Genomic DNA, 121,896 nt, shown 5'->3' with positions numbered 1-121,896 from the left:
CGGAAGACATCCTGATGCATGCTGAACGGATTGCTTTCCATTCAGAATGCATTAGGACAAAACGGAAGCATTTTTTCCCGGTATTGAGACCCTTTACCGGATTTCAATACCGGAAATGAATAACGCTAGTGTAAAAAAAAGTACCCTTAGGGCTGATGCACACGACCGTGTGCTGGCCGGGTCCGTGCTGCGGACCACAAATTGCGGTCTGCAATGCATGGGCACCGACCGTGGGGCAGCCGCATGCGGATCGTGGGACCCATTCACTTGAATTCACTCCTTTTTTGCGGTGCGGAGGCACGGCCAGAAACACAGGTTCTGATCCGTGCTTTCGCACCGCATCTTCGGATTTGCGGACCCATTCAAGTGAATGGGTCTGCGTCCGTGATGTGGGGTACACGCGGCCGGTGCCCCGTGTATTGCGGACCCGGCGTATGCAGCCACGGCGGGGGGAACGGTCGTCTGCATGAGCCCTTAGGCCCCTTGCAGACGAGCGTGTCCGGATGCGTTGCGGATGCGTTCAGTGAAAACTGCGCGATTTTGCAAACAAAGCCATTCAGTTTTGTTTGTAATCGCGTTCAGTTTTTATCACGCAGGTGCAATGTGATTTACTGCGTGTAGCACGCGCGTGATAAAAAACGGAATGTTTACCAACATCTCTTAGCAACCATTCATGAAAATCGCATCGCATCCGCACTTGCTTGCGGATGCGATTTTCACGCAGCCCCGTTCACTTCTATGGGGCCAGCGTTGTGTGAAAATCGCAGAATATAGAACACGCTGCGATTTTCACGCAATGCAAAAGTGAGGCGTGAAAACCAACGCACAAGTACAGAGCCCCATTTAAATGAATGAGTCCGGATTTCGTGCGGGCGCCATTCACCTCACGCATCGCACCCACGCGGAATTCTCGCTTGTGTGAAAGGGGCCTAACAGTTCAAAATAGTCGAACGAGGCTCCAAAACAGGTGCAATTCCAGTAGTGAATGTGACTAGAAAATGACTGTCCAAAACTGCATTTTTACACCTAAAACAGACGTAGACGCTATAATAAAGGGGAGTTTTTCTCTGAACTGTTCTGTCCCAACCATATAGGAAAATGCTTACATTATTAACTCTTTATTTTTGGATTGAACAGTGAACACAGTAAACTCCTGACTGATCACTCCAGCAGATGCCACATTCCTGACAGAAGTCGTTCACACCCGGCCGCGGCTGTCTGTCCCCCCGGCGGTGGCGGGGAGGGGTCTGGGCAATATGGAGCTCTCTGGGAGGAAGTGAGGCGATGGGTTAGGAATTCATGTGGAGTTCAGCTCGGACGGCTCCGCTCAAAGCTGGAAAGTTTATGTGAGCCGCGGCGGACAATGCCGCACTTCACCGTGGTGCCGGTCACCGAGCGGCCGCAGGACGACTACTGCTCCGTGGAGGGGTTCAACTACGTGGACTATACCGAGTCCCGGCGCCCGGCTCCCGACCTGTACGACACCGTTAGCTCCGATGGTGAGTACATGGCGGAGCGGATGTATGTGGCGGTGAGCGGCGTGTATGGCGGTGTGACAGCGGCTCCTTCTTCTATACTGGATGGCAGCTACAGACTCTGGCTGATATACATATATACTCACACACAGTACACACACATATATATATATATATATATATATATATATATATATATATATATATATACTCACACGCATACATACACACAGTCTATATTGTATATATACACACAGTCTATATTGTATATATACACACATATATATACACACACTGTGCATGTATGCGTGTGTATATATACTGTGTGTGTATGTATGCAATATAGACTGTGTGTATGTATTCGTGTGAGTATACTGTGTGTGTGTATGTATATGTATATGTGTGTGTATATATATATATATATATAACGGAAGTTCAGGGCAGCACACCTAGTAATAAATGATTGGGTGCCAGCGATGAAAACACCTTACCAAGGTGTATAATACAAGAAGAATAAAGACACCGCAGCACATCCGTTGGTGAAAAAGAAAATGTGAACCTCACTAGGGTTGTCACGATAACAAAATTTTGATTCAATTTCGATACCATAATAAAGTATTGCGATACTCGATACCACGCGAAAAAAATAAAGCACCAAAAAAGCAGTGTGCATTCCGCATTTTATGGAATGTCCGGCCCATAATCAAACAGTCCTATCCTATTTTTTTTTTTTTGGGGGGGGGGGGGGGGGGACAAGGTGACAAAAAAAATGGCGAATTGCACAGTTTTTATTTTTTCTGTTATGGCGTTTACCGCATAGGAGATATTTTTTAAATATTTTAATAGTTTGGACTTATCAGACGTGGCGATATGTAATGTTTATTTATTTATTGTTTATATATTTTATATGTAAAATTGGGAAAGGGGGTGATTTATACTTAACCTCCCTGACGGTATTCCCGAGCGTGACTTGGGGTAAATTTTCGCTGCCAGGAGCAGTAACCCCGAGTCACGCTCGGGGTAACATTGCAGAGTCCCTTCACCTTCTGCCGGCGATGTCCTCCGCTTGTGTTCTGCCAGATCTCCATACCTTGCGAAAAGTCTATACCAGAAGTGATACGGCCGCACCGGAAGTGACGCGGCCGCACAGGAATCGGCTGGAGGAGGGTGTGCGTGGCGGTGCGCAAGCGCACATCCACTGGCTTAGGAAAGAATCGTTGCAGCGCATAGATAGAAGTACTTTGTGCACCGCGCGTGCGCACTTAGGGGTATAGAGATTTAGCAGCGCAAAATGTTGCATCAGATCTCCCTACCCCTGAGTGCACACGCGCGCACAAATCATCAGTTGCAGTTCATCCTGATTTGATCTGATGATTTGTGCGCGTGCGCACTCAGAGGTAGGGAGATCTGATGCAACATTTTGCGCTGCTAATTAATCTCTATACCCCTAAGTGCGCACGGGCGGTGCACAAAGTACTTCTATCACGGCGCTGCAACAATTGTTTCCTAAGCCAGAGGATGCGCAGCGCTGGGCACACCCTCCTCCCGCTGATTCCTGTGCGGCCGCGTCACTTCCGGTATAGACTTTTCACAAGGTATAGAGATCTGGCAGAACACCGTCCGGCATTTGACTTCCTGGTTCCGTTCCCTGCGAGCAGCAGCTGCGCATGGGAGCGGAACTGGGCGGGAAATTTAAATAAATATAAACATAAAAAGTGACAAACACACATAAAAGGTTATACATTGTAATCTGAGAGGATTACACTGTATCACCTCAGATCTGACATTTGATGACTGTACAGTGCCCCTTTCCTGCCATTTTACTGTCTTTTGTGACCATAAAATATTTATGCAAAAATTTTTACCACTTTTGGTACAAAATTCCTGACCTAATCATACCGCCAGGGAGGTTAAAATTTTGATGTTGTGTTTTTTTTTTTTTTTTTTTTTTTTTTTTTTTTTTATTTAATAACTATTTCCCCCCTTGGGGGGCTAGAACCTGGGATCTTTTAATCCCTTGTCCTAATCTTCCTAAGGGCCCTTGATCATATGAGTGCGGGACAATAGTCCGGAGGGCGGCCCGACGTCCACAGCATCAGTGTAATCTATGATGCTGTGTGCTCCCGTGCGCACGATCAATGCTGCTCCGGGACATATGGCCCGCTCACGGACCATATATCGTACACCGTCCTGGCTGCCATGGTAACCGAAAGGAGCCCCGCAATTACACTGCTGGGGCTCCTATCGCAACTGCAACTGCCACCAATGAAGGGGGGGGGGGGCGCTGCAACTGCCACCAATGATTTTAATACTGGGGGAAGGGGGGGCACTGCACCGCACCACCAATGATAATTAACGTTTAATACAGATACAGGAGGCCGGTGCCGGCGGCAGAATCACACAGCCGGCACCCGGCTGATATGACCGGGAGCTGCGATCAGCCCCTCAGGTGAGGAGTTAACTGCCGCTGATCGCAGCTCCCTGTCATAGAGGCCGGGTGCCGGCTGTGTGATTCTGCCGCCGGCACCGGCCTCCTGTATCTGTATTAAACATTAATTATCATTGGTGTTGCAATGGCCACAGCCCCTCCCCTCCTCCGCCTCTCTCTCCTCATTGGCGGTGGTGGCAGCAGTGGCACAGGGGGAGGTAGGTACTGCTTCCTTCTTCCCTGTGCTGCTGAGGGAACATGGAGCGTGCTGAGAGCAGCGCGCACCATGTTCTCTGATACTAGGGTCCGCCCCCTTAACAGTGACCTATACAGCACCCAGCCCCTTAACACTGACCTCCATAGGGGACCGTCCATCTATCTGTGACTGCCACAGCACCCCGCCCCCTTTAACGGTGACTGCCACAGCACCCCGCCCCCTTTAACGGTGACTGCCACAGCACCCCGCCCCCTTAAGGCTAGGGCTACACAACGACGTGTCGCACCAATGTCGCGAAACTATTTTTATAATGATAGGCTATGGTGTCTTACTGCGACAAGCTACATGCTGCGACATAAATCCAAGATGGATTTATCTGTGACTGTTGCGTCGCAGTCGCAGCATGTCAATGTCGCAGTGCAACACCATAGACTGCCATTATATAAATTGTCGTGCGACATCAATGTCGCAGTGTAGTTGTGCCCTGTGTGTCGTGCGACATGTAGTCGTGTAGCCCTAGCCTAACGCTGACCTACAGCAGTGAAGAGAAATGGCTGGGTTGTTATGGAAACCTGGAGTAAAACTGTGTGTATGTGGAGACTAAGGACCCTTTCACACGGGCTAGAATTCCGTGCGGGTGCGAAGCGTGAAGTGAACATTACTGTTCAGATGAGTGTTGATTTTCACGCATCACTTGTGCGTTGCGTGAAAATCGCAGCATGTTCTATGTTCTGCGTTTTTCACGCAACACAGGCCCCATAGAAGTGAATGGGGATGCGTGAAAATCACAAGCATCCGCAAACAAGTGTGGTGTGATTTTCACACATTTTTACTGTAATATTTTCCCTTATAACGTGGTTATAAGGGAAAATAATAGCATTATTAATAGACTGCTTAGTAAAATGTGGCAGGAGTTAATTTTTATTTATTTTTATTTTTTTAACTCTCCTAATCCGCTTGTTCGTCTTCTTTCTTCTTCTTTCAGGACCTGCCAAAGGACCTTTGATGACTTAACGGTGATGTCAGCGCAGGTCCTTCTGAATGAAGATACATGGTGAGCGCTATTACGTCATCAAAGGTCCTTTTGCAGGTCCTGAAAGAAGAAGACTATGCCGGATGCGCGAACAACAGGATGAGGTGAGTTAATATATTTTTTAACCCCTCATGCCACATTTTAGTAAGCATTCTGTATTAAGAATGCTATTATTTTCCCTTATAACCATGTTATAAGGGAAATTAATAAAATCTACAGAACACCGATCCCAAACCCTAACTTCAGTGAAGAAATCCGGGTTCGGGTCTAGGTACCACAATCAGTTTTCTTCTCACGCGGGTGCAAAACGCATTGCACTCGCGCGGAAAAAACTGAGCAACGCAATCACAGTCAAAACTGACTGAAGTTGCGTACGCACTCGCACGATTTTCCCTGATCGCAGACGCAACGCATCCGGACACGCTCGTCTGCAAGGGCCTGCAAGCGTCTATTGTCTGATAAGGGACATGTGACCGTGTGTATGGCAGTTGGGATATAAAGAGAAACTTTCAGGCTAATGCAGGTCATTTGTTTGGGAATATCTCAGAAAGGGTAGGTCCTAGAGACCTGAGACCCCCACAAGATTTATTTCCAGGTAGCAAGGGATGTGTATACCAAGTTTAGTTGAAATCGATGGTTGCGTTTTTGAGTGATCGCGGAACATACACATATATATATATATATATATACACTGCTCAAAAAAATAAAGGGAACACAAAAATAACATCCTAGATCTGAATTAATTAAATATTCTTCTGAAATACTTTGTTCTTTACATAGTTGAATGTGCTGACAACAAAATCACACAAAAAAAAAAATGGAAATCAAATTTTTCAACCCATGGAGGTCTGGATTTGGAGCCCCCCTCAAAATTAAAGTGGAAAAACTACAGGCTGATCCAACTTTGATGTAATGTCCTTAAAACAAGTCAAAATGAGGCTCAGTAGTGTGTGTGGCCTCCACGTGCCTGTATGACCTCCCTACAACGCCTGTGCATGCTCCTGATGAGGTGGCGGACGGTCTCCTGAGGGATCTCCTCCCAGACCTGGACTAAAGCATCTGCCAACTCCTGGACAGTCTGTGGTGCAACGTGACGTTGGTGGATAGAGCAAGACATGATGTCCCAGATGTGCTCAATTGGATTCAGGTCTGGGGAACGGGCGGGCCAGTCCAGAGCATCAATGCCTTTATCTTGCAGGAACTGCTGACACACTTCAGCCACATGAGGTCTAGCATTGTCTTGCATTAGGAGGAACCCAGGGCCAACCGCACCAGCATATGGTCTCACAAGGGGTCTGAGGATCTCATCTCGGTACCTAATGGCAGTCAGGCTACCTCTGGCGAGCACATGGAGGGCTGTGCGGCCCTCCAAAGAAATGCCACCCCACACCATTACTGACCCAATGCCAAACTGGTCATGCTGGAGGATGTTGCAGGCAGCAGAAGGTTCTCCACGGCGTCTCAAGACTCTGTCACATGTGCTCAGTGTGAACCTGCTTTCATCTGTGAAGAGCACAGGGCGACAGTGGCGAATTTGCCAATCTTGGTGTTCTCTGGCAAATGCCAAACGTCCTGCACAGTGTTGGGCTGTAAGCACAACCCCCACCTGTGGACGTCGGGCCCTCATATCACCCTCATGGAGTCTGTTTCTGACCGTTTGAGCAGACACATGCACATTTGTGGCCTGCTGGAGGTCATTTTGCAGGGCTCTGGCAGTGCTCCTCCTGTTCCTCCTTGCACAAAGGCGGAGGTAGCGGTCCTGCTGCTGGGTTGTTGCTCTCCTACGGCCTCCTCCACGTCTCCTGATGTACTGGCCTGTCTCCTGGTAGCGCCTCCATGCTCTGGACACTACGCTGACAGACACAGCAAACCTTCTTGCCACAGCTCGCATTGATGTGCCATCCTGGATAAGCTGCACTACCTGAGCCACTTGTGTGGGTTGTAGACTCCGTCTCATGCTACCACTAGAGTGAAAGCACCGCCAGCATTCAAAAGTGACCAAAACATCAGCCAGGAAGCATAGGAACTGAGAATTGGTCTGTGGTCACCACCTGCAGAACCACTCCTTTATTGGGGGTGTCTTGCTAATTGCCTATAATTTCCACCTGTTGTCTATCCCATTTGCACAACAGCATGTGAAATTGATTGTCACTCAGTGTTGCTTCCTAAGTGGACAGTTTGATTTCACAGAAGTGTGATTGACTTGGAGTTAGGGTCCATTCACACGTCCGTTGTTTCTTTCCTGATCTGTTCCGTTTTTTGCTGAACAGATCTGGACCAGATCTGGACCCATTCATTTTCAATGGGTCCTGAAAAAAAATCAGACATTGAGCTGTCCGTTTTTTTTCAGGACCCATTGAAAATGAATGGGTCCAGATCTGGTCCAGATCTGTTCAGCAAAAAACGGAACAGATCAGGAAAGAAACAACGGACGTGTGAATAAGGCCTTACATTGTGTTGTTTAAGGCCTATTGCACACGACCGTATGGCTTTTTCAGTGTTTTGCGATCCGTTTTTCACTGATCCGTTGTTCCGTTTTTTGTTTCCGTTGTGTTTCCGTTTCTGTTCCGTTTTTCCGTTCCGTTTTTCCGTATGGCATATACAGTATACAGTAATTACATAGATAAAATTGGGCTGGGCATAACATTTTCAATAGATGGTTCAGCAAAAAACGGAACGGAAACGGAAGACATACGGATGCATTTCCGTATGTGTTCCGTTTTTTTGCGGATCCATTGACTTGAATGGAGCCACGGACTGTGATTTGCGGGCAATAATAGGACATGTTCTATGTTAAAACGGAACGGAAAAACGGAAATACGGAAACGGAATGCATACGGAGTACATTCCGTTTTTTTTGCGGAACCATTGAAATGAATGGTTCCGTATACGGACCGTATACGGAACGCAAAAAACGGCCAGTAAACGGGGGAAAAAAAACGGCCGTGTGCAGGAGGCCTAAGTGTTCCCTTTATTTTTTTGAGCAGTGTGTGTGTGTATGTATGTGTGTGTGTGTATGTGTATATATATATATATATATATATATATTTAGTCTAGGGGTTCACATACTTTTTCCACCTGCACTGTGAATGTTTACATGGTGTGTTCAATAAAAACATGGTAACATTTAATTCTTTGTGTGTTATTAGATTAAGCAGACTGTGATTGTCTATTGTTGTGAAGATCAGATCACATTTTATGACCAATTTGTGCAGAAATCCTTATTATTCCAAAGGGTTCACATACGTTTTCTTGCAGCTGTACATATACAATACTCTGTACAATAAGGTATATATGACATCACTCATAAAATCGTATGACATAATGTATGCTACAAAACGGGACTTCTATTTATCACACCTGCAAAAATTGTTGGGTTTAGCTGACCCAAATTTTTTTATTTTTTCTGAAACCCTGCTTGTCTGAGCTCCAACTACATAAACAGTTATCTGTATGGCCACAAACAGAAGTATTGTTTTACCCAATCTATTACTCATTGTTGTTTTATGTAGACGCGACAGCAGAGATTTGCCCCAGGCGCATTCATTTCCACTCAGCTCTTACACAGGGTGCGTTCTTGTGTATCTCGCCAGAGATCCTCTTCACGCTGCTTTACACCCTTCTTTAAGGGATAGCACACGTGATGCATAATTTCACCTAATAGTAAGGCCTCATTCACTTTTTAGTGCCTGTTTTGACATCTGTTTTCATCCGTGAAAATGTCCGTAGAGGATCCATGTTTGGTCCCTGTTAGTGTTGAGGGAAGCGAGCTTCGGATGCTTCAACCGAAATCGCTTTGTTCGAAACTTCAGAATAATACTGTACGGAGATTCGTCTCTGTACAGTATTAGAATGTATGGGCTCTGACGAGCCGAAGTTAGGTATTTATGAAGTCGCTTGTGTCTTCATTGAATAACTTTGGTAATTGATTTTTAAAGTGGAAAACTACTTTAAAACTTGAAACCGAACTCTGCTTCAGTTCCAACTGGTACCTCTGAACCAAAGCAGAGTTCGGTTTAAAGTTTTAATGCATTTTTCCACTTTAAAAATCAATTACCAAAGTTATTCAACAAAGTCACGACCGACTTCGTAAATACCTAACTTCGGCTCGTCAGAGCCCATACATTCTTAGGCTACTTTCACACTTGCGTTCGGGGCTCCGCTTGTGAGTTCCGTTTGAAGGCTCTCACAAGCGGCCCCGAACGCATCCGTACTGCCCCAATGCTTTCTGAGTGGATGCGGATCCGCTCAGAATGCCTCAGTCTGGCTCCGTTTGTCCTCCGTTCCGCTCAGCAGGCGGACACCCGAACACAGCTTGCAGCGTTCGGGTGTCCGCCTGGCCGTGCGGAGCCAAACGGATCCGTCCAGACTTACAATGTAAGTCAATGGGGACTGATCCGTTTGAAGTTGACACAATATGGTGCAATTTCAAACGGATCTGTCCCCCATTGACTTTCAATGCAAAGTCTGGACGGATCCGTCTGACTAACTTTCACACTTTTTTTCTGAAATATAATGCAGACTGATCTGTTCTGAACGGATCCCATCGTTTGCATTATAGGAGCGGATCCGTCTCTGCAGACACCAGACGGACCCGCTCCGAACGCAAGTGTGAAAGTAGCCTAATACTGTAAGGAGACGAATCTCTGTACAGTATTATTCCAAACTTTTGAACAAAGCGACTTCGGATTAAAGGGGTTCCGCAGTTCTTTTAAACTGATGACCTATCCTCTGGATACATCATTGGCATCTAATCGGCGGGGGTCCAACAGCCGGGACACCCGCCGATCAGCTGTTTGAGAAGACAGTAGCTCTGCTGCCTTCTCGCTGTTTACCGCAGGCCCAGTGACGTCACGAATTGTATCACTGTCCTTGGCGGAGCTAAGCTCTATTCAAATGAATGGGACTTAGCCCAGGCCAGTAATACTAGTCGTGACGTCACTGGGCCTGCGGTAAACGGCGAGAAGGCCACTGCGCTACTGCCAGCGCCGCTGCCTTCTCAAACAGCTGATCGGCAGGGGTCTCGGGTGTCGGACCCCTGCCGATCAGATGCTGATGATCTATATAGAGGAATAAGAACTGCGGAACCCCTTTAAGCATCCGAAGCTCGCTTTGCTCAACTCTAGTCCCTGTGTCCATTTTTTGTCATCCGTATTCCACGGACACTGCTAGGCTGCAGATGAATTTCCAGAGCTTCTCCTACCAGTGCTCAGTGAAAAACAGACCAAACATGAACACTACCTGTGTCGTTAATAGGTCATCAATAGAAAAAAGCGGACAACCACTGCTGGCAGACTGAAAGATCACGATTTGCCAGCGGCAAACCACTTTACAGCATGGGGTCCAGCGATGGTATAACGACCGCTCCTCTCCATGCTGTGGAGGAGATCACTGTATGTAATAGCGGCAGTCTCCTCCGCTGACGAGCAGGCGATTGCTGGGAAGGAACACTTCCCTCCGCCTGCAGAATCGGCTGATGTAATGCAGCCTTTAATCCACATCCAGATTTTCCATTGAAAATGGGCAGGAAGAAAACCTTCCCAAAAACACATGGGGGGAAAAAACCTAATGTGGATTTCGCATCAGGTCTTTTTCGGCTCACAAATGGGCCTCATGCACACGACCGTTTTTGTGTTCCGTGTCCGTTGTTCCGTTTTCCGTGATTTTCTGCGGACCCATTGACTTTCAATGGGTCCGTTGAAAACTCGGCTAAAGCACCGTTTGTCATCCGCGTCCGTGATCCGTGGTTTCAGTCCATCCAAAAAATAGGACCCGTCCTATTTTTTTCGCGGATAACGGTTGGCGGACCCATTCAAGTCAGTGGGTCCGCGAAAAAACGCGGAGGCACACAAGATTGTCATCCGCGTCCGTTTTTTTCCTATCATTTGCAAAGCAAACTTGACTTAGATTTTTTTTTACTTTCCTTCATGTTTTGTGATCCTCCAAAAATAAAGGAACACACACGGAAACGGATCACGGAACAACAGAACCCCATTTTGCGGAACGGAACACAACAACGGTCGTGTGCATGAGGCCATACTCTGTGTGAACCTACCCTAAAGCTTACTTTAGCTACTCCTTTAATTTAAAATTACTTTTTAGGTTTTGTATATTCCTCAATATGTTGATGAAATAACCATTTATTGTCCAGCGTGTGCATTTATAATTTGGATTATTTGCTACTTGAACCTGACGACTATTATTACCTGTGCCTGAATTAGATTGATGTTGCCCACAAGATAAAGTGTGACAGTCCTTTGACCCCCCCCTCCCCTCCACCAGCCCTACTTAAAGACAACCTTGGCTTTAGTACAGAAAGCCTTTTGCTAATTCCAGATTAATTCACTTGGCTGTTGCTCCAACGTAAGAGCATCCAGAGAGGCGTCGCACTGAAGAGGTCAAACGTTATTCCTCGCTATTGCCGGGGAAGAATTACGCTGCCCTACCCTGAGGATGGGAGACGCCTGCCTTGGTGGGCAGAAGGGTAAGGTCCGTGGAGTTATCCGTATGGGGGGGGGACTGATCATTTTTTACTTTATTTTTCTTTAGCCTAGCATAACTCTATTGCTCCACTGTTTTCTAGTTGGTCTGCTTAACCCATGTGTTTCCACAATTGTCATTTGCAATGTGGAACTTACGACCAACGTAAAAGTTCTGGGTTACAAGCTTATTACTGAGTAGGGATAAATTGTTAGCTTTCTGTTGTGTATAGTTGAATAAGATTTTACCCAACTAGTTATCCATACATTTTTAACTATATTTTATACTATATTAAATCCTCAGATTACTTGTGGCACTGCTTGAATAAGTAAAATACATTAACAAATATATACATAGATGCAGACTAAGTGGAATGAGACTTCCACCTGGTTGGGTTGTCTGTGATCTGGAGAGCTTCAAGTGGAGATGGAAGGCAAGAAAGAAGTGGAGCCAGCCACAGGGAAGGAGTGCTATAAGTTATTGGCAGGGTATTGTGGTAGGCTTCCTTTAAGAGGTGGTTTTGTAGATAACTTTAGATGGCCTTTTGAAGCTTTATATGATGGTTGGTAGTCTTATATAATACAATCCAAAGAAGGGGAGAAGTACAGGCGAAGCCTTGGCCATGGGAGTGAGAAGTGGTCCCCATGGTGGCTGTAGAGAGTAGTCAATCGGTGGCAGAGCACACTGCTCAGGTGCAGTGTTACTGAGGACTTTGAGTGTGTGGACGGGTTTACAGTTGTGTAAATCTGGCCTTAGAATATGAATTTTAATGTGAAACTTTGGGTATTGTTATCTTTGATAGCATTGGTCTACCAGGGCTATGCCTCAGGATCGTTCATTTATTTTGCTCTCTCAAGTGCATGTTTCCAAGCTATTTTATGATGTGAAGGAACATAATTTTATAAGTTTCTCCCTTTCTGCACAGTAACATGTGGACATTTTTCCTAGTTGTATTAAAGGTGCCTGTCACCAGATACATCATAAGGAATCCAACTTGCATGCGAGTTTTTCGCTCGTCAGTACTTTGTAATGATCTTAGTCCTGTTTTCAATATGTAGCCTCATTGTGTAGAAATCGGCAGTTTTATTTTATGCCAGTTAGCCCCTGGGTGCAGGGAGGGCGGTGCCGTTGCACCCGAGGCTCCACTCCTTTTCATACTTGACTGCTCCCCCACCACTTAGTCTGACAGGGCCAGGCATAAGCGCTGTACAGTGGTGGAAACTGCTGAACGCTCCATCCCTGTGCAGCATGTGTGCTGCACTCGCTGCCCGAAACTCAAGGACCAGTTAGTTCATCTTCAATGCCTGGCCCTGTCAGTCAAACTGGTGGGGCACCGGTATGGGAAGGGGCAGAGCCTCAAGTGCAATGGCACCGCCCTTGTACCCAGGGGTTATTTTAATAAAAAATAAAAAAAATGCTAATTTCTACAAAATGGAGCCACATGCTGAAAATAGGACCAAGAGCATTACAAAGTACTGACGAGCGCACTTCTCGCATGTAGTTGGATTCATAATGATGTATCCGGTGACAGGTTGCCTTTAACCCCTTAAGGACACAGCCTAGTTTGGTACTTAACGGGGCTTTCCAGGAAATGATAATGATGTCCTATGCTCAGGATAGGTTATCATTATCACATTGGCGGGGGTCGAGTCCCGCACCCCCTCCAATCAGCTGCTTTAGGGAGCCGCTGCACTTACCGGAGCCTTGGTGAGCTCTGCGGACTCCCAGCAGCAAGCGCAGCACATTACATTGTATAGCGGCTGTGCTTGGTATCGCAGCTCAGCTCCATTCACTTCTATGGGGCTGAGCTGCAAAAAGACCATGTAACTGATATACGGTGACGTCTCTGATTGTGGGAGTGCTGGGAGTCAGACCCCCCAATGATCTGATACTGATACCCCCCCTTTAAAGAGGTTTTTCAGGAATATATAATTTCTAACAGGTGCTGACAGCCTGCCTCCCACACTGAAAGGATCATATTTACTCCCCTCCGCTCCAGTCCTCCGCCCTGGCTCCCACTTTTTTGGTCTGAGGTTTGATTTCTTCTTCCCCGGCATGGTGGTGGCCACCTGATTCGCTTCAGTGATGATGTGTCCAAAAGAGACGCGTAACTGCTGAAGCCAGTGGTTGATGTGTTCCTTGTGACCATGTCCATGGCGGGGAGGAAGAAAACAAACCCCTGGACTGGATGAAGGAAAAGCGGGAGCCAGCACAGAGGACCAGAACGGGTAAGGGCTCATTCAAATGACCGTATGAATGGGTCCGCATCAGTTCCACAATTTTTTCGGAATGGGTGCAGACCCATTCATTTCAATGGGGCCGCAAAAGATGCAGACAGACACAGTGTGCTGTCCGCATCCGTAGTTCCGCAAGAAAAAGAGAGCATGTCTTATTCTTATCCGCAATCTCGGACAAGAATAGCATTCACTGTGTAGGATAATTTAACAGGTTGGATTGTTGTGGATACGGCTATACCAAAAATCTTTGAGGTTGTATGTAGTGGCTGGTACCTGGCAGCCCTGGGGGTTGCCATGTTAACTACTTGATGCCCTGCAATTGCATTGACTTGAGAGGACAGAGCAATCTCTCTGTTTAACCTCTTAGATGCCATTGTTGCTATTGACCATGGCATCTGAGTGGTTAAACTATCGGGATTTGAGTTCTCTCCAGTCCCGGCAGTGAGAGCCAAGTGCCAGCTGTATAATATAAGAGGAATGGAATAGTGTTGTAGGCTATCCCCTTTATAAAATGTTTGCTGTGCGTTAATTGCTTTCATTTTCTACAAATGGAGCTAATAAGTGAGGTATTTTATTGTGTGGCATCCTTTACAGGCCCTCGTGTATATTGGGACCCTTTCCCATCAGTGTTAGTAGAGTTCTAAAAAAATATATATTTCATCATCAAGCTGCTGGGCCAATGGTAAGAGGGAGACGGGCATGAAGAGCAGTGGCGACGGCCGCACTACTGAGCTCTGGGTTGCACCCTGCATAGAAATTATGGCAGCAGTCACCCTCTCTTCTTCCCCTGGTACCTAGCTCACTGAAGATGCGGAGGTGATGTGGGATGCAGAACTCCAGGTTCTTCTTGTCATAGGACTTATCAAGTGGTCATGGGGGCTCTTAACATTTTGATAAAGTAGGAGCCGTGAGGGGTTGTGTAGTTGATGCATCTTACTGTATTCCTATATAGTGGATTATGTTGTAGACTCCTATCAGAGGTGTACGATAGGAGTCCTCCTGACCTACATCTCCGACAAAAGGCCTGACTGCCGTATGAACAAGAACTAACTGTGAGAAACAAGACACTGTAAGACCTCATTCACACAAGCGAGTTTTCCGTTCTGATGCAATGCTTCGGGACTGAATCCTGACCCATTCATTTCAACGGGTCTGTGCACGTGAATGTCATTTTTTACACCACATCTCTGCATTTAGGAAAAATGTTCTATGTTGTATGTTTTTCACGCACCCCTGGCTCCATAGAAGTGAATGGGACTTGTATGAAAAACAATCCTGACACAATCCGTATAACTCATGTTAAAGATCCCTGAAGGTGCCAGTACACCTTCAATAGCTTGTTCAACCAATACCCAGTTCCACAATGTACATGCATACCTGGCCAAGCATGCATGTCTTCTTAATATGGAGGGGGAGGTAAGCCACTGCCAAACACCTCTTGCAGTAGGTTATCTCTCTTGAGAACAAAAGGAACAGGCATATATTATGTTAGAAGATATATATTACATTAGAACATTTTGTCTTTTTGTTTTTTTAGGTCATGGAAGCGTCAAAGAGAGTAGTCCGTTTCTCAAAAGCTCTGAGTCGCAGAAAGGAATCGAATTCTACGACAGGAACTTGGCTTTATTTGAGGTAAGACTACATGGGCACACAGGTTTATGTTTTGCAGCTCTGTTTTAAGGGGTTGACCCATCTGGGACATTGGTGGCATATGGCTAGGATGATATGCTATCAATGTCAGATAGGTGCTGGTCCTACAGAATGTGGCCCCTGAAGTGATGGAGAGCACATTACGCATGTACATTGTGCTCTCCATACACTTCTGTGGGACTGACGGAAATAGCTGTGCCAGTGCATCGTCTGTTTTTGGAACTTCCATAGCGGTGAATGTAGGGAGATCGTGCTTGAGCAGTGCACTCTTTTTCACTTCGGTGGTCCAGTTCTGGAGATAGGAGCAGGTCACAGGGGGAAGACCCGCACCTGTCTGACATTGATCGTCAATCTCTAAGATGGGAATAGCTCTTTACAGGCAATGGACACCTTTGGGGCCATTTTTTATTATTTACATTTTACTCATACTCATTACTCATTTTTTTACTCATTTTACCAATTTTTTTTATTGATCTTTATTAAAACTTTTCTGCAGTTTGAGATATAGGGGTTTAAAATCAGTCTGTTTACAGAGTATCACTCCTCAGTCCTGTCAGTTGACAGCTCATGTAAAGCCTTATCTCTGATCTCCGTCATATTCTTATCAGTTTGATGAGAGTTTAGCTATGAGTGTTTATGAGGTCAGGAGATCAGAGATAAGGCTTCACATAAGTAGTCCACTTACAGGACTGAGAACTAAAACTCTCCAGTATCTCAAAAACAGCTGAAATTTTTTAACAAAGACCAATTGGAAAAAAGATTTTTAGCCCAAAATAAGTAAAATGCTATCCCAAAAGCATGCCCCAAAGGTGTCCATAGCCTTTAAGTGTAGGAGCAAAAGCAGGCCAAGTCCAGGAGCATGCATTTTCTAGTAACTGATTGCTGTGATCAGCATTGAGATTGGATATAGATCGCATGATCAGACCTGCCCCTGGATGGTTATGCACTATTGGCTGTTAGGGATGATGGGAAAGCCTGTTCTTAGAGGCTGGTCTGAAATCATGGTTTGACTGACCAATAAGACAGGGTTGATAAAGACCATGTAAGAGCTGCATTCCCATGCTATAACCCTGAGACCCTTGTTCTTTTTGCTGCAGCAGAGGTGAGTGTTGGGCCCATTGTAATTGAGTTTTTAATTACCAAGTGGCCATGTCTCTCAAAACCTTAGTGTGAATGTGAGCCAAAACTGTATGTCTACCTACCTGATTAGCAAACAAAAGACATTGAAGTACAGGAACGTTCTGCTCACATTCTTGCCATTAGAGGATATAGCCACTGTCTGTTTTGTTGCTCTTTTCTACTCAATTTAGTGTTCATGGAGGAAATGGTCTCCGCCATTGGGGTATTTGAACCTTATTAAGGACCATGTGACAAGTCTATTTGTGTAGTGATATAATAAAAGTACACGGTCGAGTCACATTATTCTGACCGCTTCCTGCTTTCTACGTGGGCAGCGCGTAGCTCATGAAGGAAGTCCCGTGTGGTGAGCTGGCTTGGTGGGTATATAAGGGGTGAGAGAGGCTGTCTGCTCACATATCCCTTGGTGGTGCCATGGGGAAAAACGGGCGATTTATCAGAGTTGCAAAAAGGGATGATTATTGGCTTTCGAGGCAAAGGGTGGCGGGATTTCTAAACCTGCGCTGTTTGTGAACTGTTCACGTGCTGCTGTGGTGAAAGTGTATGGTGAGTGGACAAATAGCACCATTGTGAATAAGTGACGTGGAAACTGCGGAGCACCACGTGCTATTGATGTGAAAGGTGAACGTTGGCAATGAAGGTGCTCAAGGGTGGACCAATGCCCTACAGTGGAGCAACTTACCGCCAAAATGTACCACGGGGCTACCAGACTTGTGTCTAAAACTACAGTTCAGTGAACCTTACTGTGTATGGGGCTCTGAAGCAGATGGAGGGTCGCTGCACCTCTGCTAATAAAGTTGCATCAGCACAAAAGGCTTCAATTTTCACTGCAGTATCGGAATTGGACCTCCTCTGATTGGCAGAGGGTTGTCTTCTCCTATGAGTCATGTTTTCCACTTTATCGAATGGATGGACGTTAGCCTGTCAGGCGAGAAACATCAGAGAATAAACGCTCTGCAACCACTGCTAGAAGAACACTGCTGGTGGTGGCAGCGTTATGGTCTGGGAAAGGTTCGTGGCATTCTCTGGGCCACTCATCCATGTGGAAAGCGCTGTCAACCGATCTGGGTATGAATCCATCCTTGCAGATCAGACACCCATACATGCTGATTGTCTTCCCTGGGGCGGATGGGATCTTCCAATAAGACAATGCGTCATGTCACACGACTAGAAATGTCTGATGTTGGTTGGAAGAGCATGACCAAGGCTTCAAAGTACTACCATGGCCCCCTTATTCCCCATAATTGGACCCAGCTGAGCATTGGTGGAACCATCTCGATTGTTGCATTAACTCTATGGATCCTCCCCACGCACCCTCCAGCAGCTGTGGGATGCACTGCAGTCAGCATGGCTCCACATACCTGCGACAACCTACCAAGACCTTACTGAGTCAGTCCCAGCCCATCTAGCCGCAGTCCGTGCTGCACATGGTGGTTACTCTGGATATTAGCTGCTGGTCAGAATATTGGGACTCGACTGTGTATATTGTCTGTTACATGGAGGTAGTCATTTTTTGCATACATGCTGTCTCCACTGCTACAAAGCTTTAAAGGGGTTGTCCGGGTTCAGAGCTGAACCCAGACATACCCATATTTTCACCCAGGCAGCCCCCCTGATGTTAGCATCGGAGCATTTTATGCTCCGATGCTCTCCATTGCCTTGCGCTGGATTGCGCAGGGCAAGGGCTCTTTAATTTACAATAACACACTGCCGGGCGGAGGCCCAGCAGTGTGTTCTGTGACTTCACCAGCTCTGATGGTCTGGCTTTAGCACTGCCCTAGCCATTTTACTGGCTAGGGCAGCGCTAAAGCCCGCCCATCAGTGCCGGTGACGTCACCGGGCTCACTGCTGGGCGGAAGCCTCCGCCTGGCAGCCCTCTGGAGAGCCCGGTACATCACCGAAACTCCAGAAAATGCCTTTGGCCTGCGCGATTTAGTGCAGGGCAAAGGAGAGCATCTGAGCCTGAACTGCTCCGATGCTCAAGTCAGGGGGGCTGCCTGGGTGAAAAATGAGGATATGTCCTGGTTCAGCCTTCCAGGTATTATAAATGGTGCTTGTCGCGCGCCACAACTATTGAAGTTAAAGACTTTTGTTTGTGCACCTTCTTTTTTATAAGTTAAAATGTGTTCTTTAATATTTGTAAGATGCCCAACATTAAAATTTAACTAATTTAGACATACAAAATTTAAATAAAAATTTTTTTTTTTTTTGTAGGAAGAACTGGACATTCGACCTAAAGTTTCTTCCCTTCTTAGCCGCCTTGTTAACTACACAAACCTCCCGCAGGGAGCAAAGGAGCATGAAGAGGCTGAAATTGGAGAAGGGGTTCGTAAGAAAGTCTTCAAGGTAAAGGCTTTGATGCCCGATTGATTCATAACCTGAAGCCTAACAAATTAATTTGTGCTGTATGTAAAGATACGAAAAAGTCCTATAAGGCAGGTAGGAGGGTGCAGAATATTAAAGGGGTTGTCTCACTTCAGTAAATGGCATTTATCATGTAGATAAAGTTAAAGGGGTTTTCGGAGATAATTTACGGATGACCTATCCTCTGCATATGGGTGTGCTGGGGTAGCCTGCGGCTCATGAATTTGCCAGTCTTGCAGTGTGCTGCTACTAAATATAAGTTCAGCCAAACTACACAATGGGCGAGATTTATCACAACTACTGCAAAGGGAAACTGGCTTAGTTGCCCATATCAACCAATTCGGATTCCAACCGCTCCAGTCAAAAATGAAAGGATCAATCTGATTGGTTTCACCAGTTTTGATAGATCTCCCCCAATGTTTTCACATAAATGACACGCACCATACTTCCCTGTTCCCTTCTTGGTGCTCCAGTCCCTGCTTGTCAACATCTGGCGTGGAGAGATGTCACGTGTGGCACTGCAACCAATGACTGGTCGCAGTGTCCCCCAAGTGGTATGTGACATGGACATGTCATCGCTGCAGCAGCACACGTGACCTCCATCCATTCCATGAGTTGACAAGCAGGAACGGGAGCACCGTGAATGGAAGGAGCCAAGCAGCGGGGAAGCAGATAGGTTTCCTTTCACAGGTCCGGCAGGGAGGGGTGGATCCTAATATATTAAGGGATTATCCCATGACTAATGTAAAAAATTAAAATCGGACAGCATATAGTACATGACAATCTCTTTCTAACAAAGCCAGAACCAGCCCTGTACCTCACATGGTTCCAGAGATCTCCCCATTCCTTCATAGATTTATATCAAGCTGGCAGCTCAAGGGGAGTGTTTTTTCTGCTGCAGCTTAGGGGGTGTGTCCATGCTCTCCCTATCGCAGCTTAGCGGGTGTGTCCATGCTCTCCCTATCGCAGCTTAGCGGGTGTGTCCATGCTCTCCCTATCGCAGCTTAGCGGGTGTGTCCATGCTCTCCCTATCGCAGCTTAGCGGGTGTGTCCATGCTCTCCCTATCGCAGCTTAGCGGGTGTGTCCATGCTCTCCCTATCGCAGCTTAGCGGGTGTGTCCATGCTCTCCCTATCGCAGCTCAGCGGGTGTGTCCATGCTCTCCCTATCGCAGCTCAGCGGGTGTGTCCATGCTCTCCCTATCGCAGCTTAGCGGGTGTGTCCATGCTCTCCCTATCGCAGCTTAGCGGGTGTGTCCATGCTCTCCCTATCGCAGCTTAGCGGGTGTGTCCATGCTCTCCCTATCGCAGCTTAGCGGGTGTGTCCATGCTCTCCCTATCGCAGCTTAGCGGGTGTGTCCATGCTCTCCCTATCGCAGCTTAGCGGGTGTGTCCATGCTCTCCCTATCGCAGCTTAGCGGGTGTGTCCATGCTCTCCCTATCGCAGCTTAGCGGGTGTGTCCATGCTCTCCCTATCGCAGCTTAGCGGGTGTGTCCATGCTCTCCCTATCGCAGCTTAGCGGGTGTGTCCATGCTCTCCCTATCGCAGCTTAGCGGGTGTGTCCATGCTCTCCCTATCGCAGCTTAGCGGGTGTGTCCATGCTCTCCCTATCGCAGCTTAGCGGGTGTGTCCATGCTCTCCCTATCGCAGCTTAGCGGGTGTGTCCATGCTCTCCCTATCGCAGCTTAGCGGGTGTGTCCATGCTCTCCCTATCGCAGCTTAGCGGGTGTGTCCATGCTCTCCCTATCGCAGCTTAGCGGGTGTGTCCATGCTCTCCCTATCGCAGCTTAGCGGGTGTGTCCATGCTCTCCCTATCGCAGCTTAGCGGGTGTGTCCATGCTCTCCCTATCGCAGCTTAGCGGGTGTGTCCATGCTCTCCCTATCGCAGCTTAGCGGGTGTGTCCATGCTCTCCCTATCGCAGCTTAGCGGGTGTGTCCATGCTCTCCCTATCGCAGCTTAGCGGGTGTGTCCATGCTCTCCCTATCGCAGCTTAGCGGGTGTGTCCATGCGCTCCCTATCGCAGCTTAGCGGGTGTGTCCATGCGCTCCCTATCGCAGCTTAGCGGGTGTGTCCATGCGCTCCCTATCGCAGCTTAGCGGGTGTGTCCATGCTCTCCCTATCGCAGCTTAGCGGGTGTGTCCATGCTCTCCCTATCGCAGCTTAGCGGGTGTGTCCATGCTCTCCCTATCGCAGCTTAGCGGGTGTGTCCATGCTCTCCCTATCGCAGCTTAGCGGGTGTGTCCATGCTCTCCCTATCGCAGCTTAGCGGGTGTGTCCATGCTCTCCCTATCGCAGCTTAGCGGGTGTGTCCATGCTCTCCCTATCGCAGCTTAGCGGGTGTGTCCATGCTCTCCCTATCGCAGCTTAGCGGGTGTGTCCATGCTCTCCCTATCGCAGCTTAGCGGGTGTGTCCATGCTCTCCCTATCGCAGCTTAGCGGGTGTGTCCATGCTCTCCCTATCGCAGCTTAGCGGGTGTGTCCATGCGCTCCCTATCGCAGCTTAGCGGGTGTGTCCATGCGCTCCCTATCGCAGCTTAGCGGGTGTGTCCATGCGCTCCCTATCGCAGCTTAGCGGGTGTGTCCATGCTCTCCCTATCGCAGCTTAGCGGGTGTGTCCATGCTCTCCCTATCGCAGCTCAGCGGGTGTGTCTCAGCTCTCCCTATCGCAGCTCATGAGGCAGATGAAGGATGAAACGGAGTATGTGCAGCCATCTCAGTGAGCAGGACAAAGAAATAAATAACAAACAGCAGGTGGCGCTATAAATAGACATTTTATTGAATATCTCAGTGGCTATGCAAATTTTTTTATTACATGCAATTACAAAAGTATTCAGATCCAGGTGCTGGTTTGAAAACTGTAGAATATTTTTTGTATTCTGTAGTGTGCAGCAGCAGTATGTAGTAGTAGTATTCCGCTATGTTTTTGTCTGTTTAGCTAAAAGGGGATGAGTTAAAGCATATCATAATCACAACTAAACTAGTCAGCGTGGGGATGCACCCCACTCCCCAGTGTGTATCTGGCCACAGTATAGCATTCAGGAGCTGCTGCCAGAGAACCACAGTTTAAATATAACCCTGTTTTAACTCTATTTGTGCATCTTTAAATCCTGGACAGCTGGCATTTCCTGAGGATTAGTCAGAGAGCGTCTAATCTTGTATATTTTATAATTGGCCATCTCAAAGCAGCACAAGATCATGTACGGCAGCCATGATTCCATTATTTTAATTTTAATCTTAATCTTTGAACGGGAAAAAAAAGTGCTTTTGAAAAATAGTTTGGGTCCTTGTATCTGGTATGTATGCCTATAATGTGTATAGAAGAATTCATGGTACCCCTTAGTGACCACTCACATTTTTTCAAAATTGCATTTCAAAAGCTATAACTTTTTTTGTTCATAAATGTACCTTTTTATAAAGCTTTATTTTTTGCAGGACAAGTTACAGTTTTTAATGCACCATTTTGGGTACATATAATCATTGATCAACACCAGCTGTCTGTCTTAAACCCCCTTAGTTTACTTCAGTAAAAATGCGTATTGGTGGTCACTAAGGGTTTTTTAAAGGGATTCTGTCTCCTCGAACACTGGTGGCTTATTGTAGGGACCCCCAAAGTGAATGGAGGCCAGCCGCGCATGCATAGGTCACTGTCAACAGTTGGAGCAGTGGGGTTAGGCGGCTGCAGTTGGAGCAGTGGGGTTAGGCGGCTGCAGTTGGAGCAGTGGGGTTAGGCGGCTGCAGTTGGAGCAGTGGGGTTAGGCGGCTGCAGTTGGAGCAGTGGGGTTAGGCGGCTGCAGTTGGAGCAGTGGGGTTAGGCGGCTGCAGTTGGAGCAGTGGGGATAGGCGGCCGCAGTGGGGTTAGGCGGCTGCAGTTGGAGCAGTGGGGTTAGGCGGCTGCAATTAGTTCTATAGGAAAGCTCACTGCGCAGAATTGTTGGCAGCTACGTTCAGCTCTAACCTCCCGTATTGCTTATCGTACAGTTATGTCTCTGGGTAGGAAAAGGGGGCTATAAGTTAGCGGCCTTGTTTATAACTTCCAGCTTACATGACGAGAGAATGAAGAGAATGTAAGGTACTGTATACACACTGTCCTATTGCATAGGAGCATTGATTGGTTAATGCGTGGCACTATATGGTTACCGTGTGGCTGCATTACTTGCAGTGATGGCTAACACCATATGCTGAAACCCTTTTTAAACAGAGAAATGGGGTTCGCCCTTCTCGTCTGAGCAAATTTCCCTATGTAGGTCCGTTATATTATCTTTCTTTCTCTATCTCCATTTATCCTGTGTTTTTATACCTCTCTGTTTTTTCTTGCAGTCTCCCAGTATGGGCACGCTGATGGGGGTCTACCTTCCATGCATGCAAAATATCTTAGGCGTGATCCTGTTTCTTCGACTGACATGGATAGTGGGCACTGCTGGAGTTTTCCAAACCCTTCTCATTGTACTGATCTGCTGTTGCTGTGTGAGTGGATTCTAGCTATATACATATCTTTTCTGTTAAAAGAATAAGAAAATGAAACCTTTAGTGTTATAATGAGCAAATCTCATGTTTGGCTGAAAATGAGCATTGAAGTGTTGCACTCATGAGGCAGCGACACTTCACAGGCACCTTGTAGGTGAATGCATCTAAAGCTGTAGCTCTTAGACAATCCAACATTCCTTCCGAAGAGAACATCTGGATGGTCCTTCAGGAGTAGCACTAGCTTGGCCTGACGCTCTTCAGGTGAGTTTTTACCAAGCACTGTTGCAGTACATCATATTCAGGACTGTAGGGATAGCTAAGAGCACCCTTCTTAAGCTGTGCACATGGTACCCTGTACTCTTCATTTTAAAGGGAACCTGTCACCTGGATTTGGGGTATAGAGCTGAGGACATGGGCTGCTAGATGGCCGCTAGCACATCCGCAGTATCCAGTCCCCATAGCTCTGTGTGCTTTTATTGTGTATAAAAACCGATTTGATACATATGCAAATTAACCTGAGATGAGTCAGAGCTTGAAAATATGACTCTTCTCTGGTTACACAAGTAAGATATGACTCTTTTATGTTAATTTGCATATGTATCAAATCAGTTTTTTTTAACACAATAAAAGCACACAGAGCTATGGGGACTGGGTATTGCAGATGTGCTAGTGGCCATCCAGCAACCCATGTCCTCAGCTCTATACCCCAAATCCAGGTGACAGGTTCCCTTTTAAAAGGGGTTGTCCAAGTAATTTTTATTGATGACTTATCCTCAGGATAGGTCATCAATATCAGTTCGGCGGCGGTCCGACATCCTGGGCACCCCCACCGATTTGCTGTATGAAGAGAAGATGCGAACGCTGTGCTATCGCTGGCTTCCCTGCATTGTTTACCTGCTCGCTGTCGCATCCGCATCGGTCAGCAGGTGTAATTACACCTAAGCCTTCCCATTCATTTCAATGGGACAGCTCATTTCTATTCACTTATATTCCTATACACTTGTGATTTAAATAAATAGCATTTCCAAATTTTAATGTAAAATCAAGGACACTTAAAGGGTATCAGCAGATTTGTACCTATGACACTGACCCAGTTACATGTGCACTTGGCAGCTGAAGGCATCTGTATTGGTCCCATGTTCATATGTGTCCGCATTGCTGAAAAAAATTATGTTTTATTATATGCAAATGAGCCTCTAGGAGCAACGGGGGCGTTACTCCTAGAGGCTCAGCTCTCTCTGCAACTGACATACCCCCTGCACCTTGATTGACAGGACCAGGAGTGAAAACATCATCACACTTGGTCCTGTCAATCAAAAGTGGAGAGGGTGCGGCAGTGAAAGGAGCAGCCCTAGGTGCGGGCACATATGAACATGGAACCAACACAGATGTCTTCAGCTGCCAAGTGCACATGTAACAGGTCAGCCGGTGTCATAGGGACAAATCTGCCGACAGAGGCCCTTTCAAATTTTGTCTTTTCCCTGCAAACTTTGCTGATGGAGAGTTTTGTGACCAGACTTGTCCATCAAACTCCTTACACTGTACATCTGCTGCTCTTCCATGCGCAGCGTTTTACAATGATGGGTGCTGATGGATCTGGTCCCATGAGCTCCATTTCTAGACGAGAGCTCTGTGCAGTCCATGGGATGTCTTGCAACAAAGTAAGAGATTGGCGTAGAACTTTTAATATGCATATAATTAGTACAAAAATAGATTACACAAGAAATGGCGTGAAGCCGCAGTGAAGTCCCCTCACAAGAGCTTAACTCAGAAACTAATAGAGAACCTACAAAAGAACACTGAGAGCTAATAAGCTATAAAAATATTGTTTTATTAAATACGTAGTTAAAAGCATACAGAGAGATGACAGACAAATGCACAAAGTGCAGCACAATCCTGGGAGAGTTGATAGGCTACAAAAAATGTATAAGAACAGAAATGACCCAAATGTAAATACATCCAAATGAAGCAAAGCTACCGTATGAAATATATATTGAAAGAATACCCACTATTGGTAGGAATACAAATAATATCATCAGATATAAAGTGCAAGCTTATGTATATAAGCAAAGGAGAGGAGAGGTAACCCTCCAATGTGGGTCCTTGAATATATCTATACCTATTCAATTAGTCTAAGCGGATAATAAAGTGCATGTGCAAATTACGCAATAGTTACAAGAAGAAACACATAGTAAGTGTTTTTGTAACCTGCATAGCATCTTATATGTTTATACGTTTGTTAAAATAAGTTAAAGGGAACCTGTCATGTTAAACATGGTGTCTGAGCTGAAGGTAACATGGTATAGAGCAGGAGGAGCTGAGCAGATTGATTTATGGATTAGTGGTGAAAGAGTCTGTATAATTTGCATTTCATTCATTTAAAGGGGATGTCCGGCCATATATACTGATGACCTATCCTCAGGAGCTCATCATGGGATAATTTACTTTATTTTATGCACTTATATAGCGCTACTATATTCCGCAGCGCTTTACAGACATTAGCATCAAGCTGTCCCCAATGGGGCTCACAATCTAATTTATGGTAGTATAATGTGACAGATGCCAAAATGGTGTACATCCAAGTAACGTTGGAGTGATATCAGTGCAGAGGCCCATAGTGTGATAGCAGGGCAATGGACAGCAAAGGTGCATGCAGCAGACATAATAATAATTTCTATAGCGCTAACATATTCCGCAGCGCTTTACAATTGGGGTTTATGTACAAACAGAGTCATAAATAACATGGCAACAAACAAGTGAACAATTAAAATAAGAGGAATGAGGGCCCTGCTCACAAGAGCTTACAGTCTATGAGAATCTGGGGGTAGAAGAGAAAGTAGAAGAAGTTCTTATTTTGTACAGTGGTCCGGCCATCTTAACACAATAGGGGAGTAGATAAAAGGCTGCCTGAGCCGTCACCAGCTGGTATCTTTAGTGCTTCTGAGTACATGGGGTGTGGTGGATACTGATGGATCAGGTTCAGAATGATGATGGGGGGGTTGAGGGTGAGTGGAGAAGTTAGATCAACGGATGTGATAGGCCAACCTAAGATGTGTGTTTAGGGAGCGCGTAAAACTGAATATGGTTAATTAATCTAATTGTTTGGGGTAGGGCGTTCCAGAGAACTGGTGCAGCTCGGGAGAAGTCTTGGAGATGGGGGTGATGGGTTCAGATTATGGTGGATGTCATTGCTGAACGGAGAGCATGGGTAGGATGGTAGACAGAGATGAGGGAAGAGATGTGTAGAGATTTTTAATAAGTATAATAGCATAGTGACATCCTGTTGCCATATCAGGAAACAAATAGTCACACCATAAATGGCTATCTATGAGACACGTGAAGACTGTGATACAGGATCTTTGATACACGTGCCTATGTCATGCTGAGATATACAGTATGCACTCCCAAATATATAAGATGAATTGACACCCACATAACATACAGTATGAACTGTCCCCTGTACAAGTGAGACAGGTCTTTTACCCAAACTATCTTTGTCTCTGGTACATGAAACGCTGCATCGCCGGCACTGTCCACACTCAGCTAAGTGCACCATGGAGGCTTTCCTCATACCTCTCCGGTGGATTTAATGCTGAGGAATGACGCTGTTTGGGCAGAGTTACAGGTTCTCAGCATAAATTTCTAATAGATGAAGTCTTCTGGACCTGTGTCACACCTAGAGCACTGAAGACTGCGAGTTTTGATACACTTGACAGGGTTTCTGCCACCTGTGCCAGGAGGTTTTAAGCTTTGTACTATTTGTGAGGCGAGTTGGCAGAGTCAAAAACCAAGCACACCCGGAAGAAGACCAGGTCAAGTGTATGTCTTTATGTGTAGCAGACAGTGATGGCCAGTTCTCAGTGTTCGCCAACGAACACATGCGGGCTGCCATCTTGACTCACAAGCCCGGCGATGCACAGGTAAGCCCTTACTTGTACCTGTGCCGCCAGCCGGTCTGAAACAAATGTGGTCACCGGGAGCAGGCAGTTCCAAGAACAGCCCGATGAAGGCCCCCGGCGGCTTTTCTCGGAACTGCCTGCTCCCGGTGACCGCATTTGATTTCAGACCGGCTCCCGACACAGGTAAGGACTTACCTGTGCATCGCCGGACTTGTGAGTCAAGATGGCAGCCCGCATGTGTTTGTTGGCGAACACTGTGAACTGGCCATCACTGGTAGCAGAATCAGAAAGTCCTGTAGAGGAAGAGATTGGGAGATAGGGTTTGCTTTGGGGATGTTAGCCCCTTAAAGATAAGAACTGAGCTATAATGAGTGTTTATAATGTCAGAGATAAGGAGCCTGTCAGCTCCTGGTCTGATGTAAAATCCAAAGGGTCCTACTAGAACATGTCAGCTCTGTAAAGAATAAAGGACGCCATATTTTTACTAAAGAGCAATAAAAAATATATTTTTAGCTCTAAATGAGTACAATGCAATAATTTTAAAAAATGTCCCCAAAGGTGTACATAGCCTTTAAGTAGCAGATTTTCATTTATTTATATTTTTTTTGCTTTCATTTTTTCTTGCTGCCTTTATTTTAAGCCACAGGCTTAACTATAGTTAATGGAAGGATTCTCTCTGACTAAAAATCTGAATAGTATTCTTCACATACATATTGTACTGTATCTATAGATACATCTCTTTATATATACCAGTACATTGTATGTTACTTTTTTCCTTTAAACAAATTAACAGTATGTATTTGGGGTATGGGAGGAAAGTGGTGTACCCGGTGGAAACCCACCGGTACTCTATATTTAGGAATATCTGGGCGGGGGGAGGTTTCCCATAATTTATGTTTAAAGTGGACCTTTCACCGCTCCTGACATGTCTGTTTTTAAAGGCTTCATGCATTCCCCATCTGATAACAATTCTGAAACATCTATTCTTATGGCTCTATGATGTACCGTTCCTTTATTAATTCTAGTAGAAGTTATGAATGAATTGCTATTGGCCTTCAGTAAGGGTACAGAGGGGAGGTAACAAGTTGGGGGGTGTACTTGTTACCTCCCCTCTGTACCCTTACTGCAGACTGCTAGCAATTCATTCATAACTTCTAGTAGAAATAATAAAGGAACGGTACATCATAGAGCCATAAGAATAGATAGTATGCCATCAGGTATTCAATAGAAAGCAATGTTTCACATGCATAGGCTTTTAAAAAAAACAACATTGTCCAACATTTACTAATGTGAGTACACCTAGATTTTGCTGTAAATTGCACCCAAAATGGAGCATTTTGGCTCTTAAAGGTATAGACAGTGGCATGACTTACCAGACATAGGGGTGTGGCTTTGCTGGCAAGGGGCATGGTCCAAGATGCCCAGTTTAGCTTGAAAATTGCTCCAAAATTCTGTCGCAGAGTAAGGTGAGGGGAAGATTTATCAAAACTGGTGCAACGTAGAACTGGCTTAGTTGCCCATAGCAACCAATCAGATTCCACCTTTCATTTTTGACAGCTCCTTTGGAAAATGAAAGGTGGAATCTGATTGGTTGCTATGGGCAACTAAGCCAGTTTTCCTTCACACTAGTTTTGATAAATCTCCTCCAGTGTATTTATTGGCAAAAATTGTGTTCTTTTTAATGTTTATTTGCATCCCTGTTAAATGTCCCACTTTAATTTAAATTTTTATTTTTCATGCAGACTTTACTCACAGCCATATCAATGAGTGCTATCGCTACCAATGGGGTTGTACCAGGTAAATACAGGTTTATGTATCAATAAAAATGTTCACCTTTTGCAGGTCTAGACTCCATTTTAGGGCTCATGCACATAACTGCATTTTCCATTTTTACACTGACACATTAATTTCTATGGGTGTGCAAAAAAAACCTAAAATGTCGAGCACATGGATGTCATCCGTGTGCTCTCCGCATCTGTGTGTCTGTTCTGCAAATTATAGAACGTGTCCTATTCTTGTCCGCATTGTCGCCAAGTAGAGTAGTTTCCATTGATAGGGGAAAAAACTGCCTATTTTGGACCTTCAGGAATGAACTTCTATAACTTTTTGCTCTGTGCAAAACGCGTTGGCCGTGGGGGCACCTGTTTCTTCATATTGCTTCCAAGGTGTGAGCCTGTATCTTTTCACTTGTGGGTCGGTAGTTTGTTCTTGACTGCCTTTTATATATTCTATGTATGTATTGTATTTGCTTGTTTTTTTCTGCCTCAATTTCTAAATGGTATTGGCTGTCCTGACAATTTTTTGCCACCAGGTGTCCTATTTTTGGGTTGTGTGTATTTGTTTTAGGCTACTTTCACACTTGCGTTCGGGGTTCCGCTTGTGAGCTCCGTTTGCGGATCCGCTCAGAATGCCTCAGTCTGGCTCCGCTTGGCCTCCATTCCGCTCAGCAGGCGGACACCCGAACGCAGTTTGCAGCGTTCGGGTGTCCGCCTGGCCGTGCGGAGCCAAACGGATCCGCCCAGACTTACAATGCAAGTCAATGGGGACGGATCCATTTGAAGTTGACACAATATGGTGCAATTTTCAAACTGATCCGTCCCCCATTGCCCTTTAATGCAAAGTCTGGACGGATCCGTCTGACTAACTTTCACACTTAGATTTTTTTGTGAAATATAATGCAGACGGATCCGTTCTGAACGGATACCATCGTTTGCATTATAGGAGCGGATCCGTCTGTGCAGACGGCAGACGGAACCGCTCTGAACGCAAGTGTGAAAGTAGCCTTAGACATTATTCTGCCAACCGGGAATTGTAACGGTGCATTCACAGTTGCATTTGCGTCACTACTCGGCACAAGATTGTCAGGGCCCTGGGGATGTTCTCCGGCCCTACTAATCAAGTAGGGGGAGTGACAGCTCCTCATAGGTGAAGAACTCTCGTTGATGAGATCAATCATCGCTGTTAATGACGCAGGGTAAGCTTTTGCAACCACTTTAGTTAGCAATATACCATCACTTGCTATGTCTGGACTGCCCTTTGTGAACATGTTTGTATGCTGTAAATGTTTTTTTTTTTAATGTATCTTTTTTTATTTGCAGCTGGTGGTTCATATTTTATGATATCGAGATCCCTTGGCCCAGAGTTTGGTGGAGCGGTTGGCCTCTGTTTTTATTTAGGCACCACTTTTGCGGGGGCAATGTACATTCTTGGCGCTATTGAGATTCTTCTGGTAAGAAAAAATAATTATTTTATTTTATATAGAGATTCTTATGGAGTAGCATGACATTCCATATTATGGGGATTTTTGAGAAAAATAAGGTACAGTAAACGTTGGCACTTAGCGCCGCTGATGTTAACCTGGAAACAGTTGTTCAGTTAGAGGTGCAGATTTTGACCCAGAACCATAGGTGGATCCAGCATAAGTATAAGGCGTCATGCACACGACCGTTACCCGGCTGAGCTCGTATTGCGGCCTGCAAACAGTGAATGGGTCCTCAATCTGGAGTGCTTCCGTGGGGTTTCTCTCCGTGCCTCCGCACTGCAAAAAAAATAGAGCGTGTTCAATTTTTTTGCGGTGCGGACGGATCCATTGCGGCCGCCACACGGGTATTGCCCGTGCATTGGGGACCGCAAATTGTGGTCCACAATGCACGGAACAGCCGTGTGCATGAGGCCTAGGGTAATGTCACGTATAGTGTCAGCAGCACACTTCTGGTTTTGGGTCAGAAACCTGCTTCAAAATATGCCACAAAAAACTGCACCAAAACTCTCACAAAAACTACATGAGAGTTTCCAGCTTAAAGGGGTTGTCCGCCTTTTTCTTACTGATGCTTAGTAGGTGTGTGAGTTTGAGTTTTGTCTGCAAGGATGATAAGACTTTTCAGGTAATATTTCTCTCTTTTTAGGTGTACATTGTTCCTTCAGCTGCCATATTTCATTCCAGTAACTCCCATGAAGATTCAAGTTCCAACTTGAACAATATGCGGGTCTACGGGACGATCTTCCTTACACTGATGGCAGTTGTTGTATTTGTCGGAGTGAAATATGTCAACAAATTTGCCTCTCTGTTTCTGGCCTGTGTGCTCCTCTCCATTTTGTCAATCTACGTAGGAAGCATCAAGTCTATTTTTGAACCACCTTTGTTTCCGTAAGTAAATAAGTATTCACTTCTACAGTTTACATGGCTGGCATGGCATACTCGCTTAGATTTGTCTTAGAGGTGTGAGGACCCATTCACACGACCGTATATTTCATTAAAAATACATTCCACAATTTTGCGGAATCGATGCGAACCCATTCATTTCAATTGAGCCGCAAAAGATGCGGACAGCACACCATGTGCTGTCCGCATCTGTAATTGCGTTCCACAAAAAAGATAAATGCCTATTCTTGTGGACAAGAATAGGCATTTCTATCATAGGGCTAACCGTTCTGTTCTGCAAAATGGGGAACGCACACGGCCGGTATCTGTGTTTTTCGGACTGCAATAACGGATACGGTCATCTGAATGAGCCCTAAGGCTTTGGGGAGACAAGAGTAAAGGGACTCCTAGCGAATTTTTTATGGGTGAGTTCACATCACCTTTTAGCTCCCCAAAAAGCGGATCCGTTATTTTAAACATCACATCCTGCGTGCAGGAATTTTTCTCTCATCAACAAAAACGATCTCTGAAAAGTGACACAAAGTGATCATAACTGATGCTCCTAATAAAGGATCTTTTTGTTTGTTTTATTTTAATCTGTTTTTCTTACTGATCAGAAGAATGAAAAGCTAAACGGTGATGTGAACTCGCCCTAATCCGTATTTACAGAGGATGTAAAGCAAATTTATCGAGTGGATATATTCACAGGTAGCGGTGAATGCAGTAAAAACTACATAGGAAAAAATGCATGCGTTTTTGCCACGGGTTTTTACAGTTGAAGCACATTTATTAACTATATTTCTGCAGTGAAGATGCAACCGTGGCAAAAATGCATGCTTTTTATGATGCCGTTTTAATTACACCTTATTGACTGTGGTGGGAGACCTTGTGCAGGATCCTAACCACCTCCGGACCGCCTAACGCAGGATCGCGTTCCGGAGGTGGCAGCGCTGCGCACAGTCACGCATATACGCGTCATCTCGCGAGACGCGAGACTTCCTGTGAACGCGCGCACACAGGCGCGCGCGCTCACAGGAACGGAAGGTAAGAGAGTTGATCTCCAGCCTGCCAGCGGCGATCGTTCGCTGGCAGGCTGGAGATGTGTTTTTTTTAACCCCTAACAGGTATATTAGACGCTGTTTTGATAACAGCGTCTAATATACCTGCTACCTGGTCCTCTGGTGGTCCCATTTGTTTGGATCGACCACCAGAGGACACAGGTAGCTCAGTAAAGTAGCACCAAGCACCACTACACTACACTACACCCCCCCCCCCGTCACTTATTAACCCCTTATTAGCCCCTGATCACCCCTAATCACCCCTGATCACCCCATATAGACTCCCTGATCACCCCCCTGTCATTGATTACCCCCCTGTCATTGATCAACCCCCTGTAAAGCTCCATTCAGACGTCCGCATGATTTTTACGGATCCACTGATAGATGGATCGGATCCGCAAAACGCATCCGGACGTCTGAATGAAGCCTTACAGGGGCGTGATCAATGACTGTGGTGATCACCCCATATAGACTCCCTGATCACCCCCCTGTCATTGATTACCCCCCTGTCATTGATTTCCCCCCTGTAAAGCTCCATTCAGACGTCCGCATGATTTTTACGGATCCACTGATAGATGGATCGGATCCGCAAAACGCATCCGGACGTCTGAATGAAGCCTTACAGGGGCATGATCAATGACTGTGGTGATCACCCAATATAGACTCCCTGATCACCCCCCTGTAAAGCTCCATTCAGATGTCCGCATGATTTTTACGGATGCACTGATACATGGATCGGATCCGCAAAACGCATCCGGTCGTCTGAATGAAGCCTTACAGGGGCATGATCAATGACTGTGGTGATCACCCCCCTGTCATTGATTACCCCCCTGTAAAGCTCCATTCAGATGTCCGCATGATTTTTACGGATGCACTGATAGATGGATCGGATCCGCAAAACGCATCCGGACGTCTGAATGAAGCCTTACAGGGGCATGATCAATGACTGTGGTGATCACCCCATATAGACTCCCTGATTACCCCCCTGTCATTGATTACCCCCCTGTAAAGCTCCATTCAGACGTCCGCATGATTTTTACGGATGCACTGATAGATGGATCGGATCCGCAAAACGCATCCGGACGTCTGAATGAAGCCTTACAGGGGCATGATCAATGACTGTGGTGATCACCCCATATAGACTCCCTGATCACCCCCCTGTCATTGATTACCCCCCTGTCATTGATTACCCCCCTGTAAAGCTCCATTCAGATGTCCGCATGATTTTTACGGATGCACTGATAGATGGATCGGATCCGCAAAACGCATCCGGACGTCTGAATGAAGCCTTACACGGGCGTGATCAATGACTGTGGTTATCACCCCATATAGACTCCCTGATCACCCCCCTGTCGATGATCAACCCCCCTGTCATTGATCAACCCCCCTGTCATTGATCACCCCCCCTGTCATTGATCACCCCTCTGTAAGGCTCCATTCAGATATTTTTTTGGCCCAAGTTAGCGGAATTTTTTTTTTTTTTTCTTACAAAGTCTCATATTCCACTAACTTGTGTCAAAAAATAAAATCTCACATGAACTCCCCATACCCCTCACGGAATCCAAATGCGTAAAATTTTTTAGACATTTATATTCCAGACTTCTTCTCACGCTTTAGGGCCCCTAGAATGCCAGGGCAGTATAAATACCCCACATGTGACCCCATTTCGGAAAGAAGACACCCCCAGGTATTCCGTGAGGGGCATATTGAGTCCATGAAAGATTGAAATTTTTGTCCCAAGTTAGCGGAACGGGAGACTTTGTGAGAAAAAAATAAAAAATATCAATTTCCGCTAACTTGTGCCAAAAAAAAAAAATTTCTATGAACTCGCCATGCCCCTCATTGAATACCTTGGGGTGTCTTCTTTCCAAAATGGGGTCACATGTGGGGTATTTATACTGCCCTGGCATTCTAGGGGCCCCAAAGCGTGAGAAGAAGTCTGGTATCCAAATGTCTAAAAATGCCCTCCTAAAAGGAATTTGGGCACCTTTGCGCATCTAGGCTGCAAAAAAGTGTCACACATCTGGTATCGCCGTACTCAGGAGAAGTTGGGGAATGTGTTTTGGGGTGTCATTTTACATATACCCATGCTGGGTGAGAGAAATATCTTGGTCAAATGCCAACTTTGTATAAAAAAATGGGAAAAGTTGTCTTTTGCCAAGATATTTCTCTCACCCAGCATGGGTATATGTAAAATGACACCCCAAAACACATTCCCCAACTTCTCCTGAATACGGCGATACCACATGTGTGACACTTTTTTGCAGCCTAGGTGGGCAAAGGGGCCCATATTCCAAAGAGCACCTTTAGGATTTCACAGGTCATTTACCTACTTACCACACATTAGGGCCCCTGGAAAATGCCAGGGCAGTATAACTACCCCACAAGTGACCCCATTTTGGAAAGAAGACACCCCAAGGTATTCCGTGAGGGGCATGGCGAGTTCCTAGAATTTTTTATTTTTTGTCACAAGTTAGTGGAAAATGATGATTTTTTTTTTTTTTTTTTTTTTCATACAAAGTCTCATATTCCACTAACTTGTGACAAAAAATAAAAAGTTCCATGAACTCACTATGCCCATCAGCGAATACCTTGGGGTCTCTTCTTTCCAAAATGGGGTCACTTGTGGGGTAGTTATACTGCCCTGGCATTCTAGGGGCCCAAATGTGTGGTAAGGAGTTTGAAATCAAATTCTGTAAAAAATGACCTGTGAAATCCGAAAGGTGCTCTTTTGTATATGGGCCCCTTTGCCCACCTAGGCTGCAAAAAAGTGTCACACATCTGGTATCTCCGTAATCGGGAGAAGTTGGGAAATGTGTTTTGGGGTGTCATTTTACATATACCCATGCTGGGTGAGAGAAATATCTTGGCAAAAGACAACTTTTCCCATTTTTTTTATACAAAGTTGGCATTTGACCAAGATATTTATCTCACCCAGCATGGGTATATGTAAAAAGACACCCCAAAACACATTCCTCAACTTCTCCTGAGTACGGAGATACCAGATGTGTGACACTTTTTTGCAGCCTAGGTGGGCAAAGGGGCCCACATTCCAAAGAGCACCTTTCGGATTTCACAGGTCATTTACCTACTTACCACACATTTGGGCCCCTAGAATGCCAGGGCAGTATAACTACCCCACAAGTGACCCCATTTTGGAAAGAAGAGACCCCAAGGTATTCGCTGATGGGCATAGTGAGTTCATGGAAGTTTTTATTTTTTGTCAGAAGTTTGTGGAATATGAGACTTTGTATGAAAAAAAAAATTAAAAAAAATAAATCATCATTTTCCACTAACTTGTGACAAAAAATAAAAAATTCTAGGAACTCGCCATGCCCCTCACGGAATACCTTGGGGTGTCTTCTTTCCAAAATGGGGTCACTTGTGGGGTAGTTATACTGCCCTGGTATTCTAGGGGCCCAAATGTGTGGTAAGGAGTTTGAAATCAAATTCAGGAAAAAATGAGGAGTGAAATCCGAAAGGTGCTCTTTGGAATATGGGCCCCTTTGCCCACCTAGGCTGCAAAAAAGCGTCACACATCTGGTATCCCCGTACTCAGGAGAAGTTGAGGAATGTGTTTTGGGGTGTCTTTTTACATATACCCATGCTGGGTGAGAGAAATATCTTGGTCAAATGACAACTTTGTATAAAAAAATGGGAAAAGTTGTCTTTTGCCAAGATATTTCTCTCACCCAGCATGGGTATATATAAAATGACACCCCAAAACACATTCCCCACCTTCTCCTGAGTACGGAGATACCAGATGTGTGACACTTTTTTGCAGCCTAGGTGGGCAAAGGGGCCCATATTCCAAAGAGCACCTTTCGGATTTCACAGGTCATTTTTTACAGAATTTGATTTCAAACTCCTTACCACACATTTGGGCCCCTAGAATGCCAGGGCAGTATAACTACCCCACAAGTGACCCCATTTTGGAAAGAAGAGACCCCAAGGTATTCGCTGATGGGCATAGTGAGTTCATAGAACTTTTTATTTTTTGTCACAAGTTAGTGGAATATGAGACTTTGTAAGAAAAAAAAAAATATAAAAAAAAATCATCATTTTCCGCTAACTTGTGACAAAAAATAAAAAGTTCTATGAACTCACTATGCCCATCAGCGAATACCTTAGGGTGTGTACTTTTAGAAATGGGGTCATTTGTGGGGTGTTTGTACTGTCTGGGCATTGTCAAAAAGCGGAAATTCACATTTTTGTACCATAGTTTGTAAACGCTATAACTTTTACCCAAAACATTTTTTTTTTTACCCAAACATTTTTTTTTTTATCAAAGACATGTAGAACTATAAATTTAGAGCAAAATTTCTATATGGATCTCGTTTTTTTTGCAAAATTTTACAACTGAAAGTGAAAAATGTCATTTTTTTGCAAAAAAATCTTTAAATTTCGATTAATAACAAAAAAAAGTAAAAATGTCAGCAGCAATGAAATACCACCAAATGAAAGCTCTATTAGTGAGAAGAAAAGGAGGTAAAATTCATTTGGGTGGTAAGTTGCATGACCGAGCAATAAACGGTGAAAGTAGTGTAGGTCAGAAGTGTAAAAAGTGGCCTGGTCTTTCAGGGTGTTTAAGCACTGGGGGCTGAGGTGGCTAAAAAAGGCTTTTTTTTTTTTTTTTTTTTTTTTTTTTGTGTAAACCTCAGAGCTGCTACACAGCATATTAGTGTACCTGTCAACTTTCCCTCCATGCTTCCACTGTGCGCCATTGTTTGCAACCCAAAATTCCAGGTTGTGGGCGCAGAGGAGCTGCAGCCATAACACTTCCCATAAAAATGTATACGCCTACTACGCCCTTCCCTGGGCCTAAAACTCCGCCACTGCACCCTCCATCATCCCCTTGCTGTCTCCTCCTGATGTTTCTTCCTACACAGTGGACTTCGCCTACCCTGCTTGTGGATTGAGAGCGCCGAACAGCCCATTCCACGTAGGTCTGACGTCACAACCATTCTGGCAGGGATTCTGACAGAGGGGATGATGAGAGGAAATGGTCTCCACAGAGGGTGCAGTCACATGACCACTCCCCCAATTTCGGGAGCCAGACAGAAAAAGTAGCACAAGTGCATTAGCAAGTTGCAGGGGAAGCATAGAGAGAGGGGAAAAATGTACAGTGAGGAACAGAAGTATTTGAATATCCTGCGATTTTGCAAGTTCTCCCACTTAGAAATCATGAAGGGGTCTAAAATTCACATTGTTGGTGCATTCCCAATCTGAGAGACAGAATATAAAGAATTTGTCTTGCACTGCTGAACATAAGTATTTGAACACCTGAGAAAATCTGTGTTAGTATTTGGTACTAAAGCCTTTGTTTGCAATTACAGAGGTCAAACGTTTTAAGGCACCTTTCAGACGAGCTCGTCTAAAATGGGCCTAAGGCCTCTGTCAATGTTTTGGGAGTGATTTGTATCAGTGAACCAGATGCGGGTCAGAAAAACACGAGCAAATCTTTCCCATATACATTATCTCTGTGTAAGCTCCATTCCTGCTATTGGCTCACAATCACTGATGGAAATCCCTGAGCAAACAGTAAAAGTGACCATACACATTAGACTAAAGTTGATTTTCAACCAAAATGATTTCTCATCCCTATCATTGGGGTACACGGGCTTGACCATGGGTATAGCTGTTGCCACTAGGAGGCGGACACTAAGCACAAAAGTGTGAGCTCCTTCCTACAGGGACTAAGCTAAATCAGTTTTAGCTTAGTGTCTGTAGGAGGCAGACCTCCCTGCTTTTGCAGGTCTGCTGTTTTTTTTCTTTTAGTTTTTTCCTTTTTTCTTATTAGCTGGGCTACAGGAAGCCTTCTGCTACCTGTGTTCCCACCCAGGAGACGGGAGATCAGAGGGTCTCCAAACCCGCTGCTTGTTCCCAGGCTCCAGAAGACAAGGAGGACCAGAGGTTCCCAAATCCTCTGTATCCCGCCAGCCTTCGGGTCACCATGTCCGCCCTGCGGTAAGCCCCCTACCCCGTGTTTCCCGTGTAGCGGTCCTTCCCAAGGGGCAGCACACCGACTATGGTGACCCGGCTGGAGTCGAGGAGGGGCAGAAGTCACCAGACAGGTATGTATGTTCTCCTGTACCCCCCCCCCCCAGCTGCAACCGCCGCCACTCGGTTTGTTAGGGACTGACCCCCCATAATTGCCAGACCCCTCTCACCTGCATCGCTTCCCTGTCGGGGATCGCGGGGAGGGTTTTTCTGCTTTGGGTCCGGAGACACTTCTACTCCTAGTGGCACCAGCGATTCCCCACCGGGCCCCTGCTTAATCGAGGCGCTGGCCTCCCTGTGGCCTACCCTTCAGCCGGATTCCCAAGCCACCATCACGAACGTCTAGGTGGAGTGGAGTACCTCGCAGAGGAGGACTTTCTTACCGGGTCGTGCACTCCTTGATCAAGGGGAACTGTTGGGCCGGACAACGCCATTTTCTATGTAGCTCCCTGGAGGCTGCAATTTAATGGTGGGGGCGGGGCATGAACTCTTTCCTTGCTCCTCTGTCCCTCCCCCATCGTGACCCGAATTCTTTGCGCTTCTTTCTTTTGCCGCGCCTACCTTCTGCTTCACGGGGATACCTTCGGCAGGTAAGCTACTCCCCCCCCCCCTCCCCCTACAGGGTCTAGCCCACTCCCCTCATCCTCCTACCTGTCACTGCACAGTATTCACCATGTCCGAGCCCAGAACCCAGGCCCCAAAACAGGCAGCAAATTTTGTGTGCCATTTTGCCTGCGCTTCTTGTCGCTCCAAATTCCAGTGTGGTCAGTTAGATCCCCTCTGCTCTTCGTGCTCTACTCCACCGCCAAGTGGCTTTGACTTTGACCCAGTCACCCCTCCTGCCCAGCCCATAGCAGAACCGGAGTGGGCGCGCTCCCTGGCGCAGATGGTACAGAACATTTCTCATTCCAACAAGGCCATTGTGGAAATACTGGGGCGTTTGGCCACACGGCCACCTCCTGACCAGTCAGACTCTGGGGACTCCTCTGCTAATCCCCATCGTGACCATCCTGCAAAACAGGCCAGACCACCCTCTCCTCGAAGGGTGTCTGCTTCCCCCATTTTTTGTCTCGCCGCCAAATCCCAGGGAGTCTCGCTCTATGTCCTCCTTAGAAGAGGATGCTCTGAGGAAAGGTTGTCAGACGCTGACTTTGTCTCACCTGAGGAACAGTCTTCCAAACTGTCTGCTATGGTAGACAATCTCATTGCAGCGGTTATGGAAACCTTACAGGTTGAAGACCCTGCGCCCTCATCTGCTGGCTCTAGTTTTTCCTTTAGGCGGTCCCGTCACTCACCAAAATGTTTTCCCAACCACCCGGATTTTGATTCCTCCCTTTTCAAGGAGTGGAACTTCCCTGACAGGTGTTTTGCCTTGCCAAAATGCTTAGCCGTCTTATATCCCTTTCCAGAGGATTTAACGAAAAAGTGGTCGTCCTCTCCTATCGTTGACCCTCTGGTATCCCGCCTGGCTAAGCATACCACCTTGACTATGGCGAACGGGGCTTCCTTTTTGGACCACAGGGATAAAAAATTGGAATCTTTTGCCAAATCTTCATTTGAAGCAGTTGGCACTGCCCTGCGCCCTGTTTTTGCCTCTACATGGGTTAGCAAGGCTATGACCGAGTGGGCAAACAAACAACGTCAGAGCCTCACCTCTGGGGACTCCTTGGAGGACCTTTCGGATATTGCACTGTAGCTTTCCCACGCCAGTGCTTACAAGTGAAGCCTCTCTGGACGCGGCCAGGCTTATGGCTCACTCTTCAGCCCTTTTGGTGGCTATTCACCGTACCCTTTGGCTCTCTTGCTGGTAATGCTTCGAAACGAGCCTTAACGGCCCTCCCCTTTACTGGTAGCAGACATTTCGGCAAGCGAATTGATAAAATGATCTCCGATGCTACAGGTGGTAAAAGCACCCATTTACTGCAGAATAGGGCGCTCTTCAACATGTCTAAGAAACAGACCTTTTTTTTGCCCTTTTATGAGTTCTTCCAGCCCCAAGCAGCCAGTCGACAAGTCGGCCCCAGATCAGAATTGCAAGCCATCATTCAAGCCTTGCCCGGCCTGGCGCCCCCGCCAATAGGGCTCCAAGCCCTTTACCCCCAAATCCTCCTCTGCTTGACATGTTGTCTCTGGTGCCCTCCAGCCGAGTGGAAGGTCATCTTCATCTCTTCTGATATGTCTGGCTGGCTCGCGTCTCTGATGCCTGGGTACGAGAAGTCATCTCGGAGGGTTACAAACTAGAGTTCCGGTCCCCACCTCCACCCCCATTTTTTTTATTTTTTTTTAGCTAGCCCCTCTCGACCTCTCCCTCCGCCGCCCATTCCTTTTTCCAGGCTATTCTCACCTATGTTTTTGCAAATTCTACTCCAATCTCCTTCTGGTCCCCAAAAAGGAGGGTACGGTCCGTCCCATCCTAGACCTCAAAGCCCTCAATTGCTTCCTTCGGCTCCGCCGCTTCCGGATGGAGTCTCTGAGATCGGTCATTGCGTCCATGGAACCGGGGGGGTACTTGTCCTCGATAGACATCAAGGACGCCTACCTCCATATTCCCATCTGCGTCAGCCACCAGAAATATCATTGTTTCGCAGTAGGACCTTTTTTCATTAGGGCTCCATTACGACTTGCCAACTCCCAGTCTTTACCAAGATTCTGGCCTCGGTCATGGCTCTGCTTCATGCCAGGGGAATAGTGGCGATTCCTTACTTGGACGATATCCTAATTAAGGGTCCGTCATTCCGGGCAACGGCAGACAGCCTGCACATCGTCCTGGACACCCTGGAATGCTTTGGGTGGATTCTGAACCTATCAGTCATGTCTTCACCCATTTCGGCAGCTGACGTTTGTGGGCATGTTGTTCGACACCGGTTGGGCCAAGGTATTCTTGCTCCCGGATAAACTCTCCACTCTCCGTTGTCAGATCCTCTCCTTGTTGCGGCCCCAGCCTCTTTCCATTCGTCAGTGCATGAGGGTTCTGGGCCACATGGTCTCTTCCTTTGAAGCATTTCCGTGTGCTCAGTTCCATACCAGGGCACTTCAGCGGTACATTCTGACCATTTGGGACCGCTCCCCAGCATCCCTGGATCGACTCATCCGTCCGACATGCCCTTCGGTGGTGGTTGCTATCCCAGATGCTGACGTCGGGTCGCTCCTTTCTTCCCCTCCGCTGGATAGTTTTGACGACTGACGCCAGCCTCTGGGGAAGGGGGGGGGGAAAGCAGGACAATATCATCGTTCAGGGCACCTGGTCACGCGAGGAACGCTCCCTTCCGATTAATAATCTAGAATTGCAGGCGATTCATGTCTCTCTGCTTCATTGGGCAGATTGTCTCCAGGGATTTCAAGTTAGAGTTCAGTCCGACAACTCTACGCAGGTCTTTCTCGCGATTTGCGAGCGGTGGGGTTGCCCGGATGTGGATCTCATGGCCTCCCGCTTCAACCGCAAGGTAGAGAACTTCGTCACCAGGTCCAAGGATCCTCTGGCTCTGGTGTCGGATGCCCTTGTAATCCCATGGAGTCAGTTCACGTTTCCCTACATATTGCCTCCTCTCGCCCTCATTCAGTATCTTCTCCTGAAAATCGGGTCCGAATGTCTGCCCATCATTCTCCAGGCCCCGGACTGGCCACGCCTAGTCTCCATCCTCGTCGACGAACCCTGGCGTCTTCCCCTTCGGGAGGACCTCTTGTCGCAGGCACCGATCTTCCACCCGAATTGAAGGTCTGTACATTTAACGGCATGGCTGTTGAAGCCACCGTATTAAGGGCTCTGGGTTTCTTGGATGCTGTTGTCCAGATCATGATTCCTGCCAGAAAGCGGTCGTCCTCCCGGATCTACCACCGGACCTGGAATTCCTACTTTACTTGGTGTGAACGTCACCAGCTGTCTCCCATTCTTTTGTCGTTTCCACGACTCTGGTCTTTCCTGCAGTTGGGCATGGACTTGGGGCTGGCCCTCAGTTCCCTCAAAAGGCAAGTTTCGGCTCTTTCCATTCTATTTCAGCGAAACTTGGCTTTGCTTTCTGTGGTTCGGACCTTTTTGCAGGGGGTTGCACATGCTGCGCCCCTTTACCGTTCTCCGTTGAATCCGTGGGACCTTAATCTGGTGCTCAGCACTCTCCAATATTCACAGTTTGAGCATTTGCAGCAGGTATCCCTTTGCTTCCTGTCCTTCAAGGTGGCCTTTTTGGTGGAAATCACTTCCATCCGTAGGGTGTCGGAACTCGCGTCTCTTTCCTGTCAGTCATCCTTCGTGATCCTCCATCAGGACAAAGTAGTCCTTCGCCCTGTTCAGTCCTTTGTGTCGGCATTCCATCTCAATGAAGAGGTCATTCTATCTTCCTTTTGTCCTGCCCCATCTCATCCTCCTGAGCAGTTGCTCCACACTCTGGATTTGGTACGAGCCGTTCGCATCTATCTGTCTCGGACGTCATCTTTCCAACAGACGGATTCACTGTTCGTCATTCCAGAGGGGCCGAGACGAAGGCTGGCTGTGTCCAAAGCTTCCATTTCCCGATGGATTCGTTTAGCCATTGTGGAAGCGTACCGCATCAGTGACCGGGCCCCATCCTTCCGGGGTTACTGCTCATTCTGCTCGGGCAGTAGGGGCCTCTTTGGCAGTGCATCATGGGGCTTCGGCCCTTTAGGTATGCAAGGCGGCTACCTGGTTGTCTTTGCACACCGTTTCCAAATTTTACAGAGTACACACCTTTGTGTTTTCTGACGCTTCTCTGGTGCGTAGAATTTTGCAGACAGCGGTTTTCTGGCCGGAGAGCTTCTTCGTATATGACCCATCCTTTGGACTGCTCTGTAACCTCCCATGGTCAAGCCTGTGTCCCCCAATGATATAGATGAGATTAGAAACTAGAATTTTTGTGCTTACTGTAAAATCAGTTTCTCTTCCATTCATTGGGGGACACGGCTCCCACCCATTCTCTCTTTTCACAGGCCTATTTGTGGCCTGCATGGTTCTGGGTTTGTACATTGTTTGGTTTTCCTGTTTTTCTCTTGCTTCTCCTACTGCTTTTGCACAAACTGTTTTAGCTTAGTCCCTGTAGGAAGTTTATAGCTGAAGGGAGGAGCTCACAGTTTTGTGCTTATTGTCCGCCTACTAGTGGCAGCAGCTCTACCCATGGTCAAGCCTGTGTCCCCCCAATGATACGGATGAGAAACAGATTTTACAGCAAGTATAAAAATCTAGTTTTGTGGGTTGAAATTTTACAACAAATGATGGTTTTAGCTGACAGATGACAGACAATTATGATCAGAAAAGAATTCCAGTACAGTACAGGATTTCCTTTTCTTTTCTGCATTTAGTTTGGGAGCAGGCCTAGATGAAATTACTGTATCTCTCAAACTCTTAAATGTGCTTGTAGGTTATTTTTTTTAATTAGTTTGGTATTCAGGGTGGGACAGAATGAAGTAATTTAGCTTTGATTGCAAGGAAGGAGCGGATTTCTTCCCCCATTTTATTTTGAATTCACTTCTGGCTTCAGCTCAAAAATGATTCCAGTCCAAAGGAGTTGCCCAACTATTAAATATTCCCATTCTGTTAGATCATGCAGAACACAACAATTTTCCGTTTGAAATAATAAAATACATATTGCAGCTGTGTCTTCATTGCTTTTTATGGTGGCCTCTTTTTTTGTTTTTTTTATTCCCTTTTTAGAACATCCACCTTATGTCCAGTGCTGGTGGACACTGATGTCCTGTAGTTCAGTTTTACCACCTGGATTTTCTTACAAACATGCAGTGGAGCAATTTCTGCTATTGTGCAGCTCATCCTTCAAGAGTCCGCACAGTATAAGTAGCTTTTCCTTGCCAGCACTGAACATATGAAATGGACATTCTGGGAGGAAGTAAAAAAAAAAAAAAAAAAAAAAAAAAACACTACAGGGTCCGACAACAAGTACGTAACAGCAATATCTACACATTGGAACATTTTGAATGACAATTTAAAAAATGATTTGCATGATCTACAGGAGAAATCATTAGAAAACCATTTTAAAACACTTCTTAAAGGTGTTATCCCATGATTAATAAATCAACGAAGAGATCAGGTACATAAAAAATACCCAAATTATCTAAATTTGTTAAATCGACATAAAAAACATACATACACATATATAGACACGTGGAAACAATATAAAGTGCCTGGGGCGACAGCTCATAAATATCCTTGATCTCGCACACAACATAAGATATGGATTACCATACACAGAATATGACCATCAACATATGGATCTATATCTCCTCTCTATGAGTCCTAATAATCAAATGTGGTTCGACTCTGACTGGCATCCGGTATAACATGCTGCAAAGCTAACTTGCTGAAACACAAACATTCCCAAGTGATGGAGTAGGTCAAAGCTACCAATACTCAAACCTATGTCCAGGGAGTGTGACAAATCGATCTGAATCTCTCTTACCCGATGCCCCAGGAGTGTATAAATCAGGATAGCTGTCACTGACTGGCGTGCCCCTCTATGCGCGTTTCGCGTTTGCTTCTTCAGGAGGAAGAAGCAAACGGATAGATCCATATGTTGATGGTCATATTCTGTGTATGGTAATCCATATCTTATGTTGTGTGCGAGATCAAGGATATTTATGAGCTGTCGCCCCAGGCACTTTATATTGTTTCCACGTGTCTGTATATGTGTATGTATGTTTTTTATGTCGATTTTAATAAATTTTGATAATTTGGGTATTTTTTTATGTACCTGATCTCTTCGTTGATTCATATTTAGGAGGTACACACTTGCATGCACTGGTGGTGTCGATCCAGTTGATTAATCCCATGATTAATGTAAAAAATGAAAATCTGACATCATATAGTACATGAAGATGTCTTTTTAACAAAGCTAGAACCAGCCCTGTACCTCACATGGATCCAGAGATCTCCACATTCATTGCTTTGCAGATTTATATCAAGCTGGCAGCTCAAGGGGAGTGTCTTTTTCTGCTGCAGCTAAGGGGTGTGTCCATGCTCTCCCTATCATAGCTCAGGAGGCGTGTCCATGCTCTCCCTATCATAGCTCAGGAGGCGTGTCCATGCTCTCCCTATCACAGCTCGGGAGGAAGTTGAAGGATGAAACTGAGCATGTGCGGCCATCTCAGTGAGCAGGTCAAAGAAATAATAAGAAAAAAAAACTGCAGGTTGCCGCATACAGATACATTTTATTGAATAACTCAGTGGCTATACTAACTTTTTAATTACATGCAATTACAAAAGTATTCATAACCAGGTGCTGGTTTGAAAACTGTAAAATATTTTTCGTGGGACAACCCCTTTAATTACTTTCTAGGTGTTTTAGGTTAAACTGGTTGTTTTTCAAATTTGTGATGCGGCAAATTTTATGTTTTTCTGTTGTGTTTTTATAATTCATTATACATTATTTTTCACATGATATAAATTCTAAGACTTTTCTCTTTTTTAGAATTTGTATGCTGGGCAACCGAACTCTTGCTAGAGACCAGTTTGATTTATGTGCCAAGACCATTAACGTAGATAATGTGACAGTACCAAGCAAATTGTCCGAATTGTTCTGTGGGTCTTCAAATTTTTCCAGTGGCCCATGTGATGAGTATTTTCTTAATAACAATGTCAGTGAAATCTCTGGTATTCCAGGAGCAGCCAGTGGCATTTTGTCAGGTATCAATAATACATTTATAAATGTTTTATTTGTACACATTTTCTTTGTAATGCTTTGATTTCAAACTTAGAGGACATGTCACCACAAAATGCAGTCTTTATGTGGCATGTTATAGAGCAGGAGGAGCTGAGCAGATTGGTATATAATTTTATGGGAAAGGATTTAGTATAACTTGTTATTTAGAAATTTATATATCTGCTTTTTCTAAACATAAAGGGGTTGTCCGGGCTTTTTCTATTGATGACCTATCCTGATATTGACAACCAGCGTCTAAAACACCGGTCTTAATAAATGTGCCCCTTTAAAGTGGCCCTGGAAAAAAAAAACAAGTGACCCAAATTGACAGAAGGTGGGGCAACAAAAGTTGTCGGGGTCAGCGATGCAAAATTCTGTCCCATTAGAACCATATACCACAGTGCAGTACAATATATTGCCCCAAAAGCTTTCCCTCTGTGTGGCCACCAATAGATGCCACTTTCTGTGTTCCTCCTCCAGTTGTCTGTGAGATATGGAACAGGGGGCTTAAGAGGCGAGATGTGGGCCACAGCAGTTAAACTTTGGAGGGCATGTGCGGTTGCTGGTAGGGTACATAAATGCCTGATTCTTACAGCGTTAATTACCACTGAGACTTCATTATGTATCCAGCCAGCAGCATAAAGCAGGGCTTAGGAAGCCCCCTGGGCATCGACCCACCGGGAAATTTCCCTGTAAGGCCTATGGCTATACGTGATATACGGGAGGTCTGACTTTTGTGATGTGAGAGCTACTTTTTGTAGCAAAGGGCTAATACTGGATCCATACTTTGCAGTACCCCACAGAGCATTGTCTGCCAGTGGCAGTGGGCGCACAAATATGCAAGCTACATGTGCTCTCTAATCACATATGTTGGTCAATGATGTGCCCTTCACCACCACCAAAAATGTGACTATGCCTGCCATATTGTTTCCCCATCAGTGGCTTCTGTCCCTGTAAACTTATTTCGATCTGTAGAGCTGTTCCATTTCCATTTTTAAAGTCTGAGTCAGGACGTATTTTGAGTCCCATCCCAGTTTTCAGATGTTTACTTCCATGGTAGGAATTTTTAAATTTTTGACAAATATGCGTTAGGTAAACCTGGACTAGTCATCAATATTGTATCAGGGAAAAAACATTTCAACTCCAGGTTTAAAAGTAAAGATAAAAGCAGTACTATATAAATATAGTTGGGCACAAAAGAGTAGGGGAAACCATGTTTGCCAAAAGTCACAAGTAGGAGAGTTAAAGATGCAATGGAAGATAAATCGCTTTTATTACTTGTCAAAGTGGAATCATTAGGGGTATATTCTCAAATGCGGTTGTCTTGCCCGACTGTGAATTGCACGGCAAAAAACACATTACTGTGAATATCCAGTGTTCTCAGTTGCACCAAAAAAACACGGCACAGCCGCACCATGCAAATGCACCCTTATTTATGTCCTAAAACTCCTATTTGCTGTGATTGAGACAATTACTTGGGGCTACATTCTATGTTTTCACATTTCCTCTATTTCCTTGGTAATGTAGACAATTATTTTACCATGCTGTATTTTATTGAAACTTACAGCCAACCTGTGGAGCGCTTACCTAGAAAAAGGAAACATCCTTGAAAAAGCGAACATCCATTCTCAAGATACAGTGGGATCTAAGAGTAAGCTTCACCTGTATGTCTTGGCGGACATCACAACTTCATTTACAGTTCTTGTTGGCATCTTTTTTCCATCTGTGACCGGTAAGAAGTTCTCATTTGTACTACATTATTTTAACTCTCAGCACCTGCTGGTTCAAAGTAACACTAAACCAAAAAATGGGTGATAAAAGTATCAGTGTAGCTGACCAGGCAGGAGGGTTTTACCACAACTAGAAGGGAAATCATACATTTAATGTGTGTAGCAGCACGTGAGCACACCTATGGCAGCATTTACACTAGACTGTGAACTGACCGGTGGCTGAGTTTACTCTAGGCTGGGGAATTACTGCCCTGCAATAGCGTTAACAATAAACTGTAGACTGACTGGTGCCATCGTTTAGGCTGGATTGACTGGCGACAGCATTAATGCCTCATTCACAGGTCAGTGTTTCTGTCAGTGATTTCCATCAGTGATTGGCCTCATGCACACGGCCGTTGTTTTGGTCCGCATCCGAGCCGTAGTTTTGGCTGCTTGGATGCGGACCCATTCACTTCAATGGGGCCGCAAAAGATGCGGACAGCACTCCGTGTGCTGCCCGCATCCGTTGCTCCGTTCCGTGGTCCGCAAAAAATATATAACATGTCCTATTCTTGTCCGCGCTTTCCGGACAAGAATAGGCAGTTATATTAAAGGCTGCCTGTGCCGTTCCGTAAATTGCGGAACGCACACGGACGCCATCCGTGTTATGCGGATCCGCAGTTTGCAGACCGCAAAACACACATCGGTCGTTTGCATGAGGCCATTTTGAGCCAAAACCAGGGTCGGCTCTAAACACAGAACAGGAGCAGATCTTTCCCTATTACCTTATGTCTGTGGAGGCTCCAATCCTGGTTTTGGCTCACAATCACTGATGGAAATCGCAGATCAAACACTGACGTGTAAATTAGGCTTTAGGCTGCGGACTGGCCGGCGGCAGCGTCTAGGCTGCGGACTGGCCGGCGGCAGCGCCTAGGCTGCGGACTGGCCGGCGGCAGCGCCTAGGCTGCGGACTGGCCGGCGGCAGCGCCTAGGCTGCGGACTGGCCGGCGGCAGCGCCTAGGCTGCGGACTGGCCGGCGGCAGCGCCTAGGCTGCGGACTGGCCGGCGGCAGCGCCTAGGCTGCGGACTGGCCGGCGGCAGCGCCTAGGCTGCGGACTGGCCGGCGGCAGCGCCTAGGCTGCGGACTGGCCGGCGGCAGCGCCTAGGCTGCGGACTGGCCGGCGGCAGCGCCTAGGCTGCGGACTGGCCGGCGGCAGCGCCTAGGCTGCGGACTGGCCGGCGGCAGCGCCTAGGCTGCGGACTGACGCACTCATAGGGGAAGATGTATGAAAAGGTCTAATAGAAAAGGTCTTTCTTGCCCCAAGCAACAAATAATAAAAACAGCTGTGATGATTTTTTTTTTTTTTTTTTTTTTAACATCTCTATTTAAAATGAACGCTGTGCTGTGATTGGCTGTTATGGGCATGAAAGACGGCTGTTTTTTTTTTTTTTTTTACATTTCATAAATCTCCCCAGTTGTATTTTCTGATGCTGACACACAAGCTGATTCTTTTTTGTTGTCTTGTACAGGAATCATGGCTGGGAGTAATCGATCTGGAGACCTTAGAGATGCTCAGAAGTCGATTCCCGTTGGCACCATTTTGGCTATAATCACTACTTCATTGATCTGTATCCTACTGTAATTTGCAGAGCCATACTGAATTTTACAGCGTTATAACTTAAAGGGATTGCCCTGTTTAGAAAACCGATTGTCATACACATCTTACGTCCTTGGGATAGGTCATCAATATCTGATCGGTGATGGGTTCAACTCCAGGCACCCCCGCTGCTCAGCTGTTTGAGGAGGCACCAGCAATCCAGTGAGTGTCACAGCTTGCCAAGCTCAGCACTGTACTTGGTATTGCAGCCCAGACTCATTTACTTGAATGGGACTGAACTGCGCCTAGGCCACATGACCGATAAACGTGACATCGGTGGCTTAGGAAGAGGCTGCAATGTGCAGTCTCTTGAAACAGCTGATTGACAGTGGTGTCGGGAGTCGGACCCCCACCAATCGGATACTGATGTCCGGAGGATAGGACATCAATGTCCTAGTCCCAGGAAACCCCTTCATAGAGAGAAGTCCTCTGTTCAGGATCCTTATTTCTTGGCAAGAACTGGAGGACCTCTCTTGCATTACACAGACAACCCAGTGATTTGAATGGGCACCGTGTAATGCTTCATGTTCCCTGTGGCGGTGCAGATTGCAGCTGGTTGCCGGGGGTTGAATTTAAAATCCTATTTCACGGTGAGAAAGGGAATGGAGAGGTGGTAGAGGATACTCATTGCCGCTACATTTAAAATCTGTGTGACTGCCGAAAACAGCTGAACACAACACAGTGTTAGACTTTGTATCCAGTCTATTTTACCTTGACATTAATGCTTAGATTTCAGCACTGTAATCCTTTTTGGAGCATGTATCGAAGGAGTAGTTTTAAGAGATAAGTAAGTTTAAGTTTTATCCAATTTTTTTTTTTTGTTGTGTTTTAAAGGGAATGTGATCTATTGTTTTTAAATCACTTTTTTATGTATTTTTAAAGAATTTTTCATGTTTTTAATTTTCCATATCTATATTTAAACAAAAAACATAAATTCCTGCAGTTTTCACACTGGCCACTAGGCCTTATAATAGTCGCCACTTCTTGGTCTGTACAGATCACTTTACTGCAGTTATCTGCTTATCTGTCACTCTAATTCCTGCCCGTAATGATATCACCTCTGTGTATAGATGAGACAGGATCCACCATTCACAATAGGTGATTGTCAGAGCTCATCTATTCTTTCCTTGTCCAATGACCTCTGCACAGGTCACAGAGCCTAGAAAACTCTCCCATAGAAGTCAATGAGGTCCTCTCCTGTCCATTGTGTCTATGGCCCAGGTGGCTGCCGTAAAGCTATTTTCTTAATGCTTTCTAAATGCTGTTAAGGCAAGATGGCCGCCCCTATAATCATGTTCAGAAAATAGAATAAAAAATCTATAAGCAGAAAATAAAAAATTTGAGAAAAAGATGATGTGTTAATACCTGTGTTTTAACTGGCAGAATAAAATGTTGGTAACACATTTCATTTAAGTACTAAAAGAAACAATAAATCCAGCCTCAAATTCTTCAAGTGACTACTGGGCGTAACACTATGAAGAAAAGTGTCACATTTGTCCAATATCCCAAAGATATTAATACATATGTTGCACTCTACCGGTGTCCATGATGTGAAGAAGGGTACGGCAGTCCGCTTTTTCCTCTAATTCCATGAATAGTTGTCAATCCTTTCTGGTCATTAATGATTCTAAACACACTCGTACAGGAGATCTTGCAAATCAATTATTCAGTGAGAAACTTACAAAGGGACATAAAAAACCTTCTTCTGGAAGAAGCTGGTCCTGGCGAAGCTCGAGTAGGCCGTTCTTAATTTTGAATGCCATTTAGACTTTTATTGATTACTTTATGCGATTTTTAAACATATGTTTGTATGATTAAACCCTGTTACAAGGCTTTCTGACTGTTTGGAGGCTTTATTGAACTACAGTATGTCCAGTTGTACATTTCTCACTGAATATGCATAATTTGCGAGATCTTCTTGACCCAGTGTGTTTCAAGCAGTTAACGATCATTGTCAGATGCCAATCCTGGAACTGGAGAAGAGGGGGTCAACTATACCCTTCTTGACATCTTGGACCTCCGTTGTTTTATTGTATTTCTGTTCTGTGTTAAACTTTTCTAATTTTATGTATTTTCTTTACATTTTAGAGTTTGTGACTAAACTAAAAATGCAATGCCAGCCTCTGATATCTAACTTCATAACTTTTTGGAATGATGCAAGAGCAGTTATGGAAAATGACTTCTATGCACATTTAGTACTACATGTTAGCGTGCGCAATACTTGAATTTTCAAGCCTTTTCTCCAGTTTATATTTGGCGATTTACTTCTTAATAGGTATGGTGAAGCAGTAAACAAGAACTTGGTAGTAGGGACCCTGTCGTGGCCTTCTCCGTGGGTTATAGTCATAGGATCATTCTTTTCTACTTGTGGAGCTGGACTACAAAGTCTGACTGGAGCCCCGCGGTTATTGCAAGCTATTGCCAAGGACAATATAGTTCCATTCCTGCGAGTGAGTGACTGAACCTTAAATGATTGCACTTTAGTCGTATTTAGTTATGCATTTTAGACATAATGAACATCTATCCTTAGTAAATAGTGGGTATACTGTATGCAAATGGTTTTCCTACGAATACAGGGAAACTGGTATTATTGCTATCCTCAGGATAGGTCATCAATATCAGATCAGCGGGGGGCCAACTCCTGGCAACGGCAGCCGATCATCTGTTTAAAGAGAACACAGCGCTTGTGCAATCGCTGACTTACTGTTAACCTGCTCACCATCGCAACTGCAGCAGTGGGCAGGTGTAATTACAACTCCTGCTGTCCCCATTCACTTCAATGGGACTGCTCCGTCCTATTCACTTGAACAGGAAGAAGCTGTCCCTTAGAAGTTAATGGGACGGCTGAGATGTAATTACACTTGCTCACCGGCGCAGTTGCGACGGCAAGCAGGGAAACAGTGAAGAGAAGCAGTGCTTGTACAAACGATGTAGCTCTCCAAACAGCTGACTGGAAGGTGCTGGGAGTCAGACCCTCGCTGATCTATTGGTGACCTATCTTGAGGATGGATGATAAATATAAAAAAAAAGGCAGACAACCCCTTTTTAAGAGGACCTTTCACCAGTCCTGACTGGTAGTGTAGGGCATACTGATGACATGTGATATCGCTCATTATTTTTTTTTTTATATGCACTGCTCCGTTCCCCCCGTGTGCTCACCTTCTCCCTGACTGTGATGTTCTCTGCTGCGATTGGCCTGCACATAGCCAGGGTGAAGGAGTGGGAAACCAGAACGGGAGGCACAGCGGGGGGACGGAGCAGGGCATAAAAAAAAAAGCCATACACTGCCAGGTATCGGTGAAAAGTCCTTTTTAATGTTGGATGTTGGAAACATCTGTACATGGAATGATACAAATGGAGAGAGAGAGAAAATCTTGGTTAAAGAGGTTTCCAGGATTATAGAAAAAAAAAAGAGGTCTGCTTTCACTGTTTCACTTGACAAATGTGACCTGTATGGGGCCAAATTGTAATGCAAAGATCCAGCTCATGGACACACACGGTGCTAACCTTTTTTATTTTCTCTAAGGCTGGAAAACCTCTGTAATGGCATTCTGTTTCTTTCCTCTGTCTCTTTTTCCTGGAATTGGAATTAGAATACGCTTTGTTCGATAGCTGTAGCAGATGTTATAAAAGAGCAACCTTTGCTACTGTACACATAGTAAAAATAAACGAGATACCAAAATTGGAATTCAAAAGAGATAAAAGATAAACACATAAAACAATGAAACCATGCAAGACTTGATAGACCGGAAAAAAATGCACCTAGAAGGCTTGTGAATTTCCGCCATGTACTAATACATTTTCCTGGCTATGGCTTTTCCTGGCACAGTCAGCTTTTTGCCTGGGGTGCCAGGAGCTTCGACTGCAGCCATCAGACAACCTGTTTAAAAAGATCCCCTCACCATAAAGTGCAGTCTGCCGGCAGCATGTTATAGAACAGGAGGAGCTGAGCTACTTCCTTTTTTTTTGTGGGAAAAGATTCAGTAAAATTGTAACCTGTATTTAAATATCAGCTTTTGCTGACTTCAGTTGTACACAGGGGCCATCTTATTAGTGATTAATAGCATTCTCTGTGTAAGTGTGTACAGAGATAGCTGTTATTTACTGATAGTTGTACATGGGGGATGTGTTATCAGTGACTTAGAGAATTGTCTGTGTAAGTATGTATTTATAGCTGTCAGTCACTGATAGGGTGGTCTTAAGTTCAGAAATAGCAGAGATTTAAATGTAGAAATTACGTTTCACGGAATCTTTCCCACATAACTATATATCGTTCCGCTCAGCTCCTCCTGCTGCATAACATACTGCCTGCAGATTACGCAGGGGATTATGCTTTATGCTTGACTCGGATCTGAAAAACTACAAGCGTTTCTGTCCACTGTGAGAAGACCTCTCAAAGTTATGAGGGTTAAAATATGTTCAGATCTTGTGAAACCTGGATTGGGAAAAGGAAACGGACAAAAAACTTACACTAGAAGTCCGATAATGAGGTGTGAAATTTGAGATATTTAGTAAAAATAGAAAGCCATATATTTGCTGTACCATATCTACAAACACTTTACCACTAATGGCTGTGGTTTTGCAAAGCAGTCTTTGTGGGGTTTTTTCTTCTTAGACTTGCATTTCATGATAAAATGAACTATTTTGCATCCGTTTTTTTTTTTTTTGTTTTTTTTTATACAAAACACACTTAAGGGACATGTAGATGAACCCATAGTGCTAGACTCTGCTGCGTTTTCAGGTATATGAACAGTCAGACATGCTCATTTATGAGCTCTCTAGGTAGCAGATAGCAGAACAGGGCAACTGAAAGGTACTTTATTTGGGCAGCTTTACCTGCAGAAACTGTGAGCTTAAATAAGCATTCCAAAAACCCTGAAATTGGTTGTAAAACTGCATGCTCCTGTGGTTTTCAGCCGAGGTGTGGCTCTACCTTTAAAGGGAGTCTGTCACCACATTTGAGCCTATTAGACAGATCCAATAGCGTTAATAGTGCCACCCAGAAGTTTAAAACGGTACCTTTGTTGCATATACCGGAGTCTTGTTTGAGCCAAAAATGAACTTTGTAGGTTCTGTAAATGCGCCGTCTCAAGTGCCCAGGGCGGCGTCTCAATCTTCCGAGCCCAAGACCGGACCTCCCCAACGGCTCATAACCCCGCCCTCCGTGTGCCTCTGCCCGCCCGTTTACACTCCTCCTCTCTCCTGCGGCGCAGTGGAAAAGGAGAGAGGAGGAGTGTAAACGGGCGGGCAGAGGCACAAGGAGGGCGGGGTTATGAGCCGTTGGGGAGGTCCGGTCTTGGGCTCGGAAGATTGAGACGCCGCCCTGGGCACTTGAGACGGCGCATTTACAGAACCTACAAAGTTCATTTTTGGCTCAAACAAGACTCCGGTATATGCAACAAAGGTACCGTTTTAAACTTCTGGGTGGCACTATTAACGCTATTGGATCTGTCTAATAGGCTCAAATGTGGTGACAGACTCCCTTTAAAGTGAATGTGTCATCAGAAAATCACCTTTTGTTAAAATTTTTATGTTTAAAAATATTTTTTTAAGAATTTTTTGGTTAATTTCTAAATTTGCATGTTTATTTATGTTTTTAGAAAATCTTAAAATCCTGCAGTTTTCACACTGGCCACTAAGCCTAATAGGCGCCACTTCTTGGTCTGTACAGATCAGTTTTCAGCAGTCATTTCCTTATCATTGCAAGCAAGATTACAATGACAAATAGCATCTCTTTATATAGATAACATGGGATCCACCAATCATTATAGGTGATATCACAGCTAATCTACTCTCTCCTGCACAGGTCACAGAGCATGCTTAGAAAAAATAGGTGACACATTTACTAAGTCATCAATATTCTTGTTTAATGCATTCTTGTTTTCACAGCTGTAATAGAGTTAGGGTTGTATTAGACCTGTAGATAGTTTGGCAGATCATCACTAACAAGTGTTCGTTTACACACCAAGATCTGCTGCCCACAAACCCAATGAAGTGTTTGATTGTTGATCAGGTGATTGGTGGCACCTTGACCTAGGCCAGTTATTGGGAACAAGCATTTGTACAAATGTCCATTCCCGATAACTGACCCATGTAAAGAGACCTTTGCAGTAGGAGTATAAATTGCGTCATTTGACTTTTGACAGATATTTGGACACGGCAAAGTAAATGGTGAACCAACGTGGGCACTTCTTCTGACTGCCTTAATTGCTGAAATGGGAATCCTGATTGCCTCCTTGGACATGGTAGCGCCAATATTATCAATGTAAGAATGTGCATGTGTTTAATAAGAGTTAAAATGTTTGGAAGGACAAATCTAGCAATGCTGTCATATGGCACATCTCATTGAGATCTCAAAATTGTATCTGTGGTTTTTATATAGGAATGCTGTCAAACTGGCCAAATTGACTTATTAAGGCACGTAGGCCTCATAGAGTGGGGTTTTACACCTCTCTGTTAGGCCTCATGCACACCATCGTATGTTTGGTCCGCATCAGATCCCCTTTTTTTTTGTGGTTCGGACGCGGACCCATTAATTTCAATGAGGATGCAAAAGATGCGGACAGCACAGGTGGGTCTGTTCCGCGGTCCTGCAAAGAAGATAGAACATGTCCTATTCTTGTCCATTTTGCGGACAAGGACAAGACATTTGTACAGGAATAAAAAATAAAAAAAATTGCATGCACACGTCTGGGATCTGTGTTTTGCGGATCCGCGATTTGCGGACGGCAAAACGGATACAGTTGTGTGCATGAGCCCTAAGCCAGGGGACAAGAGCTGCTGTGGAGAGAGCTGCTCTCAGTCAGTGCATCCATTTGAATTGGCTCTGGGTAATAAAACATTTTGATAGGAACATTTGACATTCTGCTGCAGATTTACTCATAATCTTTCACTTTGCACTGTCTAAAATACAGGTCACAGTTGTAATTTTAGACCGATATATATATAGTACTATTTTGCTGCATGGGCTTTCATAAATTTGTAGTATGATAAATCCTATTCTAGAATTCTGTCCGTGCCCTAACAATTTTTGTCTATGCGCCAACATTTTTTCTGGGTTTCAGAACTGTGATATTTTTGCCAATAACTGAGGAGACAGAGGGAAAACGGATTGCTAAAATTGTCCAATAGTATTGTCTACAGTGTAAACTGGACTAGAGTCTTAAAGGGCTTCTATCACCCCACTAAAGTCATTATTATTATTTTTTTGGCTAGTTAAATTCCTTATACTGCGATATATCCATATATAATGCTCTTACTCACTTTCCTTCAGCAGTTTCTTCAAAAAACTGACTTTTATAATATGTAAATGAGCTCTCTACCAGCAAGTAGGGCGGTTACTTGCTGGTAGCAGCCGCATCCTCCTTTCATAAAGACTCCCCCTCTTCATGTTGATTGACAGGGCCAGCGAATGCGCTCGTCCTCTGACTGGCCCTGTCTGCGTTCAAAATCTGGCGCCTGCGCCTTACCTGTCTTCAGTCGGCGCAGGCGTACTGAGAGTAGGACGCTCGCTCGGCCGCTCCTTCCTCAGTGCGCCTGCGCCGGGTGTAGATGTGACGTCATCGGCGCAGGCGCCAGATTTTGAACGCAGACGGGGTGCGGCTGCTACCAGCAAGTAGCCGCCCTACTTGCTGGTAGAGAGCTCATTTACATATTATAAAAGTCAGTTTTTTTTAAGAAACTGCTGAAGGAAAGGGAGTAAGAGCATTATATATTCATATATCGCAGTATAAGGAATTTAGCTCCAAAAAAAAAAAAAAGACTTTAGTGGGGTGACAGAAGCCCTTTAAAGTGCACCAGATTCATCACAGTGGCTGATGCCGGCTGATAAACCTGGCACATATGTGGACCGTCAAGTCTAACTTTATGCCATCTATAACTTGGCTTGTTTGTTTGTTTTTTGCCTTTTAAGCCACACCACTTTTCCATGAAGCCACACCTCATTTCACTAAAGTCACTCCATGTTGGAAGAGGCGTAAAAAGGTTAAGAAAAGTGTGTAAAACACTTGATAAATGTGGTGCAAAGATGCAAGTTGCACCAAAAAACTGGCACATTTTCACTACTAAATCTGCCCCAGTGTGTCATTGGCTATATTTCTGCTGTCGCGATGGAAAACTATATGGATTTAAAAGAGGACATTTACCAATGTTTTACGCTAAAGTCTCAAATTATGGCACACACCATATTTGCGCAGTAATTTGCGACTTTTAGAGGTTCTTGCCACTTTTAAAGAGTGGCGAGTAAAGGGGTTGGGGCTTCGCGCGACCTGCTGGATTTCCTATTACTTATGCCAGAATCTAGCGTAAGTTATAGCTGAAGTCTGCACCAGAACCTAACTCGCGTAGACTTCAGTTTCTAGAGCATGGGCTGGCAGAGGTGCGCCTCACTCCCGCACGGAGGGATCAAGACTGGCGTATGGGTCGTGATAAATGTCCCTCATCCAGTTTAGAAGGGTATTCGAACATACAACATACAAAGACCACACACAGGACAGAAATGTGTGAAAAGAAATAACATGTTTTATTGTAGCAGTCCATTAAAAACGCATATATTTAACCCCTTAATAGCTGCCATCTGTCCTGAGCGGGTACTATGTCACACATAATGATGGCTACACCCATTATGATGATGTCTTGGGCACTAGTGTCTATGATATTGCAGTGGGAGCACTGTTGTATTACACAGCCTGTGTTGGGATTGGCGCGATCTGTCATCGTCCATAGTGGTCCGTCATCTTTTTCCTTTATGTTTAATACTTCATGCACATGCCAGAGGTCCACAGGGGCAGTTTATTTATTTTTTAAGTGTTAGCTAGGTCTTTAGGACTCCTACCTCAAAAGAATCTCTGAACTCCAGGGTGTAATGTTTTACCATAGAAATACTATAAGGCTGTGCTGCGTGAATATACGTGCAGAACGTATGGTCCTGATATACCAAGCTGTATGCATACCTTATATATAGGTGATTGTTGTAAATAATAATTCATTATCTGGCAGAAATTGACACTGGACTGGACGAAGGCCAGTAGGACATGACACTGCTAGATGGCGGCCGTCTTCATTCTCACGGCACATTTTCCATTGACATGGTAGCAGTTAGTTGGCATAACATAAATGTATGCTGGTATGGTAAATAGCATAAAGTACAATTACATGATGATGTGGCAAAGGGTTAAACTTTGCCTCTTTATTGTTCATATTGCTGCCTTTTCTTTATATAATATACAGTAATAGGATTATTCTTTTGGTTTTAGGTTCTTCTTGATGTGCTACTTATTTGTAAATTTGGCGTGTGCTGTGCAGACTCTGCTGAGAACACCCAACTGGAGGCCGAGATTTAAATATTACCATTGGTGAGAAGTTTATGCAGAATTAGAAGAACTTAATAGAATTTTTGCGACCTCTATATTAATGTTTAGTTGTTAGTTGTGTATTATGTTTTCTGTTTATTAGTTGGGATTTAACGAATATAGATTTTTAAACATGTTAAAACGTTTTTCAACAGTTGTCTAATTGAAGCCCGAAGTTCTTCACCAAAGTCTTGTGAGACTTGGGACTTAACGAATGTTGCCTCTGCGCAGCGCATGCATTTTAATGCCGTACACATACAGGTCTCCGTACGGCGTTACAACAAAGTTGGGGAACTAATTGACTTCAGATCTTGCATCTGAAACGCGATTTGCTCACCCCTAATACTAATACATCCAGATTTGTAAAAATAAAGCTTCCTAGATATACCGTGTTTCCCGAAAATAAAACATACCCATAAAATAAGTTGTAGCAGGATTTCTAAGTATTTGTGCAATATAAGCCATACCCCAAAAATAAGACCTAGTGATAGGCGTGGCTAAGCGTACCGGCGCAGAGCGGTAAAGAAGACAGGCAGCCCTTCTCATCTGCCCCATCGTGACAGCTGCTATCTCGGAGGTGACCCTAGAGGTGCGGGCAGCCCCATCAACAAGGTCGGCTGCCCCTGTCAGGTCCCAGTCCTTCTGTGCGTGCTGTAAGCTGAGGCATAGAGGGAGACGTAGAAAGTAAAAGTCTCCTCCGTGAAGTGAGGAGCAGGAAGTTCTGCTTCAGGTATTGTGTGTCCTCAGGGGGAAGGATAAAGCTGTTGCTGCCGTTTTACTCAGCACTGTGGGTCTCTCTCCCCCAGCACCAACCAACAACAGTCTGTGGGTCTCTCTCAGCCCACACAAACACCAGTAAAGCTGCTGCTCCCCAACACTGACCAGCAAGTCTGTGGGTCTCTCACCCCCCACAAACACCATCCCCTGAAAATAAGCCATAGTGTGTCTTCTCAAGGAAAAATAAATATAAGACAGTGTCTTATTTTCGGGGTAGTTATTAGTTTCCTGGCACATTAGCTGTTGCAGCCTCTACTACATACAGCGCTTTTTGTGATTTCTGAACAGTATTTGGTGTCGTCTTTTTACTATTCATAGGGCTCTGTCTTTCTTGGGAATGAGCATCTGCTTGGCCCTGATGTTTATATCCTCTTGGTATTATGCTCTTGTGGCTATGCTGATTGCTGGAATGATATACAAGTATATTGAATACCAGGGGTAAGTTTTAATTTACCTTTTAAAATTACCTAGAGCTGAAATGTAAGGACAGAAGTGTTCATTAAACAAGATAAATGTATGTAACGGATAAGCAGTAGAGGTGAGCACATCCTTTTCATTTTCCAGAAATTTGGGGCTATTCCAAATCCGAATTTTTGCCGATTTGATTTGGCCAATTTCTTAAAATGGCATTTTTCAGATTAGAAGGCAGGAAAGATGGAGGAGGATCACTTGACCCCAGGCGGTGTGTGTTTATACACACAGCCAGGTTTTTACCCCCAAAAAGTAAAACTTTTTCAGACCATATTTAAGCATAAAAAATCCTACAATGCAGTTTGCGTTTAAACAGGCTGTTATCACCAGCCATAGCTATGTATGTCACTGTCACTTTAAGATTACTTACGCTGGCTTGGCGTTAAAGAGCTTGAAATGAGTTACATACAATCTTAGGAGACCCCAAAATGTCATCCACATTACAGGACAATTGGAGGACTTTCGAGTCGTGTAAATTTGTGACCCTAATCGAATTTGCCGGATGATTCAGCTGCCGAAATGAATCCAAATTGAATTTGAAAAGATTCGCTCATCGGTAATTAGTGCAGGTCACATCTGCTGCGGTTCTAACAGAAGCTACCAATGGTGTTGGACTACATGACTCCCATGTATAACAATGCTGTTTACTGCTTGTATATTCTTATTAGTATCCTGAGCTATAGGGTACATTCACACGACCGTGTGTAATCCTTTCCGTTTTGAGCTCCACAAATAACAGAACCGCGTGTCCGCATTTTTCGGACATATGACTTCAGTTTGTGTTCCGTATGTCCTCCATTTTTTACGGTCCGCAAAAAACGGAAGGAAAAAAAAAAGAGAGAGAAAAAAGGTAGGGCTTTCAATAATACGGAAACGGATGCGCAAAAAACGGATGACATACGGAAACTATTCCGTATGTCATCCGCAATTTGCGGATCCATTGACTTGAATGGTGCTGCGGACCGATCTGTGCAGACAATAGTAGGACATGCTTCAAATATTTGCGGAATAGAAATGCAAAAACACTGATGCGGACAACATACTGAATGTTGTCCGCACATTTTATTCATCCATAGGAATGAATGGGTCCGCTTCTATTCCACAAAATGCGGATCGGAAGCGGAAAAAATAATACGGTCGTGTGAATGTACCCATATACTGTATATTATTTATAAATTTTGATTTATCTTTCGATCTACTACTTTGACATTAAAAAGCTTCTCACAAAGTCACTACAGAGATTTACATGGATTGTCCATTGTTTGAAAAGTCTTAAAGGTCCTAAGGAAGGAGTGTTTGTGGGTAGACGAATTGACCAGGGCTTCTTTATCTTGATCTAATGTCAAAATCTTGCATTTGTATGTCTCTTGAGGAATAAGGCTACATTCACACCAACAGGAAAATTGGCCGTGTGATAGTCGTTTAAGTAATGGCCGTAATGCAACCATTTAGAATCAAGTGAAGTCAGTGGGGCTATTCACATGGCCATTTCTTACGGTCAATAAATAGCGTCTGTCGGGAAAAAAAGGATATGTCCTATTTTTGGCCGTTTTCACAACCAGGTGGACCCCATAGAAATCAATGGGATCTGTTTTAATGGCTGTTTTTACAGGGCCAAACCCCTTTAGTGGCAATGAAAAATGGGTACAAAGGGCCTTTCATGGGTTAAAATAAAAAATACTTATTACGCTGGGAGCACAGGTCATTTCCTGCAGCATCCAGTGAGGAGCGAGTGTCCCCGCGTGTTGGTTAAGATGAGCATTTAAAAAAAAAAAATTATATATTTTGTTTTACAGAAGCAGAAAGGGGCCATAGGTGGCATTATTAATACTGGGGGTCACTATTGGCGGCATTATTAATACTGGGGGTCACTATTGGCAGCATTATTAATACTGGGGGCCACTAATGGCGGCATTTTCAATACTGGGGGCCACTAATGGCGGCATTAATAATACTGGTGGTCACTATTGTTGGCAATATTAATACTGGGGGACACTAATGGCAGCATTATTAATACTGGGGGCCACTATTGGCGGCATTATTAATACTGGGGGCCACTAATCATGGCATTATTAATTCTAGTTGTCGCTATTGGGGGCATTATTAATACCAGGGGCCATTAATATGGAGGCATTAATCATACTGTGGCACTATGGGGGACATTATGTATAAGAAGGGCACTGCAGGGGTGGTGTGCTTTTTTTTTTTTTTTAAAAGAAAAAGCCAATTTAACTAATTTGTTAATAGCTTTTTTTTTTAACAGCTGTTAAAAATAGACAGATGGCCAAAAAATGCATACAAAAGTGGTATAAAAATGGGCATGAAAATTTTTTTCTTCTTTTTTTTTTTTCTCTTTCTTCCATTTCTTTCTTTCTTCCTTCTTTCCTATCTTATTAAAATGTTTTAATGCTGTTGATTTCATGGACAGAGCTGAGAAAGAATGGGGCGATGGAATTCGCGGACTCTCCCTCAGTGCTGCTAGATATGCCTTGCTGAGACTGGAAGAAGGACCCCCTCACACCAAGAACTGGAGGTAGTCCATTATTTCTGTTTAATGGTATATTTGTATGCAAATTGTTATTTTCATCTTCTGGTGCCATAGTCAGTATTTAGAGAGTTAGAAAGATGGAAAATATAATCAAAGTGCACCATAGGATGAGGATGACGTGGAGCACAATAGCTACACCACTCACCACAATTAAGCTGCTATCTGGCACTTGATATCCTATACTGTACTTTTTTTCAATTTTTTTTTTCTCAAAAACTAAAATTTTTTGAAGTTATACAAAGTACTTGCTGATATGAAGTATGGAACCTTCTATATGAATTCCCCCTCTCCCCACCCAGCGCCCCCACAGGCCCCTGTGTATGGTTAATGTTGTAGAGCATATGGCATTCGCCACAACCACATCAGAGATCTGGTCTACAGGGCTGCCAAGAGTCGGACGACCTCCGATGGTAATTTTATACAGGAATTACTATCCTGATGATAACCCTTTTAAATCTAACCTGTTTAGGACCACGCTCCATATATGCACGGTCCTGGGGGTTCCTGCTCCTGTAGCATGTCTCCTGCTTCGAGACAGTGAGGGACCCTGAGAAGAATAAAAAATGCGGTTTATACCCAATTCTGTCTTCTCTTTTGCAATTTACATGGCTCTCAGTGAGTGCTACGTAGCGGATAAAGGCAGCGGCATTGCCACTGATCACCGGCTCTCTCCCTGCAGTGACTGAAGTCACCATGGCGGATACTTTTTATGCCAATGGGACTCAGTCAGGTTAAATAAAGTGTTTTGTATTCACCCAGAATAACATTTCAGTCGTCTTAGTCTTCAGACAGTGACTGTGCAATTCTTAGAGGATATGCATAATTTACATCATTGCAATCGGATACGTTATCATAAACTGTACAAAAATCTGTATGAACATAAAGAGCACAATGCAGCGCTTAGACTGGGCCACCGTCAAAAGGCGCATTCCCTTTAAAGGCTTCAAGTCTCAGATAACCCCTTTAATGTGTCATGATGGACACTGCAATCTTCATGAGACAACGCCTTTAAAGGAAATGTGTGACCAACCTTTTTTTTCTACCATTTAAAACCAGATAGGAGTACAACTCCTTTTTTTTCGAAACTCTTCATTTCTTGATTGCAGATTTGTTTATTCTATTTCCTGAACGTGATTATGGGGGCGGCCATCTTGCCTGATCATTTAGAAAGCATTAAGAAAATTAAATTGCTTTATGGCAGCCCCATGGTCCATAGACACAATGGTCAGGAGAGGACCTCATTGACTTCTATGGGAGAGTTTTCTAGGCATGATCTGTGACCTGCGCAAAGTTCATTGTACAAGGAAAGAATAGATAAGCTTTGACCATCACCTATTGTGAATGGTGGGTCCTTTCTTATCTATGCACAGAGGTGATATTACTACAGGCAGGATTAAAATAACAGATAAGCAGGTAACTGCAGTAAAGTGATCTGTTCAGACCAAGAAGTGGTGCCTATTATTAGGCTTAGTGGACAGTGGGAAAAACTGCAGGATTTAATGTTTTTTGTTTAAGTATAGATATTGACATGGGAAATTAAAAATAACATCATTAAAATTCCTTCAAAATATGTTAAACATAAAAATGTGATTTAAATAGTATGTCATTTTCTGATGACCCAATACCTTTAATAATCAGTCTGTCTGTTGTATCCTTCAGCCAGTTAGGCCAATGACGCACATTCTGCCTTCGCCCCAGCAATCTCATTGATACCAGCCTTTTGTATGGAACAAAATCATACAGCTTTAAAAACCATAGGTCTTCGGCAGCTTTACCAAGATCCTGTTTAAAAATGCTGATCACATTAGTTTGATAGAACGTACTACATTTCCCATCTTGAATTGCTGACATTTCTGGTTGTTTTCCTTCTCTGACAGCGGAGGAGCTAGCCCTGCCCCCCCCCCCCCCCATTGTGCAGTTTGTATTGCCCTCCCCCACCGCTGAGCCTCTCATGTTAGTTCCCATTTATAGCCGCCTATAACTCCTAGTGCAGCAACTGAGCATGAAACTAAGGTTACTTTCACACTCGTACTTTTAACATCCGTTCAGGGCTCTCACAAGCGGTCCAAAACGGATCAGTTTTGCCCTAATGCATTCTGAATGGAAAAGGATCCGCTCAGAATGCTTCAGTTTGCCTCCGTTCAGTCACCATTCCGCACTGGAGGCGGACACCAAAACGCTGCCTGCAGCATTTTGCTTCCCGCGTGACGAAACGGAGCCAAACCTTTTATCTGGCACAATAGAAAACGGATCCGTCCCCCATTGACTTTCAATAGAGTTCATGATGGATTCGTCCTCGCTATGTTACAGATAATACAAACTGATCCGTTCATGACGGGTGCATGTGGTTGTATTATTGTAATGGATCCGTTTTTACAGATCCATGACGGATCTGCCCAAAACGCGAGTCTGAAAGTAGCCTAAACTATAGGCTGCAGCTCTAGAGAGCGATCTCTCTCACTCTCTCCAAAACTAGCAGTGGATCCAGCAAAGAATAAGATGTAACTAAAGCATTTATACCTTTTCTATTTCTTGAATCCACAACAGATGAAAAATACCGAAGTAATAAAGGAATGCGTCCTAAAGTGTATTCATTATTCCTGCTATTAGATATTGAGGACTTGTTTCATGACCGTTCTGACATTGTCTCCTACATTACTTTATACTATATCTCAATAAAATTCCTTCCACTTAATGTTTAAGAGATTGTAACCTAAAATAATTGTAGACTTTATTGTACTTTGAAGTTCCTGACGTTGTGTAGGAGATCACTACTATGAATATATATAGGAGAGGTGGAGAGAAAGTAAGGGCTTTCCTCAGGAAGATGTGTAAGAGGACAGAAGTCATGTTCACTCATCCTGTCTATTCATTGTGCTGGCTTATGTTGATATTTTTTAGGCCTCAGCTGTTGGTTTTACTAAAATTGGATGAGGATTTACATGTCAAATATCCACGTCTGCTCACGTTTGCCTCTCAGCTGAAAGCTGGAAAGGGATTAACCATTGTTGGTACCACAGTACAGGGTAACTTTTTGGACAGCTATGGGGAAGTACAAGCTGCTGAACAGGTAGGAATCTGGAAAAATGTATTCCGATCCATGGTGGCAGATGTGTATCAACATTCTACTGAGAGTTTGCATATTTTTTAAAGAGGACCTTTCATCAGTTTAGCCATAGTCTAATTATGGTCTTACCTTATAGGGCGGCCCCCACTGATGCCATGGCACTCATCCAATCAGAGTGCACCGCTCTTAGCCAGGGAGAAGCTCATCCAATCAGAGCCCACCACTCTTAGCCAGGGAGGAGCTCATTCTCCCTGGCTAATAGCAGTGCGCTCTGATTGGATGAGCTCACAGCCAGGAAGAAGAGAACCACCCCCAGCGAAACTGCGTGTCGCCGCCTAGTATAACCGAGTCGGCTCATTATAATTTAAGGCGCCAAAATCAACGGGGCCAAGAGCCATGGCATGGCATCAGTGGGGGCTGCCCTGTAAGGTAAGACCATAATTAGACTATGGCTAAACTGATGAAAGGTCCTCTTCAAAGCTAAAGTCAGGAGTAGTTGCAAAAAAAGAGAAGTATGTATGTTACTATTAAACGTTTCCTGTATTTAGGCTGCACTCCAGATTTTCAAAATAAGTGCAAAATACTGACCAAATGTTAAAAGGGTTGCCCGGGTCTACTGATGACCTGCTGGATAACTAAATGCTAGTTTTATAATAGGTTGATACAGAAAATGGTAATGCAATAGAAAAATGCTAACTAAAAAACTTAGGGGGTTATTTATGAAGCTGAAATACGCCTATATTAGGCATATTTCAAGTGCAGACTGTGGCGCAACAGCCAGTTGCCCTGCAATCTGCGACTTATCCCTACTCACGGCAGGTCTAAAAAAAGTGGCAGTGCCGGGGAAGGCAACCGGCTAGGAGGCCTGTCTCCTCTACCATTTTCTACGCCTGAAACAGGTCTAAGTGTGAGACAGCAAGGACATTTAGAAGTGGCGGTGGACCCTCTTCATAACTCCGGCGGATCCACTGCCAGCTTACAGGTTTATACAGACCGCTGTCTAAAACACCGGTCTTAATAAATGTGCCTCTAAATTTGCAATCACTGGGTACGGATCTACCTTCTGATTTACCAATATAAGGTCAGTTTTAAATGTTGAGTGGACTTTTTCTATAACTTTGCACTGTGCACCCAATACTAATGGTAGACTAGACGTAGGGGTGGGCGATATGGCCTAAAATCTATATTGCGATATAATTTTAAGCATATGCGATATATATTGCGATATATTGTTTTCTATATTTGGGGGGGCGTGTTTAAACTTTTTTAAACTTTTTATTTAATAACTATTAGTCTCCTTAAGGGCTAGAACGTAGAACCCTTGTCATATTCACCCTAATAGAGCTCTATTAGGGTGAATAGGACTTTACACTCTCCCTGCTGCCCTGTGCTTTGTGCACACAGCAGCAGGGAGCTGATCCCCCTCCCCTAAACGGTGCCATCCACAGATCCCCCCCCCTCCCCTAAACGGTGCCATCCACAGATTCCCCCCCCCCTCCCCTAAACGGTGCCATCCACAGATCCCTCCCCTCCCCTAAACGGTGCCATCCACAGATCCCTCCCCTCCCCTAAACGGTGCCATCCCCAGATCCCCCCCCCCCCCTCCCCTAAACGGTGCCATCCACAGATTCCCCCCCCCTCCCCTAAACGGTGCCATCCACAGATCCCCCCCCTCCCCTAAACGGTGCCATCCACAGATCCCCCCCCTCCCCTAAACGGTGCCATCCACAGATCCCCCCCCTCCCCTAAACGGTGCCATCCACAGATCCCTCCCCTAAACTGTGCCATCCCCAGATCCCCCCCCCTCCCCTAAACGGTGCCATCCACAGATCCCCCCCCCCTCCCCTAAACAGTGCCATCCACAGATCCCCCCCCCCCTCCCCTAAACGGTGCCATCCACAGATCCCCCCCCCCCCCCCCCCCCCCGACGCTCACAGGAATACATTTAAAAACGAATCAGTAACTTTAACTTTATTCATTGGTGATCTCTTTACTGTATACCTTACTAGGTCTTAGCTCCGATAACAGCAGGCAGTGCGGGCGGGCGGCACTCACTCACTGACGTCACGCGCCTGCGCCGCCTAGTGGGAGGAGCAGGCGCGTGACGTCAGTGAGTGAGCGCCGCCCGCCCGCACTAACTGCTGTTATCGGAGCTAAGACCTAGTAAGGTATACAGTAAAGAGATCACCAATTAATAAAGTTAAAGTTACTGATTAGTTTTTAAATGTTCTACTGTCAGCGGCGTGGCCCTGTATATTCTAACCCCAGGCAAGCGTCCCTGTCACCATGGGAACGCCTGGGGGTTAGAATATACCATCAGATTTGAGTTTTCACGCGCTCACTGAGATCGTGAAAACTCAATGATTTACTGTCAGTCCCCCCCCTCCTCCTCTTTTGTCATTGGTGGTCAGCGGCAGCCGCGCACAGTGGGGAGGGAGGGACTCTCTCCTCCACTGTGCCCAGTGTGCCGGCTCAGGAGAAGATGGTGCGCGCAGAGAGCGCGATCATATCGCGGTCCGGCGATATAGGCGATATGCTCAAAATCCATATCGTGGCACAAATTTATATCGCATATCGCCTATATCGTCTATATCGCCCACCCCTAACTAGACGCACCTACGAGTTCTTACAAGTAACTTGTCATTTCCATGTTATACATTTTGGGTTATTATTGTACTGAAGACTCTATCATTCATTAGCAAATGTTTTTTGATCGTTTTAGACCATAAAAAATATGATGGAGATAGAGAAAGTGAAGGGTTTCTGCCAAGTTATTGTCTCCAATAAAATTCGAGAAGGCATTTCACATTTGATCCAGTCATGTGGACTTGGAGGAATGAAGCACAACACTGTAATGCTGGGGTGGCCTTATGGCTGGAGACAAAGTGAAGATCCACGTTCATGGAAAACCTTTATTGGCAAGTTTTGATTATTTTGCCTTGATAATTCTCTAACTTGTTCAAAGGGGTTGTCCAGCCTTTTCTAACTGATGGCCTAAGTGCTGTCTATTTCGGGCAATGGAACTGTACCTGACCGACTGATCAATGGTGGTGCAAGGTGTCGGACCACCACCACCCCACCAATCAGCTATTGAGGGCCTATCCTGAGTTTAGGCCATGACTTAGAAGAGACTGGGCAATCCCAATAAAGGGGCATGGCATATGTATATTGTTATTTGTGGTGGTCTGTAGCGAGGGGCCCTTGCCAATCTAGAGATTAAGAGGACCGCCATCAACCGTGCAGGGAACAGTAACACAACATATGACCACCTCTAGTGGTGGGAAATGCTGTTAATGCGATATTTCAATCACTGTGGCTGTTTTTTTCCTAATACAGAGACTGTACGGTGCACAACTGCAGCTCATTTAGCACTGATGGTCCCTAAAAACATCCCCTTCTATCCCAGCAACCATGAACGTTATCTAGAAGGAAATATTGATGTGTGGTGGATTGTGCATGATGGTGGGATGCTGATGCTGCTGCCATTCCTGCTAAGACAACATAAGGTATTACTTTTATCTATACCATGTATAACACCATATTTTTGTGCAATGCACATATCACGTTTTTAAAATATGGAAAAATATTAATGTGAAATGGTAACCCCAACAGTGAGTCGACTGATTTCAAAACAGAAATCTATATAGATTGTCACATGCCAGGAGTAATTTTGGATCATTGTTGTATTTCCATTCATTTACATTACTTGTGGTACATGCAGTAATCCTCGGTCACTCCTAAGCTTGTGCCCAAAGTCGTCCAAAAAAGTCATGTAGTCAAAAATGGGGAAAAAAATTGTGTGGGGTAAAATAAAAATAAAAGGTGCCATTGTTTTGGGGAATATGCTAAAAATGACGAGAACCTTAATACGTACAGTTATGGCAGAACCAAGTTTATTTCTTTTTTTTTAAGCTAAATTTTATTTTGATTGCCATATTTTGACATCTATAACTTTCATATTTCTATTTGCAGAGGTTTTTTTTTTGGGGGGGGGGGGGGCAAACTGTAGTTTTTATTTGTATTATTACAATTTTAAAGAACATATTTATATTTTATTCAGTTTTGTTCAGGGATAAGTTGACCAAAAAAAGATGATTTGGCAATTTTTACATTATGGTAATCCCCGCAGAGGATAAATACTGCTATATTGTAATAGTTAGCTCATTTCTGGATGCGGCAGTACCATGTAAAAACATATGTAAACATTTTATTTATTTATTTATTTTCAAGAACATTTTTATTTTATTTTACACAGCAGACACCCGGACCTAATGTCTGCGATTGGTAATAAAGCCAGTTGCAGACATTTAACCCCTCAGATGCCGTGGTCAAATGTGACTGTTTTTTATCTGAGTTGCTTTTTCCAGGGAAGGATGTGCTCCTGGGGCCATCAAGGTTCCTCCATACTGCAATTGGGGGAGCCGTTGGTTGATCTTAAGACCCTGGGTCTCGCTGAAGAAACAAATGGTATTAGAGCTGTAGTTTCTATTAATGGCCTCATAATCTGCTATGTAGAATCACAGCAGAATATAAAAAAATTTCAAGACCACTAGGAGGGGCTTAAAAGGTAAAAAAAATAAAAAAATTATGTAAAAATTCTACTCATCCTCTTTTCCCCATAATAAAAATAAACAATAAAAAAATATCATTAGAATCACCACGCCCCAAAATGCCCAAACTACGGTATTAAAATATAAATGTATTTATCCCTTATGGTAAACGCCGTACAAATTTTTTTTTCGAAATGGCCATTTTGACGCCCTTGCAAAAAATAATTAATGAAAAGTGAACAAAAAGTCATACACACTCCAAAATGGTATGACTGAAAACTACAAATCTCAGTGCAAATGAGACCTCACTCAGCTCCATAGATGCAAATATAAAAAAGGTTACGGGGGTCTGAATGTGGTGATGAAAAAAAAAAAAAAGAAAAACTGTGTGTGGTATCGCTGACTGAAAGAATGACGGTAACAAGTCATTTTTACCATATTAAAGAACACTTTAAAAACAAACATTTGTGGCGGAATTGTGTATTTTTTTCCCAGCTCCCCACTACATCATATGCAATATTAAAAGTAGAACTTGTCCCTCAAAGAACAAGCCGTCATACGGGCTATGTTAACGGGAAAATAAAAAAAAATCTTGGCAGGGAATGAAAAACGAAAACACAAAAAAGGAAAATTGCAGCTTCAGGAAAGGGTTAAGTGTAATTGCCTCAGCTTCTGTGTGATTGCATGCTTGATGAGAAAATGTTTTCTATCTGTTTGGCAGGTTTGGAAAAAGTGCAGAATGAGAATTTTTACTGTAGCACAAATGGATGACAACAGTATCCAAATGAAGAAGGACCTTGCAACTTTCCTTTATCATCTGAGAATAGAAGCTGAGGTAGAAGTAGTCGAGATGGTAAGACAATGAAAGGTTTTGTTCTTCAGCTACATTTAAGTGTGTTACTGTATATGACTTTAAAGGCTATGTACACTTTTGGAGACAATTTTTGTTTGATTGCATTTTACACATTTTTGGTTTAAAATCATATTTTCAATTGGCCTTTATTTAAAATATTGATCTGTTCTGTCACAAAGAGTTAACAGTTTTTCACTGGTACTTTTACTTTGTGCTGGTCCTCTAATAACCCTCATCTCTAAACTACCTAGAGGTCATAAACACTTATTTAAGCCAATTTTTTATTAGTAAGATAAGAACTGAGCTATAATGAGTGTTTATAATGTCAGAGAGCAGAGATAAGGAGCCTGTCAGCTCCCCAACTGACGGAAAAGATAGATAATCCAGGGGCTGCTTCTAGTGCATCTCAGCTCTGTACAGAAAAAAGTGCTCTGTATTTTTAATAAATACCAATTGAAAAAATGATTTTTAGCTCAAAATAAGTACAATGCAATAACTAAAAAAATTGCCCCAAAAGATGTACATCGCCTTTAAGATTTGACATTAGTATTGCATATATTTTTCTACACATTTCATTTATGAGCAGCTGCTTACAGAACATTTGATAAGGCCAAAAGAAAAGCCTCTTTACAAGAGGATGTGCTCGTCTATGGAAAAATTCTCAACACATTTAACTATTTTTTTTTATCTTTTTATCATGAAGCATAAATAATAACTTTTTTTCTTTTGGGTTAATATGATTACAGTGATACCAAATATGTATAGTTCTTTTTATGTTTCACTACTTTTGAAATGGTAGGTCATCGATATCGAAGTTCTGGAACACTTCTTTAAAAAGCTTAATTATTCAAAACTTGTGTGTTTCAGCACAATAGTGATATTTCTGCTTACACGTACGAAAGAACGCTAATGATGGAACAGCGCTCTCAGATGCTTAAACAAATTCGCTTGACCAAGACAGAGCTAGATCGGGAGGTAGGTTTCACTGCTACCTAACTTTCTGCGTATAATTCATAGGGTATGTAAGGTGTGTGTGATACAAACTCCTCTTTTTTTTATTTTTTTTTATATAATTTATTGTAAATTCACCTAATTTGAATATAAGAACATTATAGGAGATGTACTATCCAAAGGAGCTAATTTTGTTAATACCCTATTAAAGGGCTACTGTTGATTTAATAAGGATCGGGACCTTCTTCTAATAACTGTAGCCAAGAGCCACTGGGCATAACAGTGTAGAGCAGCGGTCAGCAACCTTCGGCACTTCAGCTGCTGTGAAACTACAATTCCCAGCATGCTCCATTTATTTCTATGGGGGTTCAGAGAAGAACAGAGTAAGTATGCATGCTGGGAGTTGTAGTTTCACAACACCTGGAGTGCCGGAGGTTGCCTACCCCTGGTGTAGAGTATATAACCCCAGCTGTAACACCTCATCTCTGGGAGTTTCACAGACTATTTATTGCACCCTCTAAAATCCCTGGTGTTCCGCTGGATTGTGTTGGGTGTTATTCAGGGTGTTATTTCTTACACAACATTCATAGATTTATTGAAGAATGTATTGTTGGTAACATATTGTTAAAAAGATTTCCAGCAGTCCCGTAGAGAATGAATGGAGCATCATGGCGCGTGCTCGGCATGCTGCGCCATGAGGACGAGAGCATGGGACCCCCGTTCTCAAGATCAGTGGGGTTGCCACCCATCAGTTAGGTATTGCTTACTATATAATGTGCTGCCTGCAGACTGCACTGCATTTTCATATTGACAGGTTCACTTTAATGACATTGGCTATATGATTGGGGTTGTTTTGCTGCTGCAGAATAAATTTAAACTTATAACACTTAAAGCATTCTTATTTTGCATCATTTTTTCCACACCTTTTATAAATCTTTTGCACAGTACGATAGATGGATAGCAATTGTCTGAAATTCCATTTTACTAATTTTTGTTGACGTGTGTTTCTTTTGTATATTTGTACTTTTCTCTCCAAATGTCTTAGGCACAGATAATAAAGGATAGACATTCTATTATTCGCTTGGATAGCTTGTGTTCTGAAGATGAAGAGGAGATTGAGGTGGTGCCGGAGAACTTCCACATGACTTGGACAAAAGAGAAACACAGTGCTGAGAAGCGAGGGAAAAATCATTCATCAGAACATTTCAGGGATCTTTTTGACATAAAACCGTACGTTGGCCCAAGAGTGGATGCTGCGCTTGCTTTTGAAAAGGGGATGTCTGACCAGGAAAATCATTCCACTGAATTTCCTCTAAGTCAATAATCAGAAACTCGCCTGTCTACTGGATCTACTAAGGCTTGTTTCACTTTGCTGTTTACCGATCCGACAGGCTGTTTTGGCTGGGAACAGCCTGCCGGAATGTCGTTCTGCCCAATAAACTATAATGCTATAATGGGGTCCGGCGGAGATCTGGATACAACCCAGCATTCTATGCCGGAGCAGCCTGCTTGGAAGGCTGTACTGACAGTGTGAAACAAGCCTAAGATAAACCTATTCTCCACATATTCAATATCTATCAATTAATCAATCAATCATTTAAGTATACTAAATATATTCCCTATCTTAATTCTATATAAGGCTGTGTTCACATCACCTTTTTATAGCACATGTAATGTATAAACATGACATACACCTTAAATGGATGCAGTGGCATCTGTCACTATAAGCTTCCACTGTAAAAAAAAATATATATATATATATTTCAAACTATATATATATATATATATATATATATATATATATATAAAAAATTCTTTCATATTTTTTATAATTTTTTTTGCTGGACTTTACAGGATGGAAAAACATAGTGTACTATACTTTTTATTCCTTTTTTTCCCTAATGTATATATGTTAAACATGAGACAAAAATGTGATGTGAACAGCCTCTTAAATGTACGTGGTGCAGTTTTTTGTAATCTTTATGTTCCACATTACTTTCTATGTTGTGTATATATATTCTGCTTTCTTTTTATTTCTGCTTCCAGGGAATGGAAAATACTGTAAGTGATTTGTGATTACACCCCAACCCCAGCATTTAAGCTTACAGATTACTAAAATATATAGTTTTATCTTTCAGCAACCAGTCCAATGTTCGTAGGATGCACACTGCGGTGAAACTGAATGAAGTTATAGTCACAAAATCACATGATGCCAAATTAGTACTACTCAACATGCCAGGTCCACCTAAAAATACAGATGGGGATGAAAACTGTATCCTTTTTATAAACCGTACATTAATTTAACAGTACAAGTCATTATTTTTACTGGACATCTGTAATGTTACTGGCTGTCCTCTGCTTCCAGTTTATACTTGAGGTGCAATTTCTTATGCTCAAACATATGGACCAACAACAGCATTTATCCTAAAATAAGGACCTACCAGCCTGTCACTGCTGTGTCACGGTCTTGTTGTTGTGCGTCATGACACGTTAGCCGTGCATGCTGGTTGCCAGTGGCAACGCGTTGTGGTGCAGCATGTTTGTGCTTTCCTTCTTCTTCTGGTTCTTTCCCTGTTTGGTGCTGGAGGGGTTAACTTCCTGGATAGGTGTGTTCTGGGTGTGGCCTCATGACTCTTCTTAATCTGGTGCTGTGAGCAGGAGGTCAGTAGTTCTCAAGAGGTCAGTAGTTCTCCAGCCTTGGTGTGTGCTGGAGCTATGCTACTGCCCTGGATATTCCATCCTTCCAGTGTGAGGGCCACCTAGTTAGACATTGAGGTCTTCTGATGTTATCCTTATGTATTTTCCCCTTCCTTCCCTTGTATATGTTTGGTGAGGGTTTATGTACAGGGTGTGTTATGTCTAGTGTTGTGTTACATGTCTGGTCTGTTTGGTGTGTTGTCCAGCATGGTTGCTAGACATGCCCCTGTCTGTCTGTGCCTTCGGTGAGAGGGCCCCTGGGTTCCCTGGAGGGGGAACCACAAGTCAGTGAGCAGCTCTGCCTAGGGCCGCCATGCATTCTGTCCGCATGGGAGTCCAGGTAGTCTTGGTGCTGGTGTTCCATCCTGTTGCTGCGGAAGGTAAGTGCTTGTTGTTCCGGTGTGTTGTCGTATCACTGGGTTCTTACTTGCCGACCCCGTTGCTGCTCACTGTATTCCCTTACCTTTTGCTGCTTGGCCTGTGAGACTCCTGTTCATCCGCGTTCTGGAGGAACCGGTAGTCTCTAGCTCCTAACCTTTATTCAGGGATCATCAGGGCGATTCGGGGTTCCTTTTGTATGAGCCCACCTGCCATCTGGGTCTGCTCATACGGTTAGGAGTCAGGTCCAGGATTAGGGCGACTTAGGAGGTGACCTGCTCCCTTTTCCTGGTGTCCAGGCCTAGTTGCTTCCCCTTTTTCCCACGCTATACGGTGGGGAGTTTTACCCCACCGTGACAAAGCCGCAGCATGGACACTGGACTGTGGACTGGCTGACTGCAGCATGGACACTGGACTGTGGACTGGCTGACTGCAGCATGGACACTGGACTGTGCGCTGACTGCAGCATGGACACTGGACTGTGCGCTGACTGCAGCATGGGCACTGGACTGTGCGCTGACTGCAGCATGGGCACTGGACTGTGCGCTGACTGCAGCATGGGCACTGGACTGTGCGCTGACTGCAGCATGGGCACTGGACTGTGCGCTGACTGCAGCATGGGCACTGGACTGTGCGCTGACTGCAGCATGGGCACTGGACTGTGCGCTGACTGCAGCATGGACACTGGACTGTGCGCTGACTGCAGCATGGGCACTGGACTGTGCGCTGACTGCAGCATGGGCACTGGACTGTGCGCTGACGGCAGCATGGGCACTGGACTGTGCGCTGACTGCAGCATGGGCACTGGACTGTGCGCTGACTGCAGCATGGGCACTGGACTGTGCGCTGACTGCAGCATGGGCACTGGACTGTGCGCTGACTGCAGCATGGGCACTGGACTGTGCGCTGACTGCAGCATGGGCACTGGACTGTGCGCTGACTGCAGCATGGGCACTGGACTGTGCGCTGACTGCAGCATGGGCACTGGACTGTGCGCTGACTGCAGCATGGGCACTGGACTGTGCGCTGACTGCAGCATGGGCACTGGACTGTGCGCTGACTGCAGCATGGGCACTGGACTGTGCGCTGACTGCAGCATGGGCACTGGACTGTGCGCTGACTGCAGCATGGGCACTGGACTGTGCGCTGACTGCAGCATGGACACTGGACTGTGCGCTGACTGCAGCAGTAGCTGTAATAAATTATTAATTACATGAATTACAAAAGTGTTCAGATCCAGGTGCTGGTTTGAAAACAGTAGAATATTTTTCGTGGGACAACCCCTTTAAGACTTTTGAATTTAAAATTGACAATTTCCATGAAAAAAAAATTCAGGAGGATTTTTTTCCCCAATTCTCTCAACCTCTTGATGATCACAAGGCAACAAGGAATTTTGTTTTTAATAAATTTTATTCCATCAAAACACATACTTATAATCTATCCCCACACTTATCTTGACGCATACAATAAAAATATTTATATATAAATTTTAATGATAAATGCTTTAAAAATAGAAGATGGAAATAGCAGTGTCAGAATTGATTTTATACATTCCTCCATACTAAAGAATTTGTATCAATTAAAGGCTATATACTGTATGTCTGAAAATGAAACCTAAAATATTTACGGTTTGTCAATCCTTATAGTTAATCTGTAGATATGGAGTTCCTCGAGGTATTAACAGAAGGTCTGGAAAGAGTGCTGCTGGTTCGCGGAGGAGGCCGAGAGGTTATCACCATCTATTCCTGATACTGGACCAATCACACCTTTTGTGCCTTTTGATCAAACGTTTCAGAAGCAAAAAAAGCATTTCAGGAATCTTAAAATTTCTATTTAAACATTTGCCGATGTGTTTACACAGTCTGAATGATTCTACATCCAAAGCTGTATATGATTAATGTTTACTTGAATAGATGACAGGCTAAGACCTGCTTTACACTGCCGGCAGAGAACAACCTGCTGGAGCTCTCTGGATCATATTGCTTGATGTTACTGGAATGCCCAACAGCCTCGTTGATTATAATGGGGTCCAATGGAGACCCGCTGCTACCTGGCAAAGCCCTATTTGTCTGGCCGAATCCCAGCATATTTGCCGGGTAGCAGCCAGACCCCATTATAGTCAATGGGGCCAGCGGGCATTCCAGTAACATCTGGCAATGCCAGATCCAGCGAGCTCCAGCAGGCTGTTGTCTGCCAGTAGCGTGAAACAATTGTAGCTAGAATTATTTGGTTGGAGGCAATATTGTTTCAATAGCGTGGCATAATATAGTAGATACGCAATGCACTGCTGAAAATTGTTAGCACTTTAATAGCTTTTACGATGTTCACAAAAGTGGAATAGAGACTGTATTTAAAGTGTACCCCCAAAAATATTGTCAGAATTATGAAAACTTTTTTTTTTTTGCCCATAGCATTCAATTACAACTCTGCTTTCATTTTTCGAGAGAAGGTCGCCATCAGCAGCAATTTTAGCGTTTAACGTTTCCTAAATCTCCGACATTGCACAGCACTTATTCAATATGAAATCAATTAGAGGCCCAGAGCCTAACATCTGTGGCAATTTAAAAGAACGGATAGTCCATGCTTTTATTTTCAGAATAGACCAAAAAAAAAAAAAAAAAGTATTACTGAAGTATATTACTAAACTGTTCAGCTGGGCTGCACGACATTTTGTAAAAACCTAATTGGGGGTATACTTTAAGTGCTACATAAATTAAGAATTATAAGGAGACTGTATAAATGATCAGCTCTTCAAGCGCCTGACTGCTATAGTCTGTGAGATTAATAAAGGGCCACTGTCATTAAATAAGAGAGGCGATGTACCCACTTTACAGCCCATGAAGCTTAGGGCATATACTCTACTTTTGCCACCCCTCTGTTGAACACCTCAGGTGGAGCAGCTTACAAGGTCTACAGTATCAATCTGTGTGGTTGGACAGTGAATGCTCTCATGCACTTTTAGGCTACATTTACATGACTGTTTTGCGGTCTGCAGATAGTGGATCTGCAAAACATGGATGCCAGCCGTGTGCATTCCGCATTTTGCAGACTGCACATGACTGGCGCTATATAGAAAATGCCTATTTTTTTTCCGCAAGAATAGGACATACTCTATATTTTTGTGGGACCATGGAACGCAACAACGGATGCACGAACACATGGTATGCTGTCTGCATTTTTTGCTGCTCCATTGAAATGAATAGGTCCGCACCCGTTCCGCAAAATTTCGGAATGGATGCGGACTCATTCATACAGTCATGTGAATGTACCCTTAAGTGTGTGTGTGTGTTCTCTTGTGAACTCCAGTTTATGACTGATTTCTGTATAGAATCTATATGACTGGAAATACATATTTTGCTATACTAATTGCATACTTGATGTTGCGATATAGCACGTTCACACTGTAGACATGTTCTGAAAGGGTTTGAGAAATGAAAACCGAGCTCAGAGAAGCCATCATGTATCTGAAAGCTATTAGGTGTGTAAATAGTGTACAAGACCTGCTATCGTTCAAGATTAGTACAAGGCAAGTAAAGCAAAATTTGTGTAGGTTATCCCTTGCGACCTACGTCTGTTTCTGGCTGCTCCAATGGTAACAATACCAGCCATGGCCCCTTCCGAACTGTTAGTAGAAACTGATGCAGTATTGAAGAGAAGTAGTATCTGATTAATTCTATTAATTCTCTTTAATTTCGGTTAATGCTTAAGCTGTATTTTGGGTCCAAAAATGTTATTTCAGTGTTCATCCAGATTGTGTGTAGATTACATTTCTTGCCCAGTTTCCCATTCTGCCTTTTTATTAGAAATTTTTTTCAGTGTCTTTTTACTGGTGCCAATTTTAAGTATAAGATTTAAATAAAGGTTTATGTATTTTGTTCATTCTAAGAAAAGTTTGACGTTATACACTTCATATTTATTAATGTGTAGTGTAGAAAATAGAGAAATTTAATAGTTATATGCTTTCTCTACTAAGCAAAGAAAAAAAAAATATGTGGCACATTTATTAAGACCGGCGCTTTAGACACCGGCCTTAATAAGCCCCTGCGCCGGCGGTGGATTGCCGAAGTTATGTGGAGGCGCCGGCCTTTGCATAATTTCGGCGTATCCACTTCCAATTCTAAATGTAAGACTGCTTCCTTTCTGAAACGCGCCAGCTCCTTCCCCACCCGTACCATGCCCACTTTTTTTGACATGGCGTGAGTGGGGAATCTGCGCCAGATAAACACCACAAAAGTGGCGTATATCTGGTCATAAATGACCCCCTATGTTTGCACTAGGCTTTTTCTGTAAGTATTTTTAGGAATTTCTCAGAAAGCAACATGCTCAACACTTCCTTATAGGAGTTGTCACATGTTAATGGAAATGATTAAAGAAATGAGAAGAAAAATTGTCAAGTTGACAAGCACTGGTGCATTGTCCTGACCTAAAGAGGTATTCCAGTTACGGTATGTTAAGTTATCCCCTATCCACAGCTATGTTCGAAACTCTCATAGAAATGAATGGAGCATCCGCACACATGCCCGACCTGCCTCTCCGTTCACTTTGGGGGGGGGGGGGGGGGGGTCAACTGGGTCTGGGGGCCTCGTGGATTGGTGGGGGTTCTAGTATGACTTAATAATAGTATCCCTGATCCTGTGGATCAGGGATAACTTAACATAACCAGAATACCCCTGGGGACCTATGGCAGATGCCTCATCCTTAAATTATCATTGAGAACACCAGTTTTAATTAAACTTCTATTTTTTTGCCTTTTGTCAGTACAGTTTCTAAATATTTTTTACGTGTTCAATTTATCTTAAATCTATGGTTTAATTTTTGTTGTTTTGTCAGACATGAGTTGTGTATTTTACTATGTAATAATATATAAAATAAATTGTTGCATTTTTATTTTTTCATGGAATATTTAAAAACATCCACTTTTCAAGAAAACCACACACTGTTTGGTTTAACTTACTGTAGCTAATCATTTTCACAAGGTTACATAAAGTCAAACCAGTATTGTGTGGTTATACGACATGTAAGGCTATGTTTCAGCTTGCATATTTGTAGAGTGCTGCTACATACACTACTCACAAAAAGTTAGAGATATTTGGCTTGTGGCTAAAATTTCAGGATGAACCTAAAATGTACTCTAACCTTTACAGGTGAACTTAATGTGACCTTCTCTTAACTTTTGAATGCACGTGGCCAACTGTTTAATGTTTCAGTACTTTTTGCACAACTTGCTGTTCTCTAACAAGGAGCTTAATGGCAAAATTCACAACAGGTGTTTGATCCATGAATCGGCCAATAAATTTCCTGGTTCAATTCGAATTGGTATTTAAACAGTCCTCCTTATCATGCTGTTCACATTTTGACATAATGAGACCAAGACAACACCTAACAATTGATCAACAGTACCTTGCCATTGCGAGAATTCAAGCAGAATGTTCCCAGACAGAAGTCGCCACTGAGCTTAGGGTGTCAGAGTGTCATCAGCAGGTTGCAACAGAGATACAGAGAGACTGGAAGAGTCACAGAAAAGCACATCCCACACTGATGAACGCTTCATTGTGAACAATGCCCTGCAGACCCGGATGATGAATGCCCCACAACTCCAGGCATGCGTGCTAGACAACCTGCAAAGTTACGTGACCACACCACTAGGCATAGGCGTCATTGTCTTGCATGGGCCGAGGATCATCTACGCTGGACGAGTGACAAGTGGGTGTCAGTGCTGTCCACTGATGAAAGTCGATTCACGCTGAGCAGAAATTATGGCCGCCAACAATGTTGGAGACGTCAAGGAGAGCTCTGTGCATCAGCCACTGGTGAGCCTTTAGTGGTGGTGGTGTTACAGTGTGAGCAAGTGTGTCTAGTCAATACAGAACTGCCCTACTTTTTGTAAATGGTACAATGACAAGCCCATACTACTTGAATAACATCATTAATCCTTGTGCCTCTGCATAAACAACTCAGGCATAATTTCATCCTCCTGGACGACAATGCGCCAGCTCATCAAGGTTGCATCATTAGGGAACGGCAGCTGGAGACTTGGATACCTCAAATGGTGTGGCCTGCACTTTCTCCAGATATGAATCCCATTCAAAACTTATGGGATTAGCTGAGTCTTTGTGTAGAGGCTTGTAACTCTGTACCCTAGAACCTCAATGACCTGAGGGCTGCCCATCAAGAAGAGTGGGATGCCATGCCTCAGCAGACAATAAGTGGACATGTGAATAGCATGAGAGGTAGTTGTCAAGCTGTAATTGATGCTTAAGGACACATGACAAGTTTTTGAGACTGACATTTTTGTGGGGGTATACCCACCACTGTTCTTGGCTTTTGTTTCAATAAATTGAGATGAGGAAATCACCATTAAATTGAGATGGGGAACTCGCTGAGGGGTAGAGGTGGATCAACTAGGGGCAATTATTTAGGCAAGGGGTCTCCCATTTCAACTTGTATGTTGAGGGAAAGAGGAGAAAATGAAAGAAATGCTCCAGCACTGCGGTAGAAGGTATAAAAGTCCCGGTCTTTATTGTCACCACGAATCCAGGTGAGTACAGCAATCACAAAAAACACTGGTGGTCCCCGGTTCCCCGGATCTACGCGTTTCGAACAGTCGTGTTCTTAGTCATGATCCTAAGTGTGTCTCATGTTCCAAGCTAAAATACTGTTCACCTGCCACCATCACCGCCTAGTAGGGGAGGAGTATGGTGAAGCAAGGCGTGCAGTACAATCAGCTGGGTCCATGGGAGACACCTGTGTAAACCCAATCACATGTTAAACAATTCAAATCCCAATAGTGCTCCATACAAACATTACAAAGTTGCATAGAAAAAGTATACACAAACAAACATCTTTCAATGTACATGAATAACTTATATAAAATCCTCTGTAATCCTCTCCACACATATCCGAAACAGCGCTTTTGTTTCGTGCAAGTAATATTGCAATAAGAAAAATGTCAGAAGATGTGACGGGCAGAAAAACTCCAAATAAAGTTCCACGCCATAGAGCAGTTTTCATAATATTATATTCCTTATTTTCTTGTTTAATCAAATTTTCTTATAACTCATATGTCCATCTGTTGGTTTCACTATCCATCTGATATATCGGTATAGGATAATTATCTGTCTCCGTCACATTTGAAAGTCGCATGGTGTGAACTAGGACCAAACTCTATGCTAAAAAAAGAAACTTTTATCGGACAGCATGCATTCAGAATTTAGTTATATAACGTGGTTGCAGTATATCATGCATATATAGCCAATTATCTGGTAGGTGCAATTGAATTTTGCACACCAGATATTCCCAAAATCAGGGTCTATGTCTGTTTCTGTTTAAATCTGCTAGATACGGCAATAACATTGATCCCAGAAAAGTACATTGGGGATCCTGATGTAAAATGCAATATATGTATTGTTCGTAATCCCATCACATCATTAGAACATGGATAATTTATGATATGTAAAGTTTGAGCGACATATATAAAAACCCAAAAGCGCATATGCGTTTGTGCTGTGCTATATGTCATTCACAAACTTGCAGAGATCAGCCTGTAATATACAAGTGTTCTACAATCATCATTTCTGTGTTCTAGTATACAAGGTGTGCAGGGGATTCATGTCCCACCTGCTATAGAGTTGGTCAGTGTGAATACCATATATCACATATGCGTCTTTGGTTCTGACATTGATGTCAACTGTTTCATGGGAGCATGTCAGTGGGGAGAGAAAAAATAGACACAAGAGGAAAGAAGAAAAACTGGGGATTAAAATGAACATATAAATATATATGTTGGGTGTAAAAACATATAGCAAACCAGACGTATGCTGCAAGTCAGTTTCAATATAGGTACATTAGTTCCTTTTTGAGATTGAGGCCCAGGGGATATCTGGTGCTCAATCTCCATATCCAAAAGGCCTCTCTGAGAAGAATTTTTTGTTTGAGATTCCCACCCCTTTTTGGCAAAGCAACACGTTCGAAGGCAAATGTACTGAAGTTGTCCACATTACGTCCATGCACATTTATGAAGTGGTTGGCTGCATTCGATATGCCTGTTGCTGATGGATTGCAAATATAATTCAGGTGTTCTCTCAGTCTATCTTTGAATTTTCTGCTTGTGCAGCCAACATATAATAGATCACATAATGTGCATGTAATAATGTAGACAACTCCAGTTGTACCACAATTTATGTAGCTTCTGATGGGGAATCTTTCTGAATGAGATGAATTAAAAAATTCTTTAGTATTTATAGTAAATTTGCATGTTTTGCATCTGGGACCCCCACATTTTGAAAAGCCCGTGTATTTTAACCACGTAGGTGGATCTTTAACCTGAATTGGACTATACATAGAGGGTGAAAGCGACTTGCCCAAAGTATAAGGTCTTTTTGATACCACACGGCATCCATTCTGTAGAGCTTCTCTCAGGACTTTATCCTCATACAAGATGGGAATACATTTTTGAATTATCTTCTTAATTTCGGAAAATTGTCTACTATAAGTCAAGACCAATGTTGGTATGGGCTTATTAGTTTGAGCCTTTTCCAATAGGGCACATGTATTATTATGCCCACCATTTTCCTTCTCATCTTGTTGAGGACAATTATGCCTGATGGGCAATCTTTTTTTATATTTGGTTTTAAGCCCTAATAGATCTATTCTGGACCTGTTTTTCGCTATTTTCAGACCCCTATGTAACATCCATTGTGGGTAACCTCGTTTTTTGAGGCGGTCCCAGATATTTACACATTCCCCATGGAAAGCCACATCCGTGCTACAATTTCTTTTTGCTCTTATAAATTCACCAACTGGAATACTTTTAATTGTATGCAGTGGGTGATGACTATTTGCCTTTAGAATAGTGTTGCCAGACATCCCCTTGCGGTACGTTTCTGTCATCACTATCTGACCTGATTTCCCAATCAGCTTCAGGTCTAAAAAGCTGATACTTTCAGAGTGATGAGAGCAAGTGAATCTCAGATTGTATTGGTTCTGGTTTAGATAACTGGTAAAATCTGGTATGGCAGATACATCCCCACTCCAAATGAGAAGCAAATCATCGATGTATCTGCCATACCAGACAAGGAAACCAGAAAAGGGATTATCTACCGAATATACGTACTTTTCCTCCCAGAAGGCCATCGATAGGTTGGCCAAAGATGGAGAAAATTTGGCCCCCATCGAGACCCCTGAGATCTGAACATAGAAGGCTTCATCAAATATGAAATAATTGTGTGTTAGGAGATAGGAAGTGATCTCCAACACATAATCAATGAACATATTTGAGAAGCTGCTGTACTTATGCAGATTATATTCCAATGCAAGGAGGGCAAATGAATGGGGAATGGAGGGATACAGCGCCACAACATCCAACGTGACCCATGTATATTGATTGGACCACACACAATTATGCATATATCGTAACACATCGGTGGTATCCTTGATGTATCCTGGTAGCCTTTTCACTAAGGGTTGTAGCACTGAATCCAGCCATTCACCCAATTTTTCATTAAGGGACCCAATGCCTGATATTATAGGTCGTAGAGGGGGAGGGTTAATCCCCTTATGTATTTTTGGGAGAGCATGGATTATAGGGGTTATCGGATGTTGTACATTTAGGAAGTCTACCTGTTTTTGTGTTAAATGGCCCTTCTCTAGACCCCTATTCAAAATGAGGGACAATTTCTGTTTGTAAATTGCAAGAGGATTGCCCTTAAGGATACTGTAAGTGGTGGTATCAGACAATACCCCAAGCATCTGGGAGTGATAACATACTTTGTCAAGTACCACCACAGAGCCTCCTTTGTCCGCCATTTTGAAAATAAGGTCTTTTTTATCTTCCAGCTCCCTTAACGCAGTTTTCTGTATGATATTTAAATTAGATTCTCTAGCCAGAGAAGTCATGCCCTGAACCTTGAGTAATTCACCCTCAACTGCCTCCTGAAATATATCCATACTATTAGTACGAAATTTAATTGGGTAATAATTACTATTAGGGGTCACGAAGTTATGATGTGTAGGCTGTTTCCACGATTCCCCGTTGTCCACCTGGAGATCCGTAAGGCATAGGAGAGACTGCTGTTCTTTAAATGACAGATCACGGAAAAAATTGTCATGATTGGATCCATGTCCATTGGTAATCTGATCTCCTTGTGGCAAGGGGGAGTCGTGAAAACACCTCCTTAATGTGAGATTCCTGACGAATTTATTGACCTGTACAATAGTTGTAAAGGGGTCAAAGTTAGTGCTTGGTACAAAATTTAAGCCTAAGGAAAGTACATCATTTTGTTCAGCAGTCAATTTTTGGCTAGATAAATTCACAACATCTAGAATTTGTACATTATTATCATGTCCCACATTCATTTGTTCTGCAAGCGGGTGGACATCTGGTGGGGTCTTTTTATGCTTGCGACCCCCCCTTCTGTATCGTTTTTTGACTGTCCCGATTTTTCCCTATTGTTTCTATTTTTTTGATAATAGGAGGGTTTCACTTGCTGTGGGTTCTGGGTACAGAGATCCTCATGATTTTCTTCTCCTGCTGATTCATAAGATTCTGAGGTTTCTAATTCAGAGTTGCTAAAGCTCACTCTACGTGGAAAATCCTGCTTATTTACTTTTTTGTTGTTTCTTGTGTATTTTTTATTATTATATTTCTTCTTTAGAATAGATTTAGGTGTACTGTACGGGTTGTCTCTCCTTCCCCACTCATACACTTGATTATTTTTATAGTCATGTAGGTCTCTTTGGAATTTGCGGTGTTTCATATCCATTATACTATCCTCCATGATTTTGATAGATTTCATAATTTCCTCCTCTCTTTTGGAAAAATCTTCTGATGATTTATATTTGTTCAGAGCATCTTTACAAACATCAATCTCTGTATGTATACTGACAAGCTTTTCACCCTCATGCTCAATAATTAGAGACATCAGTTGTAGTGAGCAAGTGCTTAGTATTTTGTTCCAGTTTGAGACAAATAATTCAGAGAAAACCGTGGTTGGGACCTTCTTTAATCTCAGTCCCCGTGGTATCATCGCTTTTTCCACGTATTTTATCAGGGTCGTATGGTCCCACCATATTTTGGTCTCATGTGTTAAAAGTCTCTCCAATTCCTGTAGCTGGAAACTCACACTGCTCTCATCAGTTGATGTAAAATCCTGTGCTGAAAAGACTTGATCCGCTTTGAGTTTGCGGTCAGAATATGCAGCAAAAGCCATGGTTAGCTAGGGGTGCCGGGGATCAGTGTTGACGCTGTATTCGGGAAATATATAATCCACATATAATAATACTAGTGGGATTAAGCCGGACTCAGTGAGCACGAGCACTTGAACTGTATAGTATAGATAGGGTTGTAGCCAGCTCACCTCAACGTCCTGCACGGCAGTGCACGGAGCGGACTCAAGCCAGTCCTTTTGGAAACAGGAGAAAATGAAAGAAATGCTCCAGCACTGCGGTAGAAGGTATAAAAGTCCCGGTCTTTATTGTCACCACGAATCCAGGTGAGTACAGCAATCACAAAAAACACTGGTGGTCCCCGGTTCCCCGGATCTACGCGTTTCGAACAGTCGTGTTCTTAGTCATGATCCTAAGTGTGTCTCATGTTCCAAGCTAAAATACTGTTCACCTGCCACCATCACCGCCTAGTAGGGGAGGAGTATGGTGAAGCAAGGCGTGCAGTACAATCAGCTGGGTCCATGGGAGACACCTGTGTAAACCCAATCACATGTTAAACAATTCAAATCCCAATAGTGCTCCATACAAACATTACAAAGTTGCATAGAAAAAGTATACACAAACAAACATCTTTCAATGTACATGAATAACTAATATAAAATCCTCTGTAATCCTCTCCACACATATCCGAAACAGCGCTTTTGTTTCGTGCAAGTAATATTGCAATAAGAAAAATGTCAGAAGATGTGACGGGCAGAAAAACTCCAAATAAAGTTCCACGCCATAGAGCAGTTTTCATAATATTATATTCCTTATTTTCTTGTTTAATCAAATTTTCTTATAACTCATATGTCCATCTGTTGGTTTCACTATCCATCTGATATATCGGTATAGGATAATTATCTGTCTCCGTCACATTTGAAAGTCGCATGGTGTGAACTAGGACCAAACTCTATGCTAAAAAAAGAAACTTTTATCGGACAGCATGCATTCAGAATTTAGTTATATAACGTGGTTGCAGTATATCATGCATATATAGCCAATTATCTGGTAGGTGCAATTGAATTTTGCACACCAGATATTCCCAAAATCAGGGTCTATGTCTGTTTCTGTTTAAATCTGCTAGATACGGCAATAACATTGATCCCAGAAAAGTACATTGGGGATCCTGATGTAAAATGCAATATATGTATTGTTCGTAATCCCATCACATCATTAGAACATGGATAATTTATGATATGTAAAGTTTGAGCGACATATATAAAAACCCAAAAGCGCATATGCGTTTGTGCTGTGCTATATGTCATTCACAAACTTGCAGAGATCAGCCTGTAATATACAAGTGTTCTACAATCATCATTTCTGTGTTCTAGTATACAAGGTGTGCAGGGGATTCATGTCCCACCTGCTATAGAGTTGGTCAGTGTGAATACCATATATCACATATGCGTCTTTGGTTCTGACATTGATGTCAACTGTTTCATGGGAGCATGTCAGTGGGGAGAGAAAAAATAGACACAAGAGGAAAGAAGAAAAACTGGGGATTAAAATGAACATATAAATATATATGTTGGGTGTAAAAACATATAGCAAACCAGACGTATGCTGCAAGTCAGTTTCAATATAGGTACATTAGTTCCTTTTTGAGATTGAGGCCCAGGGGATATCTGGTGCTCAATCTCCATATCCAAAAGGCCTCTCTGAGAAGAATTTTTTGTTTGAGATTCCCACCCCTTTTTGGCAAAGCAACACGTTCGAAGGCAAATGTACTGAAGTTGTCCACATTACGTCCATGCACATTTATGAAGTGGTTGGCTGCATTCGATATGCCTGTTGCTGATGGATTGCAAATATAATTCAGGTGTTCTCTCAGTCTATCTTTGAATTTTCTGCTTGTGCAGCCAACATATAATAGATCACATAATGTGCATGTAATAATGTAGACAACTCCAGTTGTACCACAATTTATGTAGCTTCTGATGGGGAATCTTTCTGAATGAGATGAATTAAAAAATTCTTTAGTATTTATAGTAAATTTGCATGTTTTGCATCTGGGACCCCCACATTTTGAAAAGCCCGTGTATTTTAACCACGTAGGTGGATCTTTAACCTGAATTGGACTATACATAGAGGGTGAAAGCGACTTGCCCAAAGTATAAGGTCTTTTTGATACCACACGGCATCCATTCTGTAGAGCTTCTCTCAGGACTTTATCCTCATACAAGATGGGAATACATTTTTGAATTATCTTCTTAATTTCGGAAAATTGTCTACTATAAGTCAAGACCAATGTTGGTATGGGCTTATTAGTTTGAGCCTTTTCCAATAGGGCACATGTATTATTATGCCCACCATTTTCCTTCTCATCTTGTTGAGGACAATTATGCCTGATGGGCAATCTTTTTTTATATTTGGTTTTAAGCCCTAATAGATCTATTCTGGACCTGTTTTTCGCTATTTTCAGACCCCTATGTAACATCCATTGTGGGTAACCTCGTTTTTTGAGGCGGTCCCAGATATTTACACATTCCCCATGGAAAGCCACATCCGTGCTACAATTTCTTTTTGCTCTTATAAATTCACCAACTGGAATACTTTTAATTGTATGCAGTGGGTGATGACTATTTGCCTTTAGAATAGTGTTGCCAGACATCCCCTTGCGGTACGTTTCTGTCATCACTATCTGACCTGATTTCCCAATCAGCTTCAGGTCTAAAAAGCTGATACTTTCAGAGTGATGAGAGCAAGTGAATCTCAGATTGTATTGGTTCTGGTTTAGATAACTGGTAAAATCTGGTATGGCAGATACATCCCCACTCCAAATGAGAAGCAAATCATCGATGTATCTGCCATACCAGACAAGGAAACCAGAAAAGGGATTATCTACCGAATATACGTACTTTTCCTCCCAGAAGGCCATCGATAGGTTGGCCAAAGATGGAGAAAATTTGGCCCCCATCGAGACCCCTGAGATCTGAACATAGAAGGCTTCATCAAATATGAAATAATTGTGTGTTAGGAGATAGGAAGTGATCTCCAACACATAATCAATGAACATATTTGAGAAGCTGCTGTACTTATGCAGATTATATTCCAATGCAAGGAGGGCAAATGAATGGGGAATGGAGGGATACAGCGCCACAACATCCAACGTGACCCATGTATATTGATTGGACCACACACAATTATGCATATATCGTAACACATCGGTGGTATCCTTGATGTATCCTGGTAGCCTTTTCACTAAGGGTTGTAGCACTGAATCCAGCCATTCACCCAATTTTTCATTAAGGGACCCAATGCCTGATATTATAGGTCGTAGAGGGGGAGGGTTAATCCCCTTATGTATTTTTGGGAGAGCATGGATTATAGGGGTTATCGGATGTTGTACATTTAGGAAGTCTACCTGTTTTTGTGTTAAATGGCCCTTCTCTAGACCCCTATTCAAAATGAGGGACAATTTCTGTTTGTAAATTGCAAGAGGATTGCCCTTAAGGATACTGTAAGTGGTGGTATCAGACAATACCCCAAGCATCTGGGAGTGATAACATACTTTGTCAAGTACCACCACAGAGCCTCCTTTGTCCGCCATTTTGAAAAGAAGGTCTTTTTTATCTTCCAGCTCCCTTAACGCAGTTTTCTGTATGATATTTAAATTAGATTCTCTAGCCAGAGAAGTCATGCCCTGAACCTTGAGTAATTCACCCTCAACTGCCTCCTGAAATATATCCATACTATTAGTACGAAATTTAATTGGGTAATAATTACTATTAGGGGTCACGAAGTTATGATGTGTAGGCTGTTTCCACGATTCCCCGTTGTCCACCTGGAGATCCGTAAGGCATAGGAGAGACTGCTGTTCTTTAAATGACAGATCACGGAAAAAATTGTCATGATTGGATCCATGTCCATTGGTAATCTGATCTCCTTGTGGCAAGGGGGAGTCGTGAAAACACCTCCTTAATGTGAGATTCCTGACGAATTTATTGACCTGTAAAATAGTTGTAAAGGGGTCAAAGTTAGTGCTTGGTACAAAATTTAAGCCTAAGGAAAGTACATCATTTTGTTCAGCAGTCAATTTTTGGCTAGATAAATTCACAACATCTAGAATTTGTACATTATTATCATGTCCCACATTCATTTGTTCTGCAAGCGGGTGGACATCTGGTGGGGTCTTTTTATGCTTGCGACCCCCCCTTCTGTATCGTTTTTTGACTGTCCCGATTTTTCCCTATTGTTTCTATTTTTTTGATAATAGGAGGGTTTCACTTGCTGTGGGTTCTGGGTACAGAGATCCTCATGATTTTCTTCTCCTGCTGATTCATAAGATTCTGAGGTTTCTAATTCAGAGTTGCTAAAGCTCACTCTACGTGGAAAATCCTGCTTATTTACTTTTTTGTTGTTTCTTGTGTATTTTTTATTATTATATTTCTTCTTTAGAATAGATTTAGGTGTACTGTACGGGTTGTCTCTCCTTCCCCACTCATACACTTGATTATTTTTATAGTCATGTAGGTCTCTTTGGAATTTGCGGTGTTTCATATCCATTATACTATCCTCCATGATTTTGATAGATTTCATAATTTCCTCCTCTCTTTTGGAAAAATCTTCTGATGATTTATATTTGTTCAGAGCATCTTTACAAACATCAATCTCTGTATGTATACTGACAAGCTTTTCACCCTCATGCTCAATAATTAGAGACATCAGTTGTAGTTGAGGGAAAGGAAGGATCCCCAAGTATGTGCCCAATAACACCTGCATCAACCGTATTGTCATCTGATGAACTACAAGTTTTAAACCTATCAGATAGAACACTTACGAAAGCAGAAATTAAAATTTTCAAAAAGGGCCTTTTTTTTGTCCCGACCCATGCCTTTGATCTATTCGGGTGGGTCAAAGACCTCAATCTCTTTGTGAGAAAACTCAAGTGGAAAAGTTTTTTATGTGTCACGATAAACGTCAATGTGCAGAATTGGGTATTGACGTTACCGATATGGCAGATATGAGGAATCTAGCTGAGCTTCTAGGTGAAAATAAGGTGAGGGACCCTTCACATCTATAAAGAATCGCTCCCAATTGATGACCTGTCACAGCTGGAGGGCTCAAATTGTAAAAACATCACAAAAAGCGAATTGGAGGGTTTGCCGTCACTTGAGCAGGATTGCTCGATTTAGTGATTAAGGCTGCAGATAAGGGGGGCAACATTGTGGTTTTGGGTCATGAGCAGTATCTCAAGATGTTAAGCAAGTGTAGAAACGGGCGGCACAGCTGCACGAACTCGGACCCTTTCAATAGTCAGCGGCACTCACCAGTGTACTGTATCAAATCAATGCTTTATTTCACCAAAAACATGGCATGGGGCAGACAGACAACTGCACGCACCAAACAGCGGCGGCCGTTTCGTGCTACATGCGCTTCATCTGGCTGTGTGTCAGCGCGTCCATTTGCTCCGCCCGTTTAAAGGTATTGGCGCTACGCGGTGCCATAACAACGGGCAACAACAATGCGCCTACCTAAAGGGTCAGTAACAACATTTCATAACATATAGAGACCAATGTAGAACATAATTGTGATCCAATCAGGACGGCAATCTCACATCAAATCAGAGCAATGCACTTAAATCATTCCTATCATTTAAGCCAAGTTCAAATAGACGCGCTGACACACAGCCAGATGAAGCGCATGTAGCGCGAAATGGCCGCCGCTGTTTGGTGCGTGCAGTTGTCTGTCTGCCCCATGCCATGTTTTTGGTGAAATAAAGCATTGTTTTGATACAGTACACTGGTGAGTGCCGCTGACTATTTTCTTCGCAGTCATTGTTCATAAGTATCTCAAGATGTGTTTAGACATTTTGAAAAATAGGGACTGCTATGAAGTATTACCGGGCAATCCCACTGACCAATACATGCTTGAGCTGAAAAATCTCCTTATTCCGGCCCTGACACGTAACTTGATTGATAAGATCGAATACCAGGCCCTTTTACCTATTTACCCACAATTGACATGCTTTTACAGTTTACCCAAAATACATAAGGGTTTACATCCTTTAAAAGGCAGACCTATTGTTTCGGGTACCAATAGCCTTACACAACAAATCAGTAACTACGTTGACGTTATACTCAGACCCTTCGTCCTGTCCCTGCCTTCATATGTGAGGAATTCTATGGAAATTGTCAACAAGCTTTGATACTTTGGAGAGAGTTCAGAGAAGAGCTACTAAGCTGGTACATGGATTGCAGGATAAAACTTACCAGGAAAGATTAAAGGACCTCAACATGTATAGCTTGGAAGAAAGACGAGACAGAGGGGATATGATAGAAACTTTTAAATACATAAAGGGAATCAACAAGGTAAAAGAGGAAAGAATATTTAAAAGAAGAAAAACTGCTACAAGAGGACATAGTTTTAAATTAGAGGGGCAAAGGTTTAAAAGTAATATCAGGAAGTATTACTTTACTGAGAGAGTAGTGGATGCATGGAATAGCCTTCCTGCAGAAGTGGCAGCTGAAAATACAGTGGAGGAGTTTAAGCATGCATGGGATAGGCATAAGGCCATCCTTCATATAAGATAGGGCCAGGGGCTATCCATAGTATTTAGTATATTGGGCAGACTAGATGGGCCAAATGGTTCTTATCTGCCGACACATTCTATGTTTCTAAGCTGCATGGCCTCCACGTCGAGGGCAATACACTACTTTCCAGTCTTGACGTGGAGGTCCTCTACAGCTCTATTCCCCATGAGGGTGGTATAGGGGCAGTGCGGTACTTCTTACAACAAAGAGGGATGGAATTTTTTCCCCTCCCCACAACAGCACCTTAGAGTGATGGCTCCGCCTCCATAACAGGAAACCTTCAGCTTTAAAAAAAGGTGGAGCCACTCTCCCACCTCAGTGAGGTTTCCTGTCCTGGAGCGGGAAGCCTGCAGTTTCTGCATTCTAGGGGCATGGGCAGATTTGTGTTACCTACCGGAGTTTCTTCTCCCATAGGCTTGGGGTTGGAGAGACATGGAGAGCGGCGGTATTCCAGGGGACCGCTTGTTCCTCAAGGAGGCAGGAGGTGTCGATCCCTCAGGTGAGGACGATCACACCATCGATTGGAAGCGTGGCCAGAAGGCCCCAGCATGTCTGCAGCGCAACGGGACACCACAGGCCGGGACCGGAGGTAGACGCAGGTTGATGACGTCGGCAGGAAGAAGCTTGCGTTCCACGGCCGAGCGCTTCCGGTCGGTATTCAAACGCAGTGAAAATGCGGGAAGAGGCATCGCGAATAGGTGTCTGTTGGTACCGGAAGGTAGAGGAGTAAAGCCGAATTTAGGTGATATTCTTACTACAGGTGGCGTCCGGTGCATGGTGAGCTGCAGAGACAGAGCAGAAGGACTCTCAGGTGAGAGAAAAATCTGATGACTGGTGGTAATGAATAATATTGCTTGTATGCAGGTTTAGCTGCAGCTATGGAGGAAGAGAAGAGGTCTGAGGAAACAGACATGGAAATTCTGCCACCGGGATTGTTAATTCTAATGGTTGGTCCTTAAGGGTTAAGGTTGTTTTCTTAGATATCGGTATATGTTTTCTATATAGATGGCGCCGAAGATGGTGGTGGCCAAGGGATAAAATAAAGAATGCGCTATCTACAAATGTCCCCTGTCATCTTCGTATGCAAAAAAGCTCTGTCAGCAGTGTATTGAGAAAACAGTGGCGGAAGAAACACTGTTTTTTTAAGGATTTAAAATACCTTTATAAGATCCGAAGTCAAAGGGTTCCTAAAAGCTTGTAAAAAGTTTGAAAAAAACAGTAGAGCAGGAGTCTGAAATGGAGTCATCTAATGATAGCGAGACTCCCTGTAGAGATGGGGACTCTGACGATTCCTCCTCTTCTGAGGAGGAAGGAAAAGGGAAGTTTTTGTTCCCTGCAGAGGATACGGATAAATTATTGAAGGTGATAAGATCCACCCTACAATTAGAGGACGTCAGGGAGGATAGATCAGTGGCGGACTCAGTATTTGAAAGTCTGCGAGAGAAAAAACGCGATGTTTTCTGTTGCATAAAACTATTGCAACGGCAATCGAGAATGAATGGAAAAAACCTGATAAGCCGTTTATATCTAAAACCTTTAAAAGAAAATACCTGTTTGAGGAAGAGGCATCGACTTCCTGGGATAAAGCCCCAAGACTGGACGTGGCGATTTCGAAAATTTCCAAGAAGTCTTCTTTACCCTTTGAGGACATGGGGTTCCTTAAAGATCCCTTAGACAAAAGGATAGACTCGTCCCTTAAGAGTACTTGGGAGGCTTCAGCTGCTTCTTTCAGGCCCAGTATTGCTGCCACCATAGCCGCCAGATCCATGTCAGTGTGGTTGGATAGACTGGAAGGACAGATCAGAGACAAGTGTCCTAGGGAACAGTTGTTGGCCTCTATTCCTACCTTCCAGAAGGCAGCGGATTTCATTGCAGATGCCTCCATAGATGCTGTAAGACTGGAGGCCAGAGCAGCCTCCTTTTCTAATTCTGCGCGCCGTGCTCTATGGCTGAAGAATTGGAGAGGTGGGGACATGCCCTGAAAATTAAGATTATGCAGCATTCCCTGTGAGGGTTTGTTTCTATTCAGGTCAGAGCTAGACATGTTGCTTGAAAAAGCTGCAGATAAGAAGAAAAAATTTCCACAAGAAAACCTTTGTTCAATTAAAAAATTATAAGCGGCCCTTTCGGACATCGTCCATGGGTCAAAAGTAAAAGGCAAACGGGAGTTAGAGAGCAGGGAGCAAGGGCTAGACCTGGGAATAAAGTTTTTTTTGTTCAGATCAGCCTCCATGAGTCCGGATAAACAATGACGCCATGATCCCAGTAGGGGGAGGATTAAAATTCTTCCTACCTGCTTGGGAAAAAATTGCAGGGACATGGCTGGTAGGACTCCTGCGGGATGAACTAAGGCTAGAGTTCGAGAGATCCACCAGAAAGATTCATCATTTCAAACTCCTCATGTGTTAATGGAAGAAATAAAAAAATTAACCAGCAAAAATGTGTTGGTTCCGGGTTTAGAGAAAGAGAAGGGTTTCTATTCAACCCTGTTCCTGGTAAAGAAGCCGGATGGTTCGTATCGAACAATTATAAATCTAAAGCATTTGAACTAATTTCTGAAGGTCAGGAGATTCAAGATGGAAACTATCGGGTCTGCAATTCATCTTTTGTCTCCAGGCTGACATATGGCGGTTCTGGATCTAAAGGATGCTTATCACCATATTCCGATACATCCAGACCACCAGAAATTTCTCAGAGTAGCGATGAGGACAGAGTCTGGGATCATTCAACTTCAGTTTCAGGCATTGCCGTTCGGCCTCTCTATGGCACCGCAAATTTTTACCAAGGTGGTGGCGGAGATGGCCTCCTTCATCCGGAAGGAGGATGTCACGTTCCTACCTTACCTGGACGATTTCCTGGTAGTAGCCCAGTCTTGGGAAGCGTGTGTCAGAGGGGTAGAACATGTAGTGAGGATACTGAAGAAGCTGGGATGGTTGTTGAATATTCAAAAGTCCAGAATGCAACCGTCTAAGAGACAGGTGTTTTTAGGTCTAGTGCTGGATTCCATAGAGGAGAGGACTTTCCTTACAGAGGAGAAGATAGTCCGGATTCAGCAGGGTATACACAGGGTGCAGTCAGGAGAATCCTTAACTATAAGTAAAGGGATGTCCCTGTTAGGAGTCCTAACGTCCTGTATACCAGCAGTACAGTGGGCTCAGAGGCACTCTCGCCAACTACAGATGGAGATTTTGACCTCAATGAGACGGATAGGAACATCCCTAGAGTCAGTCTTGTTGTCGGGTCAAACATTGTTATCCTTGAGTTGGTGGAAGGACGCAAGAAATCTAGTTCAGGGAGTGCACTGGTCCTATCCGGATCCAGTGATAGTGACTACGGACGCCAGTCCCTGGGGTTGGGGGGCTCACGTAGAAAACCAGATTTTTCAGGGAGAATGGTCCCAGGGGCAGAGATGTTTTTCTTCCAACCGGAAAGAATTGCGAGCGGTCCTGATGGCACTAAGGGCAGTTTTACCAGAGGTTCAGAACAAAAATGTCAGGATAATGTCCGACAATCGAACCGTAGTCTCGTACCTCAATCACCAAGGGGGTACCAGGTCAAGTTCCTTTCTAAAAGAGACGGAGTGGATTTTCAAGGATATAGAAAATATTACATCTGTCAGCTGTCCACACAAAAGGAGTCGAGAATACTAGGGCGGATTTTTCGGGAGAACAGACACTAAATCCAGACGTTTTTTCCCAGATAGTGGATCTGTGGGGTCATCCATCTGTAGACATGTTCGCCACAAGGGAGAACAGGAAAGTCGAGAATTTATTTTCCCTCAACCCAAGGGAGTGCCCATCTGGGGTGGATGCATTTCTCCAGAGGTGGGACTTTCCTCTGGGGTATGCATTTCCCCCACTGCAGTTAATACCGCTAGTTATAAAAAAAGATCAGGTACGAAGGGGCGAGGGTAATCCTGATACCGCCTTTCTGGCCGAAAAGGGCATGGTTTTCACTGTTGAGAGCCATGTCAATTTTGGACCCCTGGATTCTGCCAGAGATCCCAAACCTGTTATCGCAGGGTCCAGTATTTCACCCGACAGTAAAATCCCTACATCTTTCGGCCTGGAATTTGAGAGGTCATTTCTAGCCAGCCAGGGGTTTTCAAAAGAATTAGTTTCCAAATTGATGAAAAGTAGGCAGGAAGTGACTAATGTCATTTATGCCAGAGTTTGGAGAAAATTCTTGTCTTTTTTTTAGGTATAGACAGAGTTTCCTGGCCCTTGGAATTCTCAACGATGCAGGTGTTGGAATTCCTCCAGCGAGGATTATCCTTGGGGTTGGGAGAAAGCACACTGAAGGTGCTAGTATCTGCACTTTTGGTATTAGGGGGGAAAAAATTAGCTATGGACCCATGGATAATAAGATTCTTTAAAGCGGTTGGCAGGATGGTACCAGTGAAGGGCCCCAGATTCCCTCCTTGGGATCTGAACTTGGTATTGAACGACTTGACTAAACACCCCTGCGAGCCTTTGGAGTCCTGTTCAGTTAAACTGCTTACTCTAAAGCTAGTTTTGTTGGTGGCCTTGACATCAGCCATGAGAGTTAGTGAGATCCAGGCTATCTCCATTAATCCTCCTTTCATGTCAATCAAAGAGGATAGAGTAGTATTGAGGCCAGATCCAGGGTTTTTGCCAAAAGTTCCATCTAGAGCAAATAGGTCTCAGGAGTTGGCTCTTCCAGCTTTCTTTCCAGATCCAACGAATGACTGAGAGGAGGAACTACATTCTCTTGACGTCAAAAGATGTATCCTACAGTATTTAGAGGTCACTAAAGACTGGAGAAAATCTTCTGCTCTATTTGTGCTCTTTGGTGGGGCTAAAAGAGGTAATACGGCCTCAAAGGCATCTATTGCCCGCTGGATTAGAGAAGTAATTTCTTTGGCATATTCAGTGTCTGGTGTTTCTCCACCTGTCTCTTTGGGAGCCCATTCCACGAGAGCGGTGTCAACTTCCTGGGCTGAGAGAGCCAGTGTATCCATAGAACAGATTTGTCGTGTGGCTACCTGGTCTTCTCCCTCTACTTTCTATAAGCACTATAGGCTTCAACTCGATTCTGTTTCTGATGTACTTTTTGGCACAAAGGTTTTGGAAGCTGTTTCCCACCCTTGAGTTATCTCTATAATCTCTCTCTAAGGTGCTGTCGTGGGGAGGGGAAAAATGATGATTACACTTACCGGTAATCAGATTTTCCTGACCCCACGACAGCACCTCTTTATTCCCTCCCGATGGTGGTGGTTCTGTGTGTTCACGGGTGTCGCAAAAAAAAAAATATATATGTATATATGCTTGTGAAATTAAACTAATATAAAGGGGAGTCCCTCTCATGCTCTGAAAACTCACTGAGGTGGGAGAGTGGCTCCACCTTTTTAAAAACTGCAGGTTTCCTGTCCTGGAGGTGGAGCCATCTCTCTAAGGTGCTGTCGTGGGGTCAGGAAAATCCGATTACCGGTAAGTGTAATCATAATTTTTCCCCACAATGGGTTTTTTCTCAACCTGTTAAGGTTCATTCTTCACCACAATGTCTTCCTTTTCAACTGCCGCTTCTACCACCTGCTCAGGGGCGTGGCCATGCGGAGTCCATGCACGCTGTCGTATGCCAACCTATAGCTGGGCTGGTGGGAGAAAGAAGCGGTTTTTGGGAATGACTTTGTGGCATGGTCCTCCCACATCGCGATGTGGCTTCTCTACATCGATGGTGTTTTGATTTTCTGGACCAGGACAGCAGGGAAATTTAGTGACTTTGTCAAGGCTTTGAACATCAATCGATGCGGCCTTTTTTTCACCTATGAGATTAACCCCGTTCAGATTCTTTCTTAACCTTACCATCATGAAAACTGAGTATGGCAACATTCATACCAGCTTGTTTCGCAAAAAAACGGCAACCAATAGCTTGTTGCACTGGGATAGTTGCCACCCTCTCCCCCTCAAGAGAGGGATACCGAAGGGGCAATATCTCTGGGGTCGCCGTAATTGCTCTTCTCTGTCAGATTTGAGGATTAAAGGTAGAGATCTTGAGAATAGGTTTCTGAGACGTGGGTATCCTCAGAATGTTCTTGCATCCGCCTACCAACATTCAGTCGCATGTACACGCGAGTCCCTCCTTAACACCAGAAGTAGGCAATTGAACGGATCCATCTTATAGCAACCTTTGATGCAGTCAATGGGCAGGTCCAGAATATTTTGCGTAAACACTGGAGTGTGTTGAAGATGGACACTGATGTTGCACATCTGGTGGGGGATCGTCCAGCCATTACGTACCGTAGGGGGCGCAATCTGAAAGATCGACTAGTGCATAGCTTTTTTCAGACTCCATGCCCAGATACCTGGCTAATTAACCCGATGCAAGGTACCTTCCGTTGTAGCTGCTGTGTGGCATGGAATTCCATTAAACTAGGCAGCTCTTTCATCAGCACGACTACTTCTAAATCCTACAATATCAGATGTTTTGTCAACTGCAGATCCTCTGGCCTGCCCTGATGTACCTGGCCACCTGTATCTGTGGTTTACAATATGTCGGAAAAACGACTCATGAATTTCGCCGTAGAATTGGCGAACATCTGAATGACATCAAGAAAAATACGGATACCTCTATAGCTCGCCATGTGAACGTACGTCACTCTGGGGATGTGCGATCAATTCGCTTTCAAAGTATTGAGATTGTGAGGCCATCCCCCAGGGGAGGCAATTTTGATCAAAGCGTCCTCCAGAAAGAGGCCCAGTGGACATTTAGGCTGAGTACTGTGAGATCTTTAGGGTTAAATGACCACATATCGTTTGCCTGTTTTATTAACTAGGGATTGTTTTACCCTTCTATTATACTCCGTCATCGTTATTCACCATTGGCCAATAGAATAATGTAGGTTATGTGCATTATCTTATATGTATAGGGCACTTTATCTGATACAGTGCTATACTACTCTTTCCACATCATGGCATTTCTGCATTACAAAAAAATATGTAGGTGTTTAGTGCTGACAGCCTCGATTATGAATTCCCCTATGTTGGTACATACTGTATATCTATTTTTCATCAAGTGAATTATGATTTACATCATCCCAGTGTTTATAAACTGCCTTTATAGGATCACTGTATTGTTTTTATATCAGCTAGCAATCACTTCTTCCCTTATATATAGTTTTATCATGTCACCCATTCTCATGGATCCTTTGCCCAGTTTATCCCTTTTATCTTCAATAGGTGGCTGATCCTGTTACTATGTGTGGCGGTGTCGAGTGGGTGTATGAACGAGTCTTTGTATGCACCTCTCTTGCTCTCTTTGGTCCCACTCCGGCCCAGCCTCTGGGGGTATGTCTAGCCTCCCCATATAGTTCAGTGCTTCGGGCAGCCGCTTCAAGGCCGTCACAGCGCCGGTTATGCTGCCATACACCACCAGTATGGCATCGTTCTCCACGTGTACTTGTAATACCTTGCTCCTGATGATTCCTATAGAAGAAACGCGTCGAGCTTTATCATAGACTCTACATGTGGGAGTGCTAATTAGCTGGGGCAGGTAGCTAGGTGTAGTGTAGTGTTTTTTGTCGGGCTGGTCAGTAATATCATGTGACCATTAACCCCGATGTAACTGGTCTGTTTAGTCCCATTTGAGCTGGTCACATCCCAGCCAGGGACTCATTTTGACCATTTTTCTACACTTATTCTCACCTACCCAGCTTTTCTTTTATGGAGCCTGCATAATCTACTTGTTGCTGCACTTTTTTACGCATATATAGTTGTTGGCCATCACTGAAATTGAGTGTGTTCTGGAAAGACTTTACCTGTGTGATACAATACAGGTGTCTTTCGTCCTTACACTCTTGTGCCTCTATTCCGTTAAGTATGTTTAGGTAATACAGATTTTTTTATACATATTTTATATTAATAAAGTTTATTGTTTTAGTGCTTTTCTTTACCGTGATTCAAATCACCATTGCATACTTCTACTTAATTGCCCTACTTTCATGATATAATATCACTGTAGTGTGAACCTTTTACGTTTTCTAAAAATTTCACCAGAAAGACAAATATTCTAAACTTTTTGTGAGCAGTGTATAACAAACACAGGTTGTTTACTTACCTTTCTACTTGGCGGCTGCAGGAGAGGAGCAGTCAGGAGGCACAGAGAAGGGGGAGCTGATGGCAGGCACAGAGGTCTTTTCTTCCTGACCACGACTTCCTCCTGAGTGTGGACCGATGAGCAGCATCAATCAATGTCAGCAGGCACATGTGTACAGCCGGTTCCTCATTGCCTGCTAATGTGCAATGCTGCCGCCCAGTTGTCCTCAGCCTGTGCTCCTGATTACATAAATATATCCCTTCCTTATGGTGCTGGGAGGGGTGGCACAGTGTGTGATCTGGCCTAGGCAAGCCAGAAAATACCGGCAATTATTATTGCCGGAACAAAAAACATGCCAACGTTGGCAAGAATAGCAAAATACCGGCATGGCCACTGAAATACCGGACAGGTGGCAACCGTACACATACATTTTAGCCTATTCAGTACTGAGGACCTGAGTACGGCTAAAGGAATGTGATCTCCTCTCACCATATTACACATCATCTTTTTAATATAACACAGGTAAAAGCAGCTCTCACCTGTTCCACCTGTTGTGAGCTCGGATTACAGCCTGGACACGGCTGTGTTAGAACTGAAGAAATACCCACCCTGGTATTTTGGTATATGGGTAGTTTCTCTCATTTAGGATATTTGCCTTTGTCGTCCTATTGTAATAATTATTGCATCAAATCTCACTCTTTGCTTATATTCATTTACTGAGCATGTTACATATTGGTTTGTATACCATTGTCTGTAATACTTTATTATATGTTATAAAATCAATCAAAAGATTTTGAAAAGAAAAGAACTGAAGAAATAGGTACGAAATTCAGCTCTTGACAAACAAGTGGTTCTTTATTTGCAGTGCGGTAAAAACTTCCAACAGACAAACTCAAAAGTACTTCTACGCGTTTCGGACTCTTGTATTCCGGTCCTTACTCATGACATATATAACAACCCCCTCCCCACCCCGTATCATTGTTATGTGCCGGCGGTCATCCCCTTTCATTTCCAGGATGGCCGAGCGGTTGAAGCAGAGTGTCAGCACAGTGTCCGTAGGGACCGCTGTATGGAAGGGGTTAACAGGGAGGGAGCTCCCTCCCTCTCCCATTGGAGGCTGCTGTCGTTTCAGCCCCCAATTCTTGACAGGATCACAGACTGAGGGGGCCCCCCTCCCTCCCCATCATCCGCTGCTCTGTTGTGGCAGCGAGTGACATCTTCACAGGCTTCCACCTTGCCATGATAAGTTTTCTGAAGACTTGCCTGAATTTCCATAGGAATGTATTAGGCATTCAAAATACCGGAATGCCGGTTCTGTCCTTATGCGCAGACCTAATAAAAGGTGAAAAAAATAAATGCCGGATCTGTTTTGCCGGATTCCTCGGAAAGATAGATCTGGCATTTCAATGCATTTTCTGACTGATCAGGCATTTTTCAGACTGATCAGGATCCTGATCAGTCTTACAAATGCCATCAGTTTTCATACGTTTTACCGGATCCGGCAGGCAGTTACGGCAATGGAACTGCTTGCTGGATCACTCTTCCGCAAGTGTGAAAGTAGCCTAAGCCTCACACGTATCCACAGTAGGTGGAATAAAACATATTGCGGCTATTGGAGTTACTGTACAAAAAAGGATATCAGGACCAAGAGGGTTTCCCCTCCCGGGAGGCTCAAGTGTTATCCTCAGGTGTCTTGAGGTGAATTTCCCAGGCTTCTTCTTCGATCTTGTAGAATGATCAACTATTTCCCATGGGGTGGGAGGAGCAACTGAAGGAATTGTGAGAAGGGAGGCTTCCAATGCTTCAAGAAGCTGCGGTAATATGTTCTCGGATCATGAATCTTTTACCGTCCACGGACAGAGTAAGACCAAATGGGAATAGCAATCTATAGGGAATTCTCCTGTCACGTAGCAAATCTGTTAATGGCTTGAGTCCTTTCTTTATTGAGAGTACTAGGAGCTAGATCTTGAAAAAGAGATGTCACTGCCTTCAAAAGAGATAGCTCTATTGTCCCTTGCACACTCTAAAGTCCAGCAAGTTACAAATGACATCTCGCGGAGGTTCTGTTGGCTTAGGTCTGGTCCGTAAAGCTCGGTGAGCTCTTTCAATAACTATTTGTTCCGGATTGTTGTCCCCCAGAAGAGACATGAAGAGGTGTCTAACAGTATCCAATAGTGATTCTGGTCAAATTGTTTCTGGTAGGCCTCGGAACCGTAAGTTGTTTCTGCGAACTCTACTTTCTTGGTCTTCTAAGTGATCAAATGCAGCATTGAGGTATTTCTGGCAAGATTTAAAGTGACTAGCGACCTTTTCTGTGTGCTCACAAATATCCTTTAGAGTGTTTTCCAAAGTGTCCACTCTCGCCCCTATTTGCCTCATATCTTGTTTAATGTCAGATCTTTGGCAAGTGGTTCTAAGGCTTTGGCCAGAGCTTTTTGCAGAAAGGTGCGAGAAATAGGCAATGCAGAAGTTGTGGAGGAGTCCTCCATGTTGCTATGTTCTGCCTAGGATTTTTCACGAGGGCACTGTGATTCTTGGGAGCATGACATTTTAGGAGCAGGAGTTTGCGCCGCACCTAAACTTTTTTTGATTGAGAAGTTAATGTCACCTTTAACAACGGTAGATCTTTGGGTGTGACCCTCTTTAATAACATATTTTCCATACTTGAACATCTTGTCTGACAGTGTTGGTAATTAATAGCTAGTTGGTTTTGGGTAACAAATTATGGCCACCTGGGTGTTTATGCGGTAATGAATACAAAAATATGAGACCAGTGAAACACTAAGGTCACAACAACAACAAAAATGCATTAAATAAATAAATAATAAAAACAAACAAACTGGCAGCTCTCAGTAAGGTGAGATAAGTAAAATAAATGACCACTAGATGGCGGTGTGGCTCTATATCTCTATTAGAGAGAAGATAAATGGTGTTTTGTGGAAACTCCAGATAACCTCTGAGACTTCAGGAATCCCACCGGGCAAAGCTTCAAATGAGTGAATAAGACTTTTACTCTACTGGGTCTCTAGTTTAGTGGCTTCACTTGCCTCCTGCTGCCAAATTGATTTGGGTGTAAGGGAGGCCAGTGGGGTCCCCTTGTAACTGGGTGTTCATTGGGGCAATTGATCATTCTCCCTCCCCTCAGTGATAAACTCCTGTGTACATGTCTGTTCCAGGAGCAGGTTCCATCCAGCATTGGCATGGGGCACCAGAGGAGAAGTCTTGGAGGCAGTCAGGCAGACCTAAGTCAGGGAGTAGGCTGCAAGAAGTTTGTGGGAGATGGCTTATCCACCGCTTTGGGCGGCTTCAGCAGGATCCCTTTTCCCCTGCAGTTCACCTCAGGGTCCTGGGGAAGTTAGACCCAGAGATAATCTCCTTTTTAAGAAAGCAGAGGTGTCAGGAAGGTAGAGGCCGCAGGATCAAGGCCCAAGATGGCGGGAGGGAGCAGGCCTCAGTGTGTCAGTGCTGGACTCTGTCCCCCGAAGGAAGGTGAGGAGCAGCTGAAGATGGTGCAGGTGTGATGGGGAGAGGACCACCAGGTAGAGATTGTGGGTGTTGATCAAGATTGCAGGGGTAGAAGGTGGATTGTGGCCATTTAATGCAGGAGTTCCCAAACCGTGCATCCGCCCCTCCACTCGACTAGGACACGCCGCCCTACCTATACTTTTTTTTTTTAAGGCCTGATCGTCTACGGTCAGAAGGATGTTTAAAGGCTTCAAGTCCCGATGTAGAATGTTTTTATTGGGCAGAAACTCTGTGCCACAGACCACTTCTGCCAAGATGAATCGTATTGTGGCAGTGTCAAGAGGTAAGATCTTTTTCATGAAAGCAAACAGGTCTCCTCTGGTGGCCAATTACATTACATAATGGACAAAGTTTAGGGTGTGGAAAGCAGCCAGGCCATGAATCAGGTAAGGACTTTCATGGGATGGCACTCTACCAAACTATATCCACGTTCCGTGAAATCCCGTTTATCTGAAACTTTGATAGCTACACATTCTTGGTGGGTGATATCTCTTGCCAAGTAGACTTGACCAAAGCTTCCTGCTCCCAGTGTCTCATGGAAAGTAAAGGAAAGGGGTACTGTGGCAGATGTTTCCTCGCCAGACTGGTCAGGTTCCTCTAAACAGATGCCACTTGTGGTTTTTATGTTGTGGCTACTGATGCTCTAACACTTTCCCACGGGCGAGTATTCCGCGCGGATGCGATGCGTGAGTTGAACGCATTGCACCCGCACTGAATCCCGACCCATTCATTTCTATGGGGCTGTTCACATGAGCGGTGATTTTCACGCATCACTTGTGCGTTGCGTGAAAATCGCAGCATGCTCTATATTCTGCGTTTTTCACGCAACGTAGGCCCCATAGAAGTGAATGGGGTTGCGTGAAAATCGCAAGCATCCGCAAGCAAGTGCGGATGCGGTGCAATTTTCACGCACGGTTGCTAGGAGACGATCGGGATGGAGACCCGATCATTATTATTTTCCCTTATAACATGGTTATAAGGGAAGATAATAGCATTCTGAATACAGAATGCATAGTAAAATAGCGCTGGAGGGGTTAAAAACAAACAAACAATAATTTAACTCACCTTAATCCACTTGATCGCGAAGCCCGGCATCTCCTTCTGTCTTCATCTTAGCTGTGTGCAGCAACAGGACCTGTGGTGACGTCACTCCGGTTATCACATGATCCATCACATGATCTTTTACCATGGTGATGGATCATGTGATGACCGAAGTGACGTCACCACAGGTCCTGTTGCTACACACAGCTAAGATGAAGACAGAAGGAGATGCCGGGCTTCGCGATCAAGTGGATTAAGGTGAGTTAAAAAAAAATTTAACCCCTCCAGCGCTATTTTACTATGCATTCTGTATTCAGAATGCTATTGTTTTCTCTTATAACCATGTTATAAGGGAAAATAATACAATCTACAGAACACCGATCCCAAGCCCGAACTTCTGTGAAGAAGTTCGGGTTTGGGTACCAAACATGCGCGATTTTTCTCACGTGAGTGCAAAACGCATTACAATGTTTTGCACTCGCGCGGAAAAATCGCGCATGTTCCCGCAACGCACCCGCACATTTTCCTGCAACGCCCGTCTGAAAGAGGCCTAAGAGGTTTTGGTAGATCTGCTGAGCTCCTCTGGTGTTTCCAGTTATAGAGAGCTGCTAATACTGTTTAAGTCCTTCGCAGATCCCCCATCTTTTCATTGCCCATCATGCTTTTATTTTCCCCCTTATCCTCCTTTTTCTTCCGTTTATATGTTACTTTGGCTGTTTATAGGAAACAGAGAAAACATGCATTATATATATTTCTATGAAACAACTATTACAGGCTTAATTTCTATCCCACGAAAAACACATTCATAGGTGGTCACAACACGGAACAAAAATCCTGCATTATATTCAAAAAGTATAAAACGAAACCCTAAAAAAAAAAAAAAGTGCCTAAGAAAGCATTTGCGACGTGAAACGGCCATAAGTCTGACTGCTCTCCGGCATTACCCTCCCCTCCTTGCTGTAATTGCACGCTGGATTAAATAAAGGAAGATTTTTATGGTGAGTGCCATGCTACAGATCTCTCTTGTTCTGGATTCATATTAGATATTGCTGGAGGAGACCTTTAATTTTTGACTATACTGGTGCCTCATCATAAATTAAATGCCTCCTCTGGCAGCACAGGCCCTACGAAGACCATCATATGCTGTTCTTGATAAATCAGGGCCTATATTTGTATTCAGACAGTGGTTGCAGTTTATGTTGGTGCACCATAAAGATCTCCCAGATATGCCACGAGCTGCATGGAACATACTGTAAGGGAAACATAAACCGCAAACATTGTGTGAATGCCCCCTAACTTATCACATAACCCGTACAGCTTCTGAGCCATTTCCATGAACATTGCCAGTTACTTAATGATTTCCTACCTTTCATTTCACTGGGGCCTGAGATTTCACAAGGACTTCTCGGTTCTGTGATGGGACTTGTCCTCCTCCTTTTTAACCCAGCAATTCTTGCAAATGATTTTAGTAGGCGACTTAGTAGCGAGATCTTATGGCTTTTCTTGGGTCTCTTTGCATTCTCCAGTCCCTCATCTCCATCTCCCTTGATTTTTCCATTTTCATTATCTACTGTTTTACTCTCCAGTTCCTTTTCCACTTTATTATGTTGGTCTCCATCCTGTCCACCATAATACTGGATGTACAGATGTTCCATACTGTGGATCAGGTCATTCATCTGATGGTATTCTGCTAGCATTTCAGCTTCATACTGTGGTTCGCCATCCTGTCCACCATAGTACTGGATGTATAGCTCTTCCATGTTGTGGATCAGATCATTAATCTGATGGTATTCTGCTAGCATTTCCTGTTCCACAAAATTGTCTGTCACCAGTTCTGTCTCCTTGTCATTGGCCTGATGTTTTGATTTACCTCCATCTTTTCTTTCTCTTTAGGTGATACATTTAGTGTGAAGAAGAAATGTATAGTTATAAGACAAGAAGTCACATCAGGAAACCTTAAAGTTGTTTTATATATATACACTCAACTAAAGAATTATTAGGAACACATACTAATACGGTGTTGGACCCCTTTTTGCCTTCAGAACTGCCTTAATTCTACGTGGCATTGATTCAACAAGGTGCTGATAGCATTCTTAAGAAATGTTGGCCCATATTGATAGGATAGCATCTTGCAGTTGATGGAGATTTGAGGGAGGCACATCCAGGGCACGAAGCTCTTGTTCCACCACATCCCAAAGATGCTCTATTGGGTTGAGATCTGGTGACTGTGGGGGCCATTTTAGTACAGTGAACTCATTGTCATGTTCAAGAAACCAATTTGAAAAGATTCGAGCTTTGTGACATGGTGCATTATCCTGCTGGAAGTAGCCATCAGAGGATGGATACATGTTCTCATTCTGTTTACGCCAAATTCGGACTCTACCATTTGAATGTCTCAACAGAAATCGAGACTCATCAGACCAGGCAACATTTTTCCAGTCTTCAACAGTCCAATTTTGGTGAGCTCGTGCAAATTGTAGCCTCTTTTTCCTATTTGTAGTGAAGATGAGTGGAACCCGGTGGGGTCTTCTGCTGTTGTAGCCCATCCGCCTCAAAGTTGTGCGTGTTGTGGCTTCACAAATGCTTTGCTGCATACCTCGGTTGTAACGAGTGGTTATTTCAGTCAACGTTGCTCTTCTATCAGGTTGAATAAGTCAGCCCATTCTCCTCTGACCTCTAGCATCAACAAGGCATTTTTGCCCACAGGACTGCCGCATACTGGATGTTTTTCCCTTTTCACACCATTCTTTGTAAACCCTAGAAATGGTTGTACGTGAAAATCCCAGTAACTGATTAGATTGTGAAATACTTAGACCGGCCCGTCTGGCACCAATAACCATGCCACACTCAAAATTGCTTAAATCACCTTTCTTTCCCATTCTGACATTCAGTTTGGAGTTCAGGAGATTGTCTTGACCAGGACCACCCCCCTAAATGCATTGAAGCAACTGCCATGTGATTGGTTGACTAGATAATTGCATTAATGAGAAATAGAACAGGTGTTCCTAATAATTCTTTAGGTGAGTGTGTGTGTGTGTGTGTGTGTGTGTGTGTATATATGTATATGTGTATATGTATATATATATATATATATATATATATATATATATATATATATATATATATATAATATATATATAAAAATATAAAAGGAGATACAACTAAGGAATGACTGGAAAGACACTTTGAGAACTTGACAGATAAATGTCTAACCCGAGAACTGAAATGGATTTCACCCTGAGGACTAGACCTGCTCAGATGTACTAATAGGTCATGGGCTGTTCTAATGATGATTTGACTTTAACCTCTTAAGGACACATGACGTACTGGTATGTCATGATGTCCTGGTACTTAAGGACACATGACGTACCGGTACGTCATGTGTTGTTCCGATCACTGCCGCCCGGGCGGCAGTGATCGGAACAAGGTGCCTGCTCAAATCATTGAGCAGGCACCTAGGCTAAATGCGCGGGGGGGTCCCGTGACCCCCCCATGTCGGCGATCGCAACAAACCGCAGGTCAATTCAGACCTGCGGTTTGATGCGCTTTTTGCAATTTCTGATCCCCGCGGTCCCTGACCGCGAGGATCAGAAACTTTATAATGCCCAAAATATATCTGTATCCCCCCCCTGCACCCCTGAGTGATTTTAGCCCCGGTGGGAGGTGCAGGGGGAGGGTTGCGGGCAGTGCGGGAGGCGGGCAGTGCGGCAGGCGGGATCGCGATCCCCCGCCCGCCTCCCCTTGAATGATCGTTGGTGGTTAGTGGGTATACCAGGGTGCCAGCACATTACTGACACCCTGGTATAAACGGCTGACATCGGTGATGCGATGTCAGCCGTTTAACCCTTTCCATACCGCGATCCTTACGGACCGCTGTATGAAAAAGGTTAACAGCTCAGGGAGCTCCCTCTCCGATCGGGGGGCTACTGTGCCTTTGCAGCCCCCCGATGAGAGAGGGAGAGAGCCCCCCGACAGCCCCGTCCTTACCCTTCCCCGTCTGCGCAGTTGTGGCCACAACTGAGCAGACGGGGAAGGTTCCCATGGCAACAGGACGCAGTCTCAGGCATCCTGCTGTCCATGGTGCTGAACAGATCTGTGCTAAAGGCAGAGATCTGTTCAGACAAAGTGTAAAATACAGTACAGTGCAATATATATTGTACTGTACTGTATTATACAGACATCAGACCCACTGGATCTTCAAGAACCAAGTGGGTCTGGGTCAAAAAAAAAGTGAAAAAAAGTTAAAATCAAAAAACACATTTATCACTGATTAAAAATGAAAAAAATAAAATTCCCTACACATGTTTGGTATTGCCGCGTCCGTAACGACCTGATCTATAAAACGGTCATGTTACTTTACCTGAACGGTGAACGCCATAAAAATAAAAAACTATGATGAAATTGAAATTTTGCCCACCTTACTTCCCCAAAAAAGGTAATAAAAGTGATCAAAAAAGTTGCATGTACGCCAAAATTGTAACAATCAAACCGTAATCTCATCCCACAAAAATCATACCCTACTCAAGATAATCGCCCCAAAACTGAAAAAACTATGGCTCTCAGACTATGGAAACACTAAAACATGATATTTTTTTTGTTTCAAAAATGAAATCAATGTGTAAAACTTACATAAATAAAAAAAAAAGTATACATATTAGGTATCTCCGCGTCCATATCGACCGGCTCTATAAAAATATCACATGATCTAACCCCTCAGATGACCACCGTAAAAAATTTAAAATAAAAACGGCGTAAAAAAAGCCAATCAAACCGTCATCTCATCCCGCAAAAAATTAGACCCTACTTAAGATAATCACCCATAAACTGAAAAAACTATGGCTCTTAGACTATGGAGACACTAAAACATTTTGTTTGTTTTCAAAATGAAATCAGTGTGTAAAACTTACATAAATAAAAAAAAAGCCTACATATTAGGTATCGCTGCGTCCGTGACAACCTGCTCTATAAAATTACCACATGATCTAACCTGTCAGATGAATGTTGTAAATAACAAAAAAAAACAGTGCCAAAAAAGCAATTTTTTGTTACCTTGCCTCACAAAAAGTGTAATATAGAGCAACCAAAAATCATATGTACCCTAAACTAGTACCAACTAAACTGCCACCCTATCCCGTAGTTTCTAAAATGGGGTCACTTTTTTGGAGTTTCTACTCTAGGGGTGCATCAGGGGGGCTTCAAATGGGACATTGTGTCAAAAAAAACAGTCCAACAAAATCTGCCTTCCAAAAACCGTATGGCATTCCTTTCCTTCTGCGCCCTGCCGTGTGCCCGTACAGCAGTTTACGACCACATATGGGGTGTTTCTGTAAACTACAGAATCAGGGCCATAAATAATGAGTTTTGTTTGGGTGTTAACCCTTGCTTTGTAACTGGAAAAAAAATATTAAAATGGAAAATCTGCCAAAAAAGTGAAATTTTTAAATTGTATCTCTATTTTCCATTAAATCTTGTGCAACACCTAAAGGGTTAACAAAGTTTGTAAAATCAGTTTTGAATACCTTGAGGGGTGTAGTTTCTTAGATGGGGTCACTTTTATGGAGTTTCTTCTCTAGGGGTGCATCAGGGGGGCTTCAAATGGGACATGGTGTCAAAAAAAACAGTCCAGCAAAATCTGCCTTCCAAAAACCAAACGCCGCACCTTTCACTCTACGCCCCGCTGTGTGGCCGTACAGTAGTTTACGGCCACATATGGGGTGTTTCTGTAAACTGCAGAGTCAGGGCAATAAAGATACAGTCTTGTTTGGCTGTTAACCCTTGCTTTGTTAGTGGAAAAAATGGGTTAAAATGCAAAATTAGGCAAAAAAATTAAATTCTCAAATTTCATCCCCATTTGCCAATAACTCTTGTGCAACACCTAAAGGGTTAACGAAGTTTGTAAAATCAGTTTTGAATACCTTGAGGGGTTTAGTTTATAGAATGGGGTCATTTTTGGGCGGTTTCTATTATGTAAGCCTTGCAAAGAGACTTCAGACCTGTAGTGGTCCCTAAAAATTGGATTTCTGAAAAATTTCAAGATTTGCTTCTAAACTTCTAAGCCTTGTAACATCCCCAAAAAATAAAATATCATTCCCAAAATAATTCAAACATGAAGTAGACATATGGGGAATGTAAAGTCATCACAATTTTTGGGGGTATTACTATGTATTACAGAAGTAGAGAAACTGAAACTTTGAAATTTGCTAATTTTTCCAAATTTTTGGTAAATTTGGTATTTTTTTTATGGAAAAAAATAATAATTTTGACTTCATTTTTCAAGTGTCATGAAGTACAATATGTGACGAAAAAACAATCTCAGAACAGCCTGGATAAGTCAAAGCGTTTTAAAGTTATCACCACTTAAAGTGACACTGGTCAGATTTGCAAAAAATGGCCTGGTCCTTAAGGTGAAATAAAGCTGTGTCCCTATGGGGTTAAAGACAACTTTAAAGAAGACCTTTCTCCACTTCCAACATATCTGTTTTATTAAATAATTGTATTTCCCATAAACGTTCTGCAGCGTCTGTTCTCTATGTTGTGTCATTGGTGTTATTCCTATTAGAAGTTTATAGATACATTGCCAACTGGGTATTACCAGGTGGTGTGCCCCTGCATAGTCTGATATGTCCAAACAACTACTTTGAATGGTAACACCTAGGTGGCAATTTATCCATTAACTTCTAACTTCTAAGGAATAATATAGGAACAGGACAATATACAGTTATAAGAACAGATGCTTTAGAAGTGTTATTTACAAGCAAACAGACATGTCATCAGTGCTGGTCCTCTTTAGCCCTTTCACTACCGGAGGTTTTTTTGTTTTTGCGTTTTCATTTTTCTTCCCGATCTTCCTTGAGCCATAACTTTTTTATATTTCCATTCACATAGCTGTTTTAGGGCTTATTTTTTGCGGGACAAGTTGTACTTTCTAATGCCACAATTAATTATGGCATACGATGTAGTGGGAAGCATTTTATTCCCACTGTGTTTTGTTTATGGCAAAATGGACCCATGCCCTTCTTTCTCTGGGTCAGTACGATTACAACTATACCCCATATATGTATTTTTTTTTTATGTCTAAATAGTGTAAAAATATTTTTTTACTTTACATCACTATATTCTGACCCTCATAACCTTTTTATACTTATGTCTACTGAGCTGTATAGGGGCTCATTTTTTTGCAGGGCAATCTGTACTTTTTTTTTTTATACCATTTTGGAGTGTGTGTGACTTCTTGATCACACTTTATTAAATTTTTGGGGGTAAGAGAAGCAATAAAAAAATAGCAAATTAGCCATTTTGTTCCTTTTTTTTCCGTTATGCAATTCACTGCATTGGAAAAATATTTTTAAGTTTGAATAGTACGGGCGGTGATACCCATGATGTTTATATTTTTATTTATTTAGGTATCTGGGGTGACAGGGTGCAGTCCAAGTAGAGGCTGAGGACAAGGTGGAGGATGAGGACATTGACGCATAAATCCCACGATTGGAGGCCGCATTGCCATCACCTGGCCAAGTTGCTGGTGTGCCAGGACTGGAACCAGATTTACTCAGTGGGCTGAAAAGGATATATATTGTCCTTGGCCATAGTTACAGCTCCACACATCAATGGTGGCATGAACTGTTCCAGACACTGACAGGCTCTAGGACTGGCCCATCTTCTGCTCAACATACGTGTACAGGGCTGATACAGCTTTTTTTTTTTTTTTAGAGAAGTAGTGACAGCTTGAGACTCTCCACCTTGGGTGGACACAAGCCATCAGTTCTCTAAAATGTTCAGAGTCCACAATATGGAAAAGAAGGGACTGTAGTACCAGCAACATGGCCAGGTGCGCCTTCAGTTTCTGCACTATTGAATGAGTGCACGTATACTGTTGTCTATTTGCAATCGCCTTGGTGATCAATTGCTGGTGAAACACATGATGAGGAGTAGGAGGAGTAATAGACGAGGGGAAGGAATGATAGTTTCCTTCTGCTGAGGTTGAGGAGCCTTGACTGCTGCAGAAGGCGTGCAGGCTGCTGGGAGATGCAGCAGTTGCTGCATTAGGATGTACCACTATATTAGTGCCACAGTTTTCCCAGGCCACTTTATTGTGATGCTCCATGTGTTGACGCAGGGTCGTGGTGCCAACATTAGCACCCTGACCGCGCTTCAATTTCTGCCCACATACCACCACGCGAACGTCCTCCAGCAACTTGATAAACAATTCCCACACTGCCTAGTATGGCATTTTACCCCCAACACTCTCTCCTGACTGCCTGCCGGTGCCTTTATGAACCCATGCACCGCTAGCTGTTTCCTAACAGGTAGACTCCTAAGTAGCAGACAGTCTACCCCGGGTGTGTTTTGCTCCAGATCTCCCACTGCTTCCACCCTGCTGGCTCATTGGCATGCTGCCACCCTGCTGCTGTCTCAAGGGTCTGCTGCCACCCACACCCCTTGATGATGATGCCCCCTCTTCACCCGGCTCCCAAGTGCAATCGGCTACATTATCATCCGCTAATGTCTATCAGTTATGTCACACTGACCAGTCTCATGGCCACGTCCCTGACCGCTCACAGCATGTGCTCCCACCCGACTGTCATCATCGCTAGTTGCACGCCTAAGGGAGGATGTAGCAGACCTTTCCTCCAAATCTACGCTGGCCTGTATCTGCTGACTGTCCTCACTAAACTTATCCTCACTGACAAGCAGAGCATACCCCGCAGTATGCATTACATCCCAAGCAGAAGGAGCAGCAAAAGAAAGAGACAGCTGCAGGACAGGTGAGAGCACAGAGGTTGTTCCTGAGCCATGCTAACTAAGTGTGGTGTCAGAGGAGCGCACTGATTCCTGGCTGTGTGTATCTGTTGTCAGATGATGTTGAAGAGCGAGTCAACCGTTCCAATACAGCTGGATTATTGGTCAAAATACGACCTCTGGATGACAGTGGCAGCACTGGCCTGTTGCTGCAGCTGCTGCTACCACCACTCCTTCTTCTGCTGCTACTTGTGACGGCTACAGTAACATTTTTGCCACTGCCTGTTCCTTTTGAGGGCCCAGGCAACTATCTGTTGGCCATAGTGTACAGTAACTGAATCAGTAATGCAACAGATGAAGTATGGATGGCGCAGCAGATGGACTAGGAAAACACACCTATATATTACACAGCCTGTTGACAATGATGCACAGTACGTCTATGTATAACTAAACAGTTTAATTATTAACCCCACAGCGCTATTTGACATGTATGCTCGTCATGGAGCACTGCTACTTGGCGCTCCATGACGAGTATACACGTCATGGCATTAAACTGACTGTCACCGTGTCTGCAGACATGGTGACAGCACTGAGACCCCGGCTGTTACACACAGCCAGGGATCTCAGCTATCTGGCCCGGGACCAATGAGGGCAGTCCCAGGCCGGCGATCGCTCTGATTGGCTAGTCTGCCAATGGGCATCAGAACCTTGTTATATATGTATATGTGTGTGTGTATATATATATATATATATATATATATATATATATTTATAAAATAATGTTATTTAACAGTCCCCCCCCCCCCCCCCCCCCCCCCACCGCAGCTCCTGATCTGCTCCCCTAATTTCAGGATGGCCAAGCGGGCGGGGGCGCGTGATCCCCCGCCCCCCTTTCCCCCCATTTTCAGGATGGCCAGAGCGGTTAGCAGAGTGTCAGCACACAGCTGACACTCTGCTTGAAATGACTGACATCGGTGTTGGGACCGATGGCAGTCGTTTAACCCCTTCCATGCCACGGGGACCACTGTATGGTAAGGGTTAACAGGGAGGGAGCTCCCTCTCCCATGGGGCCACTGCTGTGCAGCTGCAGTGACCCCATGCTTGACGGGTTCACAGAGGGAGAGGGCTCCCTCCCCCATCGGGCACTGCACTGTTGTGGCAGCGGTCCCGATGGTTACAATGGCAACCGGACACCTTCACATGGTATAGCTATGGTATAGCTGCTAAGCCTGATCAGCCTCCTGCTAAAGGCAGGAGGCTGATCAAGCTGTGTAAAGTCACAATACACTGCAGTACACTATATAGTACACTATTCTAAAACCAAGTGGGTCTGGGTAAAAAAAAAGTGGAAAAAAAAGTAAAAAAAAAAAATCTAATTGCTTCTTATAGCCGCACATTAATTGATTAAACATTAAAAGAATAAATATAAAAAAGAAGAAAAGAAATGAATCGCCCATCCAGCTACTATGCTTTGATCTCATCCCTGCTGCTTTAGCAGAAGACAGCACTAAATAGCGCATGTGTACCGCCTCCTATGCTACATGCTAAATGAGGCATTAGTGTGCATTTTGATCAAAAGGCATAAGCCCACTCACCACGGCAAGGTTGTCTCTATGAGTGGGTCTTAACCTAAAATTGGCCCGGCGCTGCGGCGGGATCCAGCAGCCAAACAGCACCCCTGCTACCTGACTATGCCATACCTAGCACTGGGCCCCACCAACCAGCCAGAAAAACAGCACAGTGGCCCCCGTGCAGCACCGCACCATGTGAACAGTTGTCAAAGTTCACCTTACCTGAAGCTCCCAGGAACACCGACTGAGAGCATGTAGATTAATTTAACCCCTACTGCAGAATACTAGGCTAATTAAAAGTAGCTGAATGTGCGATTCATTTCTTTTCTTCTTTTATATATATATATATATATATATATATATATACACACACACAGAGATTCTGTCTATGGATCAGCACTCCTTCCATTTGGCCAGGTGATTTTAATTAGCCTAGTATTCTGCAGTAGGGGTTAAATTAACCTACCATGCTCTGTCGGTGTTCCTGGGAGCTTCAGGTAAGGTGAACTTTGACAACTGTTCACATGGTGCGGTGCTGCACGGGGGCCACTGTGCTGTTTTTCTGGCTGGTTGGTGGGGCCCAGTGCTAGGTATGGCATAGTCATGTAGCAGGGGTGCTGTTTGGCTGCTGGGTCCCGCCGCAGCGCCAGTGGTCGCCGTGCAGCGCCGCGCCAAATTTTAGGTTAGGACCCACTCATAGAGACAACCTTGGCGTGGTGAGTGGGCTTATGCCTTTTGATCAAAATGTACACTAATGCCTCATTTAGCATGTAGCATAGGAGGCGGTACACATGCGCTATTTAGTGCTGTCTTCTGCTAAAGCAGCAGGGATGAGATCAAAGCATAGTAGCTGGATTTGCGATTCATTTCTTTTCTTCTTTTTTATATATTAAAAAAATTAAATATACTATACATGTTTGATATCACCGCGTTCGTAACTACCTGATCTATGAAAGGGTCATGTTACTTTCATCACAGGGTAAACGCCATAAAAAAAAGAAAAAATGATGGAATTAAACTTTTTGCCCACCACTAGGGATGAGCGAACCCGAACTGTATAGTTCGTGTTCGTACCGAATTTTGGGGTGTCCGTGACACGGACCCGAACATTTTCGTAAAAGTTCGGGTTCGGTGTTCGGCGCTTTCTTGGCGCTTTTTGAAAGGCTGCAAAGCAGCCAATCAACAAGCGTCATACTACTTGCCCCAAGAGGCCTCAACAGTGTGGTTATTTTTTGGCCATATACTACATCAGGTGCAGGCTGAGCCTGTGTCACCCAAGTGCATTTAACCATCAACAGTGTGGTTATTTTTTGGCCATATACTACATCAGGTGCAGGCTGAGCCTGTGTCACCCAAGTGCATTTAACCATCAACAGTGTGGTTAATTTTTGGCCATATACTACATCAGGTGCAGGCTGAGCCTGTGTCACCCAAGTGCATTTAACCATCAACAGTGTGGTTAATTTTTGGCCATATACTACATCAGGTGCAGGCTGAGCCTGTGTCACCCAAGTGCATTTAACCATCAATAGTGTGGTTATTTTTTGGCCATATACTACATCAGGGGCAAGTTGAGCCTGTCACCCAGCGCCTAAAAAATAGACCTGACATTTATATTCCTCCAAATCAGTACTGTTTTAGCTGGTCAAGTTATTTGTAGTGTTGTGCATTTTCATACGTATACAATATTATCTAATGACATTATAATCAAAATGAATGCTCATCTCATTGCCTTTAAGAATAAGATCAGTTTGAACCATAGTTATATTATGTGGCTGAAAAAGCCAAGATGAGTTCATGGCAAGTTCAGTCTATATAAAAAAAATAAATAATTGGGAACATAAATGGACATTGTATTTAAAAAGTTATTACTAAAGATATGAGACCATCTGGTAAGGAGTAAGTCAACTCCCTAAGACATGTCTGTCTAGAGGGAACATGGTTACTTGATAAGGACTCATGTCCTTGGAGCACACCTTCTGTATGAGCTTCAATTTATATATTCATAATTATATATATATATCTATATATCTCTGCATGGTATATTTAGTTTACAACATATGTTAATCAATAATTCATATAATGTGTTATCTATGTGTAACAATGTATCGATTTATATATATGTCATACTATGTATTTACCATTTAGAAGGTATTGTAGAAGATACAAAAACAAGTAAGTTTAAGTTAATTGGATTTCAAAACAATAGTTATTCATGGGAGTACATAAATGTAATGTACAAGTTCCGATGCCAAGCATCAAAGCCGCTACATAAAATTTTCATCAAGTCAACCCATATTTCAAAAAGATAGGAGAAGACAGTCAACTCCAACAAGCTCAGGATATAGGTAATTAAAAGTGTAAGGAAAAGACCTTCCTCAATGATTTATGGTAAGGAAAGGTCAACAAAGTTCATGTGAACATATTATTAGATATTTAATTTTAATGCTTAAAAGTTGTGATGTTCACCTACAGTACCGCAGTGCCATCTGGAGGCAGATGGGCAACATTATATTATTTCATTATTTGTTCTAATACCATATTAGGAGTTGAGATAACGTCATGAGGTTATTAGCATACGAATACACCCACCTTACCTGATTGGGAATCCCTAATCTAAAGGGGATGATTCTTAGATAAAGGGGGGAATAATTATTCGTGTGCGGAATAGCATGGGGAGAGGGTTCAAGAGAAAAGAAAGCTAGCTAGTGGAGGAGAAGTTGAAGTCTATCAAGATGGAAGTCATAATGAGATGCGCTATGATGGACCACCCAGCTTTCCTAGGAGCAGAAGTGAGATTCCTGCTAGGACTTGGTAAGAGACACAGAAAATGATATTTCATTTTATTAAGACTAATTTGATAGTGTGGGTGAAATTATACCATCTAGATTGGCGAATAAATAAATGATTAAATAAATTGATCATCTCCATATTGAGATGTAGTCTTAGGATATTGTGAGGCTTCATTCTACCTGCAGAAGAATCTAGACTCATAATCTAGCAAAGCATTAAATGATTGCTTTTATATATATATATTGAAAGAACATTCTTCGCCGAGCTAAGTGATGGATTCCCACTGGAAGGACTTATTTCAAATCCTTTCCATTTAAGATCCTAGATCCCTGTTATTTGTCTTAATAGTCTTAGCAAAGTTATATGTGTGAAAATAGTCCAGGATGGGGTGGAAGGATACAGTTATCTCTTCTAAGTTATATCCTTGGATGGATTTGCCCATGCCTGAAGTCATGTGATGTGTAGTTGGTTAGGGGGAGACAGAATGTATTTAGCATTCTATATTAATGTCTAGGATTAGACATGCCCATCCTGATATCATGAGGTTTTCTCTGAACAGAAGTAATGTATATAACTTATGTTCATATTTTGATATCCTAACCTAATAAGAGCTTGTGTATAATGTGACAAGTTATTTCCACTTACATGTATTGTTAAGCTTGTAATGCTTTATATTAACGCTATATACAGGGAGTGCAGAATTATTAGGCAAGTTGTATTTTTGAGGATTAATTTTATTATTGAACAACAACCATGTTCTCAATGAACCCAAAAAACTCATTAATATCAAAGCTGAATATTTTTGGAAGTAGTTTTTAGTTTTAGCTATTTTAGGGGGATATCTGTGTGTGCAGGTGACTATTACTGTGCATAATTATTAGGCAACTTAACAAAAAACAAATATATACCCATTTCAATTATTTATTTTTACCAGTGAAACCAATATAACATCTCAACATTCACAAATATACATTTCTGACATTCAAAAACAAAAACAAATCAGTGACCAATATAGCCACCTTTCTTTGCAAGGACACTCAAAAGCCTGCCATCCATGGATTCTGTCAGTGTTTTGATCTGTTCACCATCAACATTGCGTGCAGCAGCAACCACAGCCTCCCAGACACTGTTCAGAGAGGTGTACTGTTTTCCCTCCTTGTAAATCTCACATTTGATGATGGACCACAGGTTCTCAATGGGGTTCAGATCAGGTGAACAAGGAGGCCATGTCATTAGATTTTCTTCTTTTATACCCTTTCTTGCCAGCCACGCTGTGGAGTACTTGGACGCGTGTGATGGAGCATTGTCCTGCATGAAAATCATGTTTTTCTTGAAGGATGCAGACTTCTTCCTGTACCACTGCTTGAAGAAGGTGTCTTCCAGAAACTGGCAGTAGGACTGGGAGTTGAGCTTGACTCCATCCTCAACCCGAAAAGGCCCCACAAGCTCATCTTTGATGATACCAGCCCAAACCAGTATTCCACCTCCACCTTGCTGGCGTCTGAGTCGGACTGGAGCTCTCTGCCCTTTACCAATCCAGCCACGGGCCCATCCATCTGGCCCATCAAGACTCACTCTCATTTCATCAGTCCATAAAACCTTAGAAAAATCAGTCTTGACGTTTCAGCTTGTGTGTCTTGTTCAGTGGTGGTCGTCTTTCAGCCTTTCTTACCTTGGCCATGTCTCTGAGTATTGCACACCTTGTGCTTTTGGGCACTCCAGTGATGTTGCAGCTCTGAAATATGGCCAAACTGGTGGCAAGTGGCATCTTGGCAGCTGCACGCTTGACTTTTCTCAGTTCATGGGCAGTTATTTTGCGCCTTGGTTTTTCCACGCGCTTCTTGCGACCCTGTTGACTATTTTGAATGAAACGCTTGATTGTTCGATGATCACGCTTCAGAAGCTTTGCAATTTTAAGAGTGCTGCATCCCTCTGCAAGATATCTCACTATTTTTGACTTTTCTGAGCCTGTCAAGTCCTTCTTTTGACCCATTTTGCCAAAGGAAAGGAAGTTGCCTAATAATTATGCACACCTAATATTGGGTGTTGATGTCATTAGACCACACCCCTTCTCATTACAGAGATGCACATCACCTAATATGCTTAATTGGTAGTAGGCTTTCGAGCCTATACAGCTTGGAGTAAGACAACATGCATAAAGAGGATGATGTGGTCAAAATACTCATTTGCCTAATAATTCTGCACGCAGTGTATATTCATTAGCATGTATCATTGTGTTTATTTACTTATATATGTTTATAATCTTGTAACCAATAAATCTGCATATTTTTATAATACCTGTGTATTATTGTATAATGCAGAACTACATTTTATCATTAACGTCATCTCACGTCAAAAAGAGCTTATTTATCTGAGGAAATAGTCGGACTCAGATGTGAATTGTATCGATTAGGTTGTCTACAATTCACCAGGTCATGATTTTAAGAATTTATGACAATTTTTATAAATTTTATATTTTTTTGGTTAATTATTTTTATGACCATAATTAATAATTCTTAATTGAATTATTACCCCCCGACAGTAGTGACCGTAAAAGCACAGTTTTTGTTCTGGGTTGAAAAACTATTCCAAAATTTGCAATTCTCAAAATAAGTAGTTTATGCTATATCAGGCCTACTTTAAATCTATCCCAAAAAGGATATCTTAGATTCAAGGTGCTGATAGTGTCATTCAGAAAAACTTAACACACACGCTACCGTGCAGATACAAGTCTAATTCTGTGATTAAACGTATACCTGTCACACAGCGCAAAAAAAATAGGCCTCACATTTCTATTCAACCAAAGCTGTACTGTTTTAGCTAGTCAAATTATTTGTAGTGACCGTAAAAGCACAGGTTTTTGTTCTGGGTTGAAAAACTATTCCAAAATTTGCCATTTTCAAAATTGTGGTGAACGGGAACAATGAGGAAAACATCTAATAAGGGACGCGGACGTGGACATGGTCGTGGTGGTGTTAGTGGACCCTCTAGTGCTGGGAGAGGACGTGGCCGTTCTGCCACAGCCACACGTCCTAGTGAACCAACTACCTCAGGTCCCAGTAGCCAGCAGAATTTACAGCGATATTTGGTGGGGCCCAATGCCGTTCTAAGGATGGTAAGGCCTGAGCAGGTACAGGCATTAGTCAATTGGGTGGCCGACAGTGGATCCAGCACGTTCACA

General features: G+C 43.6%; 1 protein-coding gene and 1 long non-coding RNA gene across 2 annotated transcripts; one reads left to right on the top strand and one right to left on the bottom strand.

Annotated features, from left to right (window-relative positions):
• The first annotated feature begins 1,255 nt into the window (after positions 1-1,255).
• SLC12A4 (solute carrier family 12 member 4) lies at positions 1,256-79,384 on the top strand. The gene is made up of 24 exons (XM_040408984.1): positions 1,256-1,499; positions 15,408-15,502; positions 18,872-19,003; positions 23,339-23,485; positions 29,127-29,181; positions 30,483-30,613; positions 31,290-31,531; positions 46,014-46,228; positions 47,812-47,976; positions 49,484-49,582; positions 50,341-50,398; positions 51,887-52,061; positions 55,758-55,876; positions 58,866-58,964; positions 60,057-60,176; positions 62,638-62,742; positions 65,659-65,827; positions 68,547-68,742; positions 69,161-69,330; positions 71,096-71,227; positions 72,095-72,202; positions 73,224-73,408; positions 74,317-74,450; positions 76,911-79,384. The coding sequence occupies exons 1-24, from the start codon at positions 1,364-1,366 to the stop codon at positions 77,000-77,002; spliced, it is 3,279 nt and encodes a 1,092-aa protein (XP_040264918.1). The 5' UTR covers positions 1,256-1,363; the 3' UTR covers positions 77,003-79,384.
• LOC120980124 lies at positions 79,293-110,371 on the bottom strand. The gene is made up of 6 exons (XR_005774470.1): positions 110,361-110,371; positions 104,810-104,815; positions 103,685-103,687; positions 100,623-100,644; positions 97,903-97,908; positions 79,293-79,393 (listed from the first exon to the last, which is right to left on the bottom strand). It is a non-coding gene; the product is annotated as an uncharacterized LOC120980124 (long non-coding RNA).
• Between the last annotated feature and the right edge of the window lie 11,525 nt (positions 110,372-121,896).

The sequence above is a fragment of the Bufo bufo genome, chromosome 10, assembly GCF_905171765.1.
Source record: "Bufo bufo chromosome 10, aBufBuf1.1, whole genome shotgun sequence".
Lineage (NCBI taxonomy): Eukaryota > Metazoa > Chordata > Amphibia > Anura > Bufonidae > Bufo > Bufo bufo.
Note: the sequence above shows the minus strand (reverse complement) of the source record. Positions and strands in the feature narration are given on the sequence as shown.

Excerpts from the sequence above, each read along its gene's own strand:
- SLC12A4 (XM_040408984.1), top strand. The coding sequence starts at position 1,364 with ATGCCGCACTTCACCGTGGTGCCGGTCACCGAGCGGCCGCAGGACGAC. Across the intron at positions 1,500-15,407 it reads CGACACCGTTAGCTCCGATG|GTCATGGAAGCGTCAAAGAG; the intron begins GTGAGTACATGG and ends TTGTTTTTTTAG. Across the intron at positions 65,828-68,546 it reads AAGTACAAGCTGCTGAACAG|ACCATAAAAAATATGATGGA; the intron begins GTAGGAATCTGG and ends TGATCGTTTTAG.